We start from the raw sequence: 114,426 nt of genomic DNA on the forward strand, positions 1-114,426 counted from the left end.
CAAGGCGCTCCTGTCATATGCGACCAAAATTGAATTGAGTAACACCGTGCACCACCCCAAAAACAACACCCTCGCTGTCAAACATGGTGGTGACAGCATGATTTTATGGGGTAACTTTTCTTCACCAGGGACTGGGAAGATCGTCAGAGTTTATGAGAAGATAGATGGAGTCAAATACAGGGTGATTCCGGCAGAAGATCTGTTGGAGTCTGAGAATGGGGCTCAGGTATAACTTCCAACCATAATAGTGTAAAACTAACAATACAAATGTGTTAGAATGGCCAAGCCAAAGTCCAGACCTCAATGCAATAGAGCATTTCTGGCAAGATCTGGAAAAGGCTGTGCACAATCACCATCAAACCTTGAGGAACTTGAGTTGTTTCGTGAGGAAGAATTGGCAAATATTTCTGTTTCAAAACCGAGCAAAAAGACTAGCAATATGTGAAAAAGTTCTTGTAGGACCAATACTTTTGCAAGGCACTGTTCTAATTGGCAAAATAGTGATGTCGGCCATTTAAGCGAGACTTAATTTTTTGGGGGGGGCGACACAAACAATCCCAGATGATTGTTTGCTTTTACAACATCTGCAGGTTGAGTGGTTAATGTGGCTAAGCTGGGCTTTAGGGAAGACATCCTGATGGCAAGAGGCAAAATGCATTCCAACATGTAATGGATCTAAGTGTGCGGTCACATGTCGCCCTCATATACACAGGAGGTCCGTAACCTCATCTGCGATCTATGGGAGGAGCTTCGCTGCGGGTTAACCGCTAAGCGCTAATGGACAGGTTTGTCGGGGGGAGAGCACGGCCATTGTTATTGGATTTGATGATGCCGTTACATCACAACACCATTGCACCTTGATGGCTGATTTTTTTTCTTTTTTCCATGATTATTTTCTTTTGAGGACCTGGAACAGGAGGTGTGCAGGATTTTTACGAAATCTGAAGAAATCGTAGGTAAGGAAATCAAAGGTATGTATTGACTTGAATTGTCTTTATCGGCTTTGATATTAACGTTGTGAAACATTGTATGCAACAAGATTGTCACTTTAAGATAAACGTGTATTAAAGACTTTAATAAAAACTTTCAAGAGAAAAATAATATAAAAGGCAGGAAGTAAATTATTAACCACGCAGTGCTAAGAGACTATAATGAGAGCGCATCATTTTAATTTTGTATGGTAACAATAGTGCAATGAAAAGAAATAACATTTAAAAGCAACCCAAAACCCTAAATATGTCACAAGATGTATATTTTCACAGTTTTGTGCAATACAATTAAGCAATAAAGAAGAAAAAAGAAAGGCGCAAGATGTATCTTCACAGTTTTATGCACTTGTTTAGGGTGGTGATGGCCCTGGGGAAGAAGCAGTCTCTGAGACTGTTTGTCCTTGTTTTCAGTGAAAGTCACAAATTTTATAATAATAATATTTATTTATTTATTTTTTCAAATAAAATTAACGGGACATAAGGTAATATCTTGCAAAATGTGAATAATCAGGCCATGAATAAATCCGTGCAGTCTTATGAATGACATTTAATGAAATATTTTGGGACAGGTTGAATTTTTCAATATAGAATATAAGCTTTGGGTAATTATTTTGAAAAAAATACACTTGCAAAAACCTTGTTTACTAAGAAAAAAACTCCAATTCATTTTACATGAACAAAATTTCTGAATATTTATGGATATACATTAATAATTGTCCATTATTTGTGCTATTTTTTCAAATACAACCTTTATCATAATAATTTGATTTTTTTCTGAATGGCCAGACATCATCAGGGGGTCTCTAGAGTAATTTAGCTGAGCTGAGAGAACAGGGTGGCAATAACACCTACGTTTCAGTTTTGTTGTTAAAAAAATAATATAAAAGGTAGAAATCATTTGTTTCCACAGTCCACTTCGCATGCTCTGTATTCTTGGAAAATAGTTTTATTTTTCTTAGCTTGTAGCCTGAAAAGTAGTAATATGACAAAGTTTTGGGGGGAAATATTTTCACTAGGCACTGTATCTAATCCCCCCAAATCATTATACTCACTTTGTTTGTTTTTTCGATTGTATCCTCTAGAAGACCTGTCACCATGCAGCGCTCCTCCACCTCCTTGGTCAACATTTCTCTAGCGGACGAATGTGAGGTGGAGGAGCACGGGTCCCTGCTGCCTCCCGCCAGGACTCTGTCTCCCCGCCCGAACCGCCTCATGCCCAGGTGCTCGGACGGCGTGGTATGGGTAGACCGTACCCAGGCCGTGGCCACCATGCCTTTATACAACGGCTACACCTGCACAGGGGGCCCACCCCGCTCCCCCAGACTCAAATGCAAGGAGAAAAAGCGTCAAACCGGCCCCAGGAAGGGGCGTAACCCCAAAAACTCTTGCGGAACCCATAAGCTCAGTGCTTATAACGACACGGATTCCTGCGGGTCGCCCTTTAAAAAACCCGTGAGGCCTCACGTTCCTCCTCTCCAGAGGCAGGCTCACGTCTCCTTTGAGATGAACCGGAGCCTCCCGGAGATTATCGTCACCGGCAGGGACGACGAGCCACCTCCGCTTCCCCTGAGGGACGGGGGTGGCCTCCCGAGGGACAGGGGTTACCTCCCGAGGGAACCGTGTCGTTCCAGCCCCAAGCACAAAGCAGAGGCTAAGGACGATCACTACTGGAAAACACACAGCATCGGGTGGCGACTCGTCCGCAGGAGGGCGCTCTTTCTACGGAGACAGAGGCTCAACGACTGCGCCCTGGCCGTGGGGATTTTCGGCGTGGTCATGATGGTCATGGAAACCGAACTCTCGTGGAGCGTCTACAGCAAGGTCTGTTAGGCCTGCGACTAACAATTTGTTGAATAATAGATGAATCGCTCGATTATTCTTTAGATGAATCGGATGTTTTTAAAAACACATTTTTATTTTCCCTCTAAATTTAAATATTGAAGTTTGGGACAAGTAGAAAAATAGTGAACAATACGAGAATATTCTATCATATAAAACAATAAATAATCCCAGTGTTTCTCATATAACTTAACAAAAATACATAAAAAATATATATATATAGCCCTGCAAATATATAAAATATGATTTTCCTACCACCTTGTTCAAGGATCATATAGCATTTAGACTTATCTCACAAAACAAAAATGGAAGAAAGAGCAATAAATTAAATTTTACGTGTAGCGAAGGTTTTATTTGCCAAAAAATTACCAAGAATTCAAACCCACTTCTCAAAATTGTTGTCACCGCATTAGTTTTTTGGGTTTATTCTTTGAATATGAGGACAATTTCAAATGTGCAAATGATATAAAATATGTGTGTTGAGATAAACATGTCATCATTATCATTTTTTGTTTATATATTTTATCAATTTATTTTCAAAATTGTTTTCTCTGGATTTCTGCAGCACTTTCTCTTCCCTTGAAATTGGTTAACTTTGTAGTACTTGATTGTTTCATTTCAGTTTTGTTTTGGTGTAACCAATTATCGAATGAAGTACAGTTATGCCTTGTTTTTTGTGGGGGTTGCAGTCCAAATTGTTAAAATCTGCAGAGTAGAAACATTTATTTACTTGTTTGTTTATTTATTTCTATATTTTTTAATTAAAAGTGGGGGGCATAATTTGAGGTGTCTTTAAAGTGTTGAAGTAGAATATTTTCTCCATTTACTCATTCAACTCAATTCTTGCCATTTTGACTCACATTTGAAGGCCTACTGAAAATGTAGTTCTATAGCTTTAAGGCATAGGACATATCAAAAGAATACGTGGACTCTCGTCTTACATTAGTAAAAAAAGCATGTTTCTAGCTTTTACCATTGCTTAGTATATAACAGTTGAACTTTGTTAAGTTTAAAAAAAAAAACAGTACGAAATGGCCTAGTCCGCAGCTTGGTGGTTGCGGATTACTGCTTTATCATACGTTATTACCAAAGAACAAACCCCATTTCCAGTTTTAAGCATCTCTCATCTCATCTCATTAGCTACACCGCTTATCCTCAGTAGGGTTGCGGGGGTGCTGGAGCCCATCCCAGCAACCATTGGGCAGTGGGCAGGGGACACCCTGAACTAGTTGCCAGCCAATCGCAGGGCACACGGGGACAGACAACACACTCGCTCATTCACACCTAGCGACAATTTAGACCGGCCAATTGACCTGAAATGCATGGTTTTTTTTGGAATGTGGGAAGAAACCGGAGTGCCCGGAGGAAACCCACGCAAGCACGGGGAGAACATACAAACTCCGCACAGGAAGTCTGGAGCTGGATTTGAACCCAAGTAGGAGGTTCCCAAGACATGAACTGTGCCGCAGCATTTTTTAACAAATAAAAGTACTGTATTTATTAAAAAAGGCGTTTTTTTTTTAGAAATAACTTCTGCTGCTATATTACATTCACTTAAGTCTCACTGCCAGGGTCGTAAGGGTGTGTCTTGGGCAAATACATCCTGGCGGCACCTATCCTTCTCCAGGCCGTTTTTTTGTCTAGTGATTCGACCCAACACCCCTCACCCCCAAACACACACATAAAATAGTATTTGTTTCCATTATTACCAGTGGCAACCACCTTATCTTAGTCACATACAGCATCTTCATCATCTGTTCACCGTTTTTTTTTGTGTACAGCATCATCCCGTTCTTCAGAAATAAACCGGACCTCGGTTTTTGTGAGACAATACTGATACTAGATCCTAAATCACTGCGGAAAAAAACTATATTTTACACTATTGGTTCAAAAAAGGGGGAAACTATTTCAGGACACTGCTTTTTAATCTAGATGATATTTTGTGCCGATGTGGACGTTGTGGCAAAACAAATATCTGGCTTAAAGATACCTTTACATTCCTTTAGCACGTCAAGAAGTCCGAATTTGTTGAAGATAGAATGCATCTTCCTCTGCCTCTCTGTAGTTTGTGTTCTTCCTTGTGCTTTTAACACTCATTTTTGTTTGCACTACACAATACAGTGATATCTAGTGCTCAAATATTACAAAGTATCCATTTAACATTTGCAGTGCCTTCCTTTTAAGGCTTGTATAAAGCTTTTAATTTTTCGCGGCTCCAAACCGATGGAGTTATTTTTGGGTGGTCCAATATGGCTCTTTCAACATTTTAGAAGGTGGCTCCTTGGCATAGTACTACAAATAGTGCAACGCCCATTTAATGTTGTTCATCATAGCATCCTGCAAAAGGATTTAATGTCCGATTATGAGATTGTGGTATCTCCTACTATTCCATACATTGATTTCATGACCTCTGTGTTGGTTTTCATCAGAGCTCCGTCTACTCGCTCACGCTCAAATCCATCATCAGCCTTTCCACCATTCTCCTCCTGGTTCTCATCATGGCGTACCATTGCTGCGAGGTGCAGGTAACACCGAAACAACGTTTTTCGGTTGCGTTTGCGAAACTTCGACAGATGTTTGCCGTGCGTCCTAGCTCTACGTCCACGACAGCAGTGCGGAGGACTGGCGCATCGCCGTGACCACAGAGCGCCTGGCCCTGATCGCGTTGGAACTGGCCACGGCGGCAGTTCATCCTTATCCAGTAGGTCTTATGGCCTACTTCCAGAAGCAGGCGGCACCGGCAACGGCGCTGTCCGAAACGGAGCTGGAGATCGTGCTAGCGCTGCCCATGTTCCTAAGGCTCTACCTGCTCGGCCGAGCCATGATGCTGCACAGCCGACTCTTCACCGACACGGCCTCGCGAAGCATCGGGGCACTCAACAAGGTGTGTGACGCGGCGGGTGAATTTTTATCACTTGGGACAGAATTACTATAAATTCTGGACTACAGAGCGCAGCAGATTAAAAGGCTGTTAGGTTTGAATTTTAGTACGGGGGTTCTCTCCTGGTCTGACTCCAGGATCTACCATTCCACCGTAATGACAAGCAAAAAAAATGTGAAGCACCAGGGCAACCATAGTGTGGAGAATAGTCATTGGTGGTTGCCCCAGTAACAGACCAAATTGCATTCGCCTGTTATCGTTTCTCTAGGATTAAATGAATGTTCAGTGACACTGATCCCGAGGATGGGTAGGGAGAAGTGTAGCGCTTTTTAATTATAGATCTGTCCGCCCATCTAGTCAAGTCAAGTCATTTTTATTTGTATAGCCCTAAATCACGAAGAGTCTTAAAGGGCTTCACAGATCATTACACTATATTACACAGACTATTTTTCTGAATATTATCATACATTCCCCTGCTCTGGAGCCGACGAAAAGAGTAGGTTATTCATATGCTATAGAGTAGAAGTGAGTTTTAAGCTTAGATTTAAACATTTCCACTGAGGTTGCAGATCGGATCTCAGGGGGAAGAGCATTCCACAGCACCGGTGCCCGGATGGAGAACGCTCTCGAACCAGCAGAACACTTCTTTGCTCTTGGAATCAACCGGAAGACCGGCACTCTCAGAACGTAGGCTTCGGACCGGGACATAGGGGAAAATCAGATCTGAAAGATAAGAGGGAGCAAGTCCATGTATGATTTTGTATCATACTAAAGGAACCTTGAAATCACATCTAAGGCTAACTGGGAGCCAATGCAGGTTAGCCAAAATCGGTGTTATGTGATCGTACTTTTTTGTCCTAGTTAAAAGCCTCGCTGCGGCATTTTGTACCAGCTGAAGAGACTTGATTCTAGACTTCGGGAGACCAGAGAGTAGTGCATTACAGTAATCGAGACGGGAGGTAACAAACGCATGAATTATAATTTCCGCATCCGACTGAGACAGTATAGAACGAATTTTAGCAATGTTACGAAGGTGGAAGAAAGCGGTTCTATTAATTTTCTTTACATGCGTTTCAAAGAATAGATCAGGGTCAAATATGACACCTAAATTGTTAACTGAGTCACACTGTGTGATGTGACATTTGTCAATGTTCACAGCAGTTTTTGAGAATAAGTCACAGCATTTAGATGGACCAATGACTAACATTTCGGTCTTATCTATCTATCTATCTATCTATCTATCTATCTATCTATCTATCTATCTATCTATCTATCTATCTATCTATCTATCTATCTATCTATCTATCTATCTATCTATCTATCTATCTATCTATCTATCTATCTATCTATCTATCTGTCTGTCTGTCTGTCTGTCTGTCTGTCTGTCTGTCTGTCTGTCTGTCTGTCTGTCTGTCTGTCTGTCTGTCTGTCTGTCTGTCTGTCTGTCTGTCTGTCTGTCTGTATGTCTGTCTGTCTATCTACATAGATACATAGATAGATCTTTGCTATGTGATGCTGTTTTGGTTAGCAAAAATGCAATTATGTTTAAAACCAAGCAAAGTCACTCCCCAGCTATCTTCCCCGTAATCCTTCAAATGGTGAGCTCCATATAAGAAAATGTCCTTGCTTGAGCCCACCTATTACCCGCCGACCAGATTAAGAACGCAACATTACGCAACTTAAATCTGATCGCATGGCACCAGATCCACTTCAACGCCCGCTTCGTGGGCAAGACCTTGATGACCACCTACCCCGGCACCGTCTTGATGATCTTCAGCGTATCCTTGTGGATCGTGGCAGCGTGGGGGTTGCACGTATGCGAAAGGTAATTAAAAAATGCTCCGAATGCACCACAGTTCAAAAGTTTGGGGTCGCTTACAAATGTCATGTCAAGTCACATTTCTTTGTATAGTCCTATTTCACAAAATGTCTCAAAGGACTGCACAGGCCACATAGACAACATTCTGAAACTGACATGCAACTGACAAGACCTTAAGAAAAATAAACCCAGAGAAGGGGGTCACACAAGAGGTGATCCCCTCTCAGGATGACTTGGCTGCAATAAGTTTTGTCTAAATTTTCTCCTTTTTTTGGAAGAAAAGGCACAGTATTTTTGTTCGTGCAAAAATAAACCTCATATATTTAATTGCAATTGCTTGTTTCAATGCTATATCTACAAAGATATACAGTACAGAAGCACATTTCCAGCAACTGGCACTCCAGTGTTCTAATAGTACATTATGTTTGTTAATTGTGTTAGAAGGCCAATGAATGATTCTAAATCCCTTCTGCAATGATGTTAGCACAGCTGAAAACTGTTTAAATGGTTAGAGAAACTATAAACTGACCTTCTATTAGAGTAGTCGAGTATCAGGAGCATCACATTTGTAGTTGTGATTAAATGAGAACTTTCGTGTAAAACTTGCCAGTCTATTCTTGTTCGAAAATATGAAGGCTAATGCGAGAAATTGCCCAGAAACTGAAGATGTCCTACGATAATGTGTACTACTTCCTTTGGAGAACAGCACAAATAGGCTCTAGCCAGAGTAGACAGAGAAGCGGAAGGTAATACCAAGCAGGAGGACAAGTAGCTGAGTCTTTAGTTTGAGAAAAAGACGCCTTGACTAGCTACTTGGTTAAAAAGTACCTAAAAAACACCATTGTCAATATATACAGAGAAGAGGTGACTCTGAGGCGCTGGCCATTTAGGAAGTGTGACAAGGTAAAAGCCATATAAGCCGACAAAAGGAAGATAATTGTATGGGCAAAAGAAGACAGACATTGGACGACTCATTTGATAAATAAAAATGGGTCCTTTTTCATTAAAAATAAATAAAAAAATACACTATAATAATATTTGGCAGGCATCACAACTATCGGGACCTGAGCAGCAACTACATGGAGGCCCTGTGGATGGTGTCAGTGACCTTCCTGTCCATCGGTTACGGGGACGTTGTTCCACACACCTATTGCGGTCGCAGCATCTGCCTCCTCACCGGCATTATGGTGGGCATCAAACACAGTAAAATAATTCGTTTTTTAAGAAACGACGATTTTAAAAAAGTAAAAATTCCGCAGGGCGCCGGCTGCACCGTCCTGGTGGTGGCAGTGGTGGCCAGGAAGCTGGAGCTGACGAGGGCCGAGAAGCACGTGCACAACTTCATGATTGACTCGCACATTTCCAAGAGGGTTCGTTAAAACTCATCGCGCTGTTAAAATCGGTCGGAATCCCAATTTGTCGTGACGTGCCGGTTTGTCTACAGATGAAGATTGCTGCAGCCAACGTGCTGAGGGAGACTTGGTTCATCTACAAGCACACTAAGCTCTCCAGGGAGAAAGACCAGACCATGGTCCGCATGCACCAGCGCAAGCTCATGCTCGCCATCCACCAGTAAGACCTCGAAAGAAATTACAGAATTTGCCTGTACTCATTAAAAAAAAAGTCAACAAACGTGTGACCAGGTTCGTGTCGGTCACAGGTACACATAAAATTCTGAAATGAATGCTTTTAGTGTAAAGTGTAAAATTCGGCCTGTACCTCAGCCCGGTTCTCTGATTTTAAATGCTCACTATACTAGAAATAAGAACCAAGAGATTGTAGTTTCTCTTTTAACTATTTACTGAATTCCAGAAAGATTAATTACACAGCTGAGGAGCCTTTTTCAGAGTGACACTGAAGAAGTCCGTCTATCTACGATAGTCCTAGTCTTATACTCTGAGCTGCCAACCCACACAAGGTTGGAGGGGAGACTCAGCCTCTCCAATGTGCCAATGTAAAACCCACGGGTCTTACCTCAGGCTTGTAAAACATACAGACCAAGGAGCCGGACCTGGCCCGTTGGATGATTTAATCGAGCCCATGATGAACTACTAAGTATGTCAAAAACAGACTCATACTCCATCCATCCATCCATGATCTGCACCACTTATCCTCAGTAGGGTCAGAGGGGTGTTGGTGCCCATCCTAGCCATCCTCGGCAGGGGAGGGGACGCCCTGAACTTGTTGCCAGTCAGTCGCAGGGCACACAGGAACAGACAATTTGCTCGCTCATTCACACAATTTAGACCGGCCAATTCACCTGACATGCATGTTTTTGGAATGTGTGAGGAAACCGGAGTGCCCGGAGGAAACCGACGCAAGCACGGGGAGAACATGCAAACTCCACACAGGAGGTTCGATCTCATGACCTCAAAACTGTGCCGCACACGCGCTAACCACTGGGCCTCTGTGCTGCCCTCATACTCTTTTTTTTTTTAATCCAAAGAAATGCTCTCTCTCGCTGCTATAGGGCAGTGTTGAGTTTCTATAGCATGGTGAGTTGGTTCAGTTGTTAAAGTGTGGTCACTCAAATGTTAAAAAAAGTTAACACAATGAATGCCAAACATGAAAATATTTTTCCCAATTTTTGTATATATATGTGTTGTGCTTGAAAAACATCCCTTGTCATCCATTATTATTAGATTTAGGGTAGGTTACTAACGTAGGTTGAATGATAAAGCATAATACTGAAAAACAAAGCTAAACATTTGGAGTTAACATTATTTTACTGATCCGGCCTAAGAACAGAAAGTTCCGGCCGGATCCGGCCCCAGAGACAAATTGACATTGAAATCCCTTGAAATCTTAACTGGGTTAGTTGGATAATGCAGATGTGTGTAGTCACGGGTTACATATACTCCATTACATTTAAATGAGTGAGTTTTAGGACATTTTGTACTTCAGGGAGTATTTTGAACTTGACTTGAGTAGATTTGTAAAAAAGGAACGGTACTCTTATTCTGATAAATTAGGCTACGTTGAAGCAGTTATTTAAATCCCCTCCATGTAAGGACGCATGTTACCCAGAGTCCTTGGCTTTCTTTTTATCTCCGGTGAGAGCCACTGTGCGGCCCATGCCCCACCCATTTAAAAGGGGCAGCGTCACATACAAAGCAGGTAGCTGTTTTAAAGCAAACCGGCCAGTATTTGATTGGTTATGGAGCCCAAAGATAAAAAAGAGAAAAATAACTCAACATAAAACAAACTTAAACTGTATTAATGTGATTTTATTTACGTAAGCTTTTTGAAAAGTTGCTATTTTATTTTTCTAAATGCACGCTGTTTTTTAATGCTCTCTTTTTGTTGCGCAGCTAATGGGCACATTGTGCACCTTTGTTGATATTTTTACCAACCCTAAAAAAATACATCAAAAATTGAATTTCTTAATTGCCTTTCTTTAATTTCCTCAAAACAATTATTAAACTTGAGGCGGTATCATACAAAGGATTAGTTATGTCAATCTCTAAGGACGTGTTGCATTCAACTAAGTGATTTTGACACTACGCTAATATTATTCATTCGTTTATTATAAAGCTTATATAAGGCTTTTGATTTTTTGCGGCTCTTGAAATTTTTTTTTGTCCAATAGGGCTCTTTCAACATTTTGGGTGCCGACCCCTGGGCTAGCTTATTGTTCTGCCTGCAGAGCCTGTTAAAAAAAAAAGAGTACTTGGGCTTTGAATGTGCTACTTGTGCTTAATGTATTTCTTTGATTTATACTATTATGATTGTATTGTTTATTAAAGTACTTGAATTTACCTTGATTATTTTAATCTATGATTGAAATAAATTCAATTTTTGCTCATTCGATGGATAGTGATGATTTGATTGAATAAATGTTTAAAAAAATAATAAGTAAGACTTAACTACAGTTACTCAGTACTTGAGTAGTATTTTCACCAAGTACTTTTTTTACTTTTACTCAAGTACTTTTGACTTCTACTTGAGTCATATGATTCTGAAGTAACAGTACTTTTATTTGAGTCAAGTTTTTGTTACTCTACCCGCCTCTGGCATATTGTGTGCAAGAGTGCTTTTGGATAGTAAGCCCGGCAAGCAAGCACAAGTCAAAGCAACCTAACGGGTCAGAGTCTTCGGTTTGATATCTGAGAGGGCAAATTTTCGACAATTGATGTCAAAAGAGGCGACGGCACTTTAAGGGTGTTAACGTTTGTCTGCTATCCAGGCTGCGGCGCGTCAAGATGGACAAGCGGATCCTGGCGGACCAGGGCAGCACGCTGGTGGACCTCTGCAAGGTGAGAGAGGCAAGTGCACGAGCCGCTCGCTCAGTGGAGCCGATAGATAGTTTTCGTGTAGACCACAGGTGTCAAACGTGTGGCCCTCGGGCCGGATCAGGCGCAACGAGGTTTTCAATTCGGCCTGCTAGACAACAACCAGAGAAGCACAGGAGTAAAAACAGCTGTAGTTTGAGATATGTCCACTTGATGTTGACAAAGCCAGGCGCCGCGCGCAAAGCAACTGAAATGATATTGCCTTATCTCCCTTTCTGACTCTCTCTTTTTTCTCTCTCTAAGGCTCTTTTTCTCACTCAATATCTCTCTTCTTATTTATTTCTTTTTGTCCCTCTTTTTCCTTTTTCTCTCTCTTCATCCCTCATTTTCTTTCCCTTCCTTCTCTCTCCCTCTTCCTAACACTCTCTTTCTCTTCTCGTTCATTCTCTATATCAAGGTCTCTCTTTTTTTTCTCTCTCTCTTTCACTCGTTTTCTCTTTCTCTCTCCATGGTTCTCGCCCGTTCTTGATTTTCTCTCCCTCTCCCTCTCTGTGTTCGATCTACCAGTCCGGCCCCCGTGAGTTGTTTTTTTCTACCATGCGGCCCCCAAGCTAAAATGAGTTTGACACCCCTGGTGTAGACAGTCGGCCATGTTGGATGGGTGACTTTGAAGTAAGGACAGCTTTAATGTAGCATTGAAAGCGTAGAATGAATTAAGACTTTTTGGACTCGCTACAGACGTTCACAACTTTGCAGTGATGCCAGAGTTACTAGACAAACCTATGCCGCAAGGTAGCCAGAATTCCGTTTCTTCGGATCATGTAAACACGAGATTTGGCAAGCTGTATTGCTACTATCAGCAACCAGAAAACAGAGAAGATGGGCAAGTAATGGTAGCACGTGACAAGAATTGTTCACATCAGTGATTTTATCTAGACTGCTTGAAATTGAAGAAACGAATAACAACTATGGATCTACAAATATAAACACATAAATACATTTAGATTAATGCTCTTTACTGTTACTTTGAAAAAACTACATTGAAATTGGAGGGTTTTTACTTCCAATGTAGGAAAGCAATTTAGAGAGCGTCTGGCCAGCTCCATAATAGCACCAGGTATCTTTGAATTGGCCAGGTCTCTATGAATATTAAAATTCATCCGTAATGTAGCGGTATCCCACGAGTTGTAGCTCCAGGTCTTCTGGTTTATAGAAAATAGATCTGGCGTATAGCAATAGGCTGGACCTGCACCTTTGCCATTAGCCTCTCTCCCGACGCTGCCTCAATCGCTTCCCAAACCCGATAATAATCTGCAGAGCACCTGCCATTTATGCGCTCTTCTTTCCTCAGAGTCCGAATTTAATTGGTGAATTTCTTTTCAATGTGACAAAGCGCTAAAAGCCATCTGTCGCTCACAATCACACCCACCCATAGCGTTATGACCTCCCTAATCTGCCACGCGGTAGCATTTGCTGTGTGCTGTCTGTAGAACACAGTTCACGATAAATCGATATCAATGTCAATGAATACAATTCAATCGAAAATCCACGAACCAGTGAACCAACGATAACTAAATCGCAAAGTAGTGAGGGTCTGTGATAATCAGCAATGCCAAAATGAAAACACTACCCATCCAATATGGCCACCACTATTTGGGCTTCCTGGACGTAGATCACGTGATCACAATTATCCATTGCGAAGACACCATTGTTGTGACGTTATGTCTGCTCGCATTCCCTTCCTCCCTCCTCCTCCCCTCCTCAGCTGCAGACCACGTTGGGTGACGTGCTGTTGGAAGTGCAAGGCTGCAGGGCCGAGCTGGACACCCACGTCCACGGACTGGAAAAACACGTGGAGGAATTACGTGAAGGTTTCCGGGGCCTCATGCCGCTACTCACCAGTACACTTTCCACGCAGAACTCGTCGATACGCCACCTGCTGCGGGAGAGGGAGAAAAGGGGAGATACTGCTGCAAAGAGTGAAGACGGGTAGAATGATGAGGAGTGTTTGGCGTCCTCTAGCAGGAAAAAAAATGGTAGTATTGCGTGATAGGAAAAACCGACTTGATCTAAATCAAAGGGTCTCAAACTCAATTTACTCGAGGGCTGCCGGAGCTAGTTTATGGGTTAGGTCGTAGCACCACCTTTGTCTAAAATACGGTTCGCGGGATGGACCCAGCCTGTTGGATGATTTAATCTGGCCTGCCATAAATGTCAGTGTGTCAAAAAAAGATGCAAGACCGAGTCGATTCTATCAAAACATTTTTCGAAATTAATTAATTAATTAAACTATATGCTCTTTTGGGCCACTAGAGGAGAGTAAAGGATAGACTCTCATTTTAAATTACAAGTAGTTTAATCTGATGTCGTGTAATCTTATTGTCAGTCTAGTTTTAATTTTGTATTTTTTTATTCTATTCAAAGCAATATGAAAATAAGGGCAAAAATTATATATTTTTCAAAGCTCCCACTAGATTTTCTATACCATGTTGAGTTGGTTTAGGTGTAAAACGGCATTCGCTGAACAGTTGAAATAAAGCAGTGAACACATTCAGTGCAAAACACTAAAAATATTTTCCCAATTTTTGGGTGAATAAATGCGTTATGCTTAGAACATATCTGTGTCATGTATGGTGATATTATGTATGTTAGGCTGAATGATGGAGCATAATACTAAAAAACTATGGTAAGCTTAAAATTTTAAGTTGAAATTCTTTTAGTAAAACAGCCCACCTTAGAACAGAAAGTTTGAATTCACCCCTATAGCCCAACAAGTTTGACAACCCTGATCTAAGTGGTTAATTCTTTTTGTTTTCTACGTCAGTCTTCCATTTTAATGTGGGGTATTTTGTTTGCAGTTTGAACTAAATTAGTGGCTGAATATATTTCTATAGAAAGGTTCAAAATACAAAAATCACATAACGTTCGATGCACCTTTTTTTTTACTAAATACAGGCTTCATAGCCTTTTCATTGCCAAATTCAAGCGGACTTAAATCCAAAGGTTTCCAATACTATTAAAAGAAAATCCAATGTAAATCATGTATTTTGCAGTCGTGACTATCTTATTTACATATGCAATTTTTAATCTTAAATGTGTATTTATAGACATAATTCTGACGATTTGAAAAAAATCACTGATATATTTTGAGAAAAAACCTCTCCACGTAAAGGCGCTCGGTAAATGACATATTTAGCATCAAGAACTTCTCACTAGAATTTGGCGCCAAGGAATACTTTAATTCTGTGCAAGACTTTGTGCCAGCTGCCATTAATTGTGAAAACACCAGAGAACAAAGTATGCCCTCTCATGGCAACACTCCACCCAAAAGTCAAACACTTGACAACCTTTGAAAACATTACAACTCAAGCTCTTTCAAGGATTTCAAGTACCCATACAAACCCTGTATCTGGGTCTTACAGGGTTAAGGTTTATAATATGAATGCAAGTCATTTTGGTGGGCAGAAGCTTGAAATAAGTTGTGGCTGAATATATTTACAATACTAAAAAAATGCAAGAATACAAAATCATTTTATACTTAACGGTTCAATCATAAATGTGAAAAAGTTTTCGTTAAAGTATATTTTGGGGAATTGGATTATAGAGGTTTGACTGAATTAAATGCAAAACAGCATCCCATCTTGTCCATGTGTTTGAAAAATTAAAAAAAAAAAAAAACAGCACTCATTTCAAAGAACCCAATTCATTAATTTAGCCAAAACAACATTTTATTGAGAAACAAGGAACAGAGAGCGGCGGTACGGCAGTTACAACGTAGGCTGCAGTGACAACCGCCACCCGCGGTCAGTCCCTTCTTTCCCGCTCCTGGTACAACACTTTAGTGTTGCTTTCTCCTGAACGAGCAGCCTGAAAGACAAGATGACAAATGAGTCCGGCTTTTCCATCGTGCCACTTTCTGCTTGTTCTCAGCCTTCGAAAGGGGGGAGCCAGTGATCGAGCGCCACCCTTCTGCAAACTGAGTTTTATGTTGCACTAACATTGTGACTGGACAACCACCAAACAAGATGACCAGTCATTTAATCAGCAGTGCAGGAACAGTGAACTCCTAGCTGGACATCACAAAACTTGAATGTAGCAATAATTTTTAATCAGTGCTTAAAGGCCTTTCACATATCACAATTAGGGAATTTCAGTATTTCAAATCACTTGGTGTCAAACTTTGAGCACAGGGACCACATGGTTGAAAGGAACATTCTCACAATGGTCAGAAAAATAAGGGGTCTAAAAAGTGTGCCTTAGTTGGGGGCTGAAGGTCTTTAAGAGGTTGAAACTGATTCAGGGATGTGAAATTTCATTTAAAAAAATCATTGCAGTTACCCTTCCCCCACATGGATTTTTCGTCACCAAAATGTATTTTGTGGTGTTAAGCAACTGTGTATTTTATCATCATACTAAAAAAAGAATTCATTCCTAATAGTTTAACTCGTTCAGAATGGATGGGGGAGGGTGAGAAAGCCTACAAACACGAATTTCATCTCATCTCATCTAGTTCAAAAGTCTCATGAAGATGTGTACCTAACTATAGATACTTTGTGACTAATTGAAAATCAAAAGCTTCTTTGAACTTCAGCTGTAATGCTAAATGTAATTCACCCTGGTCATCCTGAAAGGGGGATGCCACTTGTAAGGTCCCTTCTCAAGGTTTCTTTTTCCTCACGCTGAGGTTGTGAGTTGTCCCTTGCCCGCATGTTGGTTTAAGATCAGGTAATTGTGTCATTGTAATCCTGTGCAGTCCTTTGAGACATGTTTGTGATTAAGGGCTATATAAATAAATTTGACTTTACTTGAGCAAAGACGCCCTGTTGCTATTTTTCGACCTAATTTTGGCAGGCCAGTGACATATTTTAGTTAAAATACGTTGAGCAAAGTTTCCTCTAGCTACGGTGTCATGCAAGTAGCGCCTGACTTTTGTGAAATACAGTAGGCATTTAAAACTGTAGGTCATTGTTTAAAGCTAGTGTTTTACTCAGCCTTGTCATCCAGGCCACATCCGGCATGTGAGCCAAGAGTTTGGTGATGTTAAGGGTTCACTGTGCCAAATGTCAGTAAATAAGCAAACACATCACTGGTTAACTGATTTATGGGACAGTACCATAACATTATATTTACACCCAGGCTAAAATGGTTCTGTGGTTATACTAACCTTCTGTGAGACGTGCTTTCCCTCCGGTTGGCTGACACAGGACAGTTGAGCATCCGACGCACAGTACGACTGTCTGTGCGTGGCTGAACACCGTCGTGATCTTGTAGCATCCTGATGACAAAAACAATAGCACCAATTCATACATGATCAACCGGTCTCCCTTTGACTGGCTTGCATTTTACCCGGACATTTGACATCCATGAAGTACGAATTGGGACTCTGAACAAGCCGCTTCTTTTTGTGCCTCCTCCTCAACTCCTCGGGGGATGGGTGCAGCAAGTCTTTAGCGAGCTGTAATGGCGGATTAATGAAAAGCGTGTCATTATACGCTGTACATGAAATAGAAAGGATACCATAGAGTGCAATTTTTGTAATTCAACTGGTTCTTCCGGATTTGATAACCATGCTTCCAAGTTGGCCTTGTTTATCCGGTTAGAGAACATACAAATGATCTGTGTATAGCGAACCGCATGAAACGTTTACATTTGTAGGCGGGGGTACACAAATATCGGGGTATATTAGTAGAAACGAAATTGGTCTTTGATGCATTAGCCTCGATTGGATACATGTCTGCCGTGTGCGCGCCGCCATCTTGAGTCGCGACACACTCGAGAATCGAGTACATAATTCGGAACTAAGTGGGAATTAACGAAAACCAGATAGACTCCCACAGGCAACGGTAGATTCGTTTGGACAGTGGGCACATGTTTAGACGTTAATGGGCGCGCGGGGGGGCATACAAGTATAGAAAAATCATTAGAAGTGCGGTGGGAGTACTCACAGGCATGTTGGCGAGGAAGTAGCCGCAGCCGAAAAGGAGGCGCACCCGGAAGCGAGGCCCTAATGTTCGCGGTTGGGCCCAGCCCCGAGCCGGAAGTGATGACATCGGCGTGGCCATCCTGGTATTTTTTGGGTTATTTTTTTCATTAAAAGGGCAGGTTTTTTTGTATCCCTTCTGTGGTGATGTACGAGGTGTTAAGTGGACATTTTCGTGGAAACACTAGTGTAAGATTTTCTCGCAAAGGAATCTATCAAAAATGGTTTCAGGAATGGACGAGTACTGCATACCTGTCAAGCTCCAGGGCTCCATGCCCTTACAAACTGTCGTATTTTCCCTTACAAAATACAAAATAATCTTTCACCATTTTTTTTCAAACGTGTTTATTTATGTAGTTTAACGTGTTTTATTGCACATGTGTTTCGTTATATCATATATATTGTTAATTAACATTTTGTTGTGAGATCCTGAGTTGCTCAACATGAATGAGGTTTATTATAAAAAAAGTTCAAAAATTAAGAAGCTTGGACGTTCACTGTAGAAAGAAAAAATACATGCAAATATAATTAAGTAGAATAATGCATTTTCTTTTTCAAATTATGAATTCATTTTCTGCATTAAATTATTGTTGGTAATATACTGATCAAAGGGACAACCACAAACCTGTCTTTTTTTCATTTTCTCCTTTTATGCTTCCTTTTTTTCTTAACTTCTTGTTACAACATGATAATTCGTTATATAATGCATCGAAGCAAGTGAGCCGTTTGAGAGCCGTCTCTCTTTAATGAGTTGAGCCGAAAAAGCCAGTTCTCTAAAAAGAGACAGACTTCCTTTCACTACACAACTACAACATGAAATCCGATGTTGAATTATGCATGATGGGAAATCCCCAGGCGGCAGACGTATGCGCACAGTAGCATCAAACCGCTCGCTTCGTTTGCAACGAAAAAAAAACGATACCAAGATAGAGGCTACCACGGCGAACTCCTTTGACTTGATTGATTTGCCGTTTCGTGATAGTCGGTGCATACCGGATGGTACCCATCATTGACAAATTTGCGTTTTTCTGTACAGATTTTCTCGTTTGTCGTACACGTCTTAAAATGCATAATAAACGTACTTTGTATGGCAAAAACGTACAGGTTGACAGGTATGGTACTGACATAATAGTAACGATTCAAAGCAGTATTGGTGGTCTTCGTATGACATCACGTACATACCTGTATGTAAACAGTCGGCCATAATAAGTGGGTCTGTAGACTCGGTTTGATGTTATCATCATGGAGCTACAGACTCCACACCATGGGTCTCCAAACTTTTCAGAAAGCGGGGGGGGGCAGATTTGGTCAGTAAAAAATGTGCTATTCAGCCTGGCATTTTTTGAACAGTCTTTAATAAATTCACCAAGTTTGCAGGGCGATCAGCGAGGCGAACTCATAGCTCGACTTTGAAGCATTTTCATTTGACTCGCAGGGTGTCGAGAGAAAGCGCTGCTGTGCTGTAAAACAGGTCCCAGTTGCTTCAACTCTTTACAGAATTTGTTTCCAGTTAGGTTCTTGTAGTCAGCATTTTTGTCTGGCAGTGCCTTTTGATAATATATATTTTGAAATTGGCCACAGACTCTTGGCAATTTAGGCAGACGCAGTTGTTTCGAATTTCGGTGAAAAAATACTCCAATTTCTACTAGTCCTGGAAGCGTTGGCCCTCACAGTCAACTTTCTTTCTTTTTATTTACAGTCTGCTTGTCTGAAATTGAGTGGGCTGAAAAAATCTTCTAGAAAGCCAAGGCGCCAACTTTGTCCTTATTGTCCCTCTGTGTGTCTACAACAACACTACTACAGAAATACCACAAAACTACTGTACTACAAAACTAAACATCAAATTTGGTTGGTCGGATACCTTAACTACTAGGAAGGTAGGGGCACTATTCCCTGTGGTGTGTCTTGGGCAAGTACAGCCTAGTGGTGCCCATCCCCCTCCAGGCCAACTTATGTTTCCACCCGGTCTTGAACCGAGATGTCTTCCTCATGCCATGAGGCTCTTTAACTCCACCCGGGGGAGTAAAAGCCCACATTAAACCACACCCTCACATTTGCATATTACCCTCTTTTTATTACAGTGTGTATTTGTAGCACTATTTAAATACTCTATGTAACCGCGGTGTACGTGTCCCACCAAAGATCCACATTCACGCTGGACTGGATGATGAGGTTTTTATTATTACAGTTTCTGCAAATGGATGAGTCACAACATTAGCTTTTTCTGCTGGGTCTGATCTCTTTGATCTCTTTGTAGTACTCTGGTAAAACTGACAACAAACCCCGCCTCCTGGTCACATGTTAGAAGCCAAAACCAAACCCCACCCCATACCAGCAGAAACTATACACATATTTTAGCAGGAATTTCAATAAAATAAAAGTTATTATTACACCCGTTACATACACCCCCCTGAAATTCTGCTAAATATGGGAGTGCTACACTAAACAGAAAAAAAAATCACATGCCAAAAAGGCAAATACTGATGAAAAAGAGGACACGAAAACTGGTACAGTATTACAAGGAACAAACTGAAGTGCATGTCAGTTCTAAAACTCTCCCAAAAAGGAGTGTGAAAAGAAAGGAGGCGATCAAACTCCTAACTAAGCACAGACTCAAAGATGCCTGTTACATCTCTGAAATATCAAACATTGTTCCTGTAGTTGTAAGTGCTCACATAGGCACAATTCTTGTTTCTTACTCAAGCTTTGTTACTTAAACTGAAAGTGTATCTCTACTGAACTTAAATTAGGAACTAGCAGATTTTGCAGACAGAGGATTGTCACCTACCAACTGGTCATTCATCTGACAAATTAGACGACTAGGAGGCCTGATGGACTGGCGGACCCTAAGACCATAACGTCAGGTTGAGCACAATTAACCTGAGCTTGAAGGTCTGGGACAGTCAAGTCTAAACAGTCAGTATCAGGGGAGTCTGCGTCCGGATGGTCAGGGTTCAATGGGGTCTCGTCTGGGAGACCCATACCCAAAGGGATCATGTTTTCAGAGCACTGTGATGGGCTTTCCGTATTGTCACTTGAAGTATGGTCAACATCTTGTTCGGGGATGTGCTGACTTCCTCGACTGGATGTATCAACACTGCGAGAGTCGGACTGGGCATCAGATCTGCTGTCTAGTGAGTTATCCTCTACCTCTGGATGAACTTGCTCTTCAAGTCTCACATTACTCCTTTTAATAAATGTCCTCATTAGATCTTCCCACTCATGTATTGTTATTGAGTCTGAGCCATCCCCAATAAATGACGGCGGTTCCTTAACCTTTCTCTGCGTAACCACCTGACTCAATCCGTTTGCTACATCTTGTGTGGCAGCAGCGTTAGGAGCTACTATATTATGTGACTGAATATTTGAGAATATGCTATCAGCCAATTTATGTCCTATCTCCTGAATAATATTTTTCATCTGATCAGCTACACCCTCAGAAATGTCACTCGTGCTCTGATTAAACATGTTTCGAATATGTAAATGAGTCAAAATCACAAAATAAATCAGTTGCCTGAGTAACACGTCACTGTATAGCAATTTTAAATACTGTGAGCTGATGGCTTCATGAAACGATGTGGCAGGTAGGACAGTCCTCGGTTCGGAGAGTTTGAATGAAGTCACGGGTCACGGCACCAATGTAACCGCGGTGTACGTGTCCCACCAAAGATCCACATTCACGCTGGACTGGATGATGAGGTTTTTATTATTACAGTTTCTGCAAATGGATGAGTCACAACATTAGCTTTTTCTGCTGGGTCTGATCTCTTTGATCTCTTTGTAGTACTCTGGTAAAACTGACAACAAACCCCGCCTCCTGGTCACATGTTAGAAGCCAAAACCAAACCCCACCCCATACCAGCAGATGGCACTGTTGGACTCAGCATTGCAGGACATTTACCAAAAACTATACACATATTTTAGCAGGAATTTCAATAAAATAAAAGTTATTATTACACCCGTTACATCTATATATCAACACGTTATATCGGGTCTTTATTTTCTATATTCCTTTTACTCTATTATTGTTTTTTTTTTTTCAACACAAGGATACTGCTGGAAGTGTGCATTTTCCTACGGGGATGAATAAAGTATCTATCCATCTATCTATCTATCTATCTATCTATCTATCTATCTATCTATCTATCTATCTATCTATCTATCGATCGATCGATCGATCGATCGATCGATCGATCGATCGATCTATCTATCTATCTATCTATCTATCTATCTATCTATCTATCTATCTATCTATCTATCTATCTATCTATCTATCTATCTATCTATCTATCTATCTATCTATCTATCTATCTATCTATCTATCTATCTATCTATCTATCTATCTATCTATCTATCCTTTTTGCGTTTTAGGTGAATGTGCAAACCACTGCACTCATAAACATCAAACATATGACTTAAAAAAGGGACCTAATGTATTGTTTTGCTTATATTCAAAAAAGCAAAAATGCGATGAAATTACAACAAAAATACTACTAAAGTAATATTTTAACATAGAAAAACTACTTCAAAATAATTCCAAAACGCATACTACAAAAATACTACAAAGAAAATATTGCAAAATAAATACAACAAAAACTTCAGTAATGCTAAAAAACACTTTGAAGAAAATATTGGAAAAATACTTAAAAAATACCACTGTAATACAACTATGTTACAAAAAATACCAAGAAAGAAATATTAAACAAGCAATGTTGCAATGTTTTGCAACGATTTATTGGGAAAATATACATACATATGTTTGTATTAGGGCAGCACGGTGGGGCAGTGGTTAGCACATGTGTGGCATAGTTCTAAGGTCCTCCCAAGTGGGTTCAAATCCAGCTACCGGACTACATGCATTTCAGGTGCATTGGCCGGTCCAAACTGTCCCTAGGTGTGAATGAGCGAGCGGGTTGTCTGTCCCTGTGTGCCCTGCGATTGGTTGGCAACCAGTTCAGGGTGTCCCCTGCCCACTGCCTGATGATTGCTGGGATGGGCTCCAGCACCCCCGCGACCCTACTGAGGATAAGCGGTGCAGCTAATGAAATGAGATGAGATATCTCTTATATATATATATATATATATATATATATATATATATATATATATATATATATATATATATATATATATACATACATACACACACACATGGAACAATTTTAACGTTTTGTAGGGGGTTTTTTTCTGTTTAAATTTTAAAAGTACAACAACAAAGGCTTCAGGAACCATAGCGACCCGTTGTTGTTTTTTTCCGGATTGACTTCAATGAAGGGACCTCCGGAAACGACGGCAAATATATTAACCCTGTCACAGCGATAATATTTGGTGCATTTCGGGGCGCTCTGTCGGTCCAACTTTCATATGTTATTTGGTGCAAAATTACTTCTGAGACATCTTGGAGACGATATCAAGGTAAGAAAATCAGCAATGGGTTGAATTGAAAAATTTCCACGGCGACGGTTGCCCGCGCTCGATTTCGAAACTGGCTATTACCTGGAGAGCAACCTCTTCTGCAAAACCATAGTGATTGTTTGCTCTAAAATGATGGACACAGACGCTCGCTTTCCTCAGTGAAAAAAATCAGTGAATTTCGGTCGTTATTTTCGAATTTTCCGAATAATATTCCGAACTCGCGGTGGAAATTAGTTTTCTGTGCCAAGCTTTGTTATTATCGAGAAGTATATTCGATAGTTTGGGGAAACACTTCAATGCTGCTATGGCTTCCCGCCATTTTATGACGATGATCAGGAATTAGACGGTGCCCAAACAACACACCCTCCTCGAAACACGGGTGGTATGATATTTAATAAAACTATATTTTTTTCCCGGAAATTTTGACTGCAGATTATTTTTAAATCATTTTTTCCTTTCCCCCCTGTGCACGTAATTAAACGAGCCAGTGCTTGTAGTGTTTTTCCTGGTGGGGTAAAAAACAAAATCTGATTAAATCTTAATGACCGAATTCCGTTATTTAAACCCAACGTTTATGTATTTGTTATAAAAATGTGCACATATTGTCTTTCTAAAATAGCTTATTTAAATACTTGGTGAATGTGAAACGTATGCTTTCAGCATTAAAGTTTATCGTTTAAAACAGACACACTATAAGTACAGTAATTATGACCTGATTGCAAAGTTGTACGTAAAATATAATAACGGGGTTACAGGTAACAATTCAAATTAACTGTATGACATTTGTATTCGAATAGATAGAATAGTACGTTTTTGTTTTTGCATGATGCAAATTTATGCAATTTTCAGAAGAACTTTTTATTAACTGTTATAATAAATTAAGCCAAATTGAATATGATTGTCTAGTTTAACACTAAATGCCATGCAGGGGGCCATGTAATCCAGAGCTTTAATGATCAATTCACTTTTAAAACTGCCTTCTTGACTGCAATTGTCTTGTAATGCCATGCCTATCAACATACGTTATCCCGATATTTTGGACTTAAATTGTGTCAGCAGTATGCAAAATGTTGTATGGGGGGATTTCAGACACACACACATATGTGTATATGTATATTTATAAACGTATTACACATTTGTTTTTTTAGACCAGTCTCGTCTTGCCTTTTTTGACAAATTCAGATCATCTTGGTCACTGATAGCAGACATAATACTAGCAGTATTGTTGTGGTATTCTACATAGTCTGTTTCACTGAGTCAAAGGTGATTAATAAGGTTAATTGTGTTTATTAAAAAGAGGAGGGTGACAAGTACCGTGTTTCCCATAGAACTTTGTGAGACCCTGGTGGACAGTCTAGAGAGGTCCGGGGGCATTCTCCCTTGGAGAAAGCATTTTACAGTTTTAATTCAACTGACTGACCGAAATGTAAGCAAAAATACACCCAATGGCGTTTGCAATTATTTATATAAGAATAAATAAAAAAAATCATTTGTATTAACTTTGCATTTATATATTCAAAATTTTAAAAATATTACATTTTTAATAATACAAGTCTACAATACTCTGTTGGGACAAAATTAAACCCTAGTGGCCCATCAGAATCTCCAAATGTTACAAGAAACACTGAGGTATTAGATCGAGATACTGTCGATGATGCAGTAACTTGAAATGAATTTGGACCCGACAAATTACAGTACAATATTGTTTTATTTGGACCTGTAGCAGTTTGAATGAATAAACTGGAGTGAGCGGTCTCCAGTGTTAGCCTCTGGGACTATTCGTGAACTGGATTTTCTTTTGCATAGCGAGTAGGGTATTTGTTGCAAATAAAATGAAATTCTCTTGTTAAGAGCTGCTCATATGAAGCGGTACCACTCTAATGCTAACATTTAACTTGTATTTCACAGATGCCAATTTGACTGAAAGGATCCATGAAAACGGTGGAGACAACCAAACGTGGTTGAACTGTAAGGTCAACAGTGAGGGTGTCTGAGGCTTTTTTTGTTTTCATAAAAGGGTACGGAATACCTCAAGATTCCAAGAAGCCTCAGATCAGTGTTTCTGACGTAACTCTGATGGAGGTCGTTTCAGGCATCGGCAACAGCAGCCCCTCGTTGGGATACGATAACATGAGCGTCGGTGAAAAGAAAGGCCACGGCAGCAAACGCTCAGAGGGAAGCGGCACGGACGGCCCGAAAAGAGGAAGGGGTCGTCCCAAAGGTTTCGCTAAACGCAAAGCCGATAGCGATGACGAGAGCGACGAATTGGTCATGAAGTCCCCTCGCGTGAACCTGGACAGCGATGGAAATCCGCCCAATGGATTTGCTTCCCCGCGGGGCAGAGGAAGACCTAGGAAGAGTAGCGCAGAGCGGCGAGTGAGGCCCGCCTCCGACGGCCCCAAAAGAGGCCGAGGCCGTCCAAAAGGATCCACCAACAAGAAGCCGACCGTTCCTGTGATGCATTTCCATGTGGGACGACCTCGCAGAAAGCAAGTGGCGCCGTCGAGGCTGGTCATACGTCTCCCACTGAAAACAGGGAAGCGCGGAAGACCCAAGAAAGTGCATTCCGGAAGGGGCCGTCCTAGGAAGTCAGTCTCATCGGAGGACTCTAATACCAAAGCGTGGAAGCCTCTCGGAAGACCGAGAAAGAACGCCGCCGCCGAGGGAGCCACGACCGGTCGTCGGGGCAGAGGCCGCCCGCGTAAGTCTGACGTCGCTAAGCGCACCGCCTCCAAAGACGGAGCCCCGCGCAAGAGAGGTCGCCCCAGAAAGCACCCCAACGAGCCCCCTAAACCTAAAGTGTGGAAGCCCCTCGGGAGGCCCAGAAAGTACCCTCTGGTGGAACCCCCGGAGGGAGCCCCCAAACCCCCTCGTCGCACCCCGGGTCGGCCGCGCAAATCCTCAAAGCGAGGCGCCCATTTGCGCCACGCCGGCTCGCAGCATCCCGCGGCGCGTCGTCCCCCCACATTGGGCGAGGACGGCTTGCCGCGTAAAAGGGGGCGCCCCAAAAGCTCCGGAAACAAGAACAAAGGCGGAAGCGAGGCGGCTTCCGACGGTGCCTCCTGGAACCATTCGGATGACGCCGGAGATGAGCGAGACTGCGATGACGACACCCCCACACAGAGGGACGACAACACATCTGGAGAGGAGGGAAGCGGCTCCCACGACTGATGTCACCGGCGGCCAATCGGCGCTCTCCATGAACAGTCAGTCGGGGTTTCACACCACGACGTTGTAGTCTGCGTCATTATGCGGAGCAGTAGGGCTGCACAATTTTAGAAAGAAACCTAAATGCGATTTTTCAGAACAGCATTGCAATTGCGATTTTCAATTATAAAAGTAGTTTTTTTCTGCTAGTTGTGTTTTTGTGAGAACTAATCATGATAACATGCTTAAAAAAACCGCCCTCTATTGGGGACCTTTGTTAGGGTTGCGGTGAGTGTTTGGCTTAGCTACAAACTTTACTGGCTAGTGGCGTTCAAACCTGCGTCTGATTGGCCAGCGTCGCTAAAACCCAAACTGCGACAATTCTGGTTGGCCCAACACTACTCAAATGGCAAACATGTTACTATAAATCCTTGAAATACTGCAGTTTTAATACGTCACATCGGAATATAATTTCATCGTGCAGCCCTACTAAGCATCTTTCAAGCATATCTCACCCCCTGTTGTCTTATTAGAACATTTTAAACGTTGCTTTTTAATATTGTTCATTGCACCATTTGAATTTTTACCGAAGATTCTGGTTCTTGGCGTGAGATCGCTTGCATCTCGACTTTCTGACAGTCAAGATGAAATAGAATAGTAGCAGAAACAAAAAAGGAAGAAGAAAAAGACATTCAGTGAAAGAAATCTTTGTGATCTTTGACTTTTTTAACACCCTAAAGAAGTCCACACTAACTTGTTAGCATTTATTATACAAAACATTTTTAAAGAAAAACATCGCAAAAAAAAAATCCCCAGCAGCACACTTCTGGCTTTTAAGCCTATAATGTCTATAAGAGGCTGATGTTTTGGTGATTTTCGGTTCAATGTAAACATGCCTATCACGTAAAGCGTCGTTGTTTATTTTTCTTTTTTAATTCATTTTTTAGAAGAAAAAAATACGGTCTTAAAAAAATCTATGGTTTTACGTTTGCGTGAAATTTTGTGGTTTTCTGATAGTTGTATTATTGCCATGCAGGATTCAACTTCGAATGTTTGTCGTTTAAAAAAAATTGCGGTCGCACTTTACAAATGTAACTTTTAAACGCGGAAGAAATTTGACTGTACAAATATCGCGGTTCTTGGAGAAATCTACGGCGTCAATAAGGGGGGGGCACATTAGGGTAAGAAAAGAGACCTGCAGCACGAACTTGACAGAAATTAGGTTGAATTGTTATTGTTTTCTTTATTTTCCATTATTGGCCAAAGCTTTGAATGTACCTCGTTTTTTTTCATGTCTAGATTTTAGTCTCGTGTATAGATTGTGAAAAAGAAAAGAAAAAAAGTTTGCCTCAAACGCCTTGCTGCCATGAAGATTTCTTATTTCGACTTTAAAATCCCCCGCTTATATTTGTAACGTTTTCTCACCTTTGTCATTCAAAGACGAATACTGTAGCTGTTCAATATTTTCATACTGCCGTGATTGTTTACCTTTTTTTATTTTATTTTTTCCAAATGATGATTGTTGCGTTCCCAAAAGTCGGCCAAACACAATATCTGATGTCCTTGACCGTCTCTCAAGGTTTTGAAATGCAAATCCTGTTTTCAAGCCACAAAATCAGCCTATTTGGACTTTTGTGTTTTTGACAAGTAGCCAATTTGTAAGATACGTTATTGAAATAAAGTGTCGACATTGTTTGCATTTCTTAGTGTGTGGTGTTTCTGTGCGTTAATGTGCTAATTTGGCCTTTGCTTGAATGTTGGATTCATGTCTTGAAGGCTTGTTTTCTAATGTTCTTAGGGTTTCAGTAAATAAGTTAATTTCAACAAATTATTGTGAGCAAGCATAGTAAGCATGTCAGTATATAAGTCTATATTTCTATTTCTTTTTCCTACCTATTTCGCTTTCACACACTCTTGATATCTTTTCTTTTTCACTCTTTTTTACTGCTTTTTTTCTTCCTCTGTCTATTCCTGTTGTTATTTTTGCTTTTGCTCTCTAATTTCTCCCTTTATTTGTCTCATTCCTTCCTTCATTTCTCCTTTTGTTTTTTTTTATTCCTCACTCTTACTCAGTCTTTCTTCCTATTGTTCTCTATTTCTTTATTTTTCGATTTTCTTCGTTTTCTTTCTTTCTTCCCTTTTCTTCCTTTCTTTTGTCCTCCACTATTTATTGGTTTCCCTCCCTCCCGTTCATTTCTTTCTCACTTTCTGTCATCCAGCCTTTACCTATATTACCTGCCTCTACTGCCATATTTTTTCCCCTCCAAAGAAATGCGTTTTTATTGTACGTCGCTCACATATAGCGAGCAGCAGCAAGTCAACTGCAGGAGAGAGAGTGGGAAAGGTGAGATGGCACAACATTCATTTGGACAGGTAACTTAAAATTAGTTTTACCTGGTTATATCAGTATCAAAAATTATTTTCCCCCCATTTTATTAACACTCCACTTATTGAAACATGAATATTTTGTTTGTTTGTTTGTACATGATTCAAATTGAATCTTTTCTTCCGGCGCCGTCACGAATGGCAGCCACTCCAGCAGCTCCCGTGTTATTTTCGATTGTTCTCAGCTCAGGGATGCTGCTGGAAATGTGAATTTCCCTTCGGGGATGAACAAAGTATCTATCTATCTATATACTGAACAGGTCACAGCCATTACTTCCATTGACCACGAGATGGCGCCCAATGATGATCTGTAATAAAAGGTAATAATTGCATTAATATTTCTTTTCACAGTGTTTTTTTTATCCTACCTTTTTGACATCCAAAAGCTTAATAGGGTATAATTGTGTGTTTTGGTCACTTAGTGTGTGCAATAAGCATTCTTGTGCCTTTTAGCGTTCGTTTCGATTGCAGTACAAAACTTCGACATCTAGTGGTCAAATAATACACGCTCCATTGTTACAGAAAACGTTTCTTCTACTCGAATATACACACTTGATGTTAGGGTAAGGATCTGATGAAATAGGCGTAAAACACGTCACGTGTCAGTCAAATTATTAAAAAGAAACGGCAATTCACAACACGTACTGATCATGATCAAGTTCGGGAGAGCTTAATTGAAGCCATCATTTGTTGGTAGGATAGGGGGAATCGATATCTCAATACACAGCGTATAAAACCACAAAGTCGCCATTACGGTCAAACGCAGTCCTACCAGTGACGTCAACGACCGACACTAGTGGTTTCGGTCGATGACGTCACAATGTAGGCGTAATGGCGTGCACCTGCCACACCTGTCCTGCTCTTTCCTTTTTTCTTCGCTTCCGCTCGAACCGAACAGACGGCAAACAAACACAAGTTGGATATCTGCCCGAAGCCGAACTGGACTCACGCGGGCTAGTTTGAAGCGACCAGGTGAGTGGAATGGTTGCTGTCGTTTGTCTTCGAAAAAGTTTCCAACTGGAAACTTGGCATTCCTCTGCTCTCGTCGATTAGCAAGCTAGCATAGCTTCGTCGATATGGCTAAACCAGCCTGTTTGTTTTGTGACTTTGAATTTGTTGTTTTTTTCGTTTTATTTATTAAAGAGAAGTCACTTCTTTGACGCCAAATAGACCAAGTTTGCCCCTTCAAACACTTTGTGTTCAGGTTTTTTTGGTCAAAGTCTAGCTTTTGCCCTCTTCTTTTCGGCCCTCCAGACAGCACCGAGGAGCGCTAGAGAAAAACAAGATGTTTTGAATGGGTCCACTTGATGTCGCCAAAGCCTGGCGACTAGCTGTATTATTATCTCCCTTTTATGTTCGTCCCTTTCATTCTTTCTCTTTGAAATGAAATGAAATGAAAGGAAATGATCTGCATTTATATAGTGCTTTTCAAGTCAAGACTTCCCAAAGCGCTTTACAGTGTGCTTCACATTTCCCAATGAAAGTGCCATGTAAGGCACTAGCCTGCTTATTGGGGGCATTAGGTGTTCAGTGTCTTACCCAAGGACACTTAGACATGTAACACACATTCCAACTGCGCTCTACCTCCTGAGCCACTGCCGCCCCGCTTTTTTTTGCTTTTTTTCTATATTTTTAATGCTTTTCACAGTTTCTTGTTTCTTTTTTCCCCCCTTTTCTCCCAACTCATGCTCCCTTTTCCTCTTTTCTCTTTCAGTCTCCCTTTATTTCTATTTCTCTATTTTTTTCACTCTCTATTTCCTTCCTACTTTTTTTTCTTTCCTTTCTAATTTTCTTTCTCTTGCTTTTTCTCCCACCTTTTCTTTCTCTTACTCTCCTTTTTTTCTCTCTCTGTGTCTCTCTATAATGACCGAATGGCATTTGAAATTTGACTTCTGAAACCCGAAGCGACTTTGCTGACATTCCCTTTCACCAATTTGAAAGACGATCCTTTCAAAACACATGATACAAGTTTGAGCAAGAACATATCCACATTTTCTTCCAACGCTATTTAATTCAATTGTATTTGTTGTCATTGATACCAACGTTGTGAAACATTTATATGCAACAATATTAGACATGTCACATTAATACAATAACGACTTTAACAAGAGAGAAAGATGAGACGGTCAGGATAGACCAAAATGTTTACAACAAAGTTATAATGGTGCATCTAACAAATTGCAATGAAGAGTAGTAAATAACATTTAGCAGGTTCAAAAATTGCCAAATAGCTTGTGGAATATTGACCATTTGCGCCGCACTCGTGACTTAACCACGTGACGACACCATGACGGACGGCAATAAACCTCTATTAAAGAGTGGACAAGGCCCATAGACAACAACCACAAAAAAGCTACACTATTTTTAAAAAAAATATATCGAAAATTTACTGAACTAATAACCGAGGAAGCCGAATCTGGATATAAAACGTATAAAAACAAATTGACAGGAATATTAAGAGCGAACAAGAAATTATACTATACCAATTTATTGCATAGTAACAAAAGTAATATTAAAGGTATTTGGGATGCATTAAATAGTATAATAAAAGGAAAGAATGTAAGTAATGCATATACAAACTATTTTATTGATAAGAACAGTCACAATTATAATTTAAATCAAGTTGTGGAGAATTTCAATAGTTATTTTGTAAATGTTGGAACAGAGCTCGCTACAAATATCCCAGAGTGCAGTAGTAAGGAATTTGAGTCACTGATAAAAATGAACTCCAAGACAATGTTTTTATCTGGGGTTATGGAATCCGAAATCTTAGACGTGGTTAACAACTGTAAAAACAAAACGTCTATGGATTGTTTTGACATCGATATGGTACTAGTTAAGCAAATTATAAATAGCATCGTGAAACCATTGACCTGTTTCCTCAGTTCTCTAAAAATATTAGATAAACTTTACAATAATAGACTAGAACAATTTGTAGATAAACATAAATTGATTAATGAAAGTCAATATGGTTTTAGAGCAAACAGATCAGCAACAATGGCTATTATTGATGCAGTAGAAGAAATCACCAATAGCATAGAAAAAAAGAGCAACGCAGTCGGGGTATTAATGGACTTTAAAAAAAGCATTTGATACCATTAATCATAATGTACTATTAAAAAACTGGAAAGATATGGCATCAGGGGCGTGGCTTTGCAATGGATTCAAAGTTCTTTGACGGGGAGGAAGCAATATGTAAAAATGGAAGAGTTTTCATCTGAATATTTGGACATCTGTTGTGGAGTACCACAGGGTTCTATCCTGGGTCCAAAGTTATTTAATATATATATCAACAATATTTTTAATGTTTCAAAACTATTGAAAATAGTAATATTTGCAGACGAGACTAACATTTTCTATTCAAATGATAACTATATTGATTTGGTAACCTGCATTAATCGTGAATTAATTAACCTAAAAGTAGGGATGGATATACATAAATTATCTTTAAATTCAAATAAAACCAAAGGCAAATCAAGATTTAGAAGTTAAAATGGATGGTGCTGCAATAGACACTGTATCAGAAAGTTTTTAGGGGTCATAATAGACAATAAATTAAGCTGGAAAACACACATCAGACACATACAAACTAAAGTATCTAAAAGCATTTCAATAATTAATAAAGCCAAATTCATTTTAAACTATAATGCATTGTATTTATTATATCGTTCTGTAGTTCTGCCATACTTAACACATTGTGCAGAAGTCTGGGGCAATAATTACAAAAGTTCACTGCAGACCCTTTTTATCCTCCAAAAATGTGCAATTAGAACCATACACAGGGTAGGATATCGAGATCATACTAATATTTTATTCCTGCAGTCCAAACTATTAAAGTTGGATGATTGAGTAAAATTTTTCACTGCACAACTGCTATTTAAGGTCAACAAAAACATAGTGCCAGAAAAGATCCATAAACTATTCACTTGAAAGAAGGGAATTATAACTTGAGGGGCTGTAGTGAATTAATGATCCCAAAGGTGAGAACCACCAGGAGAAGTATGTGTGTGTCTGTGTGTGGAGTCAAGGTCTGGAACGGTTTGCAAGACAAGATCAAACGATGTCCATCTATTCACTTGTTGAAATTTAAATACAAAAAAACATTCCTGACGGAATACAGGGATGAAGAAAATCGGGTATGAGTGATACGAGTGCGTCTGGAACCATGACTAACTTTTTGTTATTGTTGCTGTTGTTATACCATAACTGTTATTATTAATAGTATTACAATTGTTGTTATATAATTGGTGTGTTTAATAGGGAAGATGTAGGGGTAGGGAATATACAGATTTGCTTCTGACTACCCCTTTTCGAACATATTATGTAATTTTATTTTGTTGAGTTTTTGTTTTTGTTCTGTTTTTATTTTAATGTTCGAATAAAGTTTTAATTCATTCATTCATTTAACACCATTGGCAATGCCTAGTAAAACGAATATTGCGCAGCTGTTTGATGAGGTGGCTCACTTTGTCGGAAAGCGCAAAGGGCGCTATTTAGAGAAATTGGCTTGCTATTGACCCATACCGTCTTTCTACTGACATATTCACACATCTAACCCATTCGTCCAGTCTGCCTGACTTCAATCCATATGATCAGTACCACTGTATTGTAAATGGAGTATCCACATACACCAGCGCTGATCTAAAAGGTTATAAAAATCTGGATGCTGAACAGTTTTTCTTCGGTGCGCTTCGGTAAATTGCTATCCCCGGCGTGAAATGTCCCCCTTGCAAAAACGTTACTGAAACGACCTTCTTTCTAATTTTTTTAGGGGATGTAAAAGAAAAGTAAAGCCGGAGGCATTTGTACCTTGTACAAAAATCCCTACATACAATCCCCCAATATGACGTTTTATCTTCTGAATGCTGGTCTCCCGTTTTATCTGTTGAGCATTTGAAATTTCATTTTGGCGTAAATAAGCTTCATGGTAGAGCACACAACAGTTTTCAATAAATTTGATATTCGGAAGATTACTGTTTTAAATCCCTGGTTAATCGCAACAAAACCAGCTCATTCACGTAGTAAGAAATGGCAACGGGAAAATGCTAACATAGCTAGTTAGCACTAGCTAACTTATTACAGTAAATTGAGTGTCTTTGACGTGACTCGTACCGTATTTTCTGCACTATAAGGCGCACCTAAAAGCCTTTATTTTTTTCAAAAACTGACCATGCGCCTTATAATACAGTGCGCCTTATATATGGATCAATATTAAGTCGCAAGGTCTCGCAACAAAGGCAAGCAGCCGCCGACTAGATTCTTCCTCGTAGACGATGTGGTCCGCGGTGTATGCTGGGATACATATGCCGGCGTTTCATTTCCCTGCCAATGTGTCAATCATCATTTGAATCGATCACTATTGGCTAAAGTTAAAGGTAAAGGGGCGGATCCTTTTTATCATTTACAGGCTGGCATAGGCTTAAGCGGCAAAACACAGCCTGCAATTGGCCGAAAAAGATGAATGTGAATCGCACGTGGGGTTGACGGCATAGAGAAAGCATTTTTTACTATTCTGTATTTGTAAATATTTTATTCTCCTGGATTTACTACACTCACGGATATAAGAGGACCATGGCTGCACATTATTATTGAACACAACGACTTCGGTGAGCTACTCCGGCTATATATTTTCCCTGTATCTTGTTTCAGACTGAACTCGATGTTTGTGTGATAAGCGGTGCAGATAATGGATGGAATGGAGTGTCTATTTTTAAATTAAACTCAATTCCAAGTGTTTATTGTCATATGCACAGTAAAGTTGCGAGCGAAAAAGAAAATAGAAACTCAGGAATGGTTGGCATTTCTTGAATCCCAAGACTTTAACCTTCCAAATGATATTTGGAACGATGCGTTTGAGTGACATCGTACGGACACCGCATCCGCACGTGTCTACGACACGTATTTGCTTCTTTGCAAGCTTTCGGAATGTTAAGGGGGTAATAAGTTGGACTGAACTATCTGACTGTTTTGTCCATGTTCCCATTGTAGCGCCTTGTAATCCGGTGCGTCTAATGTATGTCAAATATAGGACCAAAAACTATTTTTTCGGGGTGCGCCCTATAACCCGGTGCGCCCTATAGTGCGGAAAATACGGTACATAAAACATTCGTTGTAAAAAAATGTTTCCTTGCAAATCCCTGAATACGTGAGGAATGCAGATAAACATTGCCGTCCTCACCTGCTCGGTAGCCTAGATGGTAGGGCGCCCGCTCCGAGACTGGGAGGTCGCTGGTTCAAGCCTCGGCCGAGTCATACCTAAGACTTAAAACATTGGTACTCATTGCCTCCCTGCTTGGCGCTCGGCATTAAGGGTTGGAAGTGGGGGGTTTGGTCACCTAAGGACTCCCAACACAGCAGTTGGGTCTAGAAACCCGGCGCCGATCGAAGGCGACGCTTCACGTCGAGAGGTTCGCGTGTCAAATGATTTCTGGTATATATCATGTTTATGGTATATACTGGCTGAATAAAAGCAAAAAAAAAAGTTCCAATTTGGCCTTAGAACCTTGCCCACTGAATAACAAAACACCATGGTAAAAAGTGATGGTTATTTCTTGTGTCGTGATAATTGGTATTTGTTTCAACTTAACTGCCGTGCTTTCAAGTAGCTCTTGCCGTCCTCCATGGCTCTCATTCTGCCAACGTGACGTCACGACAAAGAATCGATATATTTTCAGTTCTTCAGTTCTGTGTTGTGTGGTTGATGGCCATTGGGAAAAAACTGTGAGCCTGTGCTCTTTTGTCCTTGTTTTTAGGGACCTGTAGCGCCTACCGGAGGGCATGAAACCATATTGAACATACAATAATTCCTCAGTTATTGCACTTAATGGGGACCAGAACCGTTCACGAATCGTAAAAATCCGCCAAGTAGCGTGGCACCTCCATAAGCCGCAAAGGGTCAAACTTACCTCGAGATGACGTCCTTACTGACAGAGTATATGACTCTAACAAAATAACAATCATGGATCCAAAAATAAAAACACAGAATTGCAGTTGAATGGATGCTCTTTATTGTCGATATGAATAAAAGTACATCAAAATTGGAGGGCTTTTATTTTTAGTGCAAGAAAGTGATTTAGGATCAAACTGTCTAGCTGCATGCTAGCATCGGTTAACTTTTTTTCGGCAATGGTTAAAAAGCAATAATGTCCCAAATGTAGCCATTTCCCACGAGTTGTAGTTCCAGGTCATCTGTTTCATGGGTCTGGCGATCTGGCGTTGGGTGGATGGATGCTCGGCAGGGGTGGCTTGTTCCATAGCTGTAGGCTGGACCATCAGCCTCGCTATTGGCTTCCCTTCGACGCTGCCTCAGTCCCTTCCCATACCCGCTAACAATCCACTGAGCACCTGCTGGTGATCACCATTTTTTGTGCTCTTTTGGCTCTGATTTAATTAATGCATTTATTTTAATTGTAACAAGCTGTTAAAAGCAGTTCCTTTTGGTGGCCACATTGACCAGCCTATCATAGTCACGCTCACCCCAGACACACATACAACCTGCCCCTGTGACAGCATTTACTGTGTGTTGTATGCTGCATTTCACAATGCACAATACCTTTTAAGTAACAATAAAAAATAAAATAAAAATTCAATTCCAAAGCTGTGAACCAGCAGTAACCAAAGTGCAAAGTAGCATGGGGTCTCTGTACTTTTTGTATTAATTTGAAATGTTTTGTCTCCACACAGGAGAAATAAATAATGCCATTGAGTATGAAGAGGAAGTATTTCTGATATATATTTTTTCCCCCTTAACACCGGACCCTTCAAATATCAACGCTAGCATGTCTAGTCAAGTGCCAGCTGCAGAGGAGCTGGCCCTGCTCTTGCCGGTTGCCACAATTGCACAAGTTCAGCTGACGGGAACTAACAAGGCTGCAGAAGAAGAATTAAAAAAGGTTGAAGGTGATGCTGATGATGATAATAGAGGAAAAATAAAAGTCGAGGAAGAGGAGGTTCCAGGAGCCGGCGACGTCACCTTGCCCTGGCCCGGCGACAGGGAGAAGAAGAGCGAAGACACGGACCGGGTCTCTTTGGGGGACTTTGTTTTCGAACCGGAGGACCAGGACGATGGCGGCATCGCCAAATGGCGCCGGAGCATGCCAGAGGGTGACCAGTGGAGGGACGACGTGCCCGTGTCGCCGAGGGACTGCAAAGGAGACGGTTTTCTGGCAGACGACGAAGAAGAAGCAGAGAATAAGGAGGACGAGTCTTATTGGGTCTCGGAGAAAGGGGCCATGGGGATTACCCCGGAGGTGAAAATTGTGCAGCGGCAGTCCAGTGAGTTGGTAACACAAGAAAGCCGACTGGACACGCGCACGGACAACGAAGACCATAAAACCGTGAAGGACGGGGAGTCACAAATAGCGGCACCCTTTGACCGCTGGAACGAATTGCAGGACAAAGAATGTGAGTAAGGCAATCACGGGGTTTGTACACCTTTTTCATATCCAAATTCAAGCACTTTTTCAAGACTTTCAAAGCAATTTTCCACTGTATCCAATACTATTTAAGGAAGAAATCTCGTGTGAATCATGTATTTTGCAGATCCGCTAATACATAGACATATATAATCGTGCGCCTGATTTTTAAGACAAATCTCTCCTGATATGTGTTGGGTAAAAATTATTAATATATAATATAATATGTAGCTTACAATGTCAGTTGCAGGAAGTTACAATTTACCACTGGGAAACACTTCCCTAAAGTGTTATGTAATTTCTGCCCTAATACACATTACATAATGCCCTGTTTAGATGTAGCATGCACTGGTCCTTTTGGTAGGGGGCGATGACTCTTCATAGGACAATGCCATACAAACTAATGCCAGCTGAGGTTAAAGGGAAGAAGGAATGCAATGTCAAAAATGGCCACTTGAGGGCAGTGTGGACATCAATTCTAAGCAGACTTGTCGGGAAACATGGCAATTTCCAGCATTTGGAAGCACTTCACCTAAAATTCTGGCACTTTTCAATCCTTCAAACACAACAATAAAATTCAAGCATTTCTAGCATTCCTGCCAACTTATAGAACCCTTCTCATGTTTGCAAACGATTGTTGTTGAGGGAGAAAGGCGGTGTACATGTCCTTTTTATAGCAGCCCATTCACAGAAAAAGATTGTTGATCGTAAAACCTCTCAAGTATTAAGTATGCGCAAGAAGTAAGATAATCACCTAATTTTATTTTATAAGTAATCAAAGTCAACCAAAATTATAACGTTCTTTTGATTGGTGTGGAGCTTGTGTGATATTATATACGACGCCGCACAAAATCTGCTAACTAAAAAGTAACATTTCTTTTATCCGCTATCAAAATTTCTACATTTGTAGAAATTTGTTTTGAAGTCAAAGGGCGACCTATGTGAATTGTGTAGATCCAAGGAGAAAACGTGTGGAGAGTCAAAGGTGTTGGCTGTATTCCTGGCAGACACGTGCGACGACCTGTGCAGCGAGAAGCTGAAACTGGCTTTGTGGACGGCCTCTGCAGCGCTGGTCTTCCCCTTCCTGGTGTGGGGCGGTTACGCGCTCTTGCCCTTCGACTCGCCGCCGATGGGCAGTGCCCCCCACAGGGTGGTGTACGCCCTCCGCTGCGCCGTCTTCGCTTCGGTGCCCATAATGCTCGGTAAGTAGCGGGTTGCGACGGGGGTTATGGCTACGGCGCTTAGCCTCCTGTCTTTCTCGCCGCAGGCGTAGTGGTGCAGGGCGTGGCCAGGGCCCGCTACGGCCAGGCGACGCCTAGTTTCCGCGACAAAGCTCCCCACGGGAAGGTGTCGCTGCACAGGCATTACGTCAGCCAATCGGTGGGCCTCTTCCTCTTCTACTTCCTGCAGTTGGCGGTGGTGGCCTCCTACGTCAGCCACGACCTCCTCAAGATCGTTCCGCTGCTTACCGTCGTTTTCGTCTTCGGGAGGTAACGCGGACGCGGGTCCTTACCGTAGACCACGGGCCGCAACCCTTTAAACCAGGGATGGAAATCTGTAGGGTTCTGGGGCCGGATTCAAATCAGTGAAAGAAGGTCCACTCCAAATGTTTATCTTGGTTTTCCAGTATTGTGCCACATCATTCAGCCTACCCTACGTATTAGAATCACGGATGACAAGGGAGCTTCTCTAGACGGTCGAGAAAAATCTTGTTTGGCATTGAATACATGACCTCGTTCATTTTACAAGTTCAGGGAATACAGTTTGAATTGCTTTCATTTAAAAATATCAGTTTTTGAAAGAAACGACATAGGGCATGCGAATCAAACTTGCAGCCTGTGGGCAGAAAGCAGGCCTGCCAACAAATCGAATTCCGGCCCGCAAGATAACGCTTTAAGAGAAGTGCTAAACAAAAACGAGCCCGTTTTTCAATGATGTCCACTTGATGTTGCCTAAAGCCGGGCACTACTCTTAAAAACACACTGTAGGTGTTTTTCTTTTTCCCCCCCTCTCTTTATGCTTCTCTCCCCTCATTATCTTCCTTTCTTTTCTCTTGGTCTCTTTTCTTTCTCCTTCTCTGTCATAAGTGTTTTCTTTCGCTCTTTTTCCCTTTCCTATACTTTTAAGACTTCTTTCTTTCTCCATTAATTTTTCTCACACACTTTTTTCTCTTTTGCTTGAATCTGTTTACCTTGAGCTAAAATTACTGACACTTCTGACCTATAGACTCACTTTTTTTTGACATGCTCAGAATCTTCTCCAGGCCAGATAAAATCATCCCGCGGGGCCGAATGTTTGACATGCCTGTTTTAAACAATGCGACTTTAAATGCAGCATGGCGTGTTTTCTCCATAACATTTTTCTCTGTATTTTTTTTCCTGTCACTTTTGTCCTTCCTTCTTTCTACTTCTCCTTTTCTTTGTCTCCATTTCACTTCCTTCTCAGTCTTGTACTTGATCCCACTTTTTCTCAGCGCTCATTCCATTTTTCTCTTTATTATTCCCCCCTTTTCTCTTGCTGGGCTAATTGATTTAAACAGTCTGCAAAGGAGTGTCTTCATGTGTTTTCCATTTTTTATCAAATATATGTTAAAATATAGGTTAGCTAAAGACAAAAACGAGTTCCTTTTTAATGCTGCGGGGCAGCTCTTGATAACACAAAGTTGCATTTCTTTCTTGAATCTGCACACGCGGCTTTGAATGGAGTGCGTTCCGTGGTCCAGAATCTACGCCAATTCCCTTCATTGAGACATCTTTGTTACCTTCAATGGAACTGATACGTTTCTTCTTCTTCTACTTCAAGGTTGATCTACTGGTTGTGCTTGTCCCTGGGCAGCAGCGTCCGAGGTCTGGGTTTCGGCCTTTCCTTCTTCCCCATGCTGGTCATGCTCGCCGCTAATCTTTATTTCGTGTCTTCGTCCGCGGGGCCCGAAGCCATTTTTGACGTGGCTCCGCCCACCACGGCCCCGCCTCCTCAGAAACGTTGGTGGGGCTGAACAAGTAAGAAGCCCTCCGCCCTCAAAAGCATTTGTACATAAGTCGTTTTTTATACGACAAAGAAAATTTGCAAATAGTTTGCTTCTGTTGATCACTAAAAATGGTTTGCTAAAGTATTGGCCCCTATTGCCAGATTGCAGGCTTCAAACTTTTAGAATAAGAAAAACCCTCCAAATATGTTCTAAGAATCAACAACATGTGAGACAAAATCATGAACAGAAACCAAACATATTTTATATTGTGCTCAAATAAAAAGTAGAAAGTTCAATTTTGGTCTCATTTGACCAGAGCATACCCTTTCCACATTTGTGGCTTCGTGCAAATGCCAAACAAGCTTTTTTTTAATGGTGTTCTTTTTCTTTTCCACTCTTCCATAAAGGACAGATATATGCAGAGCATGATTCATGGTTACCTTATGAACAAATTGTCCCACTCTTCCTTTATTTGTCTGCAGGTCATCCAATGTGATCATGGCCCTGCCACTTGGTTGCTCCTCTGATTAGTTTTCTCCTTGTTTGGGCTGAGAGTTTAGATGGTGGGTTTATGCCCTCTGTTTTAATATTATTGCTTACACAGTGCTCCAACCGATGAATCAATTTTGCAAAATCTTCTTGTATCCCTTTCCTGCAATTTTATCCTGGACCTGCCCGATTTGTTGTTTGGTCTACATAACGCTGTGATCATTTCACAGACCTGGTGCATTTAAACTGAGACATAATGACACATTCGGTCACTGCTAGTCATTTCAGTTGAAATTGGGATCTTTCAGAGGTCCCTTGGCCCAATGTTTGCATCTTCAGTTTTTTGTTGTTTTAAATCGAACATAAAATGCTCAAAAAGTGGTTCCATTTCACGATTGTCCCACGTGTTATTTGGAAAGTCTTTTGAACTTTCAGCTTCACATTTGAAGCCTGAAATATGACAAAGTTCTTGGAGTGCCCAATACTTTCAGCAACCCGTGTCCAAAGTGGATCGCATACCCCCAAAACGGCAAATAAGAGACGAGCCCGCGTATCCTTTTCACTCCCGTTTGTCGTTTAATATATAAAATACAATAAAACATACGCAAAAAGGAGAGGGTTTCAAGGGACTTGGATACTTTGGTACAACAAACACTTTTCCTGTAAAAGCGGTATAGAATTTCAATAACATCAGTGCATACTTTGTTGTATATGAAAATATACACAAACTGTATATCGTTCAAGAAAAAACCAAAACGGCAAAACATCTTTACATCAAAACCCATAGCAGACTAGCTCAACACAATATATTAGCTATAAATTTCATCTTTAGTATTTTTTTAATTTGCTACATCATTCTGACTGCACGTGACATAACGGTTTACCTGTGTCCCATGCGTCTACATGTCAAATTCCACCAATTTTTTTCGTTATAAATATATTCTATATCTGGATGAAAACTGCAGCATTTAACTGGTACGTTCCTTTTATTGCATTTGCTAAAACCGCATTGTCCGAGCGTGCGAGGAACAAAAGAGGAAATTGTTATTTGGATGTCCGAAAAGATGGATGCTTTCCTAAAAACAAAATCAAATTCACAATGTAAAAAGTGCCAAATCGGCACATATGTAACAGGGACGCTCCGGCTTTGTCACTTTGTTCCTAACTGAGATTGTCGAATTTTATACCGAGCAGAATGGAGCTAATCGTTGGCAGACGTTGTGTATCACTTTTCCTTCCATTTTTTTGTACACTTCAATTTAAAGAATTTGCTTAAATATGTCCTTGTGGTCCAATAAACATTGAAAGGTTTAATTGGACATTGAAAAAAAACTATTTTGCTAGCCTAGTTGTGTAATCTTGTGACTATAATCTCAAAAAACCTTAGAAGCAGTACACTGTTTTAATTGGTGCATTTCCAGATTGTGTGGTTTACGGATGCTCGCTCCAAATAAATAGTACCTATGTCATGTCGCCAAGCTCAAATCAAGTGTATTTTTCCACACTATAAGGCGTACGTAAAATACTCAAACTCGACAGATATACAAAAATGAGTGTTATATGCGGGGTTTGTCTACCCTTTCCATGGCCAAATTCAAACACTTAAGGACTTTTCTAATATCTGCAATACCTTTACATGAAGAACTGTTTTGCAGAGCTACAAATACATTTTGAATGTATATTTGTCAAGACATTACTTTTAGATCTTGAGTAAAAATTGAAATATATGCCGATCAATTGAATGTCCGCTGCAGTTCATCACGGGGGAAGAAATGCAATGGCAACGCAAAGCCACCAGAGAGCAGTAGCAGTGGCATTTCAAACATCGACTTCTCCCACCCAAAATTCAAGCACTTTTCAGTTCTTCAAACTACATTAAAAATTCGAGCATTTTAAAGAATTCTAAGCACCTGTGCGAACTTTGTATATGATACTGCAAGGTACACTATATAAGATTGGAATATATTGAAAAATCATGGCAACGGAAATCGAACCCAGTTCAAAGCGAGCGCCGATATTTAACCGCTAGACCACCGGTGATACAGATGACGCAAAAGCATTCAATTCTAGCTCCGTATCACAGTATTTTACTCTGGGTGCCAGAAACAAAATGTTAAAGACTGGAGAAAACAAAAGTTGTCCTTTCTCAGACAGAATAAGACTTTTTATTTTCTCCAGTCTCTAACATTGATTTTGGGCACGGTGAGGAAAAATGGTCTGATGATGAAATAGAATGCTTTTTCGCACGTCGACTATCAGAATGGATTTTGCGTGTTTAGGATTTCATTTGTATCCTGTTTCTAGCTTCCCTTTGTGAACGTTGTATCTTTGCTTTGCAAATACGTCATTGGCATATTTTATGGTAATGACAAAGAATCTTGAATCACAAGTGGTTAGATTTTCAGCAGTCTCACTGCCGTGACCCGGGTTCAATGCCCGTTGCGTACAATGTTTTGAGTTTCGAACCGATCGATCATTGAAATATAATGTACCTTTTTTATAAATTGTGCAGGAATGAATAGAGTAGTTTTCATTCCATTCCAGTGCGCCACCTCATATGAAAAATATGACGATTTTGCCTTATAATCCGGTACAGAAAATTCTGTGGTTTTGGCTGGCAAAAATGTACTTGCTGTTTAACATTTTGGCAACCTGCGCTTCCATGTTTTTGTCCTATTAAGAGCTGTCTCTGAAAGATGGGCTTACTTCATGATTACATTGATTGTCTAATCAAGTAGGGTTACGACTCAATTTTTTATATTGTCGATGAAGGATTTTCATGTTTTCAAAATAAAACCTATTTCAAAATGCTTTGTGTTGTAATGCAATAACAGTCTCACAGAGCTTTATTTCACAACTCTGCCCAAATCGGATGCCCATTCTTGTTTTTCCCCCCTTTTCGGATTTTTCAAATCGAGTGTTACAACACAGCTAAGCGCTGCCTCACGTGCACTTAACAGTCAAACGATTAGGCATGATCCAGGGTTACTGTTCGGGGCCTTAGACATCACCGCATCTATTTTGGACTAAACTTGTATACACACACACACACACACACACACACACACACTGAAATCATAGCGACAAAACAAATTCCTATTCAAATGACATCAAACAATCTCCTTTACTCGTTTGTCGTAGAAAAAGGGCTAAATGTTTGTCTAGATATGATAAGCTAGGCTAACGTGAAGGGGCAGTGAGGGTGTGAGCGTTAGCTCTGCGTGCGTGCCGAGTGCGTAGCAAAAAATGACGACACGACCAAGCGGGCGCTAAGTAGGGTACGCTAGCCAAAAATATCCACGTCACGCTCGTTATCAATAATTATATAGCGGATAGACCGGGGATGTCAAACTGGGTTTCTGTCCTCGGGCGGGCCGGATCAGTAGAAGGCCGTCGAGTCCAGATTTGTTTTACTTTGTTTTGGGTATTTTATCATTCACCCAACACGTTATAATCAGGGATGACAAGGTGACAAAAAGATTATCATGTTTGGGATTAAATGCTAACGGGGTTCGTACCCCTTTTTCAAATTTAGTTTTCAACGTTTTCTAAGACTGTCACTCCACCTGTTTTGGAACCCCACATTGTTTAGAACTAATATGGAGCTCAAACCCTAGTTCCTAACCCTACCATCTAAAACGAACTCCACTTTTAACCGACCTTATTTTAGAACCATAAATTCCATTTAATACCTTAATAAAGACCCTAAACATTTGCTTCTAACCGTAGCCCCAATCCTAGTTTGTAAGCATAAGTTTAAACCCTTATGTGAAGCCCAACACCTAACCTAAGAAACATGGCAAAGATTTCAAGCACTTTTCAAACCTTGAAATCACAACACTGAATGCAGTTGAAACAACTCGTCACGCTATATAAAAGCAAAACTGCCCTCTGGCGGCCGAAGAGCATAGAGATAACATTTACTTAAACATCACTTGATAGAAACGACCTGTAAATTCGATGGTGCCCTGGATGAAATTTTCCAACGTTTGACATCCCTGGGATTTATCCACTGAATCGACTTTTTTTGAAAGCCTAGCTAGCAAAGTCAATGCAAATATACTTATATGTACATATACGCGCTTTAAGCTAAGATACTAACGGATGCGTTAGAAATATATATATTAAAAAAAAAAGTGTTTATTTTGGGGGTACGACGAGGGTAGGCTAGCTCGTGCGCAGAGAGGACACTCCCGTGAAGAAGCGTCGAGTCTTTTACAAAGTGAGGGATTTTCAAGAACCGATACCAAGAAGAAGAAAAGCCACAACAGCACATCTGCATGACGCCCACAAGAGCCACAAATGTTTGGTTTGGCATTCCGAGGACTACGTTGGCTTGAGGCGCTTGCAAAAAATACACTGAAAAAAAAGTGCAGCAAGGGAGGGACTTTCTGAAAAATGGACATGTTTCAAATGCGGATTAGACTAATGGAGGTGAGGGACAAACATTTTCTGTCAAAATTGAGTGGACTTCTTTTTGGTTGGTTGAAGTTTTCGGTACAAAAAGGCTTCTTCGGTTCTGTGTTTCGGGGTAGTGGGTTCCTTCCAGGTTTTAGAACATTTCGGTCGGCTTAAAAGTTACTACCCCCGTCGAGCCTGTATCCATAAAACGGATGACCTGGAGATACAACTGGTTAGAAACCTGGCTCGACTGGAAAGGTAGGCTGGCTAGCTGCACGCTAACATCTTGTATCTCTAAATTGCTTTCTTACACTGAAAGGAAAAGCCCTCCAATTTTGTACAGTATATTGACAGTTAAGACTTTATTCAACCGCATTTCTGTGTTCTCATGTCTACAGTTATTTTGTCACGGCTGTATACTATCCGTCGGGAAAGACGTCCTCTTGTGCCAAGTTCGACCCTTTGGGTCTTTTATGAAGGGTCTACAATGCATATATTCACTTTTCGCAGGGTTTTTCACAGGTAGTAACGAATTACATTTACTTAGGTGACATTTTGTACTTGAGTCGATTTGTAAAAAAAAAAAAAAAAAAAAACTGTACTTTTACTCTGCTACACTGAAGCAGTTACTTAAATCACCTCCACGTAGGGACACATATTTCTTTTGCTTGTTTTTAACCCTTCATTAAGAGCCACCGTAAGACCCAAGCCCTGCCCTTTTAAAGGGGCAGCGTCACATACAAAGCATGTGGCTGTTCTAAAACAAACTGGCAGGTGTGTGATCGGCCATGAAGCCCAAAGGTAAAGAGGAAAATAACTCCACAGAGAACAAAGTAAAACTGTATTAATGTGATTGTATATACCTTTTCTAAAATGTTTTTTTTCCCCCAGAAAAGGGGCCTGCTGAGCCGGTTAATTAAAGGACTGTAGCTTTAATAGTGCGCTTGCTTGTGCTTAATGTATTTCTTTGATTTAATACTATTAAGTATTTGAATTTACAGTTATTGATTTAGTTTGAAAAATAGCAAGCCAAAGCGAGATTTACTACTTGCAGTATTTCCACCATCTTTTTGAATTTTAAGTAATTATTAGGATAGCGGAGTCACATTATTCTGAAGTACAGGAGTCAACTTTACTCCAGTTATTACTCCAACCGAAAGCTTTAGCAGCGACGAAGCCTTTTTGAAGCAAAGCGATTCGACCAACCAAGAGTCCAAACTCGCCTGTTCCGATCCCTTTGCCAGGAAGGCTGACGACGTACGCAGACGTGTTGAGGCTAAAATCTTGTGTAAAAGCGCGTGCTGAGGCATCCGTGTAGCAACGTCCTCAGAAATGTGGCGTGTACGACGTGTACGTGATGTGTTTAAAGGTGTGGTCCGAACTTCCCTTTGGCCGCCGCTTATGTGACCCAGGCGTCCAATCGCATTCTCTTCACGTTTCCGCCTTCTTGTTCTGGCGAAGGGCTGAAGTCGGAGCGGCCCGGCCCCACCGCGTTGCCGTGAGCTCCTCCTCCGCCGCCGCTGGGGTCTTCGCGGTCGCCGCCTTCGAAAGAGCTGGCGTTGCTGCTCACGCTGTCGGCTGGCGAGCGTCCGGTCGGGGGCTCTGGGCTCAGGAGCGAACCCGGGTACTGGGGCGGCGGAGCTGGCGGAGGGCAAGGCGTGCTGCGGTCGCGACCCGGGGAGACCGGCTCCGACTTGATGCTGATGCCGCTGCTGGTGTTGACCGTCAGCATCGTGCCTTGAGGTATATGCGCCACCGGCCTGCCCGCAAGAATCACACCGTCGCATCAAAAACCTTTGAAGTAATATGTGCCCCCCTCCCAAGATGTCATATTTCCACATTTGTGGCTTCAAACTTGAGGCTAAATATATTTTCTAAGAATCAACGACATGCGAGACTCGAGCATTAAGGGGAACCAAATGATTAACATTCTGTATTATGTTTACAACAAATAGACTTAAGTAGGCGTTGCAAAAAAAGTAAAAATGCTCCCCGTTTTCTCAACTCAACTAACTGAAAGACGAAAAAAATGACTACCAGAGTACACTTGTGTGTCATTAAGGTCCAGAGAACAGATAGCATCAGGAAGACCAAAGAACACAATGGGTAGATCCGGGATAAAGTTTTGGAAAAGTTCCAAATGTTGATTCTTAGACAATATTTTGAGATTTTAATCTGTAAATTCGAAGCCTGAAATATGGCAACATGTCAAAATCTTGGGGAAGGGGGGGGCAATACTTTTGCAAGGCACTGTAAATTGAAGGAGACAGTGTTAAAAGGTGCTCAAAAGACACAGAAGCCATATTCAACAAGCCTGTGATACATTCAGGGGCCTTGTGGCTGACGTACAAACGAGAACGTTCAGAAGTGAAAGCGCAACTGTATGACTTGTTATGCCAAAACAACACAACAAAACCAAATATTAATCAAGGGTGTCAAACTCTTTTAGCTCGGGGGCCACGCGGGAGAAAAACATTCTCGCGGGGGCCAGACTAGTAAAATAATGGGATCAAAAGTGTGCCTTACCTGGAGGGTATGGGATCTTTTCAAGGCTCACAAGTTATGATTTATAACAAAACAATTATGGAGGTTCTTTATTCATCAAAATTGGATTTCATCTCTTGTAGTGTTTACCAACTTTGAATTTGTAAAAAAAGAACTCTTTTTGAATTAATTTCCAAAACTCAGACTGGAAATTGACAAGAATAGCATACAAATACTAATTTACAAGATTGATATAGCAATTAAAAAAATGTTGCTTTACCTGAATATTGCTTTTAGGTTTCAAACCTATTATAAAAAGGAGCTAAAGCTTCTTTCAACTTCTGCAATGTCATTCTGGTGCCATTTTTTTTTTTTATTTGGTACTTTCATATTGACATGAGCAGTGCACCTGTGACTTTGGTTTTAGGTAAAATAATATTGGGATGCATTTCTTCACTCTTCTCTGGTTGATTAATAGTCAGCAAAACAGTATGGGAGTAGCGCCCGGCTTTGGCGACATCAAGTGGACATATTTTAAACTGCATGTCATTGTTTGCCCCTCATTTTTCTCTTGTACATCGCTCAGCATTGTCTCACAGGCCACATAAAATGTTGTGGCAGGCTACCTTTGGCCCGCGGGCCATGAGTTTGACACAGGTGCGTGAATGCTAGCATGCTAACAAGAGACAATTAGGGCGTTTACATGCATGTTTAGTGCTCCAAAGGAAATCCAAAACACAGAGTTGGGAATAAATAAATGATAAGCTTGTTTTTGTTTTCTCTTTGGAAATGGAGCAATAAGTGTGAAAATGATGTCAAAAGACTTATTTGAAGAGTTACTATAGGGCAAATCCTAAGAGTGAAAAACATGATTCAAACAGCCTTCTACTATAAAATCCCTTAGAGTAGACCAAACAAGACAATGTTAACTCCACTTTTTGTAGCAGTCCCAAATCCCACATATAGAGAATGATAAAAAAGTGAACACATGATTAATCTATATGGTATTTAATTAGACTTTTAACTCATTCAATGCCATGATGTATAATTGTTTTCAGGAGCATTGTCCCAGAGTACCAAAATGTAAAAATAAGTTTCTAAAAAAACAAATATTAAAAGGTTTGGTGCAGCTCATCAGTAAGTATCACGCCCCTGGGAAGGATTTCAGTGTTATAAATCACCATTAAATGACAGGAGTGGCTTTGTTGGATCTTTGTTCACACATGGACAAAGCCCATGTGTTGCTTCCAGTATCAAGCGACAGAGTGTGTCAACAGCCCGCATAGTGCGGCAGCGTGGTACAGACTGCTAACACTTCAACAGAGCTTACTTCTTTCCAAATAAAGATGACCAAGAACTATCGTCATCTGGTCAGAGCGGGATGATGTTTCCTGCATGTCCGCGGTCGCCCAAAGGAGCGCGGTGACCGAAATGGTGTGATCAAGTTAACGGAAACATAGAGCGCTGAAAAGTTCTTGCGTCGTTCATGCATGAGTTCAGTGTTCTTCCGTTAAATTGTTATTTTGCAAGCAAAGAGCGAAAAGTTCGGGCTGACGCTAATATTTATCACGTTCGCATTTTCTCTCCCACGACACACACTACGTAGCGACGGAAGACGGCATTACTGGTGTCTCACTCCCCTTCACCGGAAGGCAAACTCTGATTTACCTACGCTTCTCAGCGCTGCTCTTTCGATAGAACGAGCGTCGCGATCGTAGTCTGGATGATGTGTTTATTAAGACATAATGACCACTGTGGTTTAAACAAAAACGCGATCTTTGTCTATATTGAGTTTATTAAAACATATTCCTGCAAACGTCATCAACACTGGAGCCGACCCAATGTAGCTCAACGCTATAATATATACGATCACGACTAGTTGTACACGAGTAGGCTTTATATAGCGTACAATAGTAGCCTTAATGTTAAGCAGGTTTATTGTACATAGCTGTTGACTTATTGCTGTAATCAGAGAACTATGGCGAATAAGACGCTGGTTTTATTGGATTTCCCAGGGTAAACAAATGTAAAAATGAATAAATCTGACTACTGTGTACAAAGTAGCATACACTTCAAACAAATGTTGCTGTGTGGCTTAGGGAGACTACAGTGGAACAACACACTTATTTGCCATGCTGTGTTGAAATTCTAATTTATTTACTGTAAAAGCTTACAGAGTGCTATTTACAGTTGTATAAAATATTCTTTGGGGTTTTTTTTTGCATTATGAAACATTTTGTACGCCAATTTTTAAGCTTTTACTGCAAATGAATATCAGCTCCTAATATAATTTATCAGCCTCCTCTTAATACTAATAATCAGTATCAGTATCAGCCCTGATCATTTACTAAACAATGGTAGAAAAACACCTTTTTGTTTTCTAATGAAAGATGATATTTGAAGCTTGCTTTTAATATGTTCTATGCCTATAAAGGTGAAGCTATAATACTACATTTTTAGAGGCCTTCAAAAAGGGAGCCTAAAAAGGGAAAAAAAATGGTCTGGCACTGGCTTTTGCAATTTGAGAAAAAACATCTGGCATCAAACGAGTTAAAATGAAAAAGGCTACCCTAGGTCCCTTCTAAGTCTGATAATGCCTAGTGAGATAAAGAAACTAGTTTTTGCAATGGCTCATCTATGAAATGGTGAGTGAAAAAATATATCGTAAGGGGTCTTGTAAAAACATGTACAGTATGGTCCCGCTAAAGATTTTAGATTCACTTCTCGAACACAAAACAGCCCCGGAAAAGAGACATGACATGAAAACATGACAGCTCCCGGCTGCACACACACGAGCATGCTAAAGAGGAAGGCGGGTGCGAGGGTGAGGAGTTCAGCCCAAAAGCCAACATCGAGACAAACAGAGCGAACAGAAAAGGAAGTGGGATACAGTACCGGCCCAACCACTCATCTCTACCCAAGAGCAGGTTGGACGGAGAGCTCAGACTGCAGGGAAGAAAACAAAAGGTTGGAGCTTCTCAAGAAACTCCTCACGGGGAGCTGGATATAACTAAGCATTTAATCGACAGCCGCGTTCGCTTCTGTGCTCTGCCTGATAAAACACACACTGAAGAGACTTCCCACTCAAAATGACCACCACAAAAAGACATTTAGTGTCCTCCCGCCTTGCATCCAAAACAAAAAGACCAACAACCTCACAGGACAATGCAACACAGTGCCCACATTCTAAGTGTTTGCGTGTGCAGATGATTTGGTCTCTTACTGACGTTATCTTGAATTGCTACACAGGTTCTCAACTGGCAGGACTTCAAGACTTACTATTTTCACCCTACAAACAAGAAAGAAAGTCCACTTCTCCACGGCAGAGGTAGTAGAATATAATTCATCTTTAAATAAAAACGACCAGCAAAACCAAAACGACTTTAAATACTATACCAACTCTAATATAAAGCCTACATATTTGGCTGCCGTGAATATTTTTCACATTCTTCATATTCGCGATTACCGTCTTTTTTCCTACCACCCCCTTCCCCTTTGTGACTAATTGTGTTCAATTCTATACACATTTTCTAGAAACTGAAAAACTGTCATCGTCACACAGAGCTATGACACTGAGCCAAGATATGCTGAGATACATTTTTGCTTGCCCTGTGCAATTTTAAGTTTACAAGTTTATATTCAAGTTGTTACGTTAACAGTGCTTCATCTGTGCAACTGTTGTTGTTTTTTTTACAGATCCCAAGGGAGACTGCATGTTGACTTAGTTCAGATTCAGATTCAGATCTACTTTATTGTCATTCTAGTACACGTGTATACAGAACGAAATGTCGATGCATCTGACCCCCAACAGTTTCCTTGAATGTACAGATATAAATAATGTGGTATTGTATTTTGGCTACGTGTAGTATTTTACCATACATACCTCCTTTGGTTTCAAAGCCTAAGAGACATGTGTCTGCTGCTGTTCTTTGCATTCACTTGAAATGTTTTGAAATCTTAAAACTTGCAGCAAAGCGGAGACATTTTTCTGCTCTCTTACTTTATTCACTTTAAATATGCGTGTTGAAATTAAAGTCATTTTCTCAACTGTGCACCTCATTTTGCACGTTATTACTGAAAAGTCAAAGACCTTATGACCTCTTAGCTGTGAATTGTGACCATTAAATTGCTCTTTTTTTTAGGTGTTCGGAATATGTAATATTAAACTCATAATATCACAGTAACATATAATGCAGAGGGGAAGTAATTGACGCATTTTTTGGGAGTCGTCTCTAGAAATTCCTAATCGTGACACCACTCACCTACCTTGCATATAAGTGACCCCCAAAAACTCCTTTAAAGTAGACACACTTTTACTTAAACGTCAATAATTATTTAATCATGTAGTTCACAAAGATTGATATACTGGGAATGTATTATTACTATGAAGCTATAAATACAACATGTTTTAACTATTTACTGTCCCTTCCAGAAGCGCTTCAATGACAGACAATCATTGACCATGTTAGTATTTCATTGCACTATTGTGACCATGCACCATTTCATTCACAAACATTTTACTATTATAATTACTTAGGCCACTCTCTAAGCAATACATTGTAGAAATGTATCCTGTCTTTCATATGTTTTTGCTCTATTAAGTCTATTATATGTTTACCTTGGAATGTCATATCTAATCTCCTTGCTACAATATTTACTGCGTTGTTCTTAATCATTTCTAAATTGTTTCCTTTTTCAACTCGGATCGTTGTCAGTTTACCGATTTTCTTCCCCCTTTTGTTGTGTCGTTGTTGTCATGGACTTTTTGGACATTTTATATACATATTATCCATCTTTTCTTAATGATGTTCACCATGTCTTGTGTATTGTTGGCCAATGCAAAATCTATTGCAGCCTGGTCATCCTGGAAGGGGGATTACCACTTGTTTCTCATTTTGAGGTTTTAAGTTTAACAAAATCACAATAATATAAGATGTGGTCCCACTCAAACATGCCGATTGACCGAACAGGAAGAAGGGATCAAGCAAAGCATTTTCGCCGTTCACTGTTAAGATTGTAACGGACACATTTTTTTTTTTTACTTAGCGTTATTTTGCCACTTTTTGGTCCCAACCCACTAGTTGAGAAACAATGTGCTACAACATTAGGCACACCTGCACAGACCTACAGCCTAAGTTGCAGTGCACAGTTCAAGTTGTACAAAGTAAAATCTGGCCTTAAAGAATCTAGCATTGATGGGTGTTCAGGTGTACCTAATAGTTGTTGTTCCTCCCTACAAACACAAGGTGGCGACACTGGACGCACACTGACACAAACACACGTTTGTGGTGGGCGTTCACCTCAGATTGGTGGCCAGACTGGACACCTGGCTAGACAGCTCGCTGCTCTGTTTGTCCACGCCCCACATTCTGCATGGCGACAAGAGCACAGAGCACACTTCAAGGACCCGACGTTCACCAAACGCCTCAGAACGAGAAGTCGTCCGACATGAGGCGGATTTGATTTCTCTATTTGCGTCACGAACATTAACCGGGCCCCAAAAACGTATCCATTGAGCAGGAGCTGAAATGGCAAAATGCTGGCGAAGAAAGGTGAAATGCTTACATATACAGTGCTGTGCAAAAAGTTTTCGCTCCCTACCTGATTTATTTGGTTTTTGTGCCCATTTCTCACTCACAAAAGGTTTTAATATCACCAATTTTAATATCACACTTAAAAAATTATTTTTACATGGGGCCTGTTAGGCCTACTTTTGTGCCTTAATAGAGGGAATCAAAATTTCAAAAGTGCATTTTGTATTTCCTTGTGTTGTCTCTGTGTGATATTAAAATTGTTTTGATGATCTGTAACCTTAGCGAGTGATAAATAGACAAAAAAACATACCAGGAAGAGGGCAATTACGGCACTGTAAATGTGTTTTATACACAGCATGCAAGTGGTTTAGAGGGAATGGCTGAGATGACTTACACCAAGTTACTAAGCGACGCCAGATTGATTTGCTGCTGTTGTGCTTGCTGCTGCTGCTGCGTTTGCTGTGAGATGACAGGCTGCTGCTGCCACGTCGCCACGGTGGTGGGCAACAAGCCGCCAGGAGACGCCAGGGCTTGAAGTGCAGAAATGTCAGCGCTTGTCAGTTGGTACTCTAAAAAAAAGAAACAAACAAGTTGTTGTTTTTTTCCCCAAATTAGGCACAGAATGTGTAGCATTCCTCCCTATAATTATACAATTATGTCGCAAAAGATTTCATTCGCCAGTCCCAAGTTGACCCATCTGGCCCGTTTGTAGTAGAGCTGTGACATCATTGAAGGAACACAAGACTTTCCAAATGGAAAATCCCATTAACGCAAGAAGTGAGGCCAGCTCCGAAACAGACAGTAATTGGGATGAACACCGATTGCATGCTGCTTTTTTGATCAGATAGCCTTGTGCTAGTGCCGAGGCTGCGGCTGTCTTTTGTATACTGGTCCTGGTTAGCCCCCTGTTGGAGGCTGTCCGTATTTATTCGTGCGCAACGCTCACCCCCAATTTTTTATTAAAAATAGTAGTAAAATGTTTTACGACTTTTACTCAGCTTAAACTAAGCATTTGGCGTTGTTGATTACAATTATTTATCGTCAACTATGATCACAGTTCCAAAGTGAAATGTGCAATGTATTGATTTCATGTCCTTCAAAGTTCATCATCAGATACACCAAATAGTTTTATAAGTGTTTATTTATATCTTTCAGCAAGACTTTCTCCATTCTCTTACATTCGTCTCTCGTGAAAATAAAATAGTGTGACAATGAGATCAACCCTACGCGAGTTACACACGAAAAAATGGAGTACTCTTGCCTGCGCAAACTACATTGGTTTTAATTCAAACACACCCCCTCAAACACCAGGTTCACTCTGGAATACCTCAATACCCTCTTTAAAACATTTTCTCCTCTGATCTATACAATTCACTTAAGTCACCCCTCTTTTTAACTTAAAGTGAGGTATTTTCATGCCTGTTTTGACTGCTCGCCCTTTGTTGTACCACTACTGCATCCACCTGCGACACAACGCCTACGCATTCTCCAGAAAAAAAAATCACCAAAAAGTAGCTTAAAACACTTGTAACTTCTTCGAGTAACTAACACGTAAAACAAAATGGCGACCAGCTTGCTAGAGTGCTGGTGTTACTCCAATGACGTCACAGCTTAGGATGACAAAGTCATGCTGTCTTCAAAATGCATTATCTCAGATAATAACTGGAATATACGATGAATTCAATAGATAGATAGATAGATACTTTATTCATCCCCTAAGGGAAATTCACATTTCCAGCAGCATCCCTGAGCTGAGAACAATACAATAATAAAGCCAAAAGAATACAATATACAAATACCCAGTGTGACGTGCAAATGCCCACTTTAGCATGTTATATAGAGTAACTAAATAGTGCTACACAGAACACATAATGCAGTAAGATTCGGTAATATCCAATGTAGGTGGTGTGGTTTAATGTGGGCCTTTACTCTGCCGGGTGGAGTTAAAGAGCCTCATGGCATGAGGAAGAAAAGATCTCTTCAGTCTGTCCGTAGTACAAGACAGTGACAGCAGTCTGTCACTGAAACTGCTCTTCTGTCCGGAGATAATGCTGTGAAGCGGATGCGATGGATTGTCCATGATTGACCTCAGCTTTTTCAGTGCCTGTCTCTCAGCTACTGTTGTTAGGCTGTCCAGCTCTTTGCCCACAACAGAGCTCGCTTTCCTAGCCAGTTTATTGAGACGAGAGGCATCCTTCTTCTTGACGCTGCCTCCCCAACACGCTGCCGCATAGAAGAGGGCGCTTGCCACTACTGTCTCATAGAATATTTTCAGGAGCTTTTTGCAGATGTTGAAGGAGGCCAGCCTTCTGAGGAAGTAAAGTCGGCTTTGCCCTTTCCTACATAGAGCTTCTGTGTTGGCAGTCCAGTCCAGTTTGTTGTCCAGCTGCACACCCAGGTATTTGTAGGTCTGGACAAATTCTACACATTCTCCCTTGATGGTTACAGGAACCGGGTGAGTTCTGGTTCTCCTGGGTCTTGGTGGTGTTTAGGTGCAGGTGGTTTGATATGATGCAAAAACCACGTACCGTTTCCTCACATTTTGCATGTTTAAGAATTTGCGATTACCTTTGACCCCTTTTCACACCGTCTTTAAAACGTCTTGACATGAGCACACAGCATCACATATGATGAATAATGTGCAGTTTACCTGTGTTGTACGCTGTGGGCATTGCAGAAAAGGGCAGCCCCTGTGCCAGGAGACTGGGCGTGGCCACGGACACCACGGGTGTGGTGAGGGTCTGGGCCACTTGGGCACCGACTGCCAGCCGCTGGGCGTTCTATCAGAGAGGACAGCAAGTGAATTGTTAAATTTGCAACTGCCGCAATTGTATATATAAACCCACATGCTATGTATGTAGTGACAATGTACACAGTGTAAAGGTTTTTCCTTGTCATGTGTGAAGTGAAGTGCAATGTCAATGGGCTTACAGTACATTAAAGGCAATTTCAAAATGGGCCGATCAACTGATTTGCCTCAGCAAAGGTCAACTTGCTATGAAATGTCCCAAGTAGTCTGCATTATAACGCAGGGGGTCAGGAACCTATGGCTTGCAAGCCAGATATGGCTCTTTTCATGAGTACGCCTGGCTTGGAGATAAAAATGGAGTTATGCAATTTTTCTCAGAATCGTTCCAAATTTGGAATGCGCTATAAGGATGATGGAACATGCAAAGCCACAGCAACAGGAGATTGAAAAGGTTTTGCTCCAGTATATATAAGGCACAGTCTCAACTAGTTTGATGTCTGGGTGTCACACCGACAGACCCTATTTTGGCTACATGTCACTAAATAACCTTTCTATGGAAGCTCATTAAACAATGTATATTCACTGTTGAGAGACTAAGATGAAAACACACAAGACATATTTCTTTTAGATTGACTAAATTATAATTTCATGTTACATTCAGACTGGTGTGATTTTTTTGAAAGCTATAACCACGGCACCAGAACATTTGCCCCTAAAGCTTTAACATGCCTTTAGTGTAATGTCACAAAATGTTGAGGTGTGTGTATACTGACATCGTGGGTGAATATCAACTTATCGGGGAACAAGGATCATGCCATGCGGCGTTACCCTATTTCTGTGAAAACAGTACAGTAAACCCTCGCCAAATTGCAATTTTTAGTGTGGTGTTAAGGGGATGTGGTGAAAAATATTTGCCTGCGCATAGTCCAAGCCTCAGGATTGCCGTTTTGCATGGTGGAGGTTAACAGGTGATCATTTAAGAAATTAATGTACAGTACAACTTTGTTTTGTGATATAGAGCACAGCCAGAAAATCCGAAAGCAGCCTATGGCAAAATATTCAACTGTTTTCCTAATTCTTTTAAGGTGCTGTCCAGGATATGAACATTTTCAACTTGCTGACGCCATCTTCTGGCTTAAATTATTATTACAGCCCCTGGTAAGGCTCGTGCAAGTACGTGCATATCTTAGATTTGTTTGACTAAACTTTTCTTTTGTCATCTTTTGGGAGGTTTGGGTTAGCATTTAGACTGTATTTGAAACGGTCATTTTCTTACCTTCACCATTTTCTAGCTACACTAACAGAAAACTGGACGCACAAGCAAGAGATCTCTCTCCACCCTCCTCCCCTCTCTCCTGGTTCCTTAACCAAAAGTAAAATAAAAGCAGATAGGCACAGTGGGGAGAAGATTATAAAGGCTTTTTGAACTCAGTTGGTTATTGCTACTCAATAAAGAAAGTATTCTTCTTTCAACTTTTTAAGGAAACCTCTAGAGAAGCACTCTACCTTTAATACAATCTTATATATCTTAGTATTACATTTTTATGTTCAATTACTATTTTCAATGTGTTTTAAGCAATCAGGAAGATGTGTTTTTATAGCTTTTTTAGGGTTAACTTGGATTATTTGGTTGGTCCAAGAACGATTGAATAGATTGATTGGTTTTCAGTCATTTCTTATGATGAAAGATTTTGAGACAAGAGAAATTTTAAATACAAGCTTGATCAGAGAACATTTTTAACTCGTATGAAGGGCCATTGAGATAATAAGTCTACTTTCAACTTTTTAAGGACAACTCAAAAAGAAAAAAAGGGTAGTGGTAAATACAACTACGAGAGTGTTTTGGAATATATGTTTGGTTATTACTTAGCAGTTTAAACTATAAATATAAAATTATATAACATTTTTGATCATCAGAAACATCATCTTTATATCAATAAGCGTAGTAGGGCTCTCCAACCCGAGCAAATAGTGAGAGTTTACTGTACTTATTTCCTTAAAACAGTCCTGAATCATAAAGATCATGATGCCGGGATTCAAGAACAACATGGTCATGAGGCCCGAACCGCATGCAGCCATTCTGGGGATCATCCCCTGAAATGCCAGTGGAGCAAAATTAAAAAAAAAACAACCAAACAAAACGTTAACCAAATCAATGAGTGTTGTTGGTATTTTCTATTGCGACCATGCTAAGATGCGGACATTCACCTCATTTACCAACTCCAGCTCATCTTCTGTCTGCGAAGGGTGGTAACAGAAAGGGTTACACGTTTGTAAGAAGTCAGAAAAGTAGAAATTTGTGGAGGGCGAACAACACGCTACATGTGAAGGCGGAAAATAGTGGCTGCGTGTGTCATTGTATAGGGACACACTCATAAATTCGCGGAATATACTCACTTGAAAGACCTGCAAGAATGTGACTTGTTGCTAGAAGACAAGTGGACCCCTTTCTGTGTTTGTAAACAAGTGTGACGTAGCCTAGCTTTGTGGGTATTGTTGAGGCAAAACAACACATTACATGTCCATTTTTAACTGCTGATTGACAGAAAAAGAACGTGGATCTCAAACAAGCACAAAGTATGTGCAAGCAGCAAGATAGCGACTTTATGTTAGTGATCAAAGTCAACAAGAACCCCAAAAAATGTTTTTTGATCGATACTACACAGAGATTGGACCACTTTGCGGAGCTTTTGTGTGGCTTTTTTGCCTCGTTTCCAAAATCTGTCCAAATCGGGTAAGTTACGAGGGAAAATACCTTTTTTATGCCAGCGGGTTAAATGGATGAAAAGAGGGGCACAGATGGTCAGTACATATTTAAAGTAGCTTAGTTCACACAAAGGTATAACTTTAGAAAATTTGAGTTTCCTTGGTTTGCACCCACCTCAAAATACATTTTTTGTGTTGGTGGGATGAAAAAAAAAACGCTAACGACAATCAATAATAATTGGTAGCTAACGCTACATTTCCTCGACACTTTTCCGAATTGCACTTACTAAAAGCATTCAACTTTCAAGTAAATGTAAATCATATCACAACGATTAACTTATCAAATATGAAATGGGGATCCCAAGCATTCCTCTCGATTTCCTCGGTCCAGTCAGTTAATTCAGTTGATTACAGTCACAGGCTCCTACAGTGCTTTTGAAAAAGCCTGTTTCGTCATGAAAAAAGTTGCATTCTTTAAAATTGCACCCTTACACACAACGGCTGGAGATGTTGTTTTAATCAATTGCAACTTAATGAACACAACTCAACAAACAAATCTTGCCTTTCTCTATTCAAAAATGTACCGCTACTGCTGCCGTTTCTGGTCAAAAGCGCGCGCGCACATCATGTGGTGAGCTGGTGATGACGTAGGTTCGGAAGGGGATTATACATTTTTTCCGTATTTTATGCATTTTTTGATCATTTCTAATTGCAATTCCTGCACCCGCACACACAACAGTTGGGGGCATGTAGTTTTTGTAAATCGCGGATCCAAAAAAGGTCAACTCAACAAACTAATCTTCCCTCGGTCTATTCAAACTCGTACTGCTACTCCCAACTCTTTTGGGTCGACAATGTGGACGCATCCTATGCTGATCCACCGATGACAGAGGCTGGAAAGGGGTCTATAAACCCCTGAAACACAGAGGCCAACAAATACAAAGATGGTTATGAAAGTTGTCATGCGGTTTACCATCTGCATGAGACTCTTCCCGCCCTGAGAAGTGATGACGCGGAGGTCCGGTTTACGGCTGCTGACCATCTGGGGACTAGCGGGCGGTGGCGGCGGCGACTTGGCCGGGGTCACCTTGCCCAGACTGTTGCCATTGGACACGGCGAGGAGGCCTGGCGAGGCCCTGGCGCTGGTGTAACCGTTAGCTGTGCAAAGAGATGAATGAGGCCGTGCTAAAACAACTAAATTGGATGAAACAAATGAAATACTTACAAACTGGACTGGGACAGCCTCCGTTTGAATTATTTAGGTCACCTCCCAATAGAGCGCCTGTTGAATTCAATATATAATCAGCAACTGATGGCAAGTCACACACTCTCGAGTGCGGCATTGTAAAAAAGCTGGATTTTTAACTTAATTTTCAGGGGTACTTTGAAAAGGAATTCAAATTTTTTTTAATCACATGCATGGAGTATAGCCACCAAGACAAATTACTCAACTTAAAAGGACAGTGTGTAATATCGAATGACTTCTAGTTGTTAAAAAAAAAAAAACTTCGTTTAGTGAAAAAACAAACAAAAATACATGAAAAATACTCATGTTAATTTTCAAAACTACTCACGGATAGAGAAATTTGTATTTCTTTTACATAGCGGAAATCACACCTAGTAGTTGCCGCCAAGTTTGTCTGGCATCTTGTGCCCATCTGGAAATAGTTTTCGCTTGCATTGAACAGACAATACCGTGCCATCTAATTGTCAAATACTACACAACGCACCTTCAAAAGGTAGTGTACACAACTTGAAATGTAGCTACTCTCTGCCGCCATCTCCTTGCTTAAAGTCATAATCGCAGACTCAATCAGCTCATTCCTCAAGTACTGATTAACTCTTCTTTTTCATCTTTTGGGGGATTTGGGTTGATGTTTGTACTGTATTTGAAACAGGCCTTTTCTTATTTTTACTATTTTCAATCTACACGAACAAAAAACGCTGTGGACGAGCATGAAATCATGCTCCCACCCCAGCATTTTAAACTGGATACGGTGAAAAAAAAAAAAGACTACTTGCAAAGTTTGAAAAGAAAATCTTGTGTATCATGGAGTTGAATTGGTGAAGCACAAAAATGTTAAGATCACGTCAGACAATTGAACCAAAATGGAGTCTAATTACACAATCGCACTACGTCACATCACAATATCGATTAGATTTTAGTTAAAGGTAAAGCCCTAGTCACAGCCCTATTTTGAAGAAGAACGACGGTTGTTTCTCCACATGGTAAATGAATCAAGTTGAGCTGAGATGAACACACTATCACTTGCATCATATTTTTCAGTATGGCTCTGAGGGGATGCCATACCACGCAAAAGAGTTTCTAACTTTTTAGTGCTCCTTTCTGCTGACGCGTCCTTTTTAACGACCTTAGCACAAAATCTCACCTGCGCTGGCCGGTCGCTGTGGCAACCCGGGAGACACGGTGTTCCTCGGAGGAGGCGGTTGCTGTGGCGACAGGAGGTGGGTGTCGGCAAGCGAAGATGCCGTCACGTAGGAGGTAGTTACCAGCGCATTGCTGGGATTGCTAAACTGCAGCGCGCTTGGATTGGACGCCTGCACAGTCACAGGCATGGAGAAGGTCTGCGCTGGGGCTGTCGACTGCTGCTACGTTTCACATAGCCAAAATGAGCAAACCAGCAGATGTCTCACTAAACTTTATAAGCATGGGGTTTGCACTCACTCCATAGCGTTTGAAGAGTACATCCAAGTCCTCCGTGGTCTTCCTAAACTTGTCATCATTTAGTGGACTCTGATCAATGGAGTCTTCGCCGTCAGGCTCTGGACTGTCGCAACCATTGAAGCCTTTCTTTCTCAAAGTCTACAAATTAAGGGTGACCTGATTTACATTATTTTTAGTAAATACGATGGAAACAGGTTACAGTAGTTCCTCTTTATACGAGCACCTCTGAACACAAAAATCATGGTATACAGGTTTGATTTGCAACAAAAATCTTGCTTGCATTGCGAAGAAAATTACAGTTCAAAGGCAGGCCTAGGGGCTACCACTAGCGACCGCTTACTTATCGCCAGCTACCATCAAGCTCATCTAGTTTGCGCTTGCAAACCACTACGGACAAAAACGTATATTTATGGTTACAGTAACTTATATTTTAAGTGTACAGTAATACCGTAAATTCCGGACTATAAGCCGCTACTTTTTTCCCAAACGTTCAACCCTGCGGCTTATTCAGTGATGCCGATTCATGTAATTTTTTTAACAGCCGCCAGCGGCGCTCGAGTTCAAGGCACAAGACGCAGCTTACAAGCTAAACGCAATCGAGCAGTCTGATAAAGAAGGAAACGGAGCTACTGCACGCATACTTTACCTTGCGAGCGTGCTGCTAGCGTGTTTTTGAATAAGGGAGTGTGGGACGACGTCTATAGCGTTTTGCTACCCTTCACAGGCAAGTCAAACTATTAATTATTATTAAAGCTTTGAAAACTCTCTCGGTGTACTGTCTTTCTTTGTAAATATGTGTAACCATGTATAATATGTATTTGCAACTGAATATTTTTGTAATATATTTATTTTTATTTATTTTGGACACTTATTCTGATGAGTCTTGCACTGACCAATTAAAAAGAAGGGGCGTAACAGACGCGGGGGATGACGGGAAGTGGGGACCGGTAAAGGTGAGTGTTTGTGGACACGGCAGACAGTAGTGGATATATTTTTTTCCCACTCTTACCTTTGGAAATATACACTTTTTTTCCTTAGATTACTTTTAACGGGACCTGGACTCTGCAGGTCTGCATAAAATCTCAAGTATCGGTATCATTTTCCCTTCATTTTGCCGGCTGTGGTTTTTGAACTGTGTACTTTATGATCGGTTAAAATCGTGGGACTCAAAGTAGTGTTTGGGTTAATTTTGTGATTGTGTTACATATTTTAATGTGGGCGCGTAAGGCTTATATTCAGGTGCGGCTTGTCTAAGTACATAAGCGGTTATCCTCTTAAAATGTGGTGGGTGCGGCTTATAATCAGGTGCGCTCTCTAGTCCGGAATTTACGGTAACTAACGGATCATCAACTCTCAACATCTCATATGTGTCAACCTCAGCCAATTTGTTTCCATTATTAATGATTGCTAATCCTCTTCATTAAAAGATAATAAACCTTACAAACACTACGCGGCACTCACTGACTACCTGCGTAGAATAATGAGACAATATTAGCATTCTACTATGATGTTGTCGTCTGCTACTAGTGACTAAGAAAATCCAAATTATAGAAGACTTGGGCAAGACGAGATTGTATAACACTTTTATACGGTGAAAAAAGACCAGTGGATACAATTTGAGATCATCAAAAAAACGTGTATGGGGTTAAAGTATTAGTTGACAGGTATGCCATCTTCTTAACTCATGCTTGCACGGCCCCCCTCCCTCCACACCACACTCACACATTTGTTACGGCGACTTCCTCAACATAGTAAGTACTCATAATAGACTTGCACCTTAATTATTATTTAGTTGCGTTTCTATTGTATTTTTTTTGTTGAGCTAATATTTGGATGATTTACAAGTGATCAGGAAATTGTGTTTTGCAGCTATTTAGGGTTCATTTGGATGCTTTTGGGAGGACGGGAGCAGACATTTTAGTTTTTCATATCGGGGAAATTTGCTCACTTACACGAGCAATTCGAGCTACAAGCACGATCCTGGAACGAATTCAGCTCGTATGAAGAAGTACCGTGTTTTCCGCACTATATGGCGCACCTAAAAGCCTTTATTTTTTTCAAAAGCTGACCATGCGCCTTATAATACAGTGCGCCTTATTTATGGATCAATATTAAGTCGCAAAGTCTTGCAACTAACTCACAGCCGCCGACTAGATTTTCCCTCGAACGCCAAGTAGTCCGCGGTGTATGCTGGGATTTATTTACCGGCGTTTCATTGGCTAACCAATGTGTCAATCATCATTTGAATCGATCACTATTGGCTAAAGTTATTCGGAGGTAAAGGGGCGGATCCTTTTTATCATTTACAGGCTGGCATAGGCTTAAGCGGCAAAACACAGCCTGCAATTGGCCGAAAAAGATGAATGTGAATAGCACGTGGGGTTGACGGCATAGAGAAAGCATTTTTTACTATTCTGTATTTGTAAATATTTTATTCTCCTGGATTTACTACACTCACGGATATAAGAGGACCATGGCTGCACATTATTATTGAACACAACGACTTCGGTGAGCTACTCCGGCTATATATTTTCCCTGTATCTTGTTTCAGACTGAACTCGATGTTTGTGTGATAAGCGGTGCAGATAATGGATGGAATGGAGTGTCTATTTTTAAATTCAACTAAATTCCAAGTGTTCATTGTCATATGCACAGTAAAGTTGCGAGCGAAAAAGAAAATAGAAACATAGAAATGTTTGGCATTTCTTGAATCCCAAGACTTTAACCTTCCGAATGATGGAACGATGCATTTAAGTGACATCGTACGGACACCGCATCCGCACGTGTCTACGACACGTATTTGCTTCTTTGCAAGCTTTGGGAATGTTAAGGGGGTAATAAGTTTGACTGAACTATCTGACTGTTTTGTCGACGTTCCCATTGTAGTGCCTTATAATCCGGTGCGTCTTATGTATGTCAAATATAGGACCAAAAACTATTTTTTCGGGGGTGCGCCCTATAACCTGGTGCGCCTTATAGTGCGGAAAATACGGTACTACTGAACATTAAAAAAAATTATTTAATACGATGTAATATAGGTACTATTAATTTGACATCAGCTATTTATAAAAAGTGCAAAAACAGCACACATTTAAGAAATGTATGGACTAATAAATATGACAAATGTGGTACAGATTAAGGGAGTCGGACATTACCTCGATGATGTCAGCGTTTGTGCGGCTCTCATGAGGCTCATTGTACTCTGTGTACTTGAGCAGAACCTTGTCCATGTCGGTGCTAGCGTACTGAAAGAGCTTGTTGGCATGGTTGAAGATGATCAGAGCGATCTCGCAGTCGCACAGCACGCTCAGCTCATACGCCTTCTTCATCAGGCCAAACTTGCGCTTGGTGAAGGTAACCTAGCAGCAGTGTGCAAGACAATCGGCAATTAGATTTAAAAATACTGCAACAAATGTACTGTTTGTTCATGCACAGGCAGATCCATTTTTTTTGGCTTGCACATTCTGTAACTCTCAGGTTGAGCTGCATGTTACATTTCAACTTCTCAACGACAGCTGGGTGCACAAGTGCAAGGGTGTCAAGCATGTGCTGCATTCAGCTGCCAGTAACCGAACTCCCTCGACAACCACCAAGGCAGACGCCGCAGCCCTGAATCTAAACTTTAAAAGTTCACTGGAGACTCAGCATTTAGTTACAGTTGGCGAAGAGGTAGGAGAAAGACTGGGGCAAGACTTTGAGGTCCAAAAGACTTCTGGCTTACCTGCTTGTTTCTTTCATCTGTGATCCTCTGAATCTGAATCTTTTTCCTGCCCATGATGCTTGGATGTGGTCAATTAGGATGAAAATGTATTTTTGCCGTGCAAGCTTTTTGTTATGTTTTTTTTTTTTTTCCAAATGGCCTCAATAAGGGAAAAACAATAAATCAGATGCAGGAAGGACGCGGAGGGCAACAACAGTGGTGGTGCTGGCACATTTCTTTGGCCAGGTTGAAGGTGAAGAAAACTTCTCAAGAGAAACAGTCGATGATGGCAGAGGGTGTTGCTCCGTACCTGTGGGGAAAGGAAATTCATATAAAGGTTTCATGCAGCATCCATCATTAAGTTGACCAAGGAAAAATGAATTTGGGTGACATTGGTAAAAAAAATAATTCCAACAAGTCAAACTCAAGAAAATTTACACAGTATCTGTGTATTAAACATTATCCATACATCTATTTCCCGCACCAGTTCCCCTCGTTAGGTTTCCGGGTTGCTGGAGCCCATCCCAGCCATCTATGGGAAGTGGGCAGGGGACACCTCGAACTGGTTGCCAGCCAGTTTCAGGGCAAAAAGAGACAAACAAACGAGGTCACAGGTACGATTCCCGGCTCCTCCAAGTTATATGTAGAAGTGTCGTTGGGCAAGGCACTGAATCCCAAACGCCCCCCGATGAGCAGGTAATTAGTTGCCTTGCATGGCTGACGCTGCTATCGGCTAGTTAGTGTGTGTAAAAGGGAAAGTGTGAAGCACATTGTAAAGCGCTTTGGGAGGTCTTTATTGACTTGTAAAGCGCTATATAAATGCAGAATATTTAGATTTTATTACATACACTCCATTATACCCAGGAACAAATCAGACCTGCAAATTGACCTGTTGTGCACGCTTTTGGAGAGGCAGAAGGCAACCCACGCAGGCACAGGGAGGCCGGTAGCTGGAATTGAACCCTAAACCTGTGCATCATCAAGCTAACCACTCAGCTGCCTGCCACCCGTATTGAATGACACAATGAAGTTTTAATAATTAGCTTATACATTGTAAAAATGTTTGAAACTTCTCTGTTTGGATTTCACTATGGTTGAACAACATATGAGATTCTATTTGACTGGGCACACCACACCAGGCTGACAAACGTGTGCATTTTCCTCTATGTTGTTTGCAAGGATACTTAAGTGTCATGTGTGATAATGCAGTCTATTATGACTGATTAATAGGAAACTTGCTCTCCTTTTGTTATCGTCCTTGAGGAACATTATTCCAGATGGTTTAGATGGGTGTATGTAAGGAAACACAATGACTTCCCTCCGCTTGCAATCATTATATAGAACATGATCTTTGATTGGGATGACTGAGGCCCTGCAAGGCTTTTGAGCACCCTCCTTAATTAGTGCAATTGACACATTCGTGCAATGCCCCCCCCCCCACCCTTTTCCCTTTCCCTCAAGGCGCTGACGGCTCAATTAGAAAGGTCTCTGCGTACTGATTGGACTCAGCAAGAACAAGGTCAATTCAGCGCAATAATGAAATTTATCCAAACCTGAACCCATCTTGCTGGACACCCAGAAGCAAAGTGGAGGGGGAAAACTAATTGAGCACATTGCCTGACTTGTTATTACAAAAAGTCGCAGTCATTTGGTTTATTACGAGATCAAATTGGTTAAATCAGCCAAGTGATGCTCAAGCGAGCCTGATGAAGGGGGGGAGACGCAATCATGCCGAGGGTCTTCATCTGTCTGTTGTAGAGTGAGCTCATTAGTGCCAATGACCTTTAAGTGGATTACACAGTAGCCAATGAAATGAGGAAAAGCAAAATGAAAGAAGCACACACACAGACACGCTTAAAAAGCAATCATTTCCACTTCTGCACTGACTCATGTTTATTTGTTGCAATAACTCTTTGCGTAACCTTTACATCTTTATATAAAAGGCCAGTAAGGATTTTGTCACTTAAAAAGTTAAATAAAACAAGTGCCCACAACCTAATATGCACAATGTTAAATCTATGATTAGGATGAGTAACATAATAGATACCAGAGGGAACTTGGATATTACGCCCTAATAAACATGTTGTTAAAACGTCAATTTTAATTCAGCAATAAACGTGTTCCCATGGAAGCACTGTAGGGAACAAACTGAACTTGTTTGCTCCTGGCATCAAATAATAGTCATAAAGTAAATACCCAAATAAAGTCATTTATGTATCAAACAAAATCGAAGACATTTACTAAAGCTCCAATCAGATGGTATCTAAGACATCTGAATAAAACTGAATAGCTGGCATTTAACAAATTTGCAATCATATCCCAGCGAAGACATTCGGAATAAAATAATCAGAAACATTTACTAAATGTCCAATCAGATACTAGCAAAGAAAATCCTAAGCAACACCCAATTTTTCAGGAAAACATTTTTTACATCATGCACCTGGGTTGCTGTCTTGGCTGCAACAACTGCCTCAAGGTTCTGAATATGGAATGTAGAGCTTTGTGAGCTTGCATGTTGGCCCTTTGTTTACATGCATTTAGTTTTGTTACTCTGGCTTCTACAGTTTCTCAGAACTTACAAGTTTGATTGCGAAGTTTTCAACAAAGTAATAGTAGTGTAAAACATTTCAATTTCCTGGTGACAGGTTCATGATGTAGCGCTTACCTCCCTCAAATAGAGCTACAATTATCTTCAGTAATAACCAAGTAAATCTTAATAGAAAACAAGGTAATAAATACTATGAACTGTATACACCAAATCTCATTAGGTTATAGGTGATGTAGGTAATTTGAAAGATGTTACTTTCTTCTGCCATCAATAGACTTCAAGTCATGATCGCAGCCTCAGTCAGCGCATTCATGGTGCTCGTGCAAGTATGTGCATTTTTTTAGACATGCTCGAATAAACTCGTCTTTGTTCATCTTTATGAAGGTTTGGGTTGGTGTTTAGACTGTATTTGAAACAGGCGTTTTCTTACCTCCCCATTTTCACTGACAAATAGAAAAAAAAATAACCCTGCGGATGCGAGCATGACAATCCCTCTTCAGCACTCCTCCCACCCTTCATTTCTCAAACCAATGTGTTGCGCCCCGAACAGCTCTAATAAAAGATGAAAGCAAATTGGCACCGTGGGGAAAAAACATTGGGTCTTTTTGAACACAGTTGTGCATTGTTGAATACTTAATAGAAAACATTTCCTTTAAGCTTTTTAAAGACACCTCAAACGACGCACCCCACCTTTTAACTTCATCCCATCCAGATTTTTTTATGATTCCCCTCGTGAAGCTTCAAAGACAACATTGCAACGACATGCATTTAGGTATACATAGTCTCTTTAAAGGTTTTATAAAATGTTCTTTACATTGTAGTGTGGACAATCTTCTCTTTGATACCACACATAGCATTTTTGCAGGACTATGTCGCGGTGTCCTTTGACATGAAGGAGCCAGGCCCACTAACGCAAGGTGGGTTATCGCACTGTACGTAGTCTGATTCGATTTAAAGCGATTTGTGAACGCAGGGAACGCAAATGAACAAGCAAACCAACATAAGAAGACGTTAACACGAGAGTCGAGAGAAATCGAGGCCATTAGACAATCCCTCCGTAACGAGCTGCGGTCGACAGCCATTACCTTCCCATTCGCAACTCGGTGGGCATACACTACTTTAATTCACGTTCGGGCAACTTTTGTTCGATATCGTAAGCTTGTAAAGGCGTGAAATGACGAAAATGATCCTCAGTAAACGTTTTGGAATATTTAAATAAGCAAAGCAAGCGGCGGTGCAAGGAGGGGGGGGGGTGAGACGTAGGAAGGAAACGTTTCACTTACCCAGATATATAGCCGATTAAAACCCCACGCACCAAGCGTCCGCCGGTATCTTATACTTGTCAATGAAGGACCATCGATTAATTACACTAACGTGACGTCTCGTTGTGAAACAACCCGCGACATTTTATTCCATTTCATATTTGAAGTAACTAAACAGTCCACCGAGGCGACACAGTGAAAGCAGCGTATGATCGACGTCATTGACCTCAGATTTTGACGGACGTAAGCGCAGACCAATAGAAAGGCGAAACGAGCTAGGTTTTGGCCAATCAGGCTGCGTTACGGTCGCCCGGGTCGGTCCCACAAGAGAGGACATGACGGAGGTGACGGCCATGTTGTGCGGTGGTGTTTGTATCCCTCCGCCACCGTATTTACCTTTTACATTATTTTTGCATGTGGGCAAAAATGTCCGCGGAGCCGCTATGCAGGCGACTGTTTGTGACAATTAATTTCCACGCGCCGCGAATTTATGTCAGGAAAGGGCGAAAGGATGTTGTTTTAAAAAAAAAAAATTCTTCTCGCTTGTATCGTCCTGACCGACGCGATGGCATTATATCACTGCACACTCACTATATGACGCACGAAGTCAGGGGTGTCAAACTCATTTGAGTTCGGGGGCCACATGGTAGAAAAAGCACCCTCGCGGGGGCCGGACTAGTAGATGAAAGAAAGAGAGAGATATGAAGGGTGAGAGATTTGCAAGAGAGAGGAGTGAAAGGACGAGACACAGAAAGAAAGAAAAAGAAGAAAAAAGAGAGAGAATGAAAGATAAATAAAGTGTGGTAAAGAGGGAGTAATAAAGATAGAATATAAGGACGAGAGGGAGTACCAGAAGAAAAAAAGGACAGACAGAGAAAGAGAGACAAATAGAGAGTGAGAGAAAAAAAGGAATAAAGAGAGATAAATAGAGATTATAGATACAGAAAGGGCGAGAGGGGTGAAAATGGAGAGGAGAAAGACAAAAAGAGGCATAAAGAGAGAAAAAGAACAGGAAAGAGAGAAAGAAACCGAGTGTGAAAGTTAGAAGAAAAAGAGGGAGAGAAAGAGACACACAGAGACAAAGAGAGAATAAGAGAATTGCAAAATGAAAGAAAGACAGCAAAAGAAAGACAAACAGATAGAGATAAAGATAGAGAGATAATAGAGAGAGAGAGGAATAAATAAAAAAGAGAAAGAGAGAGCAAAAGGAAGAAATAAAAGAGAGAGACAAAAATGTGGGAGAGGGAAAGAAAGAGAAAGAGCTAGTGAGAGAGAAAAAAAGGAGAGAAAATGCTGAAATTTTAATGTTATGTTTTCAAAGTTTGAGTAGTGCTTGAGTTTGTGTGAAGTGCTTGAAAATGTTTGTGATTGTTGCTATGCTTCACAACAAGTCTGCTTTAAAATGATGCAGACACTGCTCTCTATTGGCTTCGCTTTGCCATTATATTTCTTCTTTTCTCATGATTGACAGCAGTTGCCATTAGTTTATATGGCATTGTCCTAGTGGCGTCATGGCCCCCTATGGGTTGCGCCCAAGAGGGCAGATGAACGCTACACCTAAACAGGGCAGTATGAGAAGGATTACGTATCAATTACGGACATTTTTTATGGGCAATGCTAAAAATGTAGTTAGCGTTTCGGGCCCTGCCGTTGAACAGAAGAGTGTGTTGTGTCACCCTGACCCGATTGACATGGCCGCTTTCTGGTGTCCCGTTTCATCCCGAGGGACGAAAACATGACAATTTGGGTGCCGAGGTGCTTAACTTGTTCGTGTGTTAGGGCATTTGGGTTGGCCATGGTCCAAAAATGTTTGTGTGTGTTTTTTGCTAATTTTTCCCCTTTTTTGTTTTCTTTGTTTTTGTATGTGTTTGTCTTGCTCATACCTGTCAACCTGTACTTTTTTGCCGAACAAAGTACGTTTATTATGCATTTTAAGACGTGTACGACGTACAAGAAAATCTGTACGGAAAAACGCAAATTTGTCAATCATGGGTACCATCCAGTATACACCGACTATCACGAAACGACAAATCAATCAAGTCAAAGGAGTTCGCCGCGGTAGCCTCTATCTCGGTATCGAAGCGAAATCCCGTCTGCCGCTTGAGGATTTCCCATCATGCATCATTCCAATCACACGTGAACAAAGCGAAAGCAGAGCAGTAGGCCTCAATTACAACATAGTTTTGAATTTTCTTTGGATAGAATCATCGAGTCCCATGGCCGAACCTGAATTAAAACGCCGTAAGTTAAATGGAAGAGGCAAGCATCACAAAGAGTGGGAACAAATGTCAGGGCGATACTAGGGATCGATACAAGCTTCGAATAAAGCTGCGGTTGATGGTGGACGCATCAGGTTAGCACTGCTCGTTCTATGCGTTTATACTGTCATTGGCGTCGGTTTTAAGAGTATTGTTAATTATTAATTTTACAATTCTAACCATTTTAACATAGTTAGAAGTAAAGCAGCCGAGTCCTGCCATGGCCGGGCATTATACCGGCGGGCGGAGACGTAACTGCGTGAGATTCTTGCTCAAAGATGTTGTGGCAATTTCGGAGGGAATGTCAAGGACGGATTTTATTAACAAGTTTGTTGAAAAGATTCTGAAGTTTAAAAAGGAGGAGGTACATGCAGTCATAAAAATGACTTCTGGCAAAGGCTTTGATGTGAGTTTTGAAACGGCAGCTCTTTATCAAGAGTTTTGGAATCGCTTTGAGGGAGTGAGGTCCCAGTTTTCAGGATTTACAGTGGAGAAGCTGACTGATAATACTAACAAGATTGTCGTTGTTAGAATGTTTAGTGAAATGATCAGTGCTGATGACGTCTGTTATTGGTTGAGTAGATACTGCTCAGTAAAAGGCCAGGCTATGAAGGTGAGGTGTGAGAAAGGCTATTGGAATGGTGCCTGGAGGGTACCAGTCCAACTACGGCAAGATCCTCAGGGCTTTCAGGGACTGAAACAAATTCCGTCGACTATATTCCTGGGGGAAAACCGTGGCTTTATCCACTATCAAGGGCAACCGAAACTCTGTCGCAAATGTGGTGAGCATGGGCATCTGGCTGAGGTATGTGATCGAATTTTTTTGTGGAAAGTGCAGAACAATTGGACATTCCTTTGAGGAATGTAGCAATAGCAGAAAATGCAATCTCTGTGGAGAAACGAATCACCTCTTTAGAAACTGCCCGAATTCGTTTGCTAACAAATTGAAAGCTAGGAAGGCAGTTAACAAAGACAACAAAGACAATGAAATGATGTCAGACAACATAGATAATGAAATGAATAAATGTCACAAAGACAATGAAGTGAATAAAGATAACAAAGACAATGAAATTAATAAAGTCATGGAAATACAAAATGAAAATGAACAAGAAATTAATGAAGTTATAGAAATACCCAATGAAGATGAACAGGAAATGAATAAAGTTATGGAAATACCCAATGAAATTGATCAAGAAATGCACAAAGAAATTGGACAAGACAAACAAATTGAAAAAACAGATGTACCTACCAAAACCCCTGGAGCAGAGACCAGAGAATCAAAATTGAAACAGGAAGAACCTGGAAATTCTAATTCGATTTCTCATAAAATACCTGAATTTGGACATGACAAACGAATAGAAAAAGCAACTGCCACTCCGAAAACACATATTAATCAGGAAGGGCCTGGAAGAGAGTTCAAATTAGCAAATTTGTTTGCTACGCCATTGCCGGGATTTGGAGAAGACAAACAAATCGAAAAGGCGAATGACTCTCCAAAAACCCATACGGGCACTGGAAAGAGGAGTAAAAGTAAGACAAAATTGGGAGTGGTGAAAAAACCAGAAACAAAGATAAGAGATTTAGAAGAAAGCCGATTGCCGGTGAATAAGCCCACAAGGGAACTGTATGAAGTTGAGACGGAGGAAGTCGGGGAGGGAAAAAACCTGACCCTTAGTGGGCAAGGAAGTAAGAGACCCCTTGATAGGTCCTCTGGCTCACCCCCTAACCCAGAAAAAAGGGGAAGACCTGGAACCACAGACAGAGAGTCAGAGGGTCCCAGAGTTTTCCCCGGTGAGTCTCAAAATGAGGTACTACTCTTAAGTGATGTGTCTGACACAGGTGACACTCTCGATGATCTCGATGATCACCAAAGAATGGACTCAGATCCCCCAGTTTTGTCTAACTAGTTTAAATACTTTTACAATAATTATGAACATTACATTCTCTACTATCAATGTGAGAAGTGTGAGATCAAAGGTTAAGGCTCACAGTGTTTTATCGTTCTTAAAAACTATCAGAACGGATGTGTTTTTACTACAGGAATGCTGCATCCCCTTTCTAAAAAATTATAAACAGTGGGAAGAGATTTGGCCATATCCGTCATTATGGAGTGGCTCGAATGAAAACCGTAACGATGGGGTAGCCATTTTAATAAACAACCCTCAACTCATCATAAAGGGGAGTACTGTGATGAGAGACGGACGCGCAATCTTAACAAGACTTTCTTATATAGGGAATGATTTTAACCTCATTAACATATACGGCCATGCCGACAGACAACTCAGGTACGAACTTTTAGAGGACATCCAGTCGGATATGCTAGGCCATCAACCACTAATCGTGGGAGGAGATTTTAATTGCATCTTAAGTAGGAAGGATAGAAAGAGGAATGATGAGGAGTTTAAAGTAGATAAAACATCAACTTTATTACAAGACATGTGCCGGACATTTAAACTGGTGGACTGCTTCAAATCCATACATCCAGGAGAGGAGGGCTTCACCTGGTTCAGTAGTGACAATGCCAGAGCCTCTCGAATAGACTACATATTTACGAGGGGTTTAGCACAGAGTGATGCAAGATTAATTCCAGTTTTTTTTTCGGATCACTTGCTACTGTCCTGCTCTTTCTCATTTCCTTCAGGTATGACTGTTGGGAAGGGTTTGTGGAAGTTAAACTGCTCCCTGCTGGAGGATGAGGCTCTAGCCGCACAATACAGGGAGCTGTACAAAGACTGGCAGACCCTTCAAGACTCGTATGATTCACGAGCACAATGGTGGGAAATGACAAAGAAACGAACACAGACCTTTTTTAAAAATGCAGGGAAAAACAAGAAACTCAAAGAGATGAAACGCATGTCGGGACTACAAAGAAGACTCCAACGCTATTTCATCCTAACAGAAAAGGGGATGGACTTTAATGATGAAATCAAAGAGACCAAACAAGAACTAAACGCTTTGGCGGAAATAAAGAGCAAAGGCATCATAATAAGAAGCAGAGAAAGAGAAATAGAAGAAGGGGAAAAATGTACACGCTACTTTTTAAAAAAAATTATGGGCAAAAATGAGGGGATTTTTAAACTTCAAAACGAAAACGGGCAAATAACAAAGGAAAGTAGTGAAATAACCAGATTGGTGGAAGACTACTACAAAAAATTATTTGAAAAGAAAGAAACATATGAGAATGAAATGGGGCATGTATTAGATCATATTTCAAGATCAGTGTGTCAAGACCCCTTTTTAACATCGGACTTTACCCAAGACCAACTGAATGATTGCACAAAGACTTTTAAAAAAGACTATGAAAAAAGGCAAATCACCCGGGGAGGACGGACTCAACCTCGAATTTTACCGGACTTTTTGGGATATTTTAGCACCAGATCTGTTAACTGTTTTTAACGAATTTTCCAGTCGAGACCATATGCCAGACAGTTTCAGAATCGGGATAGTTACTCTATTGCACAAAAAAGGAGAAGAAAATTGACTTAAAAAACTGGCGACCCATAACGCTTTTAAACGTGGACTGTAAAATTTTCAGCAAGCTTCTAGCAACACGAATGTCTGTTGTCTTGGGAGACTTGGTTGATCCAGACCAAACCTGTGCCATTGTGGGAAGGAAGATCAGCGACAGTCTCATGCTGATCCGTGACACCATTTGTTATGCAAGAGACAGAAACATGCGACTAGCGGTCCTAAACCTAGACTTTGAAAAAGCCTTTGATCGAGTCTCGCACCAATACCTCTTCAGGGTATTGCAAAAATGTGGTTTTCCCCAAAAATACATCAATTGGGTAGGACTGCTATACCGAGACATCTACAGCAAATTCATGATTAACGGGAATTTATCGGAAGCAATCGAGATCAACTGCGGTGTACGTCAAGGTTGCCCTATGTCTCCCCTTCTCTATGTTCTTTGCATTGAACCTTTGGCACAAATGTTAAGAAAAGATAGATTTGTCGAAGGCATCAATATCCCAGGAAGTGGGGGACAAATTACCAAGTGTGTTTTGTACATGGATGATTTTAATATTTTGTGTACTGACCGCGCATCTGTTGAAAGAGCCCTTGACTTGACTGACCTGTTTGGGAGGGCGTCTGGGTCAAGGCTAAATAGAGAAAAATCACAAGTGAAGTTTTATGGAATGTGGAAAGAGACAGAAAAGGCAGGACTCCCGCTGACGGTGTTAAAGACAGACCAGAAAATCCTAGGGATAAAATTCAATGCGGATGGAGGAGGCGAGACCAACTGGGATGACGTGACAAGGAAAGTTAAGCAAAAACTTGTTTTTTGGTCACTAAGAAAACTGACAATAGAGGGGAAGGTCCTAATCATCAAAGCGATCATCCTCCCAATGCTTTTGTCAATCAGTTTAATTTTTATGCCTAAAAGAAACGTGCTGTTACAAATGGACGGAGCCATCTTTTGCTTTGTCTGGGGCTCAAAGTGGGAAAGGATAAAAAGAGATACAATGAAAAAGAAAAAGGAAAAAGGGGGGAAAGGAGTGCCTGACCTCCAGCTTTTCCTGGGAAGCAAATATGTCTCTCTCCACTTCCAAAACGCTGTGGGCCCACCCAACAACCCGAAAAGTCAAGCAATGACCCGTTTTTGGATGGGCTCATATTTGCGGAAGCTAAAGCTTGTACCAGACAATCGTTTGATTCCAGTTTCGTTTAACTTGCCACCAACACATCTCTTTATTCGGGCTTTTTTGAAGAAGTTTGATTTGGAAACACAAGAATGTCACACTTTACAAAACCACAGGGCCCTTATTGCTATTGTGCAAGAGCGAGCTACAGTAAGCCCTGTGCGGGGGCTTGCGTTTGGCGAATCCACAACGGTTTGGAGCAACGTCAATCATCCTGCCCTCCCAAACAGACTACGAGACTTGTCATGGATGGTGGCTCATGAAGTTCTCCCAGTCAGAGCTGTAATGCACCACCGAGGAATGTCAGCGACTTCGACGTGCCCTCGACCTGGCTGTGGCGCCCAGGAGTCGGTGAGGCACCTTTTTTGTGAGTGCAGCGCTGCCAAGGTCTTGTGGACAATGGCCGAACAACTAGGAAAGTTCCCGGACTTGCCAGCAGGAGAGGTCCCTGATGCACAGTACGTGCTTTACGGGGTGAGTCGGTCGAGGAGGCATCGGAACGACTTTGCCAGGGACTGGCTCACTCTCGCCGCCATCAAGGACGCCATCTGGACCTCCAGAAACCTGCTGGTATGGAGGTGCAGGCAGATCCCCCCCGTGGCTGTGCTCCAAATGGCTGCAGATACCATACAATCTGCGAGCGGCGGGCCTAGGACGCAGCCATAAAGAAGACTCGTCTGTACCCACCCGGAGGGGGGAGCCGGAGCTACGCTGTGGGAGTCCCGGCAGCAACGGCCTGGGTTGTGGAACCCAGAAGGGAGAGGACCCACGCAGAAGGGAAAGGACCCACACAGAGGACTGGAAGAATGCTGCTTGGGAGGGTGGGATGGCAGAGCTATGCCCTTGCACAATAGTATTGCCTTTTACACGCTGGTTAACTACTGTTAAAAGAAAATAACTCTGAAATTGTTTAATTGATGTTGGAAATGTCAGGAAAAAATGTTAAAACGTCATATCGTCACGTCATATTGTCAAATATAAAAAAATTGTGAATATGCTTGATGGCTGTGTTTTGCTGCTGTTGGTGTCAGTGGATTTGTTCAGACCGAGGACAATCGACTTTGGCCTGGACGGATCTATTGACACTAACAAAGATGTTATATAATGAAATTGTGAATATGTTTGATTTTCGAGAAGGTTTGTTCAAACCTCACTTTGTGTTTGCTGTTAAAAACGTAATATTGGAATATAATATTGTGAATGTGCTTAATTGCTGTTGAGATTGTCATGATTGTTTTCTGTTTTTAGTGTCAATAAATTTGTTCAAACCAAAAAAATATCGGTCTAAATGAGGTACCGTTCTTAAGTGGTGCTTTGTGCCCCAATCAGGAATCCGACACAGGTGACACTCTCAATGACCACCAGAGAATGGACTCGGATCCCCCGGTTTCGCCTAAGTAGTTTGTATACTTTAACAACACTTATGAACATTACCTTCTCTACTATCAATGTGAGAAGTGTGAGATCGAAGGTTAGAGCTCACAGCGTTTTAAAGTTTTTAAAAACCATCAGAACGGATGTGTTTTTACTACAAGAATGCTGCATCCCCTTTTTTAAAAATTATAAACAGTGGGAAGAGATTTGGCCATATCCTTCATTATGGAGTGGCTCAAATGAAAACCGTAACGATGGGGTGGCCATTTTAATAAACAACCGTCAACTCATCATAAAGGGGAGTACTGTGATGAGAGACGGACGCGCAATTTTAGCAAGACTTTCCTATATAGGGAACAAATTTAACCTCATTAACATATACGGCCATCCTGACAAACAACTCAGGTACGAACTCTTAGAAGACATCCAGTCACATATGCTAGGCCATCAACCACTAATCGTGGGAGGAGATTTTAATTGCATCCTAAGTAGAAAGGATAGAAAGGGGGCCGATGAGGAGTTTAAAGTAGATAAAATATCAATTTTATTACAGGACATGTGCCGGACATTTAAACTGGAAGATTGGAGACATCCAGGAGAGGAGGGCTTCACCTGGTTCAGTAGTGACAATGCCAAAGCCTCTCGAATAGACTACATATTTACGAGGGGTTTAACACTGAGTGATGCCAGATTAATTCCTGTCTTTTTTTTCAGATCACTTGCTACTGTCCTGCTCTCTCTCACTTTCTTCAGGTATGACTGTTGGGAGGGGTCTGTGGAAGTTGAACTGCTCCCTGCTGGAGGATGAGGCCTTAGCCGCACAATACAGGGAGCGGTACAAGGACTGGCAGACCCTTCAAGACTCGTATGATTCACGAGCTCAATGGTGGGAGATGACAAAGAAACGAATGCAGATTTTTTTTTTTAAATGCAGGGAAAAACAAGAAACTTAAAGAGATGAAACGCACGTCGGGACTACAAAGAAGACTCCAACGCTATTTTACCCTAACACAAAAGGGGATGGACTTTAATGATGAAATCAGAGAGATCAAACAAGAACTAAACGCTATGGCGGAAATAAAGAGTAAAGGCATCATATTAAGAAGCAAAGAAAGAGAAATAGAAGGAGGGGAAAAATATACACGCTATTTAAAAAAAAAATTATGAGCAAAAGCGAGGGGCTTTTGAAACTCCAAAACAAAAACGGGCTAATAACAAAGGAAAGTAGTGAAATAACCAAATAAGTCAAAGACTACGACAAAAAAATTATATGAAAGGAAAGAAACACATGAGAATGAAATGGGGCATGTATTAGATCATATCTCGAGATCAGTGCGTCAAGACCCCTTTTTAGCATCGGACTTTAACCAAGATCGACTAAATGATTGCACAAAGACTTTTAAAAAAGGCAAATCACCCGGGGAGGACGGGCTCAGCCTTGAATTTTATCTGACTTTTTGGGATATTTTAGCACCGGATCTGATTACTGCTTTTAACGAATTTTCCAGTAGCGACAACATGCCCAGACAGTTTCAGAATAGGGATAGTTACTCTAGTGCACAAAAAAGGAGACAAAACTGACTTGAAAAACTGGCGACCCATAACGCTTTTAAACGTGGACTGTGAAATCTTCAGCAAGCCTTCAGCAACACGAATGTCTGTAGTCTTTTGAGACTTGGTTGATCCGGACCAAACCTGTGCCATCGTGGGTAGGAAGATCGACGACAGTCTCATGCTGATCCGTGACACCATCTGTTATGCGAGAGACAGAAACATGCGACTAGCGGTCCTAAACCTAGACTTTGAGAAAGCCTTTGATCGAGTCTCGCACCAATACCTCTTCAGGGTACTGCAAAAATGTGGTTTTCCCCAAAAATACATCAAGTGGGTGGGACTGCTATATCGAGACATCTACAGCAAATTCATGATTAATGGGAATTTATCGGAAGCAGTAGGGATCAACCGCGGTGTACGTCAGGGTTGCCCTTTATCTCCCCTTCCCTATGTTCTTTTCATAGAACCGTTGGCACAAATTTTAAGAAAATTTAGATTTATCGAAGGGATCAATATCCCAGGAAGTGGGGGACAAATTGCTAAGTGTGTTTTGTACATGGATGATTTTAATATCTTATGTACTGACCTCTTATCCATTAGAAGAGCCCTTGACTTGACTGACCTGTTTGGGAGTGCGTCTGGGTCAAGGCTCAATAAAGAAAAGTCGCTAGCGAAGTTTTATGAACCATGGACAGTGACAGAAAAGGCAGGACTCCCGCTGACGGTGTTAAAGACAGACCAGAAAATTCTAGGGATAAAATTCAATCCGAATGGAGGAGGTGAGACCAACTGGGACGATAAGACAAGAAAAGTTACGCAAAGACTTGGTTTTTGGACACTAAGAAAACTGACAATAGAGGGGAAGGTCCTAATCATCAAAGCGATCATTCTTCCACTGCTTTTATCAATCAGTTTAGTTTTTATGCCCAAAAAAAAACGTGCTTTTACAACTGGACCGAGCCACCTTTCACTTTAACTGGGGCTCAAAGTGGGAAAGGATAAAAAGAGATACAATGAAAAAGAAAAAGTAAAAAGGGGAGAAAGGGGTGCCTGACCTCCAGCTCTTCCTGGGGAGCAAATATGTCTCCCTCCACTTCCAAAACGCTATGGGCACAGCCAACAATCCGAAAAGTCAAGCGATGACCCGGTTCTGAATGGGCTCGTACTTGCGGAAACTAAAGCTTGTACCAAACAATCATTTGATACCAGTGTCCTTTAACTTGCCACCAACACATCTCTTTATTCAGGACTTTTTAAAGAAATTTGATTTAGAAACACAAGAATGTCACACTTTACAAAAGCACAGGGCCCTTATTGCTATTGTGCAGGAGCGAGCAACAGTGAGTCCTGTGCGGGAGCTTGCGTTTGGCGAGCCTACAACGGTTTGGAGCAACGTGAATCATCCAGCCCTCCCAAACAGACTACAGGACCTGTCATGGATGGTGGCTCATGAGGTTCTCTCAGTCTGAGCCGTAATGCACCACCGAGGAATGTCAGCGACTTCGACATGCCCTCGACCTGGCTGTGGCGCCCAGGAGTCGGTGAGGCACCTTTTTTGTGAGTGCAGCGCTGCCGAGGACCTGTGGGCAATGGCCGGCCACCAAGGAAAATTCCCGGACTTGCCAGCAGGGGAGGTCCCTGACGCACAGTACGTGCTTTACGGGGTGAGTTGGTCAAAAAGGTCACAGAACGACTTTGCCAAGGACCGGCTCACTCTCGCCGCCATCAAAGACGCCATCTGGACCTCCAGAAACCTGCTGGTAAGGAAGTGCAGGCAGAACCTCCCCCGTGGCTGTGCTCCGAATGGCTGCAGATACCATACAATCTGCGAGCGGCAAGCCTAGGACGCAGCCATTAAGAAGAATCGTCTGCACCCACCCAGAGGAGGGAACCGGGGGTCCCGGCAGCGACGGCCTGGTTATTCGGGTGGTTGTGGAAGGTAGAAGTAAGAAGGGAGAGGACCCATCTGAGCATCCCGGGCAGAGGACTGGAGGATGCTGCTTGGGAGGGTGGGATCTCATCCCACTTGAGAAGACAGAGCTATGCTCTTGCACAATAGTATTGCCCTTTACACATTGGTTTACTGCTGTTAAAATTGTCGATAAAAATTGTTCAAACCTCATATTGTTAGAATATGATATAATGAAATTGTGAATGTATTTAATTGCTGTTAAAAGTGTCGATAAAAACTCATATTGTTGGGATATGATATAATGAAATTTTGTGTTTAATTGCTGTTAAAAATGTCGGAAAAAATTGTTAAAACGTCATATTGTCAGATATAACGAACTTGTGAATATGCTTAATTGCTGTTAAAATTGTCAAGAAAAATTGTTCAAACCTCACATTGTTTATTTGCTGTTAATAATGTCAATAAAATTGTTCAAACCCCCCAAAAATTCGTATTGTGTTGCTTGCAAAAAAGATGTGAGAGTAGCTGCCTCAGGTTTCTATGATTTAAAGAAGCATTTTGATACAAAGAGCCACGCCAAAAACATAGAAGTCTGTAAGACATATCGATCAATGCGTGTCTATTTTGAAAGGTATTTTCTGTCCTGCTGTGCTGTGTTATTCTTCTAAATTTGTTTTTCACTGCCCTGAACTTTCAACATATTCAAACTTTTTTTTTACACTAAGCAACTTTAAACCAGATCCCTGTGTAACAGAATTGAAATTTGATTGTTTTGAGTTGTTTTTTTTAATATTCACAAAATCTGTGTTTTTGTTGCATTACTGTTAATATTCTGGTACCGCGTTCGTTTGTTAAGCCATGGGCGTGTGCGACTGTCTTTTTCGTTTGGCATTTCATGGGCTTCTGCGCTTGCCGTACTTTCAGGTCAATAACAGTGTGCTGAAGGTAAGCTGTGCCCAATATCAGTTTGGGTAAAAATGCACATTTTACTAGATATAAGAGCTGCTTTCACAAGATATTTTTGTATATAAATGAATATAAGTTGTGCTAAATGATGTATATAAAAAAGCACTAATTAAAAGTAAAGTAATGCAGCTTGAAACGATGATTACTGTGATGCAACATGTTTAAATGCAACCACGCCACGAGGTGCGGCAGGTTGAGTGATGTCCCGTTTTTGTATTTTTGTTAATGTTTTAGATGATTGCAGTCGTGCACAGACGCCCTGATTTTTGTAAGGTTTTGTTTACTGACGCCCCGCATACAAGTGGCCGAAATGAGTTTCATCCGCAGGGTGTCTGGGTTTTCCCATAGAGATAAGGTGAGTAGCTCAGTCAGCCAGTCAGGACTCTGTTTTGAGCCACTGCTCCTCCGCATTGAGAGGAGTCAGTTGAGGTGGCTCGGGCATCTGATAAGGATGCCTCCTGGACGCCTCCCTTGGGAGGTGTTCCAGGCGACCCAGGACACGCTGGAGAGACTATGTCTCTAGACTGATTTGGGAACGCCCCGGGATCCCGTCGGATGAGCCCGAGGAAGTGGCTGGGGATAGGGACGTCTGGGCTTCCCTTTTAAGGCTGCTGCCCCCGCTACCCGACCCCGGATAAGCGGAAGATAATGGATGGATTGATGGATGGATGGATGTTTACTGAATGCAGGTACGCGGGAAAGCTACGTTCATTGTTATTATTAAAGTTTCACTATTAATGTGCTCGCATGTTGTCTGCTGGCCACAGGCTTCAGCTCCATAACATCGTGCTGAAGATGATTGCAGTTGTGCACAGACGCCCTGACTATTGTTTTGTTTACTGAATGCAGGCAATAAACCGAGTGACTGTGAACCCTTGTGTCGCGCATGATCGAGGCTCGTTACACCTGCATGTCCCCTTAAATCACAGGTGTCAAACAGGCGGCCCGCGGGCCAGATCAGGCCCGCTAAGGGATTGAATGAGGCCCGCGAGACAACACTCAGAGAAGCGCAAGAGAAAAACAAGCTGCAGGTTGAAATATGTCAACTTGATGTTGCCTAAGCCAGGTTCCTCTCACAAAGACACTGAACTTGTATTTATTTCTCTCTCTCTCTTTCTTTTCCACCCCTCTTCTCCCACTCTGTCTCTTTCACTATCTGTGTCTCTCTTTTTCTCTTCCTTTGATGCTCTTTGTATCTTTCTCTCTCTGTGTCTTTTAACCTCTTTTGTTCTAACTTCCTTTTCTCTTTCTCTTCATACCTTTCGCGCTTTCTTTTCTCTTTTTTCTCCTTCAGTCTTTTTATTTCTCTGTGGATTTCTTTCTTCCTCTCCCTTTCTTTTTCCCCTCTCTCAAGACTTTTTTATCTTTTGTTTCTCACGCTCTCTCCCTCTCTCTCTTTTTCTTTCTTTGTCCCGCCCTCTCTCTTTTCCCCTCCCTCTTGCTCTTATTTCTTTATTTCTCAATATTCTTTCTCTTTAATCTACTAGTCCGGCCCCCGACAGAATGTTTGTACTATCGTGTGGCCCCCGAGTTAAAATGAGTTTGACACCCCTGCCTTAAATGTACATTAGAATATTGACTTGTCAGTGCAATGACAAATGAACTACAAATTACAAGAATAAAGTATACATTAAAAAAAGCTAAACGTGGAACACATCCCTGAAAAACACTGGAAACAGTGCTGTGCTCAAAAAATATTGGGGGGTTATAATAGTTGTGCCCCTCTGTGCATTTGATAGAGACGTGAAATACTTAAACTGTCCACACGAGAGCAGCAGCATACTACCTGCCTTTATTGCTTCCAAATCATTGAATTGAACGCCTTTATTGTCATTATACAAGTATAACGAAATTTGAGCTTCACCACAAGTGCACACATAAATAGGAATAAAAAAATATGTACAATAAAAAAATAGAATCAAATTAGATTAAAAAAAAAGTGCGATAAAACCAGGAATGAACTACTGTCGGCTATATAAAGTAGCTGAGCATGACTAATCTAAAACTCCTCTTGTGTGAGGGTCGCCAACGAGCTGTTTTGGAGTTTAAATGCATACAATAAACCACTTTCATTTGTTTATTGCAGCAAAGCATATCGACACCCGCCACAGATATATTTGTGGCTCTGCAAAATATACGGTACAATTCACACGGGATTATTTCTCTTAACAGCAATCGAGAATCTGGAAAATTGGTTTTGAAAGTCCTTAAAAAGCGCTTGAATTCGGTCATTAAAATGTGTACGAACCCTGTGTAAGCTACATATTACCGTCAGTTTACCCTACACCCATGGGGAGAGATATTTCCAAAAACAAATATGTTCACGATTTACTCCAGATCTAAAAACGATACGTCTTGATTAATGCACACGCAAAATTAAAAATTGTTTATGTAAATTGCAGATTTTTTTGTGGCTCTGCAAAATACAGGATTTACACCGGATTATTTATTTTAGTGGCACTTGAAAATTGGAAAATTAGCTATAAAAGTCCTTAAAAATTGTTTGACTTTGACCATAAAAAAATATGTAAGAACCATGCCATTGCTTTTGGTGCCCTTTGCAAGAGCCAAGAAGAAATCCGGAGGTTTGAGAGCATTCTTCATTCGGGCCCCGGTGCTGTGGGATGCACTGCCCTATGAGAAGTGTTTAAATATAGGCTTAAAACACACTTATATTCAATAGTTTATGAATGATGTTTACCTCAGGAAGCTGTCAATCGGACATTCTGTTATTATCTATATTTCATGTTGATGAAGTCTGTGTATTGTCTGTAAAGTCCTTTAAGACTTTTGTGATCAAGGGCTATAGGTTTAAACATAATTTTCCTTGACTTTGTCAGGAATGTTTATTTCAACAAAATAAAAAAAAAACTCCCTACCATATAAATGGTGTCGGGCATGTTACTTTTAAAAAGTAATTAGTTATAGCAACTCACTACTTCTACCAAAAAGGAACAAACTTAGTAACTGAATTACTCTATGGTTAAAAGTAACGAGTTACCAGGGGATGTAACCATTTTCGTTACTTAAAAAAAAAGCTGTTGTAGTCCAGGAATTTGAAATGTTCGGAGCATTATTCGAGTCAGTTGAATAGAGAAGAACAGACCGTTATAAACCTTGTAATTGTCATGTCCTGCACGATCGTCATGGCACCCAGCTGGTCCCGCCCCTTGACACCGGCTGAGACAGATTGACTTGATTGCGTGTGGGATACTTAAGCGCTCCTTTTAGGACTGCCTGTTGCCAGACCATTGCTTAACTTGAGGAAAAACCTGTTCATGCCCGTTTGTTCTGAGTAAATGCTTAGTTTGTGATTTTGATTGCCTTTAAGCCTGTTTTGTTTTGTCTTTGGTCCCTGCGTGTTGGACAACTTTTATTTTCTAAATTAAAGTAACAGATCGCACACGCAAATGAGTTCACACTTCCTGCCTCCTGGTTTATTCTGTGACAGTAATATTCATTGCACCTCACCAGTAACAGATTTATTCTACACTTGAAGGGCAACAAAAATAAACAGTAAACAATATTATAAAGTAATAATCAGTATATACATAAACATGCACAAAAACTTACGTAAATCTGCATGAAAACATACGTGAACAAAAAAAATGTATGTGAATACACACACAAATTCACAAATGCGGACGCACGCAAATGTATGTAAAAGCACAAAAAAACATACGTAAACATGCACAAAAATGTACGTAAACACGCACAAAAATGTACGTAAACACACAAAACGTATGTAAATACACACACAAACTTCAGTAAGCGCATGTATGCAAATGTGTGTAAAAGCATGCAAAAACACACATAAACACGCACAAAAATGTACGTAAACGCACACAAATACATACGTAAACACATAAAACGGGACTTTTTCTCCTAAATCATTTTTTTTAAACATCTTGTCTCAATCGATAATGTTCGAAATGATTTATGGAATGAAGAGATTATGTATGCCACAAATGTGCCAATTAATGTTGGTCTTGCTTCCACTTATTAATGACAAGTTTAAGATTTGTCCTTTTTCTCAACAGGTAATTTTAGATGTTCTCTTAAGGACTTCCACATTATCATGAGGTTATAATGATTATCAAAAAATAGATGCAACTTATTTAGATACAGATTGTGACAGGAGTCAGTCTGCTTTTAACATGCTTCAAATAATTATTTCTATTTAAAAGAATAGCGGAGTACATCTGTAAACATTCTCGAACTATTAAAACAAGTATATGTGTTAAATTTCTGATATAGTGGCTTCTAATTAATATTTTAAATAATTGACTCAAATGTAAAAATCGAGCCTAATATTTACTCCATTGTCGTTTTGCGGTAAAGATTGATGAGTCTTTTTCATTGAGAAATTGAATGGGAGACTATTTCAACATGGACGGCGACTTTCTATTCGAAACATCCGATATGCAAGGAATCCAGAAGACGTCTCAAGTCCTCTGGTCTATAACTTTTCCCCCGGTTTCCCACGAATGTCAACTGCAACGTAAGAACTATAAATCTCAACTTATCTTCTTGCAGCAAAGCGTCCATTCAGTCAGTCAGGTCAGTAAATCGTCTGAGACAAAGCCAAGCAGAGGCATTTTTTCAAGTGAAAGGAAAAACACAGTTGACTCAAAACTCAAGCTTAATAGAAGTCTTTTTTGGGCTGAGGTGGTAGACATGTACAGTGCCATGCAAAGGTACTGCCCACCCAAGAACTTTTTGACATATTGCCATATTTCAGGCCTTTAAACTTATAGAAAGGAGACAAAAAATATTTGTTAAGAATCAACAACCTTGTGAGACACGATCGTGAAAAAAAACAAATTCATTTAACATTTTGTATTGCGCTAACAAGTTAAGAATTGAAAAAAACGTTGCCCCATTTGCGTTAATACCATTTGCTGCGATCACAGCCACAAGTCTTTTTTGATATGTCTCTATAAGTTTTGCACATTTTGACACATAGAGATTTGGGCATTCTTCCTGACAAAAAAGATCAAGTTAAGGCTTGATGGGGAACGTTTGTGCGCTGCATTTTTCATATATTCCCACAAATGCTCTGCAGGATTGAGGTCAATGTGATCATGGGCCTCTTGGTTGCTTCTCTGATTTGTTTTCTCCTTGTTTGGGCCGACATTTTAGACCGACTGCCAGGTTCTGGTAGGGTTGCAGTGAATTTTTTTGCTCCCTCCATTTTGATATAATTGCTCCCACAGTGCTCCATGAGATGTGTAAACGTTGCGATATCTTCATGCATCACATTGCTGCCTTGAACTTTTCCACAGCTATTTTCCGGAATATGCCTGGTGTGTTTTTTGGTTTTCATAATGCTGTCATAATGCTTCATAAGACTGTCTGTTCAGGTGCATATAAACTAAGACTTAATGACACACAGGTACACTCTATCATTGGTAGTCTTTTAGGTCTACATTGGATCATTCAGAGGCCATCAGGGAACTTCTGAAGTCAGTTGGCTGGGCTGAGAAAACAGGGGGGCAATATTTTCCCAACACTTATTTTTCAGGTTTTTTTTTGTTGGAAATATGATATAAAATATTAAAATGCTTTTTTTCACTTCATGATTGTGTCTCACATGTGGATTCATAGAAAATATTTTGAGTTTATTAGCCTTAAGTTTGACGCCTGAAATGTGGCATTATGAAACAAATTCTATATATAAATAAATATAAAATTTAAATATTTCGCTTGGCACTGTAACCATATTTGGTCATTGACACGAACAACTCACAGAGAAAGTCCAAAATCGTAATAGATAACACATAAATGAGTGAGGGTATGCTACAAGGCGTGCATGCATCTTGTTGCTAGGTAATGCCTGATGCATATTTACGTACAGTCCCAAGGGAGACACCTGCAGTAAATCTCAAGATAGTGTTTTAATGTGCAGGTGACTATAATGAGCTGAACCTCTTCGGGTTAAACCATTAATTAGTCGTCATTTGCAGAAAAATAAGCACTTCCTCCAAATAGTGATAAACTGAAAATGATATCTTCTTTGGTAGACACACCAAAAAGAGTACAGCTGATGGGCACATTTGAATACCGTTGCTCACAAAAACAGCAGCAGGAATGAATGTGGCTTCAACATCCATCCATTATCTGCATCCCTTATCCTCAGTAGAGTCGCAGGGGTGCTGGTGCCCATCCCGCTATCTTCGCGCAGTGGGCAGGGGAAACCCTGAACATGCATGTTTTTGGAATGTCGGAGGAAACCGGAGTGCCCGGAGGAAACCCACGCAAACACGGGGAGAACATGCAAACTCCACACAGGAGGTTCGATCTCATGACCTCAGAACTCTGCCGCACACGCGCTAACCACTGCACCGCCGTGCTGCCCTCTGGCTTCAACATTTTATATTAAATTAACAATAACAAAACCTAAAGGTAGGTGATGCGAAAATATTGGCCCCCTGTTCTCTGAGCTCAGCCAGTTGATTCCAGACGTTACCTGATGACCTCTGAAGGATCCAATGTCGCCCTAAATGACTAACAGTGACAAAAACAGTGCAACTGTGTGTCATTAAGTCTAATTTTGAATTCACATGCTCTGTGATTGACTCAGATGAGAACAGACAGCATTATGAAGACCGAAGAACCCACCAGGCAGGTCCGGGATAGAGTTATGGAAAAGTGCAAAGCAGGAATGGTATATAAGAAGATTTTGTAACATTTATTAATCTCCCGGACAACTGTACGAGCAATAACATCAAAATGGAGCGTACATAAAACCACTGCAAACCTACCAAGACCTGGCCGTTACTACTATAAACTTTTGACCCAAACAAGTAGAAAACTAATCAGAGAAGCTACCAAAATCATATTGGTTGATCTGCAAGGATACGTTGCTGAGCTTGGACAATCTATGCATACTACAATTATTTGTCGTACTCCGCGTAACTCTGCCCTCTATGGAGGAGTGGCCATGAGAAACCCTTTTGTAATACTATTAAACCTTAAGAAACTTGAACTGTTTTGTGAGTAAGAAAGGGAAAATATTTCTGTTTCAAGTTGTGCAAAACAGACATACTCAAAAAGACGTGTGGCTGTGATCACAGCAAAATGAGGTCGTACAAAGTATTTATTTTGCAGGTCAATGTAGGTGACAGTATTTGTTGTCGTCAACTCCGGCATGCGGTCGTACTACTTTTATTTTGCTAACCAAAAAGCATCAGCAAGACGCAATTCAGTATCGACAAAGTAAACGGCGTTTGTTGGAAATTCACTTCTGGGTTTTGTCACACGGCAAAAAAACGCCTGACTGAAACGTAAAGTTGCAGTTAAACGGGTTGGGAAAGGCGTCGAGAATGGGAAAAAAGGATGAATGAGTTTGACGGGTTCTAAATGGTGCTGATTTGCATGTCTGGTGCTCCACAGAGGGCAGTTCTTAAGAATGGTGGTATGCAAACCCTCATTGAGGCGGTCTAGACAGAAATGACATGGCCGCTTCAACTTCTTGCATGCAAACGTTGCGACGACAACGCCACACATAAAGACGCACACGTATGTGCACACAATGGGCTTTTTGGTCGGATCGGCCTTTCATTGACGGACATTTGGGATTATCATGTTAATGAAGGGGACCTCGTGGAGACTGGCAGACACCGGCGACGTGCTGTTGCTGTGGCGGTTTTTGCAATCTTGAGAAATGACTTCCTGGGGAGTGTCTCTTTGGAGTTTTACATGTAACTAAACAATATTGATAAGGTTCATAACGATAAGTAAACTCATAAGCAGAATAGAAATTTGGGGAGACAAATATAAGAGCAATAAAGAATTGCTTATTCGACAACAGAAGAAAGGTACTGGATTGTGCATAACGTTGGGTGGAAGGTAAGTCCTTGAGCCTGGCCCATGCTAAAAATCTGGTCGGGCCTAAAATGTCAATCATTACATTCGGGTTCGACCAGGCTTCTCTCTTGCTGACATTTTTCAATCCACCCGTCATTGTGCTTGCTTTTTTTTCTTTGTCTCAAGGACGTACTGCTGTTGTGGTTGAAGTGTCGCAAGGTGAAAGATCCGCGCAATGGATTCTTGTTGCCATGCTCTGCAGCGTGCGCGCTCAGTGGTGAAACAGTTGGACCCAGAGAAGATAGAGCTGGGGGGGGGGGGGGGGGGGGGGTAAACATTTTTCTCTTCCATTTTCTGCACCGCTCCTCCTTAGCAGGGTTGCAGGGGTTCTGGAGCCCATCCCAGCTATCTTTGGGCAGTGGGCAGGGGACACCCTTAACTGGTTGCCAGCCAGTCCCAGGACATAGATTTTTACATAATATATCTATTATCTATATAATCATATAAAAATACATATATATGTTATACATATTTTTTCCCATTCAGAGAATGATTTACAATCTAAAATTTTGTTTCATGCAACGAGCATTATTTACATGATTCTGTCCATGGAGATGATTCACCTCTATGTGAGTGTGAAGCATTTCCCTGCAGGGCTTTACTGCTTTATGGGGCTTCATTTGACCATGACAAGAAGATATAGGATGATACAATATAGGCAATAAACTATTACCAAGCTGAGGAAACACAGAACCCAAATAGTGAAGGGAAGAGGTGTGATAGGAGGATAATCAGGACAAGTGACACTAGGTGTGGAGTTGAAATAAAAGCCAGGAGTGAGGGACCAAATAAGTAAGAGGGAAAGAGGAAACCAAACATGTGTAGAGGACTGCAGTGCCTACAAATTAAAACTACAGTAATACTGCAAAATACAACAGAAATACTACTAAAATAAAACTACAGTATTATTACAATAATGAAATAAATAGATTTAGTGCTTAAAATAGGGACCTAATAAATGATTTTGCTTTAAGTGTGGATGTTTCAAAACCAATTTGATGAAACCAATCTATTTAAAAACAAATATCAAGGAGTATAACATGTAGATGTCTGCATGTACATTGATTCATGATGAAAAAAAATTGGATAAGCCTCCAGGATCGGCTCCTGGGGCAATTTTTTCAACCCAATGCTGCCCTCGACTCCAAATCGTTGCCCACCCCATGATCTTGAGCGTCATTTATAAGGGATGCTGTGCAGCGGCATCTGACTGGAGGAGGAGGAGGGTGTGGACGACTGAATCACAAAGAGGGGGCGTTGCCTCCAGGGTGCATTTATCAGTTAGGACAAATGAGTTTCTTCTGCACTCCAAGGTACTCGCTAGTTTGTGCGGATGCTGCTTGGGGATGTAGTCGTTTAGCTCTGCAGCGAGGACCGTGAAACTGCCCCCCCATCCCTTATTTAAAAAAAAAAAGGGGGGGGGGGGGGGTTAAGGAAGATGTAATTTCGACGATTGCAGAAAAAAATAATGGACGAAGCTATTAAGACGTCACTATATGCGCCGTTTGGGGATGCTCTCATCCTGAACGCGAGCAGAGGCACCACCGGTAAGAAAACGTCCTCATTCGTGGATTCTTTTTATTTTCCAAGCTTATTTACACTAAAGCGATTTTTATCCCTCACCTTGTCTTAGTTTTCAGGTAACACGCCACATGTTAGCGGGTCTGTTGCGAAATCAGCTGTAAAATACACTTAAAAAGAATATCACATCTTTCATTTTTTTATGTCTCTTGGTTACATTGTTAGTCTTCCTTATCCATGAAAATATTGTTTTTTTCTATTTTTTGTGGGTCCCATAGCGTTTTCTCTGCAAGTATACCCCTCAACTTCAATTTTGAAAAATGTTTAAATGAACCTTAAAAGAATTATGTAAATAAAGAAAATATTATTTTGTCACCTGACTATTACTAAGGGGGTAACAATACATCTTGAAAATAGTTTTTAATGTTAATCTTTTTCTTTTAATATTATTGATTATAATAAAATGTATTGCGTTCGACTATACAGTACCCCGAGAACAAGGCTAAAAAACGTTTACAACATTAACATTTCTGTACTTAAAATTTTCACTCTATAAATCATTTTGACTTTTTTGATTCAGACAAGACGTTTTTTTTTATTTTTTTTTATATTAGGAAATTAAAAAAAAGTCCCAAAGATTGATTTGTATCAGTTGATACAGGTTCGATTCCCGCCTCCTCCGTGTTATATGTCGAAGTGTCCTGGGGCAAAATACTGAATCCCTAATGCCCCCGATAGGAGGTAGTTGCCTTGCATGGCTGACGCTGCTATCAGGTAATTAGTGTGTAAAAGGGAAAAGTGTGAAGCATATTGTGAAGCGCTTTGACTTGAAACGCGCTCTAAAAAATGCAGACCATTTACATTTACAATGTGCAAAACTATCAGAAACGGCATTCTTAAATTGCACTGGCTGTTTAAGAAAGCTTTGAACCCTCCTCTTGAGTTAGTTATCAGGTAAAACGACTCGTGTTAATTAATTGGTGGCCCTAAAAACATATTTCAAATACACTAAAAACAATAAAACATCGTCTCTTGGTTACCTTGTAGGCATCCTTATCCATAAAAATACCTTTTTCCTGTTTTTTATGTTGTAGGTCTCTGGGCCTGTTCTTTGCTTCTCAACTTCAATTTTGAAAAAATGTTAAAATGAACCTTAAAATAATTGTGTAAATAAATAAAAGGTTATTTTGTCGCCTGACTATTTTTAGGGGTATTCAAATCATGTGCTAAATATGTTTTATAGTTATTTCGTTTTCATTTTAATATTACTAATTAAAAGAACATGTATATTGTTAGGCTGTACTTCAAGAACAAGGCTAAGAAATATTTTTAAGCAATATAAGTTTAATAAAAGAATCAAGTGGTAACCCACTTAAGGGTGTGTACACTTCTAGTACGGGCTTTGAGGAAAAAATAACCGAAGTACACCGTTGAAAAAATATATAACTTTAGTAATAACTATTGAACATTGACATCAACACAATATTTACAAAATATTGGGCTCAAAATTAAATAAAAAGAACGTGGAAGATCGTGTCGTTTGAGTTTCTGTAGGAGTAAAACAATCTAGTAGTGGGTTAAGTCAGGAGAATCCCGAATTCCAGAAAGAAAATAAACTATGGATCACTGTTACTGCAGGGTGGTAGGATTCGATCATCATAATTCACGAAAAATAAACATTTTTTTGCAATAAAACTTTAATACAAACAGAAAATGAAACGCAGAACAAGTGAAAACACAAAATCTAAATTTGCAAGACCAAATAAACCAACAGTCAAGATCGATTCCTTGGTTCAAAACACAAAACTTTAGAGAAAACGTCACTGCGTGCAAAATTTACATTGGTATGTTTCAAGATGTATGTGTGGCAGAAAAGTGACCCTTATAGTGTTGTCTTTTCGGAGATATTTATTGCAGTTGATGCACACTATGTCCAGTTCACTTGTGATTTCAGTTTTGGGTCCAGCTAGTGTTTCATAATCCTGTAGCCGACCCCGAAAATCAAAATTTCAATGGAGCATTTTATCATATAATACATTTTAACTTGATGCGATAAACAATTGTAAATGTTTTTTGTGTGCATTTGAAATCCCAAACCGCGCACGAGGCGACCATAACGCAAGAAGAGGGTTAAAAGCGTAAGGGAGTGGTTTTCAAATTAACAAACAGGCCCAGAATACATGCTATAATCCTAATTTAAATAACGAATTCTCATTTCGTGGCAATGGGGAAATAAAGTGGACGTTGCGCTACCCTGCTGTGACTTCAACGTGAAATGCGCATCTCAATTTCCCGCCAACGAAGTTGTATGACATATATTCAAACACCAAAATGTAACTCAAAGTGCTATAAAAAGCTTATATGTACAATTAGACAACAAGAGTACATAGTCTTCAGCAAAAATAAGTTTTAAGTAGTTTTTTTGTATTTCTTAAAGTTGAAAATTGAACAGCGATTTTATACTCCTTTATTTGTTTCTTGCAAAGATTGTCATGTGAAAAAGACATATGAGCATGTTTTGTCGTTTTTCTTTTTCAATCTATTACAGTCTTGCATTTTGTTAACTTTGTATTTGTTTAAATGACCCCAAAATTGAAAATTTTCTCTCTCAAACGGCAGCGGCGATACCCAACGCCTGAGTAGATAGTGATGCCACCAGTACATACACTTACTTATCTTACCCCCTTGTGGAAATGTCCATTTGAAGCTTTGATGTTAAACCTTGATTCATTTCATTATTCCAGTTGTGAACGAGCACCTAATATTTACCCTATAGTTTGCCAATTTATCCTGGCGTTGTCTTTATCTTGTCGTTTTTCTCCTTCAAGTCTTAATTACACGTTTAACCCGGAGTGTCATGTCTTATCATGTTGCATACAAGGTCAATAAAGACAATTCAACTCAAATCATTGCAGTTTAAGTGTGAGCACATGAAAAGGCAAAATCAAGTGTGCAGAAAATGAACTGCACTGTAACATTTAGGGATCCAAGAAGCTATTTCATTCAAACTCAGCTGACGCAAATAATATATTTCATTTCACTTAAAATATTTTTCAAATGCCACATGCATAGCTTTCAAAAACACAACGAATGATTTTTTTTTTTTTACAGAACGAATGTCTGCACTTGAACTCAGCAGTTTCGTTAACCTGACAAGGATATCCTGAACGTTTTGAATTTGATTTAATTGTCTTTAATGTTATCGTTCACAAACTTGTTGGGTCTAACAAGTAAATCTGCAGTAACGATGATATTTCTAAAATATGCATAAAAATCCCAAACTTCACGAACTCCCGTTTATTGCATTTAACAGGTACCACTTTTTAGAATGGACCAAAATGAGTGAGAATTAAGAGCTAAATACACTGCACTCGGGCGCATAATCTAAAGACTGCAAATTGAATTTAAATTAATTTAATTGTCATTGATATATCAAAGTTGTGAAAACTTTGTATGCAACGAGATTAGACATGGCAGTCTAGGGTAAGCACACAATAAAGAATTTGAAGAGAAAACAATTCTAAAAGACTGTCAGGACAAACACGGACAAAATATTTACAACGTGCTTAAAGACTGGCTTAAGTTATAATAATAATAGTGCAATCGAGTTAATTGGGATCTTAAATACACCGATTACACTAATTAATTTCACGTATTCTGTTGTTGCCTTCAAGGTTAACTACACACAAATAGCAATAATAAAAATATACTCGAAACAGGTGCAAAAAGGCAAACTTCAAAAATAATTTACCCCAAAAAATAACGGTTGCATTTATAGAGAACGGATCTATCCACGCACACAGTTTTGATTTCGATACAAATGAATATAACTTAACTTGACTAACTAAGAATCGTCGTTTTTACAGGAAAACTCTGGAAACTGTGGTTACGAGAGAATTCCTGTATAAATGCAGTAGCACAGTAAATACTTTGCTGCAAAATACGTAAAATTAATTACAGTCTTTACAATATGAATAACATTAAACTACTTTTGAGTCTGCAGTAAAAATAATGTTGTATATAGATACACCATTTCCTGTATTTTCCACATGTAATAATTACTTATTGTGCATCTATAATTCATAAAATGAACAGACATATGTAACAAAAAGTGTTAAACTTATCTAACAACAGTAAAACTTTGCATTTTATGTAAAAAGAAAAAAAAATCTATTTCTGCTATAGCTTACACTTAAATATGCCTATTCAAGCGGTATGGGATCCGGTTCAGGGCTAGAGGGGATCAATTACTGTATGTTAAAATGACTGCATACAATGTTTAGTTACTTGCACATATTTGTATTTATCAGAGCAATTCACTAAAACTATATATTTTTTACAATATTTCCTTGTCATATTAACAAAAATCCTTTGTTATGTGTATTTCAGTATTACCAGTCTTTGTTACCAATATTTGTAGTTTAAAAAAATAAAACAATTATTAACACGTGTTGTTATTGTAAATAGAACAAAAATATTCTATTAGGTAGTTTACAATATTTGAATGCGATACACACAAAAGATACATGTTTTGAGTTTATATTACTTTTCTGTGATATACGTAAATTTTATAGTGATACTTTTTACAGTGAATTGGAAACATGTCATTAATATAAATTTAAATTATCTTAAGCATCCAAACTGATTGCCTACACGAATCCCAAACAAAGTTGTATTCAAATATTCACGTTGAAACTACGTTTTAACCCTAAAGAAGGGGTATAGCAAGATTAGGACTACCAAAATGGTCTAGAAGGGACTATTGGTCCCCACAATGATGATAAAAATATTCATTAATATGGCTCTAAATGTATTACAATAATGAATACAGTATACATCAACAAAATCCGTCTTCTTACGCAGCACGATATGCATAATCATCCCTTAATTGTTCTTCTATTTTTATACTCTTAATATTTTTATTTTTGTAAGGGGAGTGAGTTTACCCGCTCAATTTTGCCCTCAATGAGTGAAAATGAGTTTTATTTACGTGCAGGACCCTCCACTGAAAGCGTCATATTAGAATTTGGATTGAATATCTGCCCGATCCTGATATAGGTAAGTACTTTATTAAAGGAACAATGTGTACTATTTGACCACTAGATGTCGCCGTATTGTGTAGTGAAAAAAGATACTAGTGCTAAAAATTACAAGGAAAATGACAAACTATAGAAACTCACAGTGACCTAAGTGCACTGTTTTCCTTCTTATTTTTATGCCAGCCTTTTGTTAATGAAAGAGAAAAATCAAAAAGTAAAAAAATAAGGGAAAAGAAAGAAGGAGGAGGAAAAACAGAAAGGATAAAGGAAAAGGAGAAAGAAGAAAAACAGAAAAAAGGAAAGGGGAGAAAACAGAAAAGAAACAAAAGAAAGTGAAAATGTTAGAAAAAAGGAGACAGATGACAAATACAAAAATAAGAAAATAGAAATAGAAAATAAAAGAAAAAAGTAAAAAAGTATAATAATGACAATAGGGGGGAAGAGGAAACACAAGGGGCAAAAATAAGAAAATGGATGAATGGAAAAAAGTCAAAATAAAGGGCAAATGAAAAAAAAACATGAAAAATGATAAAAATAAAAAATAAAAAATAAAAAGACAGTTTTTGTGTTTTTGGAGGGGTACCCTTAGCAGCAAGATGGGAGACGAATATGTCAGCTCCCTGTTAGTGGTCCTCATATTATGACAAATAAATACAATTTGTTTCCACGTACAAGTATTTAAAACCAAAAGCAAATGTATACGTTGGTTTATATATTTCTGCTTAAGATCCAAATTATTATTGTTTTCTATTGAATTGATGTGTTTTTTTTTTTTTTACTATAGGAGGCGCTAAATAATACACACTGCCCCCACACAACACATTTTCTCCCCCACGTGCACACATGCCATTTTATATTCCTGACGTAGAATTTTACTACTGCAGTACACATTTTACTGCAGTTTTGGCCAATAACACATTGTCAATAATGAATGAGTGTGTTTTTGATTATAAAATAAATCTGTTATGATCTTTTACATTTGAGAATTCACTTACTTTGTATGTTTTCACACTCGTGTGGGTGAGATTTTGAGAGTGTAAAGTTGTTTTTTGATGCTCATATGGCCTAATTTAATGATGAATCGCACTAATTAGCCATTACTCCTCTGTGTCCAAGCGTAAATAGTGACGTCACTCACATCCCATAGTTTAGAAAATAAAATAATAAATAAAGTGGGGTAATACTCACTTTGAAAAGACAATTACAAAGTCAAAACAATATTTTCAGAGCATTCCTTGACATAAGAAACATATCATTAACAGTTTATGGTTTCATTTTGATTACAATTTTGGTGTCGGACAGACCCAAATGCAGGACACAAGGAGATAGAAAACAAGGGATGTGATCAAACATGTTTATTTAACAACAACAACAAAAAACTTTACCAGAGTGAGGAGTGTGTGGGACCAAAACTGTTGAGGGAAACTTGAGAGACACCTAAAAGTGGGTCTTGTGGTCGCGAAAATCATGAAAGGGAGATTAGCGAGTACCTTTAAAAAATGACGTGAGTAGAAGATCTTGGGACAAGGAGTGAACTGGAGAAGAAGGTCTGGGAGGAGAAGCTTGAAATTTTGAATGAGAAACCCTTAAGAAGGTGGTTGTAATGGCAGATATTGGGGTGGATGAACATGGAACAAGGAAAGAACTGATGAAGAAAGTCTTGGGAAGGGAGGCTTGTTGTCTTGGCGAGAGAATGTCTCCAGGAATCAAAACGTATCAGCAATGGGAGGTTGGAGCCCAGAGTATTAATGGTAGAAGAGGCTAATTGTGCGATTTTTGGAGAGGAATTGTGAAATGGACTGGAAAATGGGATAAGGAGGCTATTTTTTGGAGAAGGACAGAGACTGCAGGTGCCAAAACATGACAATTGAAATAAATTAGGATAGTAATATCATCAAAATTGTGTTTTTTATTATTTTTGATAACAACGCAGTGAACATATTCTACAACGACATTGTGTTAATGCTTTATTGAACAAAACGCATGAACATTTCCAAAAAACATTTCATAATAAGACTTTTTAGCACTATAACCAAACTGTACAAACAGTCCAAATACCCCAAAAATAAATATCATGCCATTGGGGTTTGGCAGGGGAATAAGTTACATAAAAATACCAAAGCTTTCACGAATAATATTTGTTTTAATTACCTTTTGGTTTTATGGATAAAATGTATTGTTTTCCGTCACATTGAGAGGCAATGAAAGATCCTTTTTCTTCTAGCAGTGAATTTGTGAATGTAGAATTTTGCTATGATGATAGTAAGATTGAGAATAAGGTTTTAGAGATGTCACTACAGGATGAACAGTAACAAAGACTTAAAAGAGAAAATAAGATGAAGACAATTCCAGTAAAAAGTGCAAAATATTAATAAAATGATAAAATATTAGGTGCTCCACATAAATAGATTAATAAAACAATTTAAGGTTGCTCCTACTTTGAAAAAAACCCTCAGATGGACTATTCCACAGTATGTTCGGTAAGATAAATGTATATAGTAAATTGAACTGTCTGTATTGTCATTGATAATGATGTAATAAACATTCTATGCCACAAGATAAGACATGACACTCCAGGGTAAACAGGTAATAAAGATTTTAAAAATAAAAAAGAGAAAAGACTAAGGAGGGGGACTTTATGTGCTAGTGTTATCTAATTGTACATTGAATGTACAGAACATTACATTTAATTAGATGGCCATTATTGCCATTGATAACAAATTAGTAATCAGTGTATGCAAAGAGATTAGACATGAAATGGAATAGTGCAATGAGAAAAAGCGCAGTCACATTGAGCAGCAACAATAAGAAAAAAAATCGAAATAAGTCAAAAGATATGTTTTCACCGTTGCGCTTAATATGTTTAAAGATGTTGGCAGCAGACAGCATGAAGTCAAATAAATTAAGCTGTGAATTGCAGACATTACATTGAAATCACGCTGATAAGACGCTTGAGTTTTTTTTTTGTAGGGCGCGGTTTTCGTCTTCCGAGGGGGTGCGTGATTGAAAATAATCGAGAGGCACCGAGTTAGGCTTTCTGAAAGTGCTACATGTATAGCTTTGGATTTGTATTCAAAGTATTGTACTTATGTTGTCCGTAAATCAAGTCAAATCAAACTTCTTTGTGAAGCACTTTTCCTTTTCAGGCAATAAATTGCCATTCAAAGTGCATGCAGTCTACAATAAAACAATAAAATCGACTCCGTTCTCCCTGCCCCAAAACCCGAAACGTGTAATGCAGACACACGCAATGGTTAAAGTACAATGAAAACAAAATAAACAGTAATACAATAAAATGAATAGAGCAAGGCACATACTAAAAGGTACACGAGGCAGGATTATCCACATGGATAGGCATTGGCAGCAAAAGACCTCAAGATTTCAGCCATTGAAGCACACCCTACCAGTGTGAGCTTCCAAAATGAGGAAACCGTGCAATAGAAAAATATAAACCACTGCACAACAAAACATTCAAATGTGAAACAAAAGTCAAGTATGATACAGTAAACAAATAGAAGTTAAACAATTCAAAATGATGTGTTAAAAGTCATATTAGAAAGATTGCATCATACATGTTTTTGACTTTTTTGTTGCTTTTGCAAAGGGCAAAAAGAGGCAGCGACTCGTGGTCCCTGTGAGGGTCCAGGCCGGAGGGGTTGTCTGTTATCTTTGGTTATCTAGCTGTATGAGTGGCGTACATTCTTCATAAAGCTAGATAACCGAAAGTAACAAGAATCCCAGTACATGCCTGCACTGCTGGATGGAAAAGCCGCTTTAACCTCAAACGAAGGTAGGGAGAGTGTCGGATCTGCAGCTTTAGCTTTTCAAAATGAGAACGTGAAAGGTTTGAATATGTCCACTTGATGGCGCCAAAGCCAGGCACCACTTGCCCATCAACTGGAGCTGTATTTCTTTCTCTTTTTTATTTCTCTCTTTCACTCTTTTACTCATTCTGTATATCTATATCTTTCTCTTTCTTTCTCTCTCTTCTGCATTCTTTTTTTCACTTTCTCTACCCCTCTCTTCCTATTTTCTCTCTTTTTCTCTCTCGTTCTCTATTTTCCCTGTTTAACTTATTCTTTCTCTCTCTTTCTCTATCTCTCTCTGTCTCTCATCTTTTGCTTTCTTTCTTTCTCACTATTTCCCTTTTTTCTCCATCTGTCTCTCTTGTTTTCTTCTTTCTGTCTCCCTATATCTCTCTCTTTTCTCTCTCAATTTCTTTCTCTCTTTCTATTTCTCTATTTATTTCTCTTTCTCTCTCTCTCTCTTTTCTATCTCTGTCTCTCTTTTTCTGTCCCTCTTTCTTTCTCCCCCTCCCTTTTTATTTCCATCATTGTCTCTTTATGTCTCTCTTTTTCTTTTCTCTCTTTTTCTAACCATCTTTCCTTCTCTCTTTCTTTCTCTTTTTTCTTTCTCCCTCTCTCTTATTTCTTTCTCCTTTTTTCTTATTTACTCTTCCTTTCTCCCTCTCTCTGTCTCTCTTGCGGGTTGTCTCCCTCCCGCTTTCTTTCTCTCTTCCTCTCTCTCTCTCTTTCTCATTCTCTCTCTCTCCATTCTCTCTCCATTTTTTTATTTACTTCTGATTCTCTCTCTCTCTCTCTCTCTCTCTCTCTCTCTCTCTCTCTCTCTCTCTCTCTCTCTCTCTCTCTCTCTCTCTCTCTCTCTCTCTCTCTCTCTCTCTCTTTCTTTCCCTTCGATCTACTAGTCCGTGAGTGTTTTTCTACCATGTGACCTCGGGTTTGAATGAGTTTGACAACCCTGCGTTAGCTACCTGGGAGAACAACAAACTTGTTATTCTATCAGTGGTCCTAGGTCCTAAAAGGGACATTCGTACACTTTTCATTCGACCATCACAAAAGCTCTTTCTTTAAAACCCGAAAAGGTGTACAGTACACCGTACCCCCCAAAAACTCACTTTTACGTGTTTTACGTTCCCACGTCCTCCTTTCGCTTCGCTTTCACCCCATTCACTTCATTTCTTTCTTCCCTTTTTTTCCCCAGCTTTTTTTTTCAGATGGTTGGGCTTGATTTGTAATCATTTGCATAATGGATGTCATTTGCATGCTCGGGGGCAGAGCATAACGTGAAGAATAGCTGTGTTGCATTTGTGTGTATGTGCATACTTATGCATGCTTTGATATGGTGTGCGTCATATATTGAAGGGATAGTGTGTAATATTTAGCTCCTCCCAGTGGTATAAAAAAACATTCATTCAGTAAGAGAGAGAGATAAATGGTAAATGGTCAATTTTATCGGTAAACACTATTTTAAACTGGTGGGTGTTTTTTTTTTTTTTTTTTTGGGGGGGGGGTTAACGTCACTAAAGCCAACTTACCGAGAAAGAGAAAATCAATAGTAAACGGTACAATTTCAAGGGTAAAACTGGATGTATTTTAAATTAGCTGATGTGTTTTTTTTTTTGGGGGGGGGGGGGGGGGGGGGGGGGGTTTCTACAAAAAATATTTCTTTGACTAATTGGCAAAAAACAAACTATCATACCAATGTTAATTTTAAATTTGTCATTCTTTTTCATAGCAGAATACATACCTAGTAGTCACTGCCATGTCTGGTATCTTGCTGCTATGCTGTGCTCATTTGGCACTGGTTTGCGTTCGCATTAGACAATACAGTGCCATCTTACTGGTGAGATATCATACAATGTACCTTTCAGTTTACGTAAACGCAGGTGTTTTTTTAAAGGGACAATGTGTATTATTTAGCGCATGGTGCCGGCAAAAAATTTTTGGGGGAAAAAACAAAAACAGTATGGCTTGAAATAATAAGCAAAAATATATGAACTATCATGTAAAGGTGCGTTTTTTTTAAATACCTGGCGGTTGAGAAATTAGCATTATGGACATGAGAGGATTCTCACCTAAAGGAAGCTGACATGATTGTCCACCATCTTGCTGCCAAGGCTTCTCTTGTTTTTAATCATTCTTTTCTTTCTTTTGCACACAATCTACGATTTATTTTTCATTTTAGCTCATTTTCTTTTTATCTTTATTTCCTCTCTCCCTTTTTTCTAGCTGTTTTCTCATTTCTTTTTTTTTAAATGTTATATCTTTTTTCCCCTTTTTCTATTTTTCTTCTTTTCTTTTCTTTTTTTCTACTCTGTTTTTCGTTATTCACACGTTTCCCTTTTTTTCCTTTTTTTTCTTTATTTTCTTTCCTTTTTTCTTCCTCACTTTTTTTCTTTCTTCGCAAAAGGCTTGGAAAAAAGCGGTGAAGGGAAATAATGTTGTGTTTTGGTCACTTTATTCTCCATAGTTTGCATTCTTCTTTGTGCTTTTTAGCACTCATTTTCACAACACCACACAGAGATATCTAGTGGTCAAATATTACACACTGTACCTTTAAACACAATGCTATCATGCTAAAAAAATACTGTTGTAGAAATAATACAGAAATACTACAGAAATACTACGAAAATTATACTATGGTAATACTTCAATAATACAACAAAATACTACATAAATACTATTATGGTAATACTTTCAAAATATGGCAACAGGAATACTGCAAAAATACCACTACAGTAATACTTAAATACAAAAATACTACAACAGAAATATTACAACAGAATTACCGCAAAAATACCACTGCAGAAATATTACAACGGAAATATTACAACAGTAATACTACAAAATACTACAGATATACAAAAAAATCTACAATGGGAATACTACAAAATACTACAGATATACTAAAAAAATCTACTATGTAAATACTACAACAATTCGACTACAGTAATACTACAAAAATAATATAGATATACTACAAAATTCGACTGCGGCTTTACTACAGAAATAATACGAAAATACTAGAATGGAAATACTACAAAACTACTTTGAAAGTAAAACACAAATCCAAACAAAAATACTACAGAAATAATGTAAAAATCTGACGGCAGAGATACTACAAAAATACATCGAAAGCAGGGTCTCCAACCTGGTGTCTCCAAAGGACAGCTAAGGCAGACTTGTTTTGACAACTGCTGGGTCATTGTGATTTTCTAGTCTTGAAAAAGGTTGGAGACCCTTAGGCCCAATCCCATTTCTCTCACTCGGCCCTGAGGACCCTCCAGTGAGGTCCCTCGAAGAGGAGTGCCCTCCGCGAGTGAAGTGCAAAGCGGAAAAGGTTTGGACAAGACTTGCAAGGTTCCACCCCTGTCCAGGAGATGGCGGTAATATTAATTGGCTGTAGACCTCAGTGACGTATTGGTCTACGTCACATGTAAACAACTCGAGTCTCAACTTGTAGTGTGTCAGTTGGAGAGTTCGTGCAATGTTAAAAATGCCCGCTACTGCTGTGTTATTACCGATTGCCTGAAAGCTCATCATCTTTCCGTGTCTCCAATAAACGGAGGAGAAATGTGCTATACTGAAGACAGCTTCGGCGCTATGTAGTGCTGATTCATCTTTACAAGGTACGTACACTCATTAAAAAAATGACCCGTTCGGTCAAATACAGTAAAAGTTAACATACAATGCACGTTCACATAATACCCTATGTTTGTGTAGACATAAATGGCAATCTACTTATTAGTATTTTAATGCCATTTTATGACATATAGTAGGGGTCTTTAATCTGTGACATGACGAAACGTAAACAAACACAAGAACAGTCCACCTGACCCTTTAGTTGACATAATATCGTCACCAAACTTCCCTGTACGACCCAAAAACCTTGGTTCATAAGGAATTTAATTCAAAAGAGTTGTCATTGGATATAAAAAAGCTCATTTCAACATGTTTTCATGATGCTTACATCATCTATGCCCACATTTATGTCTAAATTGTCTGTTATCTATTGTGTTCCAGAGTGGCTGTCCCATAAGCGTGGACAGGTTGGACAGGAATGTTCCCATCCTGTGCTTATGGTTCGATGTGAAGTCAAAACTCATTCAGGACTTAAGGTTGAGCAAGAAGGTCATGTGGGCCCTGCAGGAGCTGCTAAAGAGGGAACAGGGCCATGGCTGGAGGGCCTATACTGGCTGGCCCACGGTCTGTCCTACCGTGTGGTGTCACGGGTCTTCAGGGTTCCCAGGTCCACGATACACAGAATTGTCCACAGTTAATATGGAATAAATTGCCCAAAAGCCATGTTTTAGGCTTTGGAAGTCAGACCCACATTTGCATTCCGTGCTTTTCTGCATTACTATTCAATAAACATCTTTATTTTGAGTAACACCTTGGTGGTTTATTTCATAAGGATGTGAGATACTGTGTGTGAACTATGTGACTGTTGGACAGAAAACAACTACAAATCACTCCAGTTTAAATAATAGTTTACTTTCAGAAAAACAAAATCACATTGGGCCGAAATACATAATAGTAAATAAATAATATGTCACAAATTGTAACAAAAATATACCAATACTTCCATAAAGCTGGAAAACACAAACTGGAACTTCATTGAGTTCTTAATAAAATAAAATATTTTCCTTTTATAAAACAAAGGGAAACATTGCAGGGATGTCACTGTTCTGGAAATTTGTCCACGAGCTTCCCAAAAAGGACGGGAACCGCTCAGTTTTGGCCACAGTTTCCTCGAGCCTTTTCCTCACTCCGGCAGACTCCGCTTTCAAAAAGTCAAGGAGTGTATCGTGCTTCCTTTTTTTTCTGGGTGATTTGGGGTTTGGCGCCGGATTAGAAGATGCCAACGACGTGCCCGTCGGTGTGGATGGCGTGGTAGCTGTGATGGTGGCCAGCTCTTCCACGGGACGTTCTACATTGGCCTTTAGGTTGGGTGGAAAAAACAAGAATTACTTAATGCTTGTGTATTGCACAAAAACAACTGTGTATAGGATGCTCAACAAGTTGATGTGAGAAATTATAGGATGTGTTCTGGATAATTATTTGATAGTGAATAGATACACAAAATTGACATGTTATTCTTATGGCTGTAAGAGCCTTCTATTGGCCAGCATCACATATGCTTTAGAATTGTCTCCACATTTGGACAACATTTTGAAAAGGTAATTAGTTTACTTAATATGTGTTTACAGAGAAGGCAGTGGACTGTGTGATAGTAATTTGTTTCAACTGTATTTCCACGTGAAATTCGGAGACATTACTCATAATGCATGATGAAAACTAATGCATTCTGATCTCACATGAAATAATCATATTGTAAATAAAACACGACACCCGAAATTGTGTGCAGTAAACAAGCGCGTATGTCCAGAACGTTATTCTGACTATGCTCCTTTAGCGACTGGCCATGTACATGTAAAAGCACGACTCGTTTAAGATACAAACAGGGATGGGCTGAACCGTGATTTTCTGCAGTTATCCTACTTTAGAGTTTGTAGCGTGAAGATTATTTTTTGGCAGCTCCCTTGGTAGATTTGTGCACTTCGTAAAGTAGCGATTTTGCAATGTTCATGTTTTAACGCGAAAATACGATTTTCTATTGCATTTACGTCCAACTAAGATATCTCAATACATTTTGTTGCAAATACATGCGTGGTTGTGGAAAACTACTTACATTTGTGCGGTTCCTTTCCGGGCATGTTTGTTGATATTGAGAATTCGCAAAGCCTTCTGGGTAGTCACTTCGCTGCCAAGGGAGGTCGAGAGCCCCCTCGGTCTTGAAGTGGCTACGACATGGTTTGAGGGCACTTCTGCCTCGGTCTTGAGAGTATCGGGACACACCCCATTTTCACGTGAACGCGCAAACCGAGTGACTAGGGCACATAGCGAGTGAAAGTGCGAAGAATGGGACTCAGCCTTAGTCTACAGAAATACTAAATAAACTAAATATATAACGTATTGCTTAAAACGGGGACCAAATATATTATTTTGCTTTAATTAGAAGAAAACTAATCAAAAACAAACAATACAAATATTTAACATGTAGATATCTGTATGTGTATATATTCGTAATTGAGAAGACTTGGATAGGTCTCGGGGACTGGCCCCTTGGCCAAATTCTTTAGCGCAATGTGGCCCCTGACTCCAAATAGTTGCCCACCCACCATCTTAGGTGAAAGACAGGCACAAAATGGCAGCGCTGTGGAAATTGCTTGTCAATGAATATCGATGCTTACCCTCCCCCTCTCGCTTAAAGGGAGCCACTGCTCTTCTCCGCACCGTTACCCGGTCTCAAACCCTGTTAATTACAGTCGCTGTGTTAATTGCTACTCGCGCTAAACCCGCCTCCGGGGGAAAAAGGCTAAAAGGCGATGGATTTTTTGGCCTTCGCCATTTTCCGTGGCAGCTGTGGTTTGGGTGTCACAGCGAGCTGCAGCCAAGTGCTTTTGTTGACGTTTTTTCACTCAACTTTGGACTGTGGGCTGCACATAGCCCACCAAAGAATTTGACTTCACCTAGTAGCTTATAGACAAAAGTACTTGTTATAATCCTTCTATTGTTTATAGCAGGGATAAAAACCTAAAATGTTGAAAGAGCCATATTGGACCAAAGGGAAAAAAAAAAGTGTCTGCAACCGCAAAAAAATTAAAGGCCTGGTATAAGCCTTATGATATATTCAAGACATGGTGTAAAATGGCGTGAAAAATGATTTGCCCCCTTCCTGATTTTTATGTTTTGGGGATCTTTATCAACCACAAAGGTTTCAGATCCTCAAACCATTTTTTATACCACACAGAGGCAACCCAAGAAAATAAATAATAAAATGCACCACTAAAGTGTTGATTCCATTTATTGAGGCACAACAAAAAAACAATACCTATCTGGCCCTACGTGAACCCTATAGTGAGTTGAGCCACTATCGTCAGTGATATCAGATAATTGGTAATGAGTCTTTTACAACGTTGTGGAGGAATTTTGTCCCATTCTTCTTTACCAAATCGTTTTAGATCTGCCATATCAGAAGGTTTTCTAGCATCCATCCATCCATTATCTGCACCGCTTATCGTCAGTAGGGTTGCGGGGGGCTGGAGCCCATCCAAGCTATCTTCGGGCAGTGGGCAGGGGAAACCCTGAACCGGTTGCCAGCCAGTCGCAGGGCACACAGAGACAGACAACTTATTCACACCTAGGGACAATTTGGACCGGCCAATTAACCTGACATGCATGTTTTTGGGAATGTGGGAGGAAACCGGAGTGCCCGGAGGAAACCCACGCTAGCACGGGGAGAACATGCAAACTCTGCACAGGGGGTTCGATCTCATGACCTGTACCGCACACGCATAAACTGCCTATTCAAGGTCACACAATAGCATCTCCATTGCATTTAAATCCAAACTTTGACCTTGCCACTTCGGAACTTTCTTTTTTTTTGTTTTGTTCTTTAGCCATTCAAAGGTGAACTTGTTGGTGTGTTTCGGATTGTTGTCCCGCTGCATGATTCAAGAGCACTCAAGTTTGAGGGAAAAAACTGATGACCGGACCCACTCCTTCAGGATCTTCTGGTAATCACCAGAATCCATTCTTCCATCAACCACAGCAAGTTCTCCTGGTCCTGAGGTAAATCCAATTAAGATGCTCTAGGGCGACCTTAAATGGGCAGTTCATGCTAGAAAACCCTCCACTATGGCAGATTGGAAACAATTTTATAAAAGATGATAGGGCCAAAATTCCTTCACAGTGTTGTGAAATACTCAACGCCAATTATCGTACATTTTTGTTATCGCTCCCAAAAGTGGCCCATCTCGCTATTAGGTCCAGGGGGCAATTACCTTTTCACACAGGTTTTGCTTTTTGTTGTGCCTTAATGAATGGAATCAACATTTCATAACTGCATTTTGTATTTCCTTGAGCTGTCTCTGTGTGATATTAAAATTGGTTTGATGATCGTGAGTGATAAAACTGAAAAAAAACCCACAGAAATCAGGAAGGGGGCAAATACTTTTTCACGGCACTGTACAGACGAGATCTCAATACTGTGAGGCCTTCTTTGTGCTTGTGTGTGGGGTTTATTTGGGGAGGAGGAGGAGGAGGTGGATTTTTTTGTGGGGTTTAAGGGGGGTGATGTCCCTTCCTGGACCCTCAAACAAGCGCCACATTGTCCTCCCCGAAGCACGGCGGCACTTGTGGCGTAACGCCATTATTTAGGCCAGTGGAGGGAGCGGGAGTCTGGCGAGCAGCTTAACCAAAACGCCAATTAGAGCTGGATGGCCCTGATTAATGGACGAGGAAGATTGGTAAACAATGGCGGCTATTGTCCGCAAGAGGCCTCCCGTTGGCCAACCCTGCACCCTGTCAGTGATGCAGACATACACGGGCCCCTTACCCGCTGATTCCGTTCTCACAGTTCCAAACGCCTCTTTCACACAGATCGGGCAGGAGGGCGACATGCCCTTTCACACGACAACACTGCTACCCGCCATTTCAATGATGAGCCGTGTGAACATAATGATACAGATGATAGTACAGTTGTTTTGGCGTCAAGTTGTCTGTTTTAAAGCAGGGCACTGTAACTATTTAGAGTCAGGGGCCACATTGGGTTCAAAAAACTTGGCCACGGTGACGATCATGGACACCACTCTTTCATTCATGAATACATGTTTGTATTTGTTTTTAAATAGATTAGTTTGACCAAATGAAAGCAAAATCAAATATTAGAACCCTGTTTGAAGCGCTACATTTGATGTTTAGTTTTGTTTGTTTTTGATTACTCAAGTTGTATTTTTTAAAATATTTTTGGAGTGTTTTTGCATTTGGATTTTTGCAGTATTCCTGTAGTATTTCCGTAGCAGTAATTCCATAGTAGTATTTGTGAGGTATATTTTTAGTATTTATGTAGTATTACTGTGGTAGTATTTTTGTCTCTCTGTCATAATATTTACATAGTTGTATTTTTGGAGTATTTCTGTCGTTATGTTTCCGTATTAGTGTTTTTATATTTTAGTATTAATGTACAAGTATTTTTGAAGTATTTCCAAAGCAGTATTCCGTAATTGTTCTGTAGTATTGCTGTCATATTTCTACAGTGGTTTTTCAAAATGACTGTAGTTTTGTAGTATTTCTGTTGTAATGTTTCTGTAATAGTATTTTGTATTATAGTATTAATGTAGTAGTATTTTTGTACTATTTCTATAGATTTTTTCCCTTCTCAGAATGAATATATTAGGTCCTTGTTTCAAAGCATTCAATTTGATATTTAGTTACATAGTATTGTTGTAGTATTTCTGTTGTGGTATTTTTGTTGTAGACACATTCCTTTTTTTTCTTCTTTTTTTCATTTTTTTCTTTTTCTCTTCCCATTTGTTTCATCTCTTTTCCATTTCTTTTTCTTTTCCTTTCCCCCCCATGTCTTTCTTCCTTCCATTTTATCCTTTATTTGCAAAAGACTGGGCAAAAAATAGTGTAATATAATTAGTTATGTATAAAAAATATTCAGTTTGGTCACTGAGTCTCTGTAGTTTGTATTCTTGTGCTTTTCGTAGCCATTATCAGTTGCAGTACACAATACAGAAACATCTAGTCGTCAAATATTTTACACTGTCCCTTTAAAGACCAATATCTTGCAACCATTTTTGGGGTTAAAAACAGGATTGAAAAAAACATCATGACCAAATGTCTTGCTAATTTTTATATCAATTATATAAAGCGATGAATAAATAACCCAAGGGGTTCCTCTTTATTTGTTAATCCCCCCTCCCAAGCACGCATTGCTTTATTTAGCTCCACATTTCAATACAACCTATACTTTGTCCCCCCCATAAGCTTACGAGCTGCATAATTAGCCCGCCGTTAAGGCCAATCAAGATGCAGCGATGCAGTTGCCATGGTAACCCAATCAGCGCTTGTACTACCCCCGCCCCCCCCCCTTCAGAATAAGAGCGTGGGAGAAAACGTGTTGGCGAGTTGAGACAATGGCGAAGGGATGAGGAGGAGGAGGCCGGCGGCCATATTAGTGTGCCATCTGCGGGCAGTAAACTACAGTTTACAATGTGAAAAAATGCTTCGTTCTTTTTTTTTCTTTTTTTTTTTTGCTGCTAAACGTTTTTGCATAAAAGTGTAAAAATATATACCTTGTGACTTATTTTATGGATTTTTCTGAGACTAAATGTTATTCCACTACTTTTTATTGCTCTGTTGTTAAGATTATTTTTTTCTGCATGTTTATTATGATTAAGTCAAGGTCCTGAGCATTAAGTTGTAAATACTTTTTTCTCCCTTGCATCCTGATAGTCTCTGATAGGTGATTCTATATTTTCTCTCTCTTAAGGTACTGTGTGTAATATTTAACCACTATACGTGCAAGGTGTTATGCAACCCTATAACTAGTGCTAAAAGGATCAAGGAAGAATACAAACCATGGAGACTTAAAGTGACCAAAACACATTATTATTTCCCGTCACTTTTTTGCCTAGCTGTTTGCGAAGAAAAGTGAAAGACATAAAGTAAAAAAGAAGAGGGGAAAAGGGAAAAGGAGAACAATATGAAAAAAAACCTAAAAGAAAAAAGGGAAAAACAATGCAGGAAAGAAAAGAAAGGTGAAAAACAAGAAAAGGGGGAAAATATATGAAAAACAAGAAGTAAAAGAAAAAAATCCAAAAAAAGGAAAAAAAAACAGATAAAAGGGGAAAATAAATAAAAGAAAGAAACATAAGTGAAAAAGAGAAGCAAGGAACAATATTAAAAAAAAATAACTTAAAATGAGTAAAGAAAATTATCATACAGTGGAACATTCTTTTTTACTATGCTCAAAAACGTTTCTCTTTTTTAATTTAAAAAAAGAATAATTGAAATTATGTTGAAAAAAAAACAGGTTTTGATGGTAGTCTTGTCAGCAAGCTGGCAGCCAATCAACTAACTGAGGATTATCTCATGTCAACTAATGCTAATTTCTCAACCACCAAGTATTTTTTAAATGCATGATTATGCATGGTAGTTTAAATGACAAGCAAAAATATATGAACTAACATTTTTGTTTGTTTTCTTCAAATTAAGTTTTTTTTACCACCAGGAGGTGCAAAATAGTACACCCTATCCCTTTATTACATGCTTACCCTGGAGTGCCATGTCTAATCTCGTTGCATACAATGTTTATTACATTATTATCAATGACAATACCGACAATTCAATTCAATATCAATTTAATAATGTTACAGGCCTATAAATATATACTGTATTTAATGTATTTTTTCTTTTTTTTCTTTCAGGGTGTTATACATACTCCTTCCAGGACTGTCAAAGTGAGAAAACGACAAAAAAAAGACAGAAGACTGGATAGATGATGCGAAATGTTTTTACGTTACGTCAAGTAGCATGCATACTGTAATCTATTGTATTGCTTGTATTCATTAACAGAGTTGTGGTGGGTGGGTGGTTCTGGTGGATCCCTAAACCACTAGGTCATAGGGGCACCATTTCCTGTGGTGTGTCTTGGGCAAGTACAGCATGGTGGCGCCCATCCCTCATACTGTAAATAAGTTTTATTTTTATAACGCGGGTTATTCTATGATTTCATCGTCTCAATCAAATGTTTGACAATCTGTCAATTATAAAGGCATTTATATTTCTTTAGAGTTATACGTTTTTATATGTATTCATTAGTAATGCAGTTTAAAAGTGTACAGTAGAGTAGATGTATTTGTAGCTTTAGAAGAAAATTATATTTTTTAAGAGGTAGTTAAATAAGATTTATCTTACAATGCGGGTCATTCTATGATTTCATTGTCACAATCACATGTTTGACAATCAGTTAATTATGAATATATATGAGTGTATATATATATATATATATATATATATATATATATATATATATATATATATATATATATATATATATATATATATATATATATATATATATATATATATATATAATTTGCTTAAAACCTTTCTGACAAAAGAACCATCAGTTTTTAGATATTGGATATTTTTTGCACATCATTTGCTGGGTTTGCACATTAACAACCAGAAGCAGGTAGATCAAGTTAATAAAAACAGTGGGAAAATGTACAATTTTATAGTTTTTTTCTCAATGAGAAACAACAAATGGTTTGTGTTATTAGTATATACGTTTGCACTAGGAGCTTGTTGTTGCTCACATCTATACAAATAAACTTGATATCTGGTTGTCGATTTGCACGTGACTTTGTACTATGCAGTTTGTTATACAATTGTTGGTATGCACAATAAAAGAACTTGTTTACAGCGAGACAATATGTTTATTTTTATATTGGTGTCTTTCAATTGCAATTAATTAAGTATTGTCCAAAAGTTTGTCTAAATTAGTAGGTTTGAACTAGTCTACTTGAGGACTCACTATTTCCCCCTGATTAAAAAAAAAATCCACTTCTCGAATGTATTAAATAAAAGGATTGTTCTAAGCAAAGATAGTAAAATACATTCATCTGTCTTTTAAAAAAGCAAGTTGACCAGCAAAAACCAAAACTTTAAGTACTGCATATATTCGCATATAAGCCTACATCGCATACAAGCCTACATTGCATATGCGACTCCTTAAAACTGCTTTAAAATCGGCACATACTAAAATAAGTTCGTTCCAAAAACATTTTTTTAAATCTTGTACCTGAACAGCGATAATTACTTAAAGCCACATTGTGTAATATTTGACCAATAGATTAGATTGCCTAACGCGAATAAAAACAAGTGCTAAGAGCACAGCGTGACAGCTAGATGCCAAACAAATATGGCTTCGGCTTCTAGGTAAAAGAAATACAAATTTCTTAACCAAAAATTTTTTTCTATAAAAATCAACATTGGTATGATAGTTATTTTTGCCTAATATTTAATCAGTGTTTATTTCTTTTAACTAAATGAAAGGTTTGTACCACTAGGGGGCCCTACATATTATACACTATCACTTTAATTTAATAAAAAAGGAAATGAAACCCACAAAATTACAATGACATTAGATGTGGGCTCTTGCAACCACAATTGGGACAGGGGTGATTGATACAAGAAGAAGAGATCGAGCAGGGCATTTTTGCCATCTACAGTGTAATTAATCCTTCGTTTTTTTATCCTAGCATTGTTTTGGAAATGGGTCAGTGATTCACTTTTGGGTCCCGACCCGACAGTTGAGAAACAATGAAATCGATGTTTAATTTTGAGGAACTTTCTTTATATTTTCAGATGTATTTTTTTCATATAATTAGCACATATCAAATGGGTTTCCGTAAATTTACATGATGTAAGTTAATTCTGCTTGAAAGGAAACATATTTTGCTAACCAACGGTGGACCAGAGTCACATCTGGGAACATCTGGAGTACAACACTGCGCAGCTGTTCTCCGCAGCCCCATTGCTTCCAGATGCTGCATACCATCAGTGTCCATATACTAAAATCAATATTTGCTCTTAAAAAAATCCCTTTAACCATTATACATGTTTTTTATTTAAGTAATTCTCTGCCATTGTAGTTAAAATGGATCATTGATATCTATATCCACCAAAGACAATGAAATACATTTCAAAAGATGCAAATTAAGATAAAATAACAATAAGTTGACAATTTTTGAAGAAACAAAAACTAATGCCGAGCCTGGTTGGTGCATAGTGCATGCATTTCAAACCATCGTACTGTCAATTGGACCTGATGTACGGGATCATCTAGAACAGTGTTTCTCAAATGTTGGGTCCGGACCGAAAAGTAGGTCGTGGACCTGTTTTGAGGGGTTTGCGGGCCTTTGCCAAGAAAAAAATAAAGCTAAAAAGAAGAAAAAAACGAGGGTCGAATATCCTTCTTTAGATTAGATAGCGATGATGCCCTGCTCGATTTCTTCTTCATGTTTAGTCCATCAGTGCCGTCCTAATGTGTTTGAGAGGTGCCACATCCCATTTTATTGTGATTTTATTTCTTTTATTTCTCTTTACCACCCATAATAAAGGGTCCCAAAAAAGTTAGTGATAAGTTGGAGGAGGAGAGAAGAGCCGTGACAACAAAGATCGATTCCAGGAAGGAAATTATGACGAAATTTAAAAATAGTGTACAGGTGTCTGCCATTGATGCGCTGCTGAAGGTTAATTCAATGGTTTAAAATGTTATATTTTTAGGTTTCTACCAGTATATTAATATTTATCACAAACATAATTAAGTAATTCTCGATGTTTACCTACATTTTTTATTTATATTTTGGGCATGAATTTCTTTTAGTATTCAGTTGGCTGGTCCGGGAGATCTCATCTCATCTCATCTCATTAGCTGCACCGCTTATCCTCAGTAGGGTCGCGGGGGTGCTGGAGCCCATCCCAGCATTCATCGGGCAGTGGGCAGGGGACACCCTGAACTGGTTGCCAGCCAATCGCAGGGCACACGGGGACGGACAACTCACTCGCTCATTCACACCTAGGGACAATTTGGACTGGCCAAATCACCTGACATGCATGTTTTTGGAATGTGGGAGGAAACTGGAGTGCCCGGAGGAAACCCACACAAGCACGGGGAGAACATACAAACTCCGCACAGGAAGTCTGGAGCTGGATTTGAACCCACGCAGGAGGTTCCCATGACATGAACTGTGCCGCACATGCGCTAACCACTGCGTCCGCCGTGCTGCCCGGTCCGGGAGATTAGGTGGCCAAAATTTTTGCCACAACTTCTAGTGATTAAGGGCTATAAAAATAAATATGAATTGACTTGACCTGCCTTTCAATTTTGTTGTTGTAAATATGATGTAAAATTGTGAGGTTCCAGCACGCCAATGCCAGGGTGCCAAGGTACTGATTATCTAATTGGGCACAACTTGTGCTCAGTGAGATTCTAGTATTCAA

General features: G+C 40.0%; 5 protein-coding genes, 2 long non-coding RNA genes and 1 other non-coding gene across 17 annotated transcripts; 4 read left to right on the forward strand and 4 right to left on the reverse strand.

The window, feature by feature from the left end:
• The first annotated feature begins 790 nt into the window (after positions 1-790).
• LOC148371281 (small conductance calcium-activated potassium channel protein 1-like) lies at positions 791-13,908 on the forward strand. 2 transcript variants are annotated; one of them, XM_088329283.1, is made up of 10 exons: positions 791-971; positions 2,072-2,810; positions 5,258-5,353; positions 5,422-5,712; positions 7,413-7,534; positions 8,574-8,715; positions 8,788-8,898; positions 8,973-9,100; positions 11,715-11,784; positions 13,526-13,908. In XM_088329283.1, exons 2-10 carry the CDS (start codon positions 2,085-2,087, stop codon positions 13,751-13,753), a joined length of 1,914 nt encoding a protein of 637 aa, XP_088185409.1. In that variant the 5' UTR covers positions 791-971; positions 2,072-2,084; the 3' UTR covers positions 13,754-13,908. The 2 variants fall into 2 exon arrangements, with proteins under 2 accessions (XP_088185409.1, XP_088185410.1); XM_088329284.1 differs by having other exon boundaries at positions 791-956.
• Positions 13,909-15,466: 1,558 nt separating this feature from the next.
• Positions 15,467-17,818, reverse strand: LOC148371282 (small ribosomal subunit protein eS27). The gene is made up of 4 exons (XM_088329285.1): positions 17,706-17,818; positions 17,107-17,215; positions 16,925-17,035; positions 15,467-15,627 (listed from the first exon to the last, which is right to left on the reverse strand). The coding sequence occupies exons 1-4, from the start codon at positions 17,808-17,810 to the stop codon at positions 15,599-15,601; spliced, it is 354 nt and encodes a 117-aa protein (XP_088185411.1). The 5' UTR covers positions 17,811-17,818; the 3' UTR covers positions 15,467-15,598.
• On the reverse strand, positions 15,679-15,813 carry LOC148371283 (small nucleolar RNA SNORA35). Its single transcript, XR_015849847.1, has one exon. It is a non-coding gene; the product is annotated as a small nucleolar RNA SNORA35 (small nucleolar RNA).
• Positions 17,819-23,012: 5,194 nt separating the features above from the next.
• Positions 23,013-28,001, forward strand: LOC148371284 (uncharacterized). The gene is made up of 2 exons (XM_088329286.1): positions 23,013-23,155; positions 25,064-28,001. The coding sequence occupies exon 2, from the start codon at positions 25,232-25,234 to the stop codon at positions 26,324-26,326; it is 1,095 nt and encodes a 364-aa protein (XP_088185412.1). The 5' UTR covers positions 23,013-23,155; positions 25,064-25,231; the 3' UTR covers positions 26,327-28,001.
• A 1,492-nt stretch (positions 28,002-29,493) lies between these two features.
• On the forward strand, positions 29,494-51,372 carry LOC148371285 (uncharacterized). Of its 3 annotated transcripts, XR_015849790.1 has the most exons (7): positions 29,494-29,659; positions 36,371-37,090; positions 38,109-38,303; positions 38,369-38,591; positions 39,904-40,100; positions 50,693-50,771; positions 50,978-51,367. XR_015849790.1 is itself a non-coding variant. In XM_088329296.1 (6 exons), exons 1-5 carry the CDS (start codon positions 29,497-29,499, stop codon positions 40,094-40,096), a joined length of 1,494 nt encoding a protein of 497 aa, XP_088185422.1. In that variant the 5' UTR covers positions 29,494-29,496; the 3' UTR covers positions 40,097-40,100; positions 50,693-51,372. The 3 variants fall into 3 exon arrangements, 2 of the variants coding, with proteins under 2 accessions (XP_088185422.1, XP_088185421.1); XM_088329296.1 differs by having other exon boundaries at positions 50,693-51,372; XM_088329295.1 differs by lacking the exons at positions 50,693-50,771; positions 50,978-51,367 and having other exon boundaries at positions 39,904-43,366.
• LOC148371286 (myocyte-specific enhancer factor 2D homolog) lies at positions 45,684-68,840 on the reverse strand. 6 transcript variants are annotated; one of them, XM_088329289.1, is made up of 13 exons: positions 68,650-68,840; positions 64,840-65,128; positions 64,274-64,477; positions 61,119-61,256; positions 60,823-61,039; positions 59,658-59,714; positions 59,406-59,590; positions 57,935-57,964; positions 55,628-55,757; positions 53,372-53,546; positions 52,744-52,812; positions 50,339-50,389; positions 45,684-46,719 (listed from the first exon to the last, which is right to left on the reverse strand). In XM_088329289.1, the coding sequence occupies exons 2-13, from the start codon at positions 64,891-64,893 to the stop codon at positions 46,359-46,361; spliced, it is 1,671 nt and encodes a 556-aa protein (XP_088185415.1). In that variant the 5' UTR covers positions 64,894-65,128; positions 68,650-68,840; the 3' UTR covers positions 45,684-46,358. The 6 variants fall into 6 exon arrangements, with proteins under 6 accessions (XP_088185415.1, XP_088185413.1, XP_088185416.1 ...); XM_088329287.1 differs by having other exon boundaries at positions 60,823-61,042; XM_088329290.1 differs by lacking the exon at positions 57,935-57,964 and having other exon boundaries at positions 60,823-61,042.
• Positions 68,841-90,505: 21,665 nt separating this feature from the next.
• On the forward strand, positions 90,506-111,422 carry LOC148371287 (uncharacterized). Of its 2 annotated transcripts, XR_015849791.1 has the most exons (5): positions 90,506-90,751; positions 95,722-95,783; positions 99,369-99,554; positions 107,028-107,199; positions 110,844-111,422. It is a non-coding gene; the product is annotated as an uncharacterized LOC148371287 (long non-coding RNA). The 2 variants fall into 2 exon arrangements; XR_015849792.1 differs by lacking the exon at positions 95,722-95,783.
• On the reverse strand, positions 104,038-105,502 carry LOC148371288 (uncharacterized). The gene is made up of 2 exons (XR_015849630.1): positions 105,257-105,502; positions 104,038-104,504 (listed from the first exon to the last, which is right to left on the reverse strand). It is a non-coding gene; the product is annotated as an uncharacterized LOC148371288 (long non-coding RNA).
• Positions 111,423-114,426: the final 3,004 nt, after the last annotated feature.

Source organism: Urocampus carinirostris, chromosome 2 (genome assembly GCF_059441175.1).
Source record: "Urocampus carinirostris isolate Australia breed hairy pipefish chromosome 2, RoL_Ucar_1.0, whole genome shotgun sequence".
NCBI classification, from domain to species: domain Eukaryota; kingdom Metazoa; phylum Chordata; class Actinopteri; order Syngnathiformes; family Syngnathidae; genus Urocampus; species Urocampus carinirostris.

Coding starts and splice junctions, on each gene's coding strand:
- LOC148371281 (XM_088329283.1), top strand. CDS start 2,085: ATGCAGCGCTCCTCCACCTCCTTGGTCAACATTTCTCTAGCGGACGAA. Junction 7,535..8,573: donor GGGTTGCACGTATGCGAAAG/GTAATTAAAAAA, acceptor AATATTTGGCAG/GCATCACAACTATCGGGACC. Junction 8,716..8,787: donor GCCTCCTCACCGGCATTATG/GTGGGCATCAAA, acceptor AAAATTCCGCAG/GGCGCCGGCTGCACCGTCCT.
- LOC148371282 (XM_088329285.1), bottom strand. CDS start 17,810: ATGTCATCACTTCCGGCTCGGGGCTGGGCCCAACCGCGAACATTAGGG. Junction 17,036..17,106: donor CATGGATGTCAAATGTCCGG/GTAAAATGCAAG, acceptor TTTTGTCATCAG/GATGCTACAAGATCACGACG. Junction 15,628..16,924: donor GAAAGCACGTCTCACAGAAG/GTTAGTATAACC, acceptor CTTGTCTTTCAG/GCTGCTCGTTCAGGAGAAAG.
- LOC148371284 (XM_088329286.1), top strand. CDS start 25,232: ATGGAGGTCGTTTCAGGCATCGGCAACAGCAGCCCCTCGTTGGGATAC.
- LOC148371285 (XM_088329296.1), top strand. CDS start 29,497: ATGACGTCACAATGTAGGCGTAATGGCGTGCACCTGCCACACCTGTCC. Junction 37,091..38,108: donor CGAATTGCAGGACAAAGAAT/GTGAGTAAGGCA, acceptor TATTCCTGGCAG/ACACGTGCGACGACCTGTGC. Junction 38,592..39,903: donor GTCGTTTTCGTCTTCGGGAG/GTAACGCGGACG, acceptor TTCTACTTCAAG/GTTGATCTACTGGTTGTGCT.
- LOC148371286 (XM_088329287.1), bottom strand. CDS start 64,893: ATGGGCAGGAAAAAGATTCAGATTCAGAGGATCACAGATGAAAGAAAC. Junction 61,257..64,273: donor CAAACGCTGACATCATCGAG/GTAATGTCCGAC, acceptor CTTAATTTGTAG/ACTTTGAGAAAGAAAGGCTT. Junction 52,813..53,371: donor GCGTCGCTTAGTAACTTGGT/GTAAGTCATCTC, acceptor GTCGCCATGCAG/AATGTGGGGCGTGGACAAAC.